Source organism: Dasypus novemcinctus, chromosome X (genome assembly GCF_030445035.2).
Source record: "Dasypus novemcinctus isolate mDasNov1 chromosome X, mDasNov1.1.hap2, whole genome shotgun sequence".
NCBI classification, from domain to species: Eukaryota; Metazoa; Chordata; class Mammalia; order Cingulata; family Dasypodidae; genus Dasypus; species Dasypus novemcinctus.
In genome coordinates this window covers 158606436-158750614 of record NC_080704.1, presented here as the reverse complement: position 1 = coordinate 158750614, position 144179 = coordinate 158606436, and the positions used below count along the sequence as shown (strand labels likewise).

The window sequence follows — 144179 nt, the reverse complement described above, 5'->3', positions numbered from 1 at the left end:
CCCCAGACTGTGTGTGCTTGTGAGGAGGGGTCCTCTTTCTTCTGGCTGCCTGCTGGGCTGGCTGGCTCATGATTTCCAGCTGTGTCCCAGAGGGCTCCATGACTTAAGGTTGAGCTTCAAGGATATCTTTCTCTGCTCTCCTTTGTCAAATTCACTGTAGGAATTCTATTCCTGGGGGGCTCAGGACCACAACAAAGGACAGTGGGGCTGGAGTGAAGGGGGCAGAATGGAGACATCCCAAAAGCTCATTCCAGAAGCTCCCTGCAGCTCTTTCAATCAGGAAACCCCAAAGACTTCCTGTGGAGTCTCTTGTTTAGCTAAGTGGGCTTTTTCATTATTGCTTCCCATGAAAATCCTGGGGTCTTTTCTCCTCCTGAATTTCAGAAACCCTGTTAGAGGTATAAAAGATCTCCTTCCCAGCCACTTAAATACTGAGTTTCTGACAGGCACTAAGGGCATTCTTATTCTCCTGACTGAATTGCATTCTGTCACTCTTAACAGATGGAAAAGGCAACCCTGGTAGATAGTGAGTTCCCCATTACTGCCCCATTTTTGGAGGTACACCCTGAGAGTGTGTGTGGGTGGGTGGTATTTATAGGTAATTCCAATGTTGCTCGGGTTGCTGGACCAGATGACTCTCTAAAGTCCCATGTAGTTCTGAGATTCTGTGATATACGTAGGCTCATAACCATGAACTTGTTCGCTTGCCTAAACAAGTCATTTTTTGCTGCTATTTGGCTAACAACAAACACTATCTTATTATATTAGGTTTCCTATAGAGTCTGAATCCCTCTCGTTGAAGAAGCCATACTCCATCACTCTAAAAGCAAATGTGCTTGCAGAAAAATTAATGAGGCAAGTCCAAATCTGCCATCTAGCCATTAACTTTGCAATGTGCCCATCAGAGGGTAGGGACTATGGCCTTCTCCATATCAGATGGGCCCATAGGGCCTGACATCGAGCTGCTGCAGGGTCTCCCCTATTGCTCCCCTATTGCTGCCCACTCATTGTCTGAACTCTGTGGTCTGCTCCCAGTACCAGCAGGAAGGACTCATAGAGGGAATAGGAGATGATGTAGCCAAAGGCAATATTGCTTACTGGTTAAGACCTTGTGCTCTGCACCCAGACTTCCTAGGTTTAAAGACTTGCTCTATTCCTTATCTAGCTGTATGAATTGGGCAAGTTAAATAAATTCTCTGGGCCTCATTTTTATCATCTAGAAAAGGGGGCTAACAATTTTACCTACCTCATAGGGATATGAAGCAAACACTGTTTAAGAATTTGCTGGTGTTATTATTAAGTGATGTTGGATATTTATGTCATTGACTTGCATTCACTCAAGGTACAAATCCAAAGTTCCTAGCTGCTCTAGGCTATTGTGAATAATGTAGTGATGGACACTGGTGTACAAGTCTCTGTTCTGGTACCTGCTTACGATTCTCTAGAGTATATACCTAGAAGTGAGAATGCCAGGTCATGTTGTAATTCTACACTTAACTTTTGAGGAACTGGCAAACTGTTTTCATAGCAACTGCACCAGTTTACATTCCTACCAAAGGACTAGGGCTCCTATATCTAGGCAGCCTCATCAACGTTTATTTTCCTTCCTTTTAATCATAGCCATCCTTGTGGGTATGAGTTGGTATCTCCCTGTGGTTTGAGTTACATTTCCATAATCATTAATGAGGTTGAGCATCTTTTCATGTTCTTACTGGTCATTTTTATATCTTCCTCAGAGGAAAGTCTATTTAAGCACTTTGCCCATTTTTAAACCGCGTTGCTTGTCTTTTTGTCATTGAGTTTTAGGAGTCCTTTATATATTCTAGCTATTGAGCCCTTATCAGATATAGGGCTTCCAAATAATTTCTCCCAAAGTGTAGGTGTGAAATGGTATCTTGTTTTAGTATTGATTTGCGTTTCCTCAATAGCTAATAATGTTGAGCATCTTTTCGTATGTAATTTAGCCATTCGTATATCCTCTTCAGAGAAATGTCTATTCAAGTATTTTGCCTGTTTTTAAATTGGGTTGTTTGTCCTTTAGTTGTTGAGTTGTAGGATATATTTATATATTCTGGAATAAACCCTTAACAGATAAGTGGTTTCCAAATATTTTCTCCCATTGAATTGGTTGTCTTTTCACATTCATGATAAAGTCATTTGATGCATTAAAGTTTAATTTTGATAAGGTAACATTTGTTTTTTCTTTTGTAGTTTGTGCTTTGGATGTAAAGTCTACAAAACCATTGGCTAACACAAGATCCTAAAGATGCTTCCTTACATTTTCTTCTAGGAGCTTTATTGTCCTGGCTATTATATTTAAGTTGATTCATTTTGGCTTGATTTTCATATATGGTGTGAGGAGTTTTCCTTCTTTCTTTTGCATATGGATATCCAGTTTTCCCAATACCAATTGTTGAAGAGACTATTCTTTCCCAATTGAGTGGATTTAACAGGCTTGGTAAAAATAAATTGGTCATAGATGTGGGGTACTATTTCTGAACTCTCAGTTTTATTCTGTCTATTCTTGAGACAGTAACATGCTGTTTTGACCACTGAGGCCTTATAATAAGCTTTAAAGGCAGAAAGTGTGAGTCTTCTAATTTTGTTCTTCTTTTTCAAGTTGTTTTGGCTACTCAGGACCCCTTACTCTTCCAAAGAAATTTCATAATTGGCTTTTCCATTTCTGCAAAGTAGGCTGTTGGAAATACGATTGGGATTGCATTGAACCTGTAAATCATTTTGGGTAGAATTGACATCTTAACAATATTTAGTCTTCTAATCCATGAGAAAGGAATGTCCTTCCATTTATTTAGGTCTTTTTTTTGGCAAAGTTTTGTAGTTTTCTGTGTATAAATCCTTTACATCCTTAGCTAAATTTATTCCCTGTTATTTAATACTTTCAGTAGGTGTAGTAAATGGATTTTTTTTCTTGATTTCCTCCTCAGATTGCTTATTACTTGCGTATAGAAACTCTACTTATTTTTGCATGTTGATCTTGTACCCTTTCATTTTGCTGAATTTGTTCTAATAGCTTTGTTGTAGATTTCTTGGGACTTTCTATATATAGGATCACGTCATCTGCAAATAGTAAAATTTTACTTCTTGTTTTCCATTTGGATGCCTCTTATTTCTTTTTCTTGCCTAACAGCTCTGGCTTGAATTTCCATCACAATATTGAATAATGGTGGTGACAGTAGGCATCCTTGTCTCCTTCCAGATCTTAGAGGAAAACATATCAGTCTTTTTACTATCAAATATGATGTTAGCTATGGGTTTTAAATATATGCTCTTTATCATGTTGAGCAAGTTTCCTCCTATTCTTATTTTTCAAAGTGTTTTTTTAAAATCAAGAAACAATGCTGAATTTTGTCAAATGATTTTTCTTCATCAATAGAGATGATCACGTGTTTTTTACCTTTAGTTTTCTTAATGTAGTTTCTTACATTAATTGATTTTCTTCTGTTGAACCACCCTTGCATACCTGAGTGAAAACCCACTTGATCATGGAGCATACTTCTTTCAATGTGCTTTTGGATTCGATTTGTGAGTATTTTCTTATGAATTTTTTCATCATTATTCGTAAGATGAATTGGTCTGTAATTTTCTCTTCTTATAGTATTTTTTCTTTTTATTTATTTTTTTAATATTACATTAAAAAAATATACCCATATACCGTTGCACTTGGGGGATTGTTGCTGTTACTTTCGGGACTGTGATAGAGCTCCCCTGGCTAGGAACTCAGCACTCCCTCAGTTGTTGTTTTTCATTGTATCCGCTATGAAAATATCCAAACATTTTTATGTACCCTGGATATATGCCCTGGAGAACTCCCTGCCAACCATGTGTCCCCTGTCAATAACATCCCACACCAGTATTCCTCCCCTGCCATTGTTGAACCTCTCTGTGATCCAAAACTTCTTGAAAGGTGAAGCCCAATATATTCCCAGGTTCCATTAATAGTAAAATGGAATACAGTGATGAGTTCAAAGGTTAGATATAGAATACATTGGGGTGCAATGTTCTATATATATATCTGTTAGGCCTAATTTATTTATCAAAATTATTTCAAGTTCTTTGTTTCCTTATTGATTTTCTGTCTAGATGTTCTATCTATTGATGATAGTGGTGTATTGAAGTCTCCAACTATCATTGTAAATGTGTATATTTCTTCAGTTTTGTCAATGTTTGCCTCATATATTTTGGGGGCACTGTGGTTAGATGTATATTTGTGATTGTCATTTCTTCTTGGTGGAATGACTCCTTTATTATTATATTGTCCTTCTTTGTTTCTTGTAATAACTTTTGAGTTAAAATCTCTATTGTCTGATATAGTATAACTACCCTGGATCTTTTCTTGGTTACTATTTGCATGGATTATCTTTTCCCATCCTTTCACTTTCTTTTTTTAAATTAATTTTTATTTTTATTTTTAAAGAATCTTTAGATTACATAAATGTCACATAAAAAATACAAGATCCTTTCACTTTCAACCTATTTGTCTTTGTGTCTAAGGTAAGTCTCTTTTAAACAACAGAGTTGGATTGTGCTTTTTCTATCCATTTTACCAATTTGTCTTTTGATTGGGAAGTTTAATCAATCAACCTTCAGTGTTATTACTGTAGAGGCAGTACTTACTGCAACCATTTTGGAATATTGTTTTTATATGTTATATCTTTTTTGTGTCTCATCTCCTTTATTGCAGCCTCCTTTTCTGCATATTTGATCTTTTGTGATGTATCTGACTCCTTTCTCATTTCTGTTTCTGTATATTTTTAAAATACTTTCTTTTTGGTTACCCTGAGGTTTGTATTACAAAACCTATATCTGTTACTTACTACTTTGATATGATTCCAAGCTACCTTCAGTAGCATATTCTCTACTCCCATATCACTCCATTTTCCCTCTTTAGGTTTTTTGAAATTATTTTTTGGGGGAGGTACTGGGGATTAGACCCAAGACTGTGTATGTGGGAGGCAGATGCTCAACCACTGAACTACATCTGCTTTCCAATGATAGTAAGTTTTTCCATTTTCTTGTTTGTTTTAGAGGGTACTGTGGATCAAGCCTGGAACCTCATACATGGGAAGCAGGAGCTCAATCACGACATCCACTCCCCTCCTTATGTTGTTTCGGGCCCACATTACCTCTTCATATTTTGCCTGTCTATATCAGGAAATATGCTTTTTTTCTTATTCAATTATATTTTTAATCTTACAATTAAAGGGCAGCGTTATACACTGTGGATGCAGTACTACTGGGGTTTGCATTTACCCTTTTAGTTACTCTTACTAAAGATCTTAATTCCTTACACTACTCCAAGTCTCTCTATCTCCTGTCTTTTTCTTTCAACCTAAAAAACTCCCTTTAGCAATTCTTTTACAGTAGCACTTTGGTTGACAAACTCTCAATTTCTATCTGTGACTATTTTAAACTCTTCCTCATTTTTGAAGGACAGTTTTATTGGCTAAAGAATTTTTGGCTGGCTGTTTTTCTCTTTCAATACCTTAAATATATACCACTGTCTTCTCACTTCCATGGGTTCTGATGAGAAATTGGCACTTACTCTTACTGAGGATCCCTTTTACGTAACAAATCATTTTTCTCTTGCTCTTTTTAGAATTCTCTCTTTATCTTTGGCATTTGACATTCTGATTAGTATGTGTCTCACAAGAGGTATGTTAGGGATTATTCTGTTTGGAGTATGTTCTGCTTCTTAAACAGGTATATTTACATCTTTCATAAGAGTTTGGAAGTTTTTGGCTATTAATTCCTCAAATATTCCTTCTGCTCCTTTTTACTTCTCCTTCTGGCATGCCCATGATGCATGTTTGTATACCTTATGCTGTCACTCAAGTCCCTGAGACACTGCTCCATTTTTCCTATTCTTTTCTCTCTCTGTTTTACTGACTTTAGGATTTCAATTGTCTTGTGTTCTAGTTCACTGATTCTTTTTTCTGCTTGTTCAAATCTGCTGTTGTATGTCTCTAGTGTATTTTTTTAAAGGAGGACCTCTTACATTGGAAGCAGGTGCTCAACCATTGAGTTACATCTGCTCCCCTGTAGTGTATTTTTTTAAAGATTTTTTAAAGATTTATTTATTTATTTATTTCTCTTACCTCCCTCCCCCCGCCCCGCCCCGGTTGTCTGTTTTCTGTGTCTATTTGCTGCGTCGTCTTCTTTGTCCGCTTCTGTTGGTGTCAGCGGCACGGGAATCTGTGTTTCTTTTTGTTGCGTCACATTGTTGTGTCAGCTCTCCTTGTAGCTGGCACCATTCTTAGGCAGGCTGCACTTTCTTTCACGCTGGGCAGCTCTCCTTACGAGGTGCACTGCTTGTGCGTGAGGCTCCCCTATGCAGGGAACACCCCTGCATGGCAGGGCACTCCTTGAGCGCATCAGCACTGAGCATGGGCCAGCTCCACGCAGGTCAAGGAGGACGGGGGTTTGAACCGCGGACCTCCCATGTGGTAGACAGACGCCCTAACCACTGGGCCAAGTCCCTTCCCATAAAGATTTTTAAAAATTTATTTCTCTCCCCTTCTCCCCCCACCCCCCGCCCTGTGCTGCTTATCTGTTCTCTGTGTCCATTTGTTGTGTTCTTCTGTGTCTGCTTTTTTTCTTGTCAGCAGCATTGGGAATCTGTGTCTCTTTTTGTTGCATCATCTTGCTATGTCAGCTCTCCATGTGTGCAGCCACCACGCCTGGGCAGGCTGAACTTTCTTCTGTGCTGGGCGGTTCTTCTTACGGGGTGCACTCCTTGAGCTTGGGGCTCCCCTGTGCAGGGGATACCCGTGTGGTACGGCACATCTTGCGCGCATCAGCACTGCACGTGGGCCAGCTCCACATGGGTCAAGGAGGCCCTGGGTTTGAACCATGGACCTCCCATGTGGTAGGTCGACACTCTGTCTGTTGAGCCAAGCCCACTTCCTTGTAGTGTATTTTTAATCTCTATTATTGGGTTTTTCATACTCACAAATTCTGTTATGTTTCTTTTTATACTTACAAATTCTTCTTTATGCTAACACGTTGTTTCTTAATATCCTTTAGTTCTTTTTCCACCATTGATTTATTTCTATTCATATTTTCCTTCATCTCCTTGAATTGATTTAAGAGATTTGTTTGAACTTTTTTGATTAATTGTTCCAAATTATGTGTCTCTGAAAGTTTTAATTTGTTCCCTTGACTGAGCCATAATTTCCTGTTTCTTAGAACAGCTTGTAATTTTTTGTTGATGACTAGGCATCTGATTATTTTGATGTGTTAACTTTGAAGGTCAGCTCCTCCCTCTTGCCTCACAATTCATTGTTGACTGGCTTTGTTTTAAGGCTCTTCTTTGATGCTTAGTTCAACTTATTCTGGACTTTTAGAGTAGCCCTTGTTTAACTGTTGTAGAAGTTTGATATTATTGATGAATTCCAAAAAGAAATAGTGGATTATGTTTGTAAACTGATTTTTTTCTCTGGGTGTATTAGAGTGTATTGTATTCAGAGGTTTTACTTGTATTTGATTAAGTAATGATTAAGAATTTGATTGGGCACGTAAGTAGAATGTTGAGTCCCCGCCCCATGGTGGGCAGGGACTCACAGAGCAACCACACCACAGAGAAGGGAGGTTGGAGTTTTGATGTTGGAGTTTTGATGCTAGAGTCTTGAGCTGGAACCCCCAGAAGTAAGCACACAGAGGGTCTTGGTCATGAAGAAAGAGAAAGCCCCAGGAAGAGAAACAAGCCATTCACTTAAGAGTCTATGGCTGGGCTTGTGGGGATAACAGAGGAGCTGAGTCCAGAGAAAGGCAAGCCCCAAGAAGAGAGGAACCCAGGAAGTCTGAACGTTTACAGATGTCAGTAGCCAATTTGCTCCAACATGTGTCAATAGACTTTGGTGAGGGAAGTAACTTACACTTTGTGGCCTGGTAACCGTAAGCTTCTACCCCAAATAAATACCCTTTATAAAAGCCAGCAGATTTCTGGTATTCTGCATCAGCACCCCTTTGGCTGACTAATACAACTATACTGATTTTCTTTTTTTTTTTTTAATTTTTTATTCATTTTTAAAAAAAATATTACATTAAAAAAATATGAAGTCCCATTCAACCCCACCGCCCCCACCCCCCACTCCCCCCACAGCAACACTCTCTCCCATCATCATGACACATCCATTGCACCTGGTAAGTACATCTCTGGGCATCGCTGTACCCCATAGTCAATGGACCACATCATAGCCTACACTCTCCCACGTTCCATCCATATACTGATTTTCTTAGCTTTTACACCTGATTCTTGCCTGAATATGCAGTACAAATTTTAAGATTGCACTTTCGTGTGCAATTGTTTCACCTCTAGGAGAAAGTGTCTTTTCTTCTATGCCTTCACTAAAAATCTTGATCTATTCTGTGTGTTTTTGTGCAGAATTTTCTCCATATGTCCTAAGATTTGTCTAAATTCTCTTCCTTGCTCAGTGCCCCCTTTTCATTACATTTTTCAGTTCCAGGACCTATCCTATCTTACAGCTGTTCATTTTCCTTTGTTTCTGTGAGGCTTTTCTGCCTCTTGTTTCATCTCCATTTGGGTATCCTACCATGGGGAATAAGATAAGGTCAATCCAGAAAGGTCCATTTTGAGTTTAGCGGGTCCAACAAACAGAGACCAAATTGGGTGTGTGCATTTCTTGCCAACAGTTCTGCCATGGTCTCTTTTCCTCTGGGCATTTTTGTATGTGGCACTCCTCTACCGCTTGTGTTCTATCTACCTTGAGTCTCTGTGGACTCGGGTTCCTGTGCCTGGATATGCATGGGGCTCTACCTTGCTGCTGTGGGAGGCTCTCTGGTCTGTATCCATGGCAGGAGGGATCCGGACCATGCTGTCTCTGTAGGATTCTTAAGCTGTGGGGAACCGAGTGGGGGGTGGGTGAACCTGGACTGGCTAGTTGGAAACTTAAATCTTCCATTTGATTTTGGTGTTTTCTTTTCTTTTTCTTTGATTCGGCATTTCTGGAGTCCTCCTCCAGTCTCTCATATATCAGAGTTCCAAGGAAATAGGATTTGTCCTTTTATTAGTTGATTCTGACGGGACTTTTCTAGGGGATGTCTTAAGATGCCATGTTGATGCTGTCACACTCCCTATGATTTTAATAGCTTTCTTTTTGATTATTATGGCCCCTTTCCTCCAGAGTGATAACCTTAGAAATATTTACAGTGCATCTATTATGTGCCAACTCTATACTATGTACTGTGGGGGATAGAGAAGAGGCAAGAGATACATTCTTTCCCCATTGGACTTATGATTCAGTTGTGGAGATGAGATAAAACACAAACCATACAGGTTCCAAGCCAGATGCCTTTAAACACTAAATTTTGATGTCATTAACACCTTAGGAAAGGGAGCGAAGAAGGTAAATGTGATCCTACCTGGAGGAGGTGGGGCTGGAATGCATGATCAGAATATGATAAGGAAAAACAGTATAGTTTCAGGATGGAATATTTTATGTCCATGGGACAGAGAGAAGCTGACCAGATTGGAGCTGGTGCCATTATTTCTGATGCAGACACAGTTTCTCCTGCTTTTATGCCTAATGGAGTCCAAGAAACACACGTACAAGTTTGAATGTGTAAAGAGTGTTTTACATGATACAGGAGTAGACAGGGATGTTCCCTTCCCAGAAAACTAAATATATTATTTAAAAACTCAAGTCAATCTGCAACGATATTGTCACATCATTTTGTATGTGTTCTCTAATTATGTTAATGTCCTTAAAAAATTTGAGCCTCCAGTGGACTAGCTAAGTCCAAAGGCTAATATTAATGAATCCCTGATTTGGGTCCATGTGACAATTTCCATCTTTATCTCAATCATACTATGTTTAAGACACCCGGGTTTCTTGTTACTAGTATTACAGTTTTGTTTTGTTTTTTAAGATTTATTTTTTATTTATTTCTCTCTCCTCCTCCCTGCCCCCCCCCCCCCCAGTTGTCTGCTCTGTGTGTTCCATTTGCTGTGTGTTCTTTAGTGACCGCTTCTATCCTTATCAGCGGCACTGGGAATCTGTGTTTCTTTTTGTTGTGTCATCTTGTTGTGTCAACTCTCCATGTGTGCGGCGTCATTCTTGGGCAGGCTGCACTTTTTCACACTGGGTGGCTCTCCTTACGAGGCGCACTCCTTGCACGTGGGGCTCCTCAATGCGGGGGACACTCCTGCGTGGCAGGGCACTTCTTGCGTGCATCAGCACTGCGCATGGGCCAGCTCCACACGGGTCAAGGAGGCCTCAGGGTTTGAACTGCAGACCTCCCATGTGGCAGGCGGACGCCCTATCCTTTGGGCCAAGTCTGCTTCCCAGCATTACAGTTTTTATACTTCTTTCTACTTTCCATTCATTTTTATAATATAAAGGCTGAATGCAAAAAGAGAGATTCACAAACAACTCTACCCAAAGAATGTAATGCTGCTGAAGCAGAAGGCATCCTCATATGACCCCTCAAAATGCCCATTCAGTGAATGAATGTTCAGTAGTCCACAGTGGGTATGGCAGTTTGAGGGGATCAATGTAGAGTGCCCAACGTGCTGAATGTGTGAAGGTGAGGAAGGCCATCCATGTCCTTTATGAGATGGAGAGCCCTCAGTAGAGTCTGCTGCCTTGGAACCTCCCACACTCCCCCAAAGGATGCAATCTACTCCTTAATGAGGGACTGCAGGACAAGACAGCCAGCCATGTTTTTTATAGATGATAGTAATTGACTTTATTTTCATTTTATTTTATTTTTTATCCTTTTAAAATTAAAGTTAATAGATCATAAAGAACGTTACATTAAAAAACAGAAAAAAACATAAGAGGTTCCCATATACCCCACTCCCCACCCCCTCACCCCATCATTTTTGTAAATTTTATTTTTTTGAAGATATGTAAGCCTTTTTGAATAAAGCCTTACTAAGGTTTTTGAATAAAGCCTTACCAAGCAGGCCCAACATTCCACTTTGATCGTGAATGGATTTCACACAACTTTGGGTAGCTAATATTCCTTAGCAGCTCAGTAACAACCGCTTGAAGTCATGATCTTAATCACAAACTGCCACAGTTCAAGGGGCACTCCTGCACTTTCTGAAGACGATTTTAAACAAGATGTTGGAAGAAAGATTTATACTGATCTTTTTGTCTTTTGCCAAGAAAAACGGTGTCCAAGTCTCTTTGCTCTCCCCCAACCACTGTTTTCTAGAAATAACATGATGAAAAGAGCCCATTTCCCACTTCCTCCTACCCATGCTACTGTCCATCCCTCCCCTTTGCCGAAGTTGATTTGAGGGCTTCCTTAGTCGTTTCTTCTGTGTGTGTGTGTATTTTTATTATGGAAGTTGTAAATTTACAAAACAATCATGCACATCTGTAGAATTCTCATACAACGCCCCTTCACCAACACACCACACCGGAGTGGAACATTTGTCACAGATTATGAGATAATATCATGGGCTATTACCAGTAACCATGGTCTCTAGTGTATATTTGCCATATTTTTTTCCATATCCTTCTTTACACCTCTGAAGCATAGCGTTAAACCAGAGCTTAAAGAGTGACCAATCTGGGAGCAAACTGATAACCTGTTTAATGGACAAAACTTATGAAAACTCTGGTTAAATTAAAACAAATATTAACCTTTTAGCAAATAACTACTAAAATTTAGAAATGATCTAGCTTAACACTCTACCTGTGGCATAAATATTATCTTGATCTCAAAGGAAAAGATGGTGATAGCAATCAGTCTCATTTGGAGCGTGCTTTCAACTATTTTCAAAGCACTCTCACATACTTGATGTCATATATCCCGGTAAGAACCTTAAAGGTAAAATAGAACAAGAAGTATTATCTCCATTTAATAGTTGAGGAAAAGTATCCACTGAACATGGAACACATATACACACACAATCTGTGCATATGAAAAGTCAAAGATAACAAACTTCTTTAGAATCTGAGATAGTATGGAAGGCAGAAGACACAAGGAATACAGGGAAAAACAGTGCTTTGTTTAGGGTCAGGCTCAGGGGAACGATCAGTATCTACATATTTATTCCCTCATTTTATAAAAAAAATCACAAATGGACAGAATCACTGTTTGTTCAAAAACTAAGAGAAAACCATACCATGTGAACCACCAAAAATGGTGAAAGAGCAAAAACAGAATTCAGTCAAGTGGCTTTAAATAAACCTTATGTTCACAAATACAGCCAGAGCATTTAGGCTCCTCAGAACTCTAGGTTTCTTGTGGCACCAGAATTCTTTCTCTTCCCCAGGGGGTAATGCGGGAGGGAAAAGAGGGAGATGCAAAGAAAAGGGATGCACAGTTTAATTAAACTGGTAAATCTCTTTCCTTTGAGAAAAATACGGCTTCTTAATAGTTGATTTTGCAATTTCAATATCAACACAAATGCCAGAGTCAGTCTGTGTATTGGGAAGGGCACTGCTTTTAAGGCTGAAGTGCATATTAACCACCTCACAGAGGGTGGCCATTTTACATATATCCTCTTAGAAATATGGTATAGGCAGCAACCATTTTGCTGTAGTCCTTTTGCAGCAATAAAATAGTGGCATAAATGAAAACTTTCAGATCAAACACATTTCAGCTGTCTGTCATCACCTTTGGCTTCTTATCAACTTGCACGTTGATAATGGGTGCCTTGATACCGAAAATAATTTTAAGGGAATTCCCTCCTCAGTCTGATCATGTAATATTAAAAATGCTTCAAGAGCTATAGGCATGTAATATGCTTTCTTCCAAAACATATTATATTCTCACCTCTTAATTATAAATGCGTTTGTAAAGAATACAGAGAATAAATTCGACAACAATGGAGGTGAATTTTAACATGCATAAAAGGAAAAAAAAATTGAAGATGTCCTATAGTGAACCTCCCAACAAAGACCTAAGACAATGATTTTACTTATTTTCCACGTCCCTCCCCCTTTAGTTACAGAAGCCATGCTGCAAATACAATCCAAAAGTAATGCTTTCTAATTTTCATTAGTGATTAATTTAAACCACAGAACCCAGAGGGTGTGCTGCAAATGCACAGAAATCAATTCTAAAGGTTTTGGCATGCTGTTTTCTGCTGGGTGGTGGTGAATTCTGCAGATGTTGATTTTTCCCCTTAATGATGACATCATCACTTGAAAAGTGGTTTGTTAAGGAACACACATTACTGGCTGCGGGAAGTTGTCTTTCTCTGTAGGAGTCTGAACACATCTTGGTCATTATGGTTTCCAATTGTTGATCCAAAGCTGCAAGGCATTCAGAAGGGATCTTGCTCCAAATGAATTTTGACTTGTATTTCTCTCTGGTGCTCTTAATCTATGAACATCTGTGAATGACAAAATGTTTTAAATGGCAGCCCCAGTTTGCATTCTCTAGTCTTCCTTTCTTCCTGCCTTCCTGCCTTCCTACCTTCCTGCCTTCCTGCCTTTCTTCCTTCTTTCCTTCCTGCCTTCCTGCCTTCCTGCCTTCTTTCCTTCCTGCCTTCCTGCCTTCCTTCCTTCCTTCCTTCTTTCCTTCCTGCCTTCCTGCCTTCCTTCCTTCCTTCCTTCCTTCCTTCCGTCCTTCCTTCCTTCCTCCCGCCCTCCCTCCCTCCTTCCTTCCACTGCACACTTAAATAAGCATCCACAATTCAGAAAAGGAATTTCAATGAACTTACTGGTCTCTACATCTCTTTTGATGCCTTTCTGATCCTTTTCAAAATACCAGGTACATTTTTAGAGTTATAACCACTGGACACATGGTGTTTTGTGTTCTGCCTTTTCCAATTAACATTATTTCATGCAGACACTTCCACACATTGAAACTACCACCTGCTTGATGCAATAATGGCCATGCAGTGCACCACTGAGTTGATATGCTAAGCTTGGCTTAGCCAGTCCCCCTACTGTTGGACATTTGGATTGTTTCCAGTTTTCCCCTATTATAAATGGCCTTGCTAAAATATTCGTATAAACTCACATGTCGTCTTTCGGATCATCTTTGGGATAACATCCCATAAGTAAGATAAGCAGGTCAAAGCGTACATATAGTTTTAGAGGTCTTGTTTAGAATTCTTTACCATTCACTGGTTTCTTTTTGCCTCCATCCACAAGGCTGCCCAACAATTCCAGTTGAGTTGACTTGTTTACATGTTTTTCATACCTGAAATATTGTGATGTGTGCCTTCGGAGAATTTTTTTCACTGTTTATTTCAAATTTTCTTGTCCAGATTTAAAAATACTAATTGGTAAGTGATAGGGAGATGGCCTGATATTTTGAGAAAAAATGCATTAAATACTCATTTGAAAATGAAAGACTTCATTTGCACCCTGTGGCTAGCCAGTGTGAGTCTACCAATAGCCTATGGTCATCACACATGGGATTGAGTCCTGTCAGAGTCCTCTGAGTTGCCAACTTCCAGTGGGTTTGTCTGGGACAGGCTGATTTTGTTTTTCTTTTTTGGGGGTGGGGGGGAGAAATAAACTTTTATTGCATTAAGAGTGATTTTCCTTTTGTACTCATTCATTTTATAAACATTTGTTGACTAAACCGCATTTGCCAAGCACCCTGCTAGGTTCTGTGCCAGGCACTGATACAGTAGCCCCAAGTTACACATGGCTGCTTAAAGGCTGCTGGATCCAAACAGTGGCTGAGGTGCAACCTTCGGACACAGCTGGCCAACTATTGGCAAGCGTAGCCTTCACCCTAAACAGTGCACCGTTTATACCAAATTTCTCAATTGTCGACACAATTATTTGCATGCTGAGTTCCATACCTTTGCAAGGGCTCAAGCTGTCAGCATAATATATCTCATTACAACCAGCACTGGGCACAGAAAATATTATTTTTCAAGGCTGTGAGTGCAAAACATCAATTAGTCATAGGAGAGGAGTTAGCTGGCATGTGTTCGAGATTTTGTACCTTCGGGAGGGAGGGGAAATGCATTCTATAGCTGAATCAAATGAAAACAGAGACGACAACATCATTCAGTTTGGGTTAGTTGGTTCTTTAATCAGCCACATAATTTCATGTCTCTCAACAAACTGCAGAGGCACACAGTGAACAGAGAACCGAGACAGCCAGGAAGATGGCCTTTTCAATATGCCTTCAATATTCACAAGGAACATTACTGCACTTGGGCAGGAGGCCACAGAAATCAATAGCAGCTTTCTCCAGCCTCAATCCCCAGAGCTGCAGCTGCCCTGAGAAAACTACCTTTCCTGGTGTCAGTTTTGATTTCTTTTCTTGATCAAGAGAAAGGCCAGATTCAGCAAACCTTGACTGAGCCTCCAACCAAGTGTGAGGCCCTGGGGCATAGACACGAAGGGTTGCTCGGTGTAGAAAATCTGGTAAGGAACTCTAACCCAATGAGCATCTTTGCTCCTGTAGAGAAATGATTAAATTGAATGGGTATGATTTGGGGGGAAATGTGAATATGAACTGGGTATTTTGTGATGACTAGGAATTATCATTAATTGTACTAGCTTTGAAAATGGTATTATAGTTATCCAAGAACACGTCTATATATTTTTTAAGTATCCTGAAGAATATAGGGGTGAAATGACATGATTCTGGCATTGCTTTAAAATAATGCAGCCCAAGGCAGGTAGGAGGTAAATAGACAAAGCAAGTTTTGCAAAATCACCACTGGGTCAAGTCCACTTCCCAAGTTTTGCAAAATCTAAATTGCCATTCAAGCTAGGTGATGGATCAACGGGGCATCACTATATGATTTTCTCTATTTTTGTATATTAGGAAAATTTTCAAAAAAGTTACTTAAATGAGTGGTTTAATTAGAACAAGGGTGTAGTTCTCTTATTTATTAGGATGTTGGCCACAGATCGTTGGCGAGGGGGTATGAAAGGATTGATTCAGGGCAACATTGTTTGATGCTGTATGACTTCACATTACTGTGTGTTTTAAGCAATTTTACAGCTCCTGAAACTGTGCTGCAGACAGTGCACTTAAGAAATATGTACGTCCTAGAGATAAGCAGTTGCAATGAATGTATAAATCAAAGGCTGGGATTTCACTATTGGTGGGAGAGAAGTAGGAAACACCAAGTTTTCCTAAATAAAGGAAAACACTGAGATGGACCAGAGGCAGGGACAAAGATGGGCTATGGCTCTATCCTTATCCTCACACACAATGGCAGTACCATAGCAACTGTTAAATCACAGGGTAATTATCAAACCTCAGAAAGATACCTTTGTGTAACAAATGTATTTGTAAATATAACACGGTAATTTTTCTGTTTGACAAGAAGTAGCCATAAGAGTGAAAAGAAATTAAAACTCCTCCAGGTGACATGGAAGACATTACTTAGGTCCCTTATAAAACTTATTGCTTCCCCTTGCATTTGGAAGAGAGTGTTTCGTTTTGTTTTGTTTTTGTTTGTAAATGGCAGCACAGCTTCGTTTATCCAGCTGCATCCCTCCAGGGTCCACAGATGGATTGCCAGGTGAATTTGCTGGTGCCTCAGTAACTAACTCTGTGTCCTGTGGGAGCTTTTCTCTCTGAGATGATATTTCTGCACAAATTACAACCTCCCCACAAGCAGGAAATCTGCAAAAGAGAGAGCATTCCTGATTGATAAAGGTGGTTCCTGTCTAATGGGTATCTATCTATCTCTCTATCTATCTCTCTATCTCTCTCTATCCCTCTCTCTCTCTCTCTATCTCTCTATCTCTCTCTCTACCTACCTACCTACCTACCTACCTACCTACGAATGACATGCATCTGTAGGAAATAAAACCACTGTACCAGAATGTGTAGTTGGGTTGTAAAATGTACATTGCTTGGGGGTGAACTAGCTAGTACCTGTGCTGCTGTAGCAGGATATTCCCTTAACAAACTCCTAAGACTGATGGGGGGGGAGGGGAGAGGAAAGCAGATCCCCAGGACCATCCCTGATATTAAGGGTCATTTCTAAAATCACAAACAGAGAAATCCCCAAGTTTGATACAGGATTCAGGAACGTCACACATTTTTCTTCCGTACATGAAAGAAAGCTTGTGTCTATGTTTAACTTTGAATACTATCTTCAGGTTTTGAGAAACCATTGTTGCCTTGCCAATCAATACAAACAGCTGATCTGACATGGATAGCCAGAAACAGTGACATGAACCCAGTAGCTCCTACCTTTGGAGAGCAGCCGAAACTGTTGGGATCCAGCCACCTCAGGCACAGATGTACTCTCTTTTCCTGAATGGATGTCTTCAGAAATGCTGGCTCTGACATCTGGTTTTGTAAATTAAGTCATATTTCCTTCATCGACCTTTGCCATAAAGTTATAGCTGTTTTCAGGCACAGGCTTACAAAAAATCACCTATTTTAAGAGCAATTGCACTTTCATAGTAAACCATTAAAAACACACGTGATTATATCTGGTGAAGAGGACGTGCCCTATGTATTGCCATAGTTGTTAAATATTTTCTTTGAAAACCCACAGCATTTAGCTCTCGCTTCTGTCAAGGGGCTTATCTTATAGAAACTCTCTTAACTGTTTGTTTATTTAATCATCCTGTTCAAGGCTGCCAGTCGCTGCAATGCTTGCTCCACGCCCTTTTAAGTCCAGTTCAGAGAAGACACCTTATCTTTCCTCATAGCTGAGATATCAGATGCTGGTTGGATTATTACAATAATTTGTAACTTCTGTAAGTCTATTCCACCTAATGAGTTTTATCTAAATTGGTTTTACCTATAGTTGGAAGATATCCATGATAATTCTGATAGGTAAAGTTTTCTTAATGCTACTTCTCCTCCCCATCCTGCCCCACATTTGCAAGATATTATCTTAGTACTGGGTATGTTTTTGATGTGGCCATTTCTGAATAATTTTCTCCATAGAGTAGAAAAAAGAGAATATTTTAATTTTATGCCATGGGACGCATCATGTGGAATTCTTTGGGGTTAGCTCTCCAATCTGGAAGTTAATATAATGTATTCTATCTCTTCTTAGTGTTTACACTAGCTTTCCCCACCCTCTGCCCCCAAGCTATATTTTCCTGGAAGTTTCCAACCCAGCTGAAAATAGCTTAATTTGTTGCTTGATTTAAATATATATATGTGTATATATATATATATACTTAAACTATATTTCAACTAAAAAAGTTAAACAAATGAGAGGAAAATGCAAGTGCCACTGTAACATTGCCCATATCTCCAAAAGGTGTGTTGTCCAGAAAGTCATATAGAGGCTAATCAACAGTTCTGAAAATCCGATATCCCATTATTTTCTTGAGAATTTGAGCTATAAAAAATTATGTAAAATGAACTTATGAGAAATAGAAATCACAATTAAAAATTCTATCACTGCATATGGGATTCAATTATAGGAAATTTCTCTTTATTTTTAAAAGGTGACGATTTTCAAGTAACAATGTTTGGAAAATCTAACATGAGTTTTCAGCTGTCTCTATGTACTGTTAAACATCCAGATGAAGATGGAAAAGTATGTATTTCTTAGCTAAACAACAACAAACATTTGTATATATCCATTGTATTGACTGTTAGGTCAATTGAAGTTGTGTAGAAAGAGCCAGTGTTACATGGACCAATATGCCAATAATCCAGATTTAATTTTCTTCCAAATTAATATGATATTAATTAGTTTGACAGTGTATCTGGTGCTGCCTCCAATGAAAACACATATCCAAGAGACTTATGGCTGCATTCTAAAGGGAAACCTGCCATATGTTAGAATCAATCATTTGTCTAATATTTGTAAATTCATTGTCTTTCTTTCATTTTGAAAAATTTACTCTCCTTATAACATGGTCTTTCCCTGTGATTTTGCAGGCACGTTGTTAATAAATGCTTTTGCAAATATGATTATGCAAAGAACAAATGAATATTGATTAAATTGAATAATGCATTATTTTCTAGGGTAAGTATATTAAATTAACTCTCAGTGAACAAACAGCATGAATTAAACCAGTTAAATTTTTGAAGCTATAACTAGCTTATTTCACACTGCTATGATCATTCAGATTTAAGTTTGAAATAACACTTTCACTAATTTTTCTCTTCTTTTTAGTTACGATTTTTAAAAGTGTGTGTATAAGTAATATAAGTTCCTTAAAGGAAAGGTGGAAAATGCAGATGTGCAGGAAAAAAGAAAAGAGAACACCTTATAGCCTCATCTCCTGAACACAGCAGTTGTTAGTATCTGTGCTTCTTTCCAGTCAAAATCTTATTATCTCCGCATTGTGATATAGGCTTTAAAATTTGGTTTTATTATTTTTCTTTCCTTTTTCACATTTACTTACTTGTAAATCCTTATTACTAAACAAAAAAAAAACAATCACAATTAGAAATCACACCAATTTTTTCATAGCTCCAAGTGCTGGTTTTTAGGCTAGACTTGTGTGAGAATTTAAGGAAGTCTTTAGAAGTGTTTCTTTGTAGCAATAAGAAGATAGCAAATGTTTGGGGGTGGGGAGGATGAAATGCCAGATGGTATGGTTACAGATAATAGGAAGCATTCAATAACTGCTAATTAACATGATTGGCCAGATACTTGGCATGTCTCATCTCATTTGGCGCTCACAACAATCCTATGAAGTGGGTAATATTTGTTGTCCTATTCTTGAATGGGGAAACAAGAGTCTCAGAAAGTTTGATTGTTCAAGGTTACACAGCTAAGTGGCAGTGTCTAGCTTTCAACTCATGCAGTCTGATTCTTGAGCTTGCATTCAAAACCTATGCTATGTGGGTAGAGGGACATGGTTCCATGAATATTTCCAGTGCCAGGAGAATTTCTGGCCAGGGCCTCCAACCTTTGGGTAGTAAGAAATCCCAAAGCACAGAAGACTTTGGAAGGGACTTTGAAAGCATTGTTGTCTCCAAAAGCTAACCCTATTACTACCCCATTGGTTAATTATAAACCAGAATCAAATGCAGCATTCCTCCTACACCCCTGAGTCTTGAGGGAAATCCTTTGTGTCAACTCAAGAAGATCCAAGTTCTCTCTGTACCTCTCCCTGCCTGACCCTACCCCCACTCTAACCACACTTGCAAGCAACACATTTCTCTGCCTCCAACCAGGCTGATAGAACTTTGGCTCAAGGACACAGAATTGAGTTTTCCCCAGCCCCCCTCTCCTCCACGTCACTGATGGCAGTGAGTACTTCTGCACCTGTGGTAGACCAGTGGGCATGTCAGTATATAAAACAGGCTTGGAGGGCTCAGAGGGAAGGTGTGGTCTAAAAATCTTTTGATTTTTTTTCTTATCGAGATACGGTCCTTTTACTACCACATGTCCCTGATGGTCTCCAGTTCGAGGATGGGATATAGTGAAAAAAAATGAATCTTTGTTTCCTGGGAGAAGAAAATATGTCATCTTCTGCTGGCATGGTTTCAATGTGGGCTTGAAGTGGAGAGAGGGATGAAGGAAGTAGACAAGCTGCTTCTCTTGCCCATCAACCTAACCATGACGCCTCAGAATCCCTCCCTATGATGGTTAGGACAGGAACAAGGCTTCCTGACTTCCTCTCTTGGCTCTCCACACACCTCCATTCTGTACCCAGCAGCCTGAGTTCTTTCTCAAATGCAGACTGGATCATTTCACTGTTCTTCTTAAAAATCTTTCAGCCTTCCTTTTGCACCTTGGCCATGAAGGGCAGGGCCATGTATTAGGTGCCCCAGTCTTATCTCTTGTCTTGCTACTCTCTCTGCTTGTGCTCAATGTCCCTCTCTTCCCCTAGTTCTTTACACATGCTGTTTCTCCTGCCAAGCACCCTCTTTGTTTCCATTCTCCCCACCTCACCTGCCCTGTGCTCCTCCCACTTCCCTTTCAGTTCTCAATGTCCTGGAAGATCACTGCTTCCAGGAAACCTTCCCTGATCTACCCTGTTACCACCAGTAACCAGATGAGATCCCTCTCCCATAGCACCCTGCTCCTTCAAGGCCCTTATCCTACTTCCTTATCATTACATGTTTTATGTCTGTATTCTCTACTAGATCTTAACCTCAAGGAGGGCATGGACCAGATGTGTAGTCTTCATTACTGATTCCCTGCAGAAAAGGTAGAAAGTATGATAGATGTCAGCTAAGCAATATGGACAAGAAATAAAGAAGATGCCCTTCTGGGTGGAAGGGACTGCATGAGCAAAGACATGGAAGTGAGTGGGTACAAGGGTCTGCATATAGTTCACTAGTGCTAGATATAAACTTGGGGAACAGATGTAGCTCAAGTGGTTGGGTGCCTGCTTCCCATGTTCAATCCCTGGTGCCTCCTAAAAAATATATAAATTTTACAGTAGGGCACACAAGGACGTGAGGGTGGAGAAAGGGGTCGAGGCCTGATGATGTTCTGTTTATTATGCAGTCAGTTTGTTTTGGGGGCAGCAAGTTGTCATCTTTCACCAGATGTGAGGAGGCTTGCAAAGAAAGCTGGAGGGTTAGGCTAAAGAATTAGACTGTAACTAGAGGTACAGGGCTTTGAATGTCCTAATAGGATATATCAGTGATACCTGGAGCACCACTCATCCAGCCAACAGATATTTTCAGATAGCTATTGAGCTTCTGAAATGTACTGGCAGTCGGAGTGCTGTGCCCTGGGGATATAAGGGAGCTGATAATCTTGTGAAGTATGCTCATGTGTGTCTGCTTTTCTGGGAAGATCATTAGTTTTGATCAGAACCTCAAAAGTTTTCAGAATTTCAGGGAGCCTACAGATTCCCCTCAAACACATCAATGGATCCTCTTCTCAAGACCTGTGTTACTACCACCAGCCAGAGACCACAGCTGAAATGAAGACAGAGATTGTGTCTATATCCATCATTTTATTCTTGGTGCCTAGTACAGATACCCCAAACTTCAGATGACCTACACCAAAACCATGGATTACCACATCACACCCCGACTTGCCCTATAAACCTACTCCTTCCCCAGTCTTCTGCCTCCCAGTAATGGCTCTGTCACCTACACAATTTCTCACACTCTCGATTCTTCTCATTTCTCCACCTCCATAATTAATCTATCCGCAATTCCTGAATCTGCCTACCTCTCTCCACCTCCACTGCTGCAGCTCTAGACCCTGTACCATCCTCTCCTGCCTGGACTACTTCCTGCAATGGCCTCTTGATCAGTCTCTCTGCCCCTAGCCAACCTTTTTCCCTTCAATCCATTCTCCACTTTTTAGCCAGATGAAGTCATTACCTCAAACCCTCCACAGTTTCCCAGGGTACTCCATACCTGGCCCCTGTTGATCTCTTTGGACCTCATCTTCTACTCATCCCCTCTCCGTTGTCCAGTCCTTCCCACCCCTTAACATTGCCTCCTCTCAAGGAGCTCCGCCCTGCCCTAGGGTTTGTGCTCTTGCTTGAAGCCACTGCCTGGAAATTCTTCCTCCTTATCCCTCTGCCAGGAAACTTCTTCCTCAGACCCATTAGGTACTTTCAGTTCAATCAACACGCCCTTAGAAAAATCTTCCTTCTTTTATTGTCTTTCTAACACTTACCTCTGGGGGAATTATCTTGTTAATGAATTTCCTTACAAGTTTATTTTTCTGCCCTCTCCAGAACGCAAGCTCCCTGAGGGCAAGAATCTTTTTGTTGTTGTTGTTCATCTCTGATTTCCTAGTCCCTAGGGCAATACCTGACATTTTGTAGGTTCGAGATGTATTGGTGGATGAATAAACACATTTTGAATTCATTGCTAGGATACTAGAAGAAAAACAGCATTGACTGTGACTTTGAGATGTCACAGAGCCTCTCTAGGCTCCAGCTGCCTCATCTGTAAAATGGGGTTAATCATCTTGTTCTTTCCTATAGGGACAGCTTGAAGTTAAAGGTAGATTCTAATCTTGACTGTGTGCTGCATTCTTGGAGAAAAGCAACTCTGAGTACTGAGCTCTCTCCAGGCACAAGTTCTCTGGATGCTTGAGGAATCTCAGAAGGCAGCCCAGAAAAAATCAGAGTGGAGAAGCCAAGCTGAAGGGCACACCCCAACTAAGACCACTAGAGATTGTGATCCCTGAAACCTGCATTGCCAATTGCCAATTCTGCCAGGTAAGTCTCTTCTTTTCCAAGACTCCTTGTCTGCTCTCTCCCTCCAGCTCTTCCTGATGTCACCTCTGCCTTGAGAAGGCAACCAGCTGGCTACTCTCCTAGGCTTTTCCTTTCGACAGAGGGAAGAATGACAACAGTAATATTGACATGGCAATTTCCCAGTTTGCAGAGTGCTTCTAGAACCTTCTTTAACCATTCCAAAAACTCTTCAGTGTAGGCTAGTTCTCATTTTGCTGAAGAGGAAGCTGAGGTTCAGAGACATTGTGACACATTCAAGATCACACAGGTTCAAGTAGTAGAGTGAGGGGATCGACCAGTTATCTCTGTGTGCTTTGCCTGCCACAACACTTGGTTTCCTAACTGCTGCAGTGTCGGGCTCCTGAGGTGAAATTCTGGTCAGGAGTGGTGCTCAGGAACCACACCTCCTTCCCCAGATCCTTCCTTTAGAGTGACAGTGCAATATTGTGCTGGGACTCTCAGTGCAGTCGCCAGGAAGAGTAGTCCCATGCCACCGACCATAGTTCACATGAGTAACCGAGGAGGTTGAGCTAGGAGCAAGTCTGGACTGAGAGATCCAGAGACCCAGGGCAGGCCCAGTGGCTGTTTCTTTGGAGACCTCTTAACATGTTTTAAATGCAATAAAATAAAATGCTATTTCTAATAAATTACCCTAAGTCATGAATTTTGTGGTTTTAGCTGCCAACCAGGTGTGTAAGGGGTTTCCCTTGAAAATCTGAAATACACAGTACTGTATTTCAATTTCTTCAAGTGTATTTTAGTACTACTTTGAGAATGTTCTGGATGTCCCAGAGAAATGGGGCCCAGGTCAGCACTCTGTAGTGAGGGCCTGGGGGGTCTTCTCCCCTTAACCTGCTTTTCTGGATTCTATTTCAGGAGCTTCCCTCCCTCTGCTTGCAGCTTAGTCTCCATTGATTGGGCTGCATGCATGACTCCTGAGACCACATCTTCTCCAGAAGCCATCATCAGGCCTTTCGTACTGCTGTCTAGGCCTTCTAGGCCTTGGGAAAAGCCGGACCACCCTTTTTATTGGGCTGAATTCCCCTCACTCCAGCTTCAGGGCCACTTCCTCTGGAAAGCCTTCAGAGCCTTCTTTGCCTTCCCTAACCCCCATCCAGACTAGGTGGAGGTTCCTGCTCTGTGCTTCCGGAAGCCTGCCTCCCGCCCAGTGGAGACTGTCATTGTTCCACCACTTGATGTTCTCCTGGCTTGGACAGTGTGTTCTCTAAGGGCTGTTGTCCTTCTTCCCTTACTTATGGTATCCAGGAAATCATTGTGGAACATTTTGAAAGTGTGGAGAAGTTTTGAGAGTAGCCATTGAATGAGTGGCTGTATTTGTATTCCCTCAGCACTTACCACACTTTTGGAATTTCTTGTTTACTTGTCTGGCTCCTCCAATAGAACTCTGATTTCTGTGTTCAAGGATCATTTTGTTCTGCATCACCTGGAACAAGGAGGTGCTTAATACATATCCAAAGAATGAATGAATGAATGAATGAATGAATGAATGGGGACAGAAGATGTTCCCGATCCCTGGTCTTGGAGAATTGCATTCAGCAAAGGCCTGCCGTTTGGTGGACTCCTGTCACAGAAACTTTTAGCATGAACTGCAAACTGTGCAAACCTGCAGAACTGTTCCTCAGAGCCTTGATTTATAATCCTGAGGTCAATTAACTGAGATACTGGCGGCAGCGGAGCCAACCACACTGCGCATGCCCCATTCCAACCCCAGTGTTCGCTCGGAAAGTCAATTCTACAACCCAAAATCTTAGGTCTTAACAAAACTAACGTTAGGGGCGGGAAGAATAAGATTGAGGATTTTTTTTCCCTGCTTTTTCGTGGGGGAATTCAGTACCTCTGGAGCCTGCTGACTTTTAAGAACTGGAGTCAGACTATCTCTGCTTTTATCCGGCAACCCGTTCCCCTGAGCAAATAAAGAAAACCGTACTCTGAAGATTGATGGCGGGAGAGGCCGGCGGTTTGGCACAGAGAACAAAGAGAAACAGAGAAAACGGAATGCGATTACTCAGTCAGATCTCAGGGACTTCTGTGTTTGCAGAGGGGTAAATTTGGGGACAAGACAGTAATGTGGTTAGAGGTGCTGGATTAAAAGTCTGACAGATCGATGTCTACTATCTGTTACTTCTGGGTTTTGTGTCCCTGGGCAAGTAAATTAATTTCTCATTGTCTTGATTTCCTTGTATGTGAATTGCAGCTGATGATAGCACTTACTTCATAGGGTTGGGTTATTGGAGAATGCAAATAATGTATTTAAACAATTTAGCACACAATAAATGCTTGATAAAGGTAGCTATTGCTAGCCTCTAATGAAAACTCATATGTTATAATGAGGTAAAATTTGTGCAATGGGGTTCTGTGGCTTGGAGAGATTGACAAGATCTTTGAGAATAGGCTGAGTTTTTCAACCGCTGTTTGCCCCACATTTGGCTAAAGGAAGAAGATGTATCAGATTACATAGGATATTTGAGAATAGCCAGGGAGTGAAGCATGGCAAAATTTTATGGAAGCACAGAAAACTATAGATCCATACCAAAATGAATAAATAAATGAATGGGGACAATAAAAAGCTTTCCCTTACATAAAAGTTCAGCTACTAGGGAAGCAGATGTGGCTCAAGCAATTGAGCTCCCACCTACCACATGGGAGGTCCCTTGTTCAGCTCCCGGTGCCTCCTAAAGAAATAAGGAAGGCGAACAGACTCAGCAAGTGCAAACAAGGGGATGAGGAGAAATAAATAATATAATAAATCTTTTTAAAATGTCAACTAATAAATATTTAAGGAGTGGTTGAATTAGAAAACCACCATTTGAAAAAATAAAAAAAGAAACCACCATTTGGCAACCATCATAGTAATAATTAATTCAGCCAAGAAATATCACTGGCTGCTAAAACTAATAGGTGAATGATTATGAGGAATGGGATATTGACATAGTATCAGAAACTTCCAACAGAATCCTTATTAATTACAAAGGGAATAACTTTACAGTAGAGAAGTCTGGCAGATCCTGCCACCTTAATAAAGTGACCGAAGTGAACATCATCAGTACTGGGACAAATCGAATTCAGAGGCCATGTGATAAGATGCTCTGAAAACACAGTATCACTTCTGTGATATTCCAGTAAAAGATGCATAACTTGAATCTAATCATGAGGAAACATCAGGCAAATCTCAATAAAGGGACATTCTACAAAATAAATGGCCTATGGTCTTCAAAAGTGTCAAGGTTGTGAAAGACAAGGAAAGACTGAGGAACTATTCCAGACTGAAGGAGACTAAAGAGACAGAAGAACTAAATGCTACCTGTTTGAGAATTAGATAGTAATGATCAATCCATGTTAACATCCTGGTTTTGATGGTTCTTTTGTGATCATGTAGGAGAATGTACCATAGATGCACACAATATTGTGGAAACATGCAAACAAGTGCCCTGCTATGGGTTGGAGGCAGAGCACTGGTATAGGCATCAGGGGTTCTGGATTTACAGAACAATATGTAAGGCAATATGGCCATGTTTGTACATAGGTAGCATTAGTCTTTGGTCTCCTCTCTCAAAATAAAACTCCTCCCTTAATTTTTTTCAGTCAAAGTCTTATTATAAAAAATAATACCCGCTCATTACAAAATCAGAAAATAAAGGAAAGCAGAAATGATGATGACACTCCCAATCCCACCTACTGGTGTCAACCATTGCCCATTACACAGGTTGGTGTTTAACCTTCTAGATCCCTTTCTAAACATATTATGTATGTTTTTTAAAAAAAGATTTATTTATTTATTTACTTCTCTCCCCTTCCCCCCCCCGGTTATCTGTTCTCTGTGTCTATTTGCTGCGTCGTCTTCTTTGTCTGCTTCTGTTGTTGTCAGCGGCAAGGGAATCTGTGTTTCTTTTTGTTGCATCATCTTGTTGTGTCAGCTCTCCATGTGTGCGGCGCCATTCCTCGGCAGGCTGCACTTTCTTTCGCGCTGGGCGGCTTTCCTTACGGGGTGCACTCCTTGCGCATGGGGCTCCCCTACATGGGGGACACCGCTGCATGGCACGGCACTCCTTGCACGCATCAGCACTGCACATGGGCCAGTTCCACATGAGTCAAGGAGGCCCGGAGTTTAAACCATGGACCTCCCATGTAGTAGATGGATACCCTAACCACTGGGCCAAGTCCTCCACTCCCTATGTATGTTTTAACAAACATTTGATCATAGGGTACATACTGCTTTACAGCCAGCTTTTCTCCTTGATTATATTGTGAATATCTTCTCATCACTTTTAATAGCTGTTCTGTGTTCCTTTGTAAGACTAGGCTACAATTTATTGAACCAATTCCCCATTCCCATTGTACCTTTCCTTAGATGTTTGCAGCTTTTCAATATGAAAAACAGAGTTTCAATGAACTGCTTTTGTATATGTCTTCACTTTTATAATAAGTAATTTCTTTAGGATTAATCCCTAGAAGTAAGATTGCTGGATCAAATGGCATACACAGGTTTAAGAATTTCTACAAATATGGCCATATTGTCCTACAGAATGTAAATCTAGACCCCTGATGCCTACACCAGTGTTAGGAAGAGTAAACAATCTAATATTTCTTAAGTGCCTAGAATAGTGACTGACACAGAGCAAGTGCTATATAAGCATCTGTTAAATAATAAGTAGATAGATAAATGATGGCAATATTCAATATTGATATAGAAGGGAGAAGGACTTGTCCCTACAGACATAATGATAGATTAGTCACACCTTCTATATGAAAAATTAGCTGTCTTTACGGTCTTTTTCTCCCCCAGTGCATAGTCTGAGGAGGAAAAATATCCATCTCATCACCAAAAAGGCAGAAATTACTTTTTAAGTAAATCATTAGTTACATGTTATGATCTAAAAAAAGTCAAATCAGAGGGGAAAGCATATCTTTATTGTTGATATTATTGTTTATGAATGTGAAGACTCATCGGGACAAATAGAATTTGGTGACTAATCTGTTCATTTTTACCATTTTGTAAGAAGCTTTTTAGTAACTCTAGCTGTGAGTAGAGAAAGGAATTTTTTTTAGCCACAAAATGATCAAAATGAAACGAATGGAGAAAAATAAACCAAAGTACTAAATGTCTTTTTACCACCATCATTACCTTTAGGATGAAGGAAAAAATGGTTTCTTATGATTGGCATGGTGTGAAAAAACACCCATTTCATTTACTTATATACTTCTAAAATGACGCCAATGGGTGGAGATGCTATGAATTGCAATGCATTCTTGAGTGTGGTGTTGGATTTCTGAAACTGCAGGACAAGGCCCCAAGTTTTGTGTTTTGCCCTCCTGAGTAGAATCAGATTGGAAGTCACTGTCTGAAAGCGCAGCAGGAAGGGTCAGGATGGATGAGCTGACTGGCAACTTCTGCACAGCTTTTCTGGAACACTTGGTTGCTTGAGGAATTACATGCCGAGTAATTGACTGGGGCAATTAGGTAGACTCTGAAAGTCAAGCTTCGAGAGCACATGCCAAAGTGTGCCCACAAATGGGTACCCTCTGTTGTAGCCCTTTACAGATGTCACCCAAAAGCAGAGATCTTGGGAGAGGTTTTTTTTTCCAAAGCTGACAGAGATATTGCTGATATCAAGTGTTCTGCCCATAAAAATGATAAAGTGTCCGTTAATGTCAGTCCTTGCTAAGAGCAACAGCTGGGGTCTCTGTGCTGGCAGAGGGGGGTGAATTGTATAATCAAGCAGAGCTTAACTCTCATGAGCATGACAATATGCGCCTCTCAATACGTTTGCTTTTTAAGGATGTGCTCATGCCAGATTGGGACCCAGGCTCACAATCACACATCCCCGCACAGAATCCATGTACCTTTGCCATGCAAAGCTTATGGAACCAGCTCTGGACTTTAGAGTCACATCTGTTTAGCTCAGTTTTTATTGTGCCAATGGGAAGTGTTGTGTCACAGGAACTAATCTCATCAAATTACAAAAATAGAAAAATGCTAGCCCCAGTGGATCTTGATTCTTTAGCACTTGCCCTGCCTCCTTCACAGGGTGATCATGAGCATCCCAAAGGATAATGCATGAGAAGGCTGTTACCAGGTAACATTGATATCCAAGTGTGAAGGGTTATCATTACCGTTATTATTTGGTAGGTACTCAGCAAGAACCACACAATGAAGATTTGTAAATCTCTGAATGTCTCAGTAATGTCACTTCAAATAGTCTTAACGCTACAGTAAGTCTGGGTGATTTTAACAGCTCTAAATGATATTTTAATTTATTATAGCCATTTGAAAAAAATCAGCTCTCCTGTATAGTCATTTGAAAAATCAACTTGAGGTAGTACATATTGTCTGCTTTCCTTGTCTTCACCATCACACTTCTTCGAGGAGTTGTCTATATTTCTTGCTTGCATTTCTTTATACTTACCCCTTAATGCAGGGGTTCTTAACCTTTTTTGTTCCACTGGCCCCTTTGCCAGTCAGGAGAAATGAATACCACTGTAATTTATTTATTGCATACATTTTTAAGTGAAGGAAATGTTAGATTTCAGTTAGAGGCCAGAGAAAATAAAGATAATTCAAGCTCACAGACCCCCTGAAATCTTTCCACAAACCCCTTGTGGGTCCAGGAACCACTGGTTAAGAACCCCTGTCTTAATGCCTTGTGATCTGGTTTCTGCCCTTACCACTCTACTCAAAGTGCAGTATATTGGTTATCTCTTGCTGTGTAATAAATTAACCCAAAATATAGTCACTTGAAACAACATACATTTTTCTATCTCACCGGTTCTTTGGATCTGGAATCTGGGTGTAGCTTACCTGGGTCCTCTGACTCCACATCTCTCACAAGTCTGCAATCCAGGCATCGTCTGGGCTGCAGTCATCTCAGAGTTTGACTGGGGAAGGATTCCTTTCCAAGCTCAGTCATGTGGTTGTTAGCAGGGTTTAGTTCCTTATGGGGCCATTGGACCAAGGGCCTTAGTTCCTGGCTATGTGTTAGCCCAAGGCCACACCCAGTTCTTTGTCACATAGGCCTCTCCATAGGCAGCTTACAAGATACAGGCTGGATTTATTAGAGCAAGGGAAAGGGCAAGAAAGAGAGAATGTGAATAAATGGGAAGTCATAGTCATTTTTTAAAAATTATTTTATCTATTTATGTCTCCCCACCCCCTTGTTGTTTTTTCACTTGCTGAGTCTGTTTGTCTTCCTTGTTTCTTTAGGAGGCACTGGGAGCCAAACCTGGGACATCTGATACTGGAGGGAGGTGTCTAATTGCTTGAACCACCTCCACTCCCTGCTTTGTTGTTTTTCCTCCCCATGTCTCTTGTTGCATTATCTTTTTGCATCAGCTTGCCATACCTGCCCATCGTGTTAGCTTGCTGTCTTCTTTAGGAAGCACCAAGAACCTCTGCTCCCTGCTTTGTTGTATCTTCCATTATGCTCTTTTCTTCTTGAGTCTCTTGTTGTGTCAGCTTGCCATACCTGCCTGTTGCACCAGCTCGCTGTCTTCATAGGAGGCCCATGTGGTAGGCAGGAGCCCAGTCACCTGAGCTACATCTGCTTCCCATGTCATAATCATTTTAAGCCTAATCTCAGAAGAGATCTCCTATCATCTTTCCCTTATTCCATTTGTTAGAAGCATATTCTAGAGGATACGCTTGTTAGAAGCTCTTCTATATGCTAGAAGGGGATCTCTAAATCCAGCCCATGCTAAAGGGAAGGGGATTACATGAGGGCATGAATATCAGGAGGCTGGGATCATTGAGGGCCATCTTAGAAGGCTGTCTACCATATATAGGTCACTTGAGACCTCATTGCCAAATCCAACAAACTCTTTTTTAAAAATTTTCTTTATTTCTTAAAGAAGTTGTAGATTACAGAGAAGTTATATGGAAAATATAGAGGATTCTCATATACCCCACCCCTTCTCCCTCTCACATTTTCCCCTACTAATAACATCTTTAATTAGAGTGGTACATTAGTTCCAAATGATGGACAAATCCATTAATTCTTTATATGTTTTATCTTTTCTGACCTTTCTGGAGCATTTCATCTATGTGATATCCCCTGTTTGAAAATCTCTCATTCCAGCAGCTGCACAGCACTTTACTTTCCCACCTATCACTCCTTTCTTGTCTCCATATCTGTTCCTTTTCCTCCTCCTGACCACTAAATATGTGGGTTGACCCAGAGTAGGCACATTAACAAAAATTTGTGAACTGATGGAACAGATATAAGTGGCTTTCAAAGATCAGTCCCTGATTCCTTCGTCTTCCCTTTCAAGTTTTTGCCTTGGCAATTCCATCCTACCACCCCCATCTAAACACATCGCTTCAGCTATCACCTCTATGCAAATAAGCCTTGGAATCTTTATCTGCAACTTTGGTCTCTTTCATGAGCCCTTGTTCTTTCTCCCTAACTATTTGTGAGACATTTGAAAACGTGGTCTGCTGGGACCTCAAAATCAGCATATCTTTCTCCAATCTTTCCCTCAACTTCACCAAACCTTCCTCCTCCCTTATACCCAATTTCTGACATTACCATCTACCCAATCCCCCAGACCAAAAACCTCAGCATTATCTTTTTTAAAATTTATTTTTCTCCCCTTCCCTGCCCCCCCACCCCAGTTGTCTGCTCTTTCTGTCCATTCTCTGTGTTCTTCTGTGTCCACTTGTATTTGTCAGCGGCACTGGGAATCTGTGTCTCTTTTTGTTGTGTCATCTTGCTGCATCAGCTCTCCATGTGTGCGATGCCACTCCTGGGCAAGCTGCAGTTTTATCGCGCCAGGCGGCTGTCCTTGCAGGGCATACTCCTTGCGCATGGGGCTCCCCTATGCAGGGGACACCCCTGCGAGGCACGGCACTCCTTGCGTGCATCAGCACTGCACATGGGCCAGCTGCACATGGGTCAAGGAGGCCCTTGGTTTGAACCTTGGACCTCCCATGTGGTAGGTAGACGCCCTGTCCATTGGGTCACATCTGCTTCCCTCAACATTATCTTTGATTCCTCTTTCCTCCTTACCTATCAAATGCAATCAATTATTAAATCTCATTTATTCTAGGCCTCCTATTTTTTCCATCTTTTTCAGTTAAATTGTTTTTAATTGTTGTCATTGATGATGATATTTTTTCTTATTTATTTTGTGGAGAAATGTTTGGTTTTCCTTAATACTCAGAACATTTATTTTATTATTGCTTATGGACTCTTTTTTTTTCTTCTTCTTTATTTTCTTTTAAATGTTACATTAAAAAAATAGGAGGTCCCCATACACCCCCCACCCCACCCACCCCACCCCTCCAACATCAACAACCTCTTCCATCATTGCAGCACATCCACTGCACCTGGCAAATACATTCTGGAGCACCGCTGCAGCACATGGACAGTGATCCACATTGTAGTCCACACTCTCCCCCAGTCCACCCAGTGGGCCATGACAGGACACACAACATCCAGCATCCTTCCCTGCAGCGCCACCTAGGACAACTCCAACTCCTGAAAATGCCCCCACATCATATCTCTTCTTCCCTCTCCTGACCATCATCAGCCACCGTGGCCACCCTCTCCACACCACTACTACAATTTCTTCCCTTAGTAATCACAATAGTTCCCCAGCAGAACACCAGTAAGTCCACTCTAATCCATACTCTATTCCTCCATCTTGTGGACCTGGGATGACTATGGCCAGTCCCCCTGTACATCAAGAGGGGGTATAGACTCCACATGGATGATGGATGCAATTCTCCTGCTTGCAGCTGTAGGCACTCTTGGCTCCCTGGTGTGGTGGTTGACCCTCTTCACCTCCCTGTCAGCTGTAGGCCTCCATTTTTGTAACCATGAACTACTCTAATGTCTTTACAATTGGTCTCCCTGCCTCTCTTCTCTATGGTCTCTCATCTATCTTATATATTCCTTTCAAATTAATCTTCCTGAAGCACAGGCCTGATCATGCCGCTCCTTTCTCAACCCCCCTCAAATGGCTTCCCATTGATTACAGAATAAAGTTCAAATTCCTTAACTTGTCATTTAATGCCTTTCACTATCTGGTCCCATTTTTGGGCCCAACTCATTTCATGCACCATGTGTTCTAATTATATGGAATCTCTATCTGCTCCTCATATAGCTCTCACGATTTCTTGCTTTGGTGACACTGATCTCACTCTTTGTTGCCTCAACCTGGGAATGTTCTACCCACTTATTTACCCCAGGTCTGCATGTTCAACTCCTACCTATCCTTCATGACTTAGCTCAAATTACGTCCCCTACACAGAGGTTTCCCTGAATTCCATCTTCCCCAAAATATGGTTTGAAGGTATTATTTCTGTACTTGGAAATCCCAGAGACCTTTCTATTTATCTCTTATGACACTTTACTTGGGTATTTCTGTTCACATTCTCTCCTTGATGGCAGGGTATGTGCTTGATTCTTTTTTTGCCCCCTACCTCCTAAACATCCATATCATCAATAGATTTTAAATCTTTTGTCATATACTTATTGAATATATATGTCCATTTGCTTCATGTTTACAGAAAAAGTGGTCAGATTTGGATAATAAAGTGGTATTGCTTAAAGGTTAATATTACTTTTGGGTGACATCTTATAGCTCATTATTTCCTTTTAGATTCTCCTTGATTACATCTGAGTTTGTCTCCAAAGGTTAAGCAATAAATGTTGGGACCCTTAAAAATGATGTCCACATTGTCCAGTTGGAAATACTAACAAATAGATGTGTGTCACAACTTTTCTTGGAAAGACAATCATATTATTCAGTTCTATAGTCATTAGGCATCTACAATGGATGCTAAAGAAGATCTCATTCCTCCTTGAGCAGGCCTTTCAATAAGCGGGGCAGGGCAGATAAGGGTAAGTTGTTATAAGACAAAGCGATAAGTAACAATAGTACAGGCTAAATTTCTTCCCCACAGCGTCTAAACAGCGCAGCTATCAATTAAAGTGCATAGTATGGGAGACTCTCTAGGCAAGAATTAGTAAATTACAGAGGTGTGTTCATGGACTCCCATGGTTCACTTGATTCACCTTAGAGCAGTGGGTCCCAGCGAGGTGTCCAGGCCAGCAGCACCAGTATCACCCGGAAACTTGTTAGAAATGCAAAAGTCGGGCTCCAACCCTACTGAGCTAGTCTCTGGAGGTAGGGCCTAGACATCTGCACTTTAACAAGTCCCCCCAGGTGATTCTAATGTGCAGTTTGAGAAGCACTGATTGAGGGCATTACTCCATCTCTTCAAGTTCTCCTAGGTCTCCTTGCTCCTTCTTTAAAGAGATCCCACTGGTCCTCAAACTGGAATCTGTGTTTCCCTGTGAGTACATGAAGATGTTACAAGAAATATTAAGGTAGTCAAGTTTCAGATTCTCAACTTCCATATGTACATTTTCCTAACATTTATCTGTCAGAGAAAACATCTGAGGTGGAGGTGGAAAGCCAATTTTACTTCTCGACTTCTTTCATCACCATCCTTCTCTCAATTGTGAAAAGAAAAGATAGTTCTTACCCATTATGCCTCTTACTATGCTGCATTGCACCACGGATGCAAAAATCTTTGGGGCCGGAATCAAGAGGTAACTTGAAGTACTGTTCCAGTATTACAAAAGTGGATAACTCTAATCACAGAAAGATCAACATTCCTCTTGCTTTGGGGTTCTCTATAATCCCTAAACTTTTTAATTGCTTGGGTTATGGGCTTCCATGTCCTACATTGGGCAACCTTTCCTTAGGGGAACCACCTCTCAAGGCTTTCATTTCCAGAACACTTGTTCTTCTGTTAAACATCATCATGGATCCACAGCATGACTCCTGAAGAGTTGCACTCCCACACCTCTGGTCCCTACAACCCAACTGAGAACTGTGGATCCAATGTGATCACCCCTAGGAAAGGGCTCTTCACATCAAACATCACTTCAGAAGTAATATTCACAGTACATCACCCTCATTTACATACTTGTCCCTGAGGTTTTCATCTCTATTCAAACTAGTAGCATCTGAAAATGTCAGTTCTTCCAAATAGTTGGTAAATGAAGTTAGTTGTTTAAACAATGATAACTAGAAGACAGTCACAAAGCCCTAAGAGGGAGATGTTTCATTCCAGCCTCCTGTCCCATCCTGAGTTCTTAGATCCTGAAGATTCTGTAGGAAGATCTGTAGGTCTACGAGTCTACAGATCCAAACCTTCAGTAATGTACCCTCTTTGCAACATCAACAAATAACAATAGCTAATATTTTATTGAGACTTATTTTGTCTCAAACATTGTTCTAAGCTTTTTCTAAATGTCAGACTATTGTGAGTGCCATGTAAGACCAATAGTCATAAGCCAATGTTCTTCTCCTTCTATAGCCTATACACATTTTGATTATCTTTGATTTTAAGGCTACTGAGTATGCCCCCACACACAAAAAAGCTAATAAATTCCCCTTCTAGGAAGTGCCCCTGACTCTCTGATGTAATAAACATTTAGTAGGCACCCACACTCTCTTTGAGAACCACTCTCCACTTATTGACCCTGCTAAAGAGATGAACCTAAGCTGCCCAGGTGAACCTACCCATTTTGTCCTCAGCTGATTGAACCCACCTGACCCAAGCTGGGCCAATCCAATCATATTCCTGAGAGTGTGGAATTGAGGCCCCAACAAAAGGAGCCATTTATCATGGGAAACAGCCACTTGAAGATGGTCATCACGCTCTATGTTCAAGGAGTTGAGTGAATTGAGAATGCACGTTTTCAATGAGGAAGAGGAATGGATCAGAGATGCCATGGAGAAAGACTGTGACCCCATGTGGTGCCAATTCCTGATGGCTCTCCATCTTCTAGGAGACCGGACTTACTTTATTCACTGCCCTTGGGTTCTGTGAGAATCCTGTGTCATTTATTTTCATTAAGCCCTCCTTTATGTGAACTAGATTGGGTGAATGTCTGTTCCTTGCAACTAGTGACTCATGACTAATATAAAACCTATGTTGAGAACCTACTAGGCCACAAACTTTTTATTAATGCTGAAGTATGCCAGTCCATTATGACTGACTCTCAGAAAGCTCCTGATGCTTATGGTTTATAGCCCCCAATCTAGCAGTCAATTACCTAAAATTTATTAGGCTCCTACCAGGTGCCCAACACCGAGGGGATCACATGAAAAAAATAATCTGAGCCCTGCTTTCAATGAGCTTGCAAATCCATTAGGAAATTTAAAGTACAAAGCAAAAAAAAAAAAGTGTTAGTGTAATAAAATGTACATTAAACAGTTCTATGAGATATCAGAAGAGAGAGCAATTAAATTTCACTGTAAAGATGTGGGAAAGGGAACAATTATAGCTCAGTGGTTGAGCACCTGCTTCCCTGTGTACTGGGTCCTGGGTTCATTTCCCCGTGCCTCCTTAAAGAAAAATATATATTTGGGAGGGCTTCATAGAAGAGGTCTTATCTGAGCTGAGGTTTGAAGGATGACTAGAGTTTTGGTGAGAAAAGAAAGTGGGGAAGTAGAGCATATTAGTCAACTATTGCCACAATAGTTCTATTTAACAAATCACCCCAAAGCTAAGTGGCGTTAAATAAAAATCATTTCTTCTTACTCATACAACTGCAGGTTGGCTGAGGATCAACTAACCCAGGCAAGGCTCTGCTGGGCTTGGCTCTAATCCTCAGCTTGGGTTCAAGTCTGCTCTATGTGTAGTCATTCTTGAGCCCAGGTTGAATGGGGAGCAGCTGCTCAAATGAAGCTGTTTTCATGAACATGGCAGAAGAGCAAGAGAGCAAGCCCAACTACTCAAGCATATTCAAGTCCCCGCTTGTATTACATCTGCTAACATCTTATTGGCCAAAGTGAGTCACATGGCCAGGCTGAAAATCAAGGGCTTAAGATGTATATTTAGCCTCTAGTGGAACTACAAAGTCACATGGCAAAGGGCATGAATATGGGAAGGTGAAATATTGGGAGCAATCTACAACAGAACATTCAGGCAGAGAGAATGACATGATCAAAGGCATGGAGGCATGAAAGGACAAGGATTGTTTGGAAGGAGGAAATAAGGTTAAAATCTAAATTAAATTGAAACATGGCTCTGGCAAAATTGTGGAGCGCTATGACATAGAATGTCATGCTATGGAATGTGGTATTTTATTCTGCAGTTTCCAGGGAGTCACTGATACTTGCATGATTAGATTTGGGTTTTAGAAACATCAAAAGCAAGGAAACCATTTAAAAAGTCAGTGTAGTTGTCTAGGAATGATGGGAAGCAGGGTGAATATAAAAGATGTTTGGAAGGCTTGTGTTATGGTTTTAAAATATGTTCACAAATTATTTAATACTCCTCCCTTCAAGAGGTGGATCTTAATTCATTTCCCTTAAGTGTGGGTTATGCTTAGTGACTCACTATGGTTGAAGTGATGGTGTATAATTTCTGAGACTAGGCAATAAAAGGCATGTGGTCTCTCTTGAATCACTCATTCTGGGGAAAGCCAGCTGCCACGTCATGAGGACACTCAAACAGCCCTATGGAAAGGCCCGTTTAGTGAAGAAGTAAGACCTCTTGCCAACAGCCAGTGAGGAACTGAGGTCTTCTGCCAACAGTCATGTAAGTGAGCAATTTTGGATGAAAACATTGCAGCTCCAAATCAAGCTTAGCCAACATTTTGACTGCAACCTCCTGAGAGACTCTGAACTAGAACCATCCAGCTTGTCTACTCTCAGATTCCTGGCCCACAGAAACTGAGTGAGATAATAAATATTTATTGTGTTAGGTTACTAAGTTTTGGGTTAATGTGTTACATAGCAATAGATAACTACTACATTTTGGATGTAGACTGTGAAGGGAAGTAATAAGTCAAAGATGACTCCCAAGTTTCTGATTTGAGCCACTAGATGGTGTGATTTACTAAGAAGGTTACACAGTAGGGAGGGTAAGTTTGAAGGACAATGATAGGAGAAGTAAGGTAGAGAACTCACTTCAGGACAGATTGGATTTGAGGTGACAACAGGACATTTATGCTATGGATATCTAGTGGGCAGCTGAAAGTACAAATGGAGCTCAGAAGAGGTGTAGCTTCAGGAATCATCTGATCACTTGAAGGTATTTGAAGGTAGATGAGATAGAGCATCCAGAGAGAGAGAGAAAGAACATGGAGAGAAAAGAGATGGGGGATACAATAGAACTGGGAGGGAGGGGAGGGATATGGCAACTATAATTGAATGGTTCAAGGAGGAAGAAGATGGCATGATGGCTTTGAGTCATTGGAAAGGTAAAAGTGAACTATAGCAGAAGTCATGGGAGGTTTTGAAGCCAGAGAAGGTTATCAACAGTGCCAAATGCTCAGAAAATTCACACAGGGGATCAAGATGAAGCTGTCAAACTTTCTGATTAATACTTCATTGGTAACCTTTGCATGAAGGATTTAGTTGGCATCTGCAAAGCCAACTTACAGTGGGTTTGGTAGCCACTGTGATGTACCACCTAAATCTCTCTTCAATGAAATATTTGTTACCCAGTTTTTGGGAGTGCTATCTGCACATGGTCTTCAGCAACCATCCCCTTCAGAGATTGCCTCAGCTTCAGAGAGTCACCTCACCTAAGGTCACACCCCCTTTCAGGGTAGTATAAAGGCCTAGCCATCTCAGCCTAACACAAGACAACTCTGATGGTCAAAGAACCATCTCTCTCTGAAGAACTCTGTGAGATCAGGTGAGCAATCACTGGGCCTTCATCACAACTCAGCTTCTCTCTATGCCCTATCCTGCTTCCTTTGCTTTCCTTTCACAGATGTTGACCCCAAGGGAATTACTTAATAAATATTCTGCATTCTAGCTCCCTCTCAGAATCTGCTTCCCGCATAATCGAACCTGAGACATGGGTTGAAGGAAGGAAGTAGAGGCTACTAGTGTAGACTACTATTTCAGGTCTGAAAGAGTCAAAGAAAAATGGGCCATCATCTGAGGGCAAATATTTTGTCCTCTAAGTCCCTTTCCCAGGCACAGAGTTGGGCCCACAGTAGGCATCTTTGCCTTGGCTCTAGGACTCCAGGAGGAAGACAAAGTTGGCAATAGGCTAACTAGTTCTTCAGATTTTCCCTTTCCAATATTTAAATTAAAATATGGGGCTAGAAATTTTTAGATTGATTTACATTGCCTCCTCCCTGCTCCCCTCCAACACACACAGGCACACACACACATTCCTTTCATATTTCCTAGAAATAACTGATCCCTTTTTAGCTCTTCAATGACCAACAGGCCCTTTCCTGAGGTCAGATGGGAAAAGGGATTACACTGTCCGTCTATTTCCCCTAACCAGGAAGGTTACATGGAAAGGGAGAGAGAAGGAGACAACCTAGTGGCCAGAAGCATTCACAATTGCTGATAACAGGAGCAACTCGGTTAGCGAGGGTCAGTCCAATCACTAAACTTCAGGCTTGAGCTTCTTTAAACTTATTCAATCTCAGATGACAGGGAGTTAGTCAACTGGGGACAAACACATCATTGGGTTGAGTTGTCTAGTAGAATCATGTAGGTCCAGACGGAAGCTGTACCACTCTCAGCAGCCCTCCAACAAGACAGACCCCAAGCCTCCTCTCTGGAGAAAATGGGGCAGAAAAGAATGCTTAATGAGGTGTGTTGTGATCACTGAAAAGAGAGCTTCCCTGCCAAGGCCCCTACCCTCAACTCAAAGGACTCTCTTTTTCACACAGCGCTCTGACTAGAAGCCAGTGGGAGCTCTACGCTTGTGTGCAAGAGACATGCAGGGAGACAGGCAGGGACCATGGGTGTCATGATTACCCAGCACCAGAGCTGCATCATGCAAATGCTGGGGAATTTTAGGAGGTGCAGATGCTGGCTGCAGTCTGCCTAAGCCCAAAGTTAAGGACTCTGGAAAAACACAGAATTAAAAGGAGACATGCCTGAAAGAAAACAGAAGTATTTGTACTGCCCAGGTGAAATCAACAATCTTTGGAAAAAGCCTTTTAAATGAATGATAACAAGGAAAGAACTGAAATATGAAAGGCTGTAAGACTAGGTAAAATTATTAGGTAAAAACAATTCACCAAGAATGTTAGGAAGAAAGGTTATGTTTGAAACACTTTTCCAGTATAAGATGCTCCCCCAAAATATCCCAGATGATAAGTGTTTTTTGTTTTGTTTTGCTTTGTTTTGAAGTTAGGAGGGTGCTATCAAGAAAATATGGATGTGCAAGAGGCAGAAAAACAGGTGAGAAAGATACCATAAAAGATACAGAAAAAGGAATGGCAACACCTGTGGTAATCTAAAGGGACTTGACATTTCATCTTAGTAAAACTGAAAAATAATCCTCAATTTGTCAACGGTTATCTTTACATTAAAAACTGCATGCTATTTTTTTTAGGAGGTACCTGGGATCAAACCCAGGACCTTATACGTGGGAAGCAGGCACTCAACCACTTGAGTTACATCTGTTCCCCTGCATGCTATTTTAAAACAACCAACCCTCCCTGCGAAAAGTGTTTATTTCTAGGAAGCAAAAAGTATATGCTTTACAGGCAATCACTGCCATGCTCTAACTCATTATTTTTGTTCAGGTTCAATAGCTTTTCCTAAAATTTTTTTTATTCTGTTATCATATATACAATCTAACATTTTCTCTTTTAATCATACTCAGATATATTTTCCAGTGCTATTAATTGCATTCACAATATTGTGCTCTCATTACCACCATTGATTACATAAAGATTTCCATCATTCCAAATGGGAACCCTAACATTTTAAGCCGTAACTTGTAGTGGGAAGGCAATAGCATTTTAAAATCTGAAGAGCAAGAGAAATTTGAAGATAGAAAGAGTGATAGGGATATGGCTACAGATATAGACCTAGATACTATCTATATAAATGTAAGAGGGAGAGGCTGAATCTTGAACTAAGGCTTACTGTGGTTTCCCAAGCTCTTTCCATTCAGTCATGTAATGGCAGGGCTGAGTAGCTCGGGGAAAGCTCCAAGCTTGCTCAGAAGCAGCGGTCATTTCATACTAGCTGTCTCTTCCAAAGGTAGTGTATCCTAGGGTTGGAGAGTTGGAAGGAGGCATTCATTCATTCATTCATTCATTCACAAGTAAACACCTACCAGCTGTATGTCAGGAACTGTGCCTGACTCTACAGATGAAAAAAGCACCTGTCTAGTGCTGGGTCTAGTAGGTGTTTCAGAAGTTCCTTATCAACTTTTTAAGGCAGTTCTTCCCAATAAAAATGTAATTTGGGCCACGAATTTGAACTACATATGTAATTTAATTTTTTCTACTAGCTCCATTTTACAAAATGAAAAAAAAACAGCTGAAATTAATTTTGATAATATGTTTTATTTAACCCAATATATTCAAAATGCCATCATTTCCACTTGTAGCCAAAATAAAAAATATTAATGTCATATTCAGCGTTCTTTTTTTGTATGAAGTCTTCAAAATCTGGTATGCATTCGACACTTACAACACACCTCAATTTGGACTAGCCATGTTCCAAGTACTCAACAGCCACATGTGGCTAGTGGCCACCATGCTGGACTGTGCAGGCCTAAGGTGAATGATAGCACTTGTTCCCAAACACCTAACCCTCCTGATTGTGAGGCTAATCTATCTGCAGCTTCACAACCTATGCGCTCACAGCTTGGCCACAGGAAGCTGGGAAGTGAAGTTGCAGAGGTAGAGGGAGGCAGGTTCCAAGAACACATCGGATTTTGGGCCTTCAGGTACTTCATGATTTTGTCTATTCACAACATGTCCTAAGCCACTCAGTCAGTGAGCAATCACAGCATCCACAGCTGCTCATGGCCTTGTCATCAACAATTCACCATGATATCCAAATATTTATCTTAGAGATTGAGTTTCTTGGTTCAAAAATATACCTGGAAGAGGGAGCCAACTGCTTAGTTTTGGAAAGGAAGAGAAGTGGTTTAAGAATGTGATAGTTTTAAGAAGTTTTATGCCCATCGAAGAGTGGGATAACAAAATCACTGGTGGCTCTACTCTTTGTGGTCTACTAAGTCTACTATCCACTCTAGACAGAAACAAGAAAACCCAATTCAAGCAACTGCTTCAGATGTTCAAACCAGTGTAAAAATTGCTCATCAGAGGAAAACAAACACTTCCGTGTAAGTTGAAAAGGCCTGAGGAAGACAAAGTCTGTCAACAGAATTGACAGTGTCATTCCTGAATCTGGGGCCTCCCAAAGGTCTCCAGACTTAACCTAGGAGAACGTTAATGGGGCTGCTCTATCTTTAGGGACCTCAGTCACCCCAGGGCTCGCTTTTTTTCTCCCCATGCATTGCTCCTTACAACTTACTTGCTCCCAGGGACCAGCTTGAGAGCATCTTCGTTTCTATCATTTCTAAGATCAAGTGTTGTTCTCAGAAGAAGTCTCAGGCTTGATAACGCAAAAATTAACATCACAAAGTGTCAGTATTGCTTGCTATCTTTAAGTCTGCCTGCATGCTATTCTTTTAGAAACCATGGATTGAGGATTCTAGAACATGAGGATAAAGTCTACGTGGGCTCAGTTTACTTTTTGTTCCCAGTGTCACTCATTGTTTGAACAAGAAGGGACATTAGAAATTATCTAGGTCCATTTCAATTCCTTTACTTTAAAGATATTTCAACTTCTTTCTATTACAGATAAAGATTGAAATTCAGAGAGGAGAAGTAACTTGACTAAGACCTCATTGGAAGGTGAGAAACAAAGGCTTTTAATGTCGTGTCCAATGATCTTTACAGCATTCCCGGCTGCCTCCTACTTTTGAGAAGGGCTGAGTATTCCAGAAAGTATCATGGATAGCAGGTCTTCACATAGTGAATACGTTGACCTCAACCTCACACGGGGTCAAATAAAAAACTTAAAGGCCTGTTTGTCCAGTACTGAGATACTTTTACTTTTTGGATGTGAAACATACCATGGGTGTAAAATATACCAATGTGTTCTCTCTTGCTCTTTTTGTGTTTACTTTCCAGAAATAAACATTGACTCTCACTTTATAGATCTCCAGGTGAACATCCATTTCAATGGTAGGTCCACCATTCCTGCCCTAACCACCATTGTCACCTCCAAATCTGGAAATAGGGTTTGACAGTAACGAGTATGCCCTCTGCTGACTGTATGTCTGATCTGCAGTCATATCCATAGAATACACATTTGCACGTTTGGAGGGTAACATACCTGACAGAGACATTAAACAGAAAGAAGGCATAAATAAGAGTTTCTTTATTTCTTATAAAGAATCTGTAAATTTCATGGCTAATCAAGTCATAGTGTTTTGATCTTCCTCATCAGTAATTATTACGAGAAAACTATTATTAAAGAAGTTTCCAACTTTTGATTTTCTACAGATTTTGCCGAAGTACAATATTTCTAGCATTTACCACTCCCTCACCCAGCACAAAAAGTTAAAAAAGTATAAACAGTGCTTTCAAATGTGGACTATAACTCAGTACAAATAATACACTTTTAAAATAAAACTTGAAAGGAGCCCTTTTTTCCTGGGAGCATGAAAAGTAATTAGAAATGCATTTTGAGTTATTCCCTGATACTGGGCTCTCCTAGGGTGTGCTTTAGAATGTGTCACTTTTCTCACATGCCTCTTCCTGCCCTCTCCCCACCATCCTGGCCTTGGGAGCCAGGAATCTCATTCTCAAGCCTTTTTAGTTGGAGCACACCCCCCCCCCCCCCCCCCCCGCACCCCAGCACTGCTTTCCACCTGGGCCTCTCCTTTCTCACTCCCCATCTCCCTCCCTCCTTCCCTCTCTCCCTCCCTCCCTTCCTTCCTTTTTTTCACTGTTTGAAATCAAGATAAGGCACCTCCAAGGCTACATACAACCCCACGGAGATGGACCTTGGCACTGACACTGAAATATGTTTGCTACCTGCAGAGAAGTGTAGATAACGCTGAGGAACAAATGCCAACCCGAGTTCTGTGTTAGGGCTAAAGCATAGATCTAGCAGGGTGTGGAGACTGAAATCTCATGCTTCTCTCCATATTTTCTTAAGCCAACTGGAGGAATAGGCACATCCGCAGCTTTGTTTGGGGGTCTGGCTCTTTTGTAGTTTGAATTCCCAAGAAGGGTGGGGAAGTGAGAGGGCAGAAACTGGCCCAGAGAGCTTTGCAGGGAGAGTGAGGGGGCAGAGGATGCCTCCTCAGGATAAGCTTTCAGGGTCAGGCAGGAGAAGAAAGAGAGGAAACCATAGACCAAAGAGGTGAAATAAATCCAGGAGAGTCCAGGAGGAAGGAGGAACGTGAGAGTAGCTCCAGAATGGTGAACAAAACCCGAGTTTTCATTCAAACCCGAAAGATCTTGGACAACGACAAGAAAATTAAGGCCTTCCAACTCACATCTTTGCTACTGGTGTGTAATGTAAGGTACTAGGTAGCAAATGGGGGCCACCTTTAATTCCTAGCCACACAGCCTGCCATCACGGCTTCCAAACTTGGTGAACCAGGCCCAAAAACCTGGTTAGAAGGTTAGAAGGCACTAGAATTCATGTTGACAATAATTCAAGGCATGGGCCGGTTTGGGGGCGGGAATCCAGATGTGTTAGAAAACGGTGAGCAAAGTTGAGAACGCATGTTTAAGACAGATTGTCCTTCCTATTTATTAGAAGTTGGAACGGATCATCTGGAGAAAGGTCAGCATCTTCGGTCTTAGTGAGAAAAAAATCCCCAAAAAACAGCTTGCAGAAATGAGTAGTAATTTGGAGCGGGAAGCGGGGGTGCATGGGGGAGGGGAAACTGAGCGGAGGTGGCTGCTGCTCAGTTTCCGGAGGGGCTGGGACTTTATCCCAGCCACCGCCCAGAGGCGCACTGGGGAAGGTTAGAGCGGCAGCACCCCCCGGAGGACGAGCTGCTCGTAAACTTTGTACTTTCTTTTGTTCCTTGGTTAGAGGTTTTCTGGAGGTGGCTGCAGCAAGTGCAGATCCCCGGGGTGGAGTGGGGCGCCGAGGTGTGAGCCCTGGGCGTGTGTGCCCGAGCAAACGTCCCAGCCTACCGAGGGATGGGGTTTGTCGTCTCAATTTGTGGAGACCGGCTTGAATAGGGCCCGGCGGAGTTGTGCCAGGTTTTAACAGATGTTCCTGGGGTATCGTTGGGGAACTCAAGGTCCGCATTCTTCACGAGCAATGTTAAGCGTGCCAGGCGTTGTAAGGAAGCGCGGGGCGCTCAGGCCCTCGGTTCCTGCTCTTGGGTTGGACTTGGGTCAGGTTTTCTCGGTTGCCTGTCCGGCCCCCCACCCCAGAACTACTACCCTCACTTCCCACCCCGTCCCTCCCGCCTGACGGACTCCTGCGTGGTCTCGAAGCTCAACCGCAGCAGCATTTGCCCCCGCCCTGTCTACCTGTGATTGTGGGTCCCCAGAACCCAGGACTGGTCCCGCAAAATGACTGCGTTGTGCGGCTCTCTCTGGTGATTTCATACAAGTGCACTGTGAATTCAGAAAAATAAATAGAAGGGCCGAACATAGGACTCTCCGTAGTGCGAGGACTTTTCGAATAAATTAAAAGGGGCTGAGTTTTCACTGTTGAATGTAAATTCCTTTGAAGTGGAACTAATCATTTCAAGGATAGTTCACGTTGTCCTAACAACGCGGGTGAATGGCAAGGGCCCTTCTTTTTGTTAAAGATATGTTTTCTTTCTTTCAGTCAAAACTGATGATGATACCCCTTTCACGCTCTGTCCTCCAGGATCGTAAATCTCCACTCCCAGCTCCCCAAATCACACTTTCAGATGCCAAGCCCCCGTGGGTGACCGCTTCTCAGGAGGCGCGGGCGCGCTGAGCATCAAGCTTCTCGCCCCCAGATGCCCACGCCCCGCCGGGTGGAGCCCGTCGCGTCCCATCTCCTGGCCGTAGGGGGCGCTGCGGCGGGGGGAGCGGATGGTCGGGAGAACGATCCCCCCGCGGGTGCAGCTGTATCATGGGGTTGACGGTGCCCCAGAGGGGGAGGATGCCGGGGCGCGCAGGCCTCAACTTCAAACTAAGCGGGATACTGCGACCCTCGTACTGTCCAAGGCCCCTGTCAATCTTCCCCTGGCCCCAGGAAAGTGGAAAATGTTCACAAAGCCTCCCTGCCCTTCGCCCTCGCTTATCAGCTGCTAGTGCCCCCTTTTTTTTGGGGGGGGGGGGAGGGCGGTCACCCATAATCCCGGCGGGCCACGCCGCTGAAATCCTAACTTTTCCTTACCAACTAGAGCCTCCCTTAACAATTCCGGGGACCCTTGCGGCGCCGGCGCTCCGGGATGCCATTTGTGCTGAAGAGGCGGGGCCGGCTGGAGTTCGCGGCGGAAGAAAGCGTACTTGTGACCCACGAGCCTGAGAAACTTGCTCCCGGTTCACCTACTCCGAGGCCCAGGGGTGGGGGAAGGGGGCTCCAGGCGTCCACGAGGTCTCTCGGGTTCCAGAAACGCTGAGTCTGGGACAGGGATGGCTAGCCGGGTTCCTCCGTGCCGGGGCAAGGTGGCAAGCTGCCCGTCCTTACACGTTCGGAAAAACGGGGCAAAGGGCCCCACCAAGGCAAAAGGAGAGGCGCTTCGGTCTGAACAACGAATGCTGCCCCCCCGTGGGCAGCGGCAAGGGCAGGCCTGCGCCGGGGGTCCCGAACAGAAACGTGGTGAGCGGCGCTTCCCCGGGAGGAGCAGACTGGGCACTTGGTGCCCAGCTCTGCTCGGTGATAAAGGTGGCATTCCTTGTGACCCGGCCCAGGAGGGCCCCACTCACTTTTTGGACTCTCGGGGCCGGGCATGGAGTACTGCCCATTCCGAAATGCTTGAAGGGGAAGGGGAGAGGCTGACTGCTTCGCCTTCTTTCTCGCCTGGGCGTGCTTCTCAGGAGAAAAGGTGGCCGAGTTCGGACCCCCAGCGATGGTCATTTGTATTCGCCTGGGTTTTAAACCCTTCGTCTCACCGGAGGGCGAGAACCGGTCTGAGCGCTGCGGGCGGTCTTTCCAACGCTAGGCGCCAGCTCTCCAAAGTGGGCGGAGGGGGTACGAGGGCCACTCGTCGCCTCCCCGACCCGGCCCGCGAGTTCTAGTGGCGCCTGACAGCCGGACAGTCCGCACCTCCCCTCCGCCCCGCTGCGGCCTACTGGCGCTTTGCGACCCAGATTAGCCGCCCCTGGGAACCCCGGAGGAAGCAACTCCAGGAAAGTTCATCTGCAGGGCAACTCCGAGGAACTTGCAGTCAGCCGCAAGCGCAGCGCGGGCTGTGATTGTCCAAATGAGCTCTTCTTTCTTTAAAAGAAAACGAAACAAAAACTCTAAACTCGAGCCGGAGATTTAGGCAGGGCCCTGTGGCCGGTTCTGCCCCGGGCCCTACGGCCCCTTCTCCACCCCACCCCCAACTCCAGGCTAAGTTACCCGGGGGAATATTTGGAGGGCTGGGGTGCAAATTGGTGTAAGGCTCCTCCTCCCTGAAAAACTGGGTTTGGCGGATGGTGCAGGGTGGCCAGGGCGTTGTTGGAAAGTTGTTGCCAAGGGTCCTTCCAACCTCAGTTTCTGCATCTGTTAACCCGGAGCAATATTACCTCCCACTCTTGGCTCGGAGACAGGGAATATGGGGTCTGGCTCACAGTAGGTGTTCAGAACATTCTTATTCCCTATCCACACTCTTTACGCCCCGGTCCCTCAATTCGCCTATTTTGCTGCTCATCAAGGTGGAGAGAGAAAACTCGCGTGAGCCCGGAAGGCGGCTTCATTGCCGGATTTATTTTTGCCTTTGGGTCGGGCCCCGGTACCCGCACCCGGCATCCCGCAAATCCTGGCCGGCACTTGGGGCTGCGGGCGTGGTGGTAGCCACTCCATCTTTCTCCGGGGCCCTCACTAAGGCTTGGGGTACAGGGCGCAGCGTAGAGCCTCCCGGCCTCTGGCCTTTGGGCCGGAGAAAGGGATTTAAAGGCGGGCGTCAAGCACTTCGGGGAGCGGGAGAACAGGGGAAGGGGTCTGGCGGCAGCGCGCTAAGCAACCTTGGCGACTCGGTGGGCGCGGGCGGCCAGCGCTGGGTTTGGCTGGGCGGGCGGCTGCAGGCGGGAGGGCGGGCGGGAGGCGCGATCCCCGCGGCTCCTTTCCCCCACCGCGCCGGCTTCGGAGGTAACATCTGTGTCAACCCCCCTTCTCACCCCCATACTCACCACCCCACCTCTATTTTTTTTTTTTAAGAAAGAAAGAAAACGAAAAACCAACCTTCCTTTCCCTCCACAATAGACGCGCCAGGGGGCCTTTCACTTGGCCAATCTCAGGAGTTTCATATGAACTTCATTAAATCAATTACTCGGTGAACACATCACAATTTTTTTGCAATTAGTATCAAAATGCCTTACTTTTCTTAATAGGTCGGAGCAGATGTAGCTACAGAAGGGACAACGCATTTCCGTGAAATCTATCTCTTGCAACATATTAAATCTGGTCAGAAGAGAAGGAGAAATTCAAAGGCAGTTTAGAGGAGGAGAGAGAAACCACGCTGGAGGCAAATGTGATTCGTGCAGGTGTTGGAGCAGCTTGCGTTATAATTGTATCTAGCGAAAAGGTCGCCTTTATTATCCGTAATGATCGAACAAAAGTCACCGTAATTAAACGTCTGGTTTTCTCCAATGACTGAGAGGTGCATGTCTGAAAGGCGCCCGGTACAGCGAGGGACTTCAGAAATGGTTAACAAGACGCCCCGTTCTTTGAATAGTGGCTTTGTCTTAACGGGGACGGAGAAAGGAGAGACAGAAAGGGAGCGAGGGCAGTTATCTAATTTTCATTGCCCCAAACCAGAGATTTATAGATTGCGACAACAGTTTTATTGTACTCGGGGAGGAGGTTGCTTCGGGTTTATAGAAACTGATTTACTTTCGTTTGGAAATAAAATCAAATGCAACAGTCCCTCGTTGGAAGGTTGGCCCTCAGCTCCTGTTAATACCATTAGTGACAGAGGATCGAATATCAAATGAAGCCTGGTGACAATTACAGACGGAAACAGATGCCCTTGGAAATTTAGGTCAAGTGTTCAAGACTCTGGTTTCATGGTCAAGGTTGTCTTGGGGGTAACCTTGAGGAGCCGCTCATAAATCTGTCCTTCTCTCCGGACTCGTGATGCGCCTTCCCCGGGGGTGAAGAGGGGAAGAGTGGGGCAGAAAATTTATTTAGAGGGCCCTCAGGTCACCGAAAACAGAAGAGATGCCGACGTGTTGTTAAACCCGGCAAGTGTGCTTGGCTGGGTGAAGGAGGGGGGCACTAGATGCTCCTTGGCGGCGGCGCAGCGGGGAAGAGCTACTGCGCGGCCGGGGTTGCAAAGGACCTGGACCTGCGTCCCACTTACTCCCCAGCAGGCATACACAGTGACTGTCCCTACGTCTCAGAAGCTTTCATTTATTTATTTATTTATTTATTTATTTATTTATTTATTTATTTATTATTTTTATTTGAAAGCACGCGCAAAATGGGAATCACAGCGCTGGTCTGGCCTTTCTGCAAGAGTGGTGCTAAGGATTACGTGTAATGAAAGCGTCTAGGCTTTCAAATGGAAGGTATTATTATGAAAGTGCAACTGCCCTCTCTCTGCATGTTAATCATTTGCCCTTCTGCTAAGTGAGAAAGACGTCCTGTCTCTCCCCTTCTCCACACAGGAGCCTTTCCCAAGAGCTGCCCGCTCTGGCTCTGGCAGCACCTACGCCTTCCTTCCGGGTGTAAAAACATGTTGTCTTTCCACCCGGCTCTCGATCCCAACCGGCGTCTTTAAGCGTGGCAATCTTCGGGGTTTACGTCCCTCTGGTGGGTGTTTTCCACTTGACAACTCTTTTAAAGACATAGAGCCATATTTTATTTACTGCCTACTATAAATTATTTACTAGCAGGCTGAGGTAATTCCATTAAAGCCGTACAGTTTGTTTATACTAAATAGTTATCTGGGGACTCCTTGCTTGCCTTAGAACGGCGAGGCTCCGGGGACTTGGAGACAGTCCTCGCAGGCAAGAGTTGCCTACGGAAAAGAAAAGAAAGGGGTCCAGTGGAAAAGAAAATGGCCTGATCTCTCTCGATGGTTTCTTAAAAATTAAATACCATCTAATAATTGTCGTTTTTGTGTGTGAAATGTCCTTCCTGCGGACTTGAGTCAAGTGGTTAACACTTGGTAGCAAGACCAATTATTCCAAGGAACTAACTCGAAGGTGGCGACAATCACATTTTGGTGCTGGAGGGTTTAGTTGGGGGAAATGTATGGGGCCATTTCTGGAAATGAGGGGAGGTGGAGGGGAGAGGAAGTCGGGAGCTCATTGAAGGAGTTGCTGGGGGGAAAAAGAAAGAGCCGAGAACTTTGCCGCTGGCCCCTTCCCCCAACACGTGAAACCCCGTGGAAAAAAGGCCGGAGAAAAACCAGCCTGAGGGAAGGCATCAGGCTTTATAGATTGGCTGCGCGCGCGCGCGTGAGTGAGTGCACGCGCGCGCTGTCTGCCTTTTTCTCCGCAGGACTTTAGCGCTGGCCCGCTTAGTTACTTCTTTTTACTTCTCTGAGTCTCTGTTTGTTTTACGTGTGGGGAAAGCAATTGATTTCTATCACTACCAAACAGCCCAAGGAGATATATTGGCTTTCGGGCGGGGTGGGGCGGGAGGAATATTTGTGGGGTGTGTGCGGGGATGGGGGGTGGGCTGGATGAGCCAACCGTACGTGAAATTTTCGACTGAACTAGCTGTCTTGAGAAATGTTAGCTTTGGAAGAGGAGTGGAATTTATTTATTTCTGTGGAAGGCTTTTTAAAAAGGCACTCCAGGGATAGGAGTAGCATTGGTATTAGTTTCCCACCTGGTTTTGCAGATGTGGATTTAAGAATGGTTAGGTTATCTCCATAACACACACACGGAGAAACAAGACACCTGCATAAAAAGCCAATTGCCTGATGCTACTTGAAAGCCATCTAAAATAAATAGAAACGTCACTTACAGAGTTTGTTTTCTCTCAGCTGAAATATAGATGCAAGGTAGGAACAAAAATCCTATTGGTCTCACTGAGTGAAAGACCTACTGCTGTTCATTATTGAGTCGACTAGAAGGACCGGAATTAACTTAAATATTCAGGGCACGTCTTGCACTCAGTGGTTAGGCTCACCAATAATTTAAAATTCAATGACATATTTTAAATATTCCTGTATTAGATTTCTTGGTAATTTGGTTAACTTTATTAGTTTAAATTCTGTTTTATCAAAAAGAGGGAGAAAATTAAACTATGTATCAACACCTTAAGTATGCAAATATGCACCAGGAATTTTGTGATGAAGGATATGCAGGTTAACCCTGCGAACACCAAGTTGAATGTACATAATAAACCACATACCTCGATAGTCTCATATGTATATTTTAAAAATTGAGGTGAAATTTGCAGAACATAAAATTAAACATTTTGAAGCGAGCAATTTAAGCATTTAGTACATTCTCAATGTTCTGTAATCATCACCTTTACCTAGTTCCAAAACATTTTCATCCCCCCAAAATAGAACTCCTTACCCATCAAGCCTTTATTCCTGAGTCTTCCCTGCTCCCAGCTCCTGGCAGATGTTTTTATTGGTACTTTTATTTCTTATAGAAATATTCTACACCACAGCAAAATCTCTGTATGCTACCGTTTCCTTGAAATCTATTTCATTAATTCTATTCCATACATCTAGCTACAGATACAAAGAGAAAGGGGATAAACGACATAATCTGCTTATTTGTATTTGTTCTAGAAACCAATAGAAGGTTTCCAGATTGACATTTGCAACATGGGTCTTTTTAATGAGCGGGTGGATCCCTGGGCAACAATTTCAAATACTTTGTTAGTCATTGTGGGAGGGACATGAGTTTGAGGCAACAGTTAATCTTGCTGCCATCCATAGAAAGTGGATTAGAGTGCTATTTTCTCCTTTGAAATGTAATTCATAAACTTTAACAAAGCAATAGTTATAGTCAACCTTTTGGGGAAAAAGAGTGCTAGGATGAGTTTTTGCAAACCATTTGTTTCTGAGCATCAAAACTGTGCCCTGAATTCACAATTATGGAAAAACTTTGTGAAGAGCTTAGAATCGTCAGAGTCCCATCTCCTTGCTCTTGTGTGTGCTGATGCATTCATTTATTTCAGAGGGGTTCACCACAGAGACAAAAGGAAATATGACTGTGGCTAGAGAATTTTAATCAAAATTGAAGCTACTATTCTTGTAACTAGGACCACAGTGTCTGAGGCTATTGGAGAAACCATTTCTGTGGGATAGCAGTGAGAGATGCAGGACTTGCCTAGAGTCATGAGCTCAGACAGGTTTTTGACCTTGACTACTACCCTGCTGAATTAATGTGGAATTAAAGGAGCAAAGAATGTTTTGGTGGACAAAGTCATGGGTGGTAAGTTTTGTGGTTCACCATTTTCCTTTATTATATTTGGAGAATGATAACTTTCAGAGGAACTAACTGATTTTGACCCTCATGGATATACTACAGAGTACGTATTTTTAAGTTTAATTTTTGGACTAGTTCATCCTAAGGGGGAAAAAAAGTTGTGCTCAGAACTGCTATTCCATTTATTCTAATATATTCTTCCAATGGAACTAATTTCCTTTAATTTTCAACCTTGGCACTATTGACTTTTTGAAACAGATACTTCATTGTTGGGGGAAGCTGTCCTATGCATTGTAGGAAGTTTAGCAGTATCCTTGGCTTGATCCCACTAGATGTCAGTTACACCACCCACCACAGTCATGACAATGAAATATATTTACCAGAGACTTAAAATCTTCTGACTGTTCATATGCGGTTTGAGTCCTGAATCTCAGCAGAGTTGCAGCCAAAACTCACTCCCCAGTTCGTCAGACTCGCCCAGGACAACTAACAAAAGATGATGGTGGACAATGCACATCCCCCAAAACAGAGACTATCTACAAGTGCAAGCAAGACAGTTTCATCTATCAGCTCCATGGGATCTAAGCCCCCTCTAAATCAGAAACAGAGTGGGCATCACCATCCCAGAATCCTCAAGATTGAGGAATGAACAAACATAAGGAGGGAATGCAGCTATGGACTAATGTAAACTTAGTGTATTATTATTCTAACAATGGAAGAACTTGTAACATTGATATAAAGGCAGTGGTCTCTGGAGGTTATGAGGGGAAGGAGAGGGAAGAATAGGTGTAACATGGGGCATTTTTGGGACATCGGAATTGCTCTGAATTGCATTGCAATGATGGATACAGGTCATTATACATTTTGTCAAAACCTGTAAAAATATGCGGTGCAAAGGGTAAATTATAATGTTAACTATTGACAATGGTTAGCAGCAATGCTTTGATATTTGTTTATCAATTGTAACAAATGTACCACAATAATCAAATGATCAAAGACATTGTTAATGGGGAAAAGTGGGGAGGGGGAGAGGGTGGAGTATATGGGAATCCCCCTATTTTTTCTTTGTATCATTTATGTAATCTAAAGCTTCTTTAAAAATAAAATAAAATAAAATAAAAATGCTTCCAGAAATTTTCAAATGTCCCCTAGGGGGTAAAATCGTCCCAGTTGAGAATTACTGTTCTGCAGTGCCCTGTTTCATTTTGAGACAGATTGGTCTTTTTTTTTGTTGTTGTTAACATACAATGTTATATTCAGCAAGGACCTTAAAGGCTCATTGTTCATCAAATAAGGAAGCTGTTAAGAGCATAGACTTGGATTTAAATTCTACGTACTAGCTGTGAGACCTTAGACAAGACCTTTAATTTCTTTGAGCCTTTGTTTTCTCTGTAAATTGGCCTTCTAGAAAACTGATGTGAAGATAAGGCTTAGAGCTGAACAGGGTACTTGACACATAGTAGGCAAGTAGTAAGTGTGATGTGGTTAGTTACTAGATGTCTACTGTGTCCCATGCAGTGTGTAAAGACTTTCCCTTCATTGAAGGACTCCTGCCCTACACTATAACAGATGGGACTGGTAAGAGCTTAGCATTCCTTTTTTCTTTTGTTTTTTCTTTTTTTTTTTTGAGGTACCGGGGGACAGGGATTGAACCCAGGACCCCGTAAGTGGGAGCTGGTTCTCAACCATGGAGCCACATTGGCTCCCCTGACTTGGTTTTTTCATTTGTTTTGCTTGTTGTTTTTTGTTTGTTTGTTTTTAGGAGGCACTGGGAACCGAACCCTGGACCTCTTGTATGGGATGCAGGTGCTCAAGTGCTTGAGCCACATCTGTTCCCCTCCGCATTCCTTATTAAAACAATTATCTGCAAAGCTCAACCGTTCCTCTAAGAAGTGGCATTAGGCTGTGGTTGTGCCTGCAGTTCTGCTCTTCTTTGCTCTTCAGGGGGTCTCTCTCTTGGATACCCAGTGTCACTTTCATGCTCTCCGTCCCTAGTTCCCCCAACTAGGGCTCAGTTTGGTATAAAAAACCCCTTTCTGTGCTTGCCCTTAGCACAGCTGAGAAAGCTGATATTTTCCAAGCTAACTTTACTAATCACTAAGGGGAAATAAAAGGGAAACAATTATAGAATAAACAAGCAGCATAAAAATAGATTCCCAAAGCAGAGGTTTCTGATCCTTTGATCCCAGTGGAGGTGGCAAAGAGCATTGCAGGGTTCCAGTTTCCTTTCTAACTATACTCTAATATATTCCCTAAGAAATCAGGTACATTTACTTATTCACTTAACAAGTTGTGATGAGTGCCATGGAGGCAATAAAACCAGATATTGTAATAGACTCAATTGGGTTGGGTAGGAGGAATCAGAGGTGCAATTCTGAAAATGTATTTGTGCTGAGGTCTTGAGGATGAGAAAGTGTGATGCCAGTGAAGACCAGGAATAAGAACATTCCAGGTACAAGAAACATCAAACTCAAATCCCCTGAGGGATGAATGATCTGAGCATCATCATAATACTTTCTATTATCCAGGCACTATTTGAAGAACTTTAGCATACTGTAGCATACTTTAGAAGTATAGCATTGAGGATGAGCTCACAGGCTCTGGAGAAAGACACATTCAAATCCCTGCACCACCACTGATTAGCTATATAACCTTAGACAAGTTACCTACCCTTGTGCAACTTCAGTTTCCTCACCTGTAAAATGGGCGTAATAATATAGTTTCCATTGTTAAATGAAAAAATCAATATAAAATGTTAATCAAGTACCCAGCACAACATGCATGTCAAAATTAATCATTAATGTTACTACCATTTTTCACCTACCAGTTTTAGTTCCATTCTAGAAACAATGTAATAGCTACATTTATTCTTCCTCAAGGTAGCATTTAGCATATGTGAAGAAATTCTGAAAAATTTCTAATTCTTTGAATTGTCTTGGGATGAAAATTTTCCAGATCTCTCTATCTCCTTAGCTTGTTAGAAATGTTTTCTTACATGCTCGGCTGTTGGCTCAGAACCTGAGACAAATATTTTCAGTTAAGCAATTCTAAAAGGCTATCAGATTCTGCTATATGGCCTTTTGTAATTCAGTAATTAGGCATGAGGTAATATGGGCAAATCAATGGCTTTGAAATTAGGAGACCTAGATCCTCCTTTGCTTCATGGCAGTACGTCCCAAGGAAAGTCACTTAAACTCTCTGAGATTTAGTTTCCTTGTCTGTGAAATGGGGAATGTACTACTACCAAATTCATGAATATGATAAAGTATGAATGGGGCAATGTTAGTGAAAACACTTGTAAACTGTGAAAGAGCTAAATAATTTTATTCCTTAAAATTGATATATATAAAATACTTAATGATCAGTCATCCTGTTGGACATGAAAAATTGAGGCATCAAAATTCAGCTGAACCAGGGAAGCAGATTTGGCTCAACTGATAGAGCATCCACCTACCACATGGGAGGTCCAGCGTTCAAACCCAGGGCCTCCTGACCTGTGTGGTGAGCTGGCCCATGCACAGTGCTGATGTGCGCAAGGAGTGCCCTGCCACGCAGGGGTGTCCCCCGCCACGCAGGGGTGTCCCCCTTATAGAGGATCCCCACATGCAAGGAGTGTGCCCCATAAGGAGAGCTGCCCAGAGTGAAAGAAAGTACAGCCTGCCCACCAATGGTGCCGCACACACGGAGAGCTGACGCAGCAAAATGATGCAACCAAAAGAGACACAGATTCCCCACGCCACTGACAAGAATAGAAGCGGACACAGAAGAACACACAGTGAATGGACACAGAGTGCAGACAACTAGGGGGCAGGGAGGGAGAGAAAAAAATTCAGCTGAAACAAACTGAGAATTTCTAAATTTTAGTTTTATGTTACTGAAAGAAAGTGGGGATGCATTATGAACAAAGATGATTGCATGACAGGAAACTATCTCAAATGTTTGGCTAATTCCCAGGATATATGTGCTATGGTTTCAAATGTTTATGACTTCACCTGAAATTCAACTTTAAGAGAAGAAATGCCATAGTTAATTCTAGTTAATTCTAACGTTAGGCTATGATCTAGATAAAATTCAAAGAATATTGAATGCTTTTGTGCCAGAAACTGTGCTGAAACACATATTTACCTTAAAAGTCCAAACTAAATATATACTACTCATTAAAAGACTAACATCAAAAAGGAACTTTTAATTATACTTTTCTCAGGTTTTTCTTTTTTTTGGTGACCTCTCAGGTTTTTTTAAAGTCATGAACTAAAATAGGTCTGGCCTTCTAAAAAAAAAAATGTCGTCATTCTTTGTATTATTGAAGTGGCTCCAAAAGAAATTTTAAACTATTTAACAGCTCTTTAAAACAAATATGGCAAAGTAGTTAAAACTGATGTTCTTTTAAGTTTCCTATGTTTTTTTAAACAAAATTTCAAAATGAAAAATTGGGTAAAACAAAAAAAAATGCTTTAAAGAGCTATAAAATACTCAATGCGTATTATACTAATGAAAAAAGTTAATACATTACATAGAAGTGATTTGGCATAATAGAGATTAAATTTACTTTGCAATGTATAGGTTCTCAATCAAACTAAAATAATATTTGGCAAATCGTGTTTTGGATTTTATTACACTACATTTTCTTCTCCTTTTAAAAATATTTAATAATCCTCAACTTCTGCAGTCATTCCTTCCACAGATATTTATTGAGTACCTCCACTATGGCTAGTAATTGTCTAGATGTTATTCGAGATACAAAGATCTATAAGACACGGCCTGTGCTCTTAAGGAATTTACAAGCTAGAAGCAGTATCATATTCTTCAAAAAGCTTTGACATTGTAAACAGAATCTATAAGCTTATAAAGAAAAGCAAGCAAATCTACTCCAGAAGTCCGTTTGCAATATTATTACCCTTAATTCTGCAGTTGAGTTTTTTCTCTAAAGCAGAGGCAATCCCAGTATCACATCCTCTTGCTCTGCTTTCTCCTCCTTCCCCTAATTTTCCTTCTCTTCCTTATTCATTGTTCACATCTCACATTTAAATTCCTTTTATTTTATTTTTTCTTTATTCTAAAAGAAGCTTTAGATTACGTAAATCATACATCGAAAATATAGGGGATTCCCATATATCCCACCCCTTCCCCCTCTCACATTTTCCTCATTAACATTTTTCATTAGTGTGGTACATTTGTTACAATTGATGAACCCATATTGAAGCATTGCTACTAACCATTGGCTTCAGCTTAATTATAGTTTACACTTTCCACCATACAATTTTATAGATTATGACAAATGTAGGACACCTATAGCAGTTTGATATTATGGATGAATTCCAAAAAGAAATATTGGATTATGCTTGTAAACTGGTGTTTTCCTCTGGGCATATGAAATTATATTGGATTGATTACTCAATTACTTAATCAACAAAACCTCTTGTGTCAGTAGGTTCTTGAGTCCCTCCCCTTTGTGGGTGGGGACTCACAGATAAAAGGCATGGCAAAGGACAGAGTTGAGGGCTTTTAATGTTGGAGTTTTGATGTTGGAGTATTTTTTTGTCTTTGTTTTTTTTTAATGTTACATTAAAAAAATATGAGGTCCCCATATACCCCCCCACCCCCCTCACCCCACTCCTCCCCCCATAGCAACAACCTCCTCCATCATCATGAGACGTTCATTGCATTTGGTGAATACATCTCTGAGCACCGCTGCACCTCATGGTCAATGGTCCACACCGTAGCCCACACTCTCCCACAGTCCACCCAGTGGGCCATGGGAGGACATACAATGTCTGATAACCGTCCCTGCAGCACCACCCAGGACAACTCCAACCCCCCAAAATGCCCCTACATCACATCTCTTCCTCCCACTCCCTACCCCCAGCAACAACCATGGCCACTTTCTCCACATCAATGCCATATTTTCTTCAATTACTACTAATCACAATAGTTCATGAATAGAATATCAGTAAGTCCACTCTAATCCATTTGATGTTGGAGTACTGATGTTGGAGTTTAATGCTGAAGCCTTAAGCTGGAGGCCCAGGAAGTAAGCACACCAAGGAAAGAAAAGCAAGCCCCAGGAAGTGAGGAACCCAGGAAGCCTGAACTTTTGAAGACGTCAGCAGCCATCTTGCTCCAACATGTGAAAATAGGCTTTAGTGAGGGAAGTAACTTATACTTTATGGCTTGGTATCTGTAAGCTCCTACCCCAAATAAATACCCTTTATAACAGCCAGCAGATTTCTGGTGTTTTGTATCAGCACCTCTTTGGCTGACTAATAAATCGCCTTTATTCATCACTGCAATATCATGAAGAACAATCCCAATATTCCCAAAATGCCTATGTCACACCTATTCTTTCCTCTCCCTCCCCTCAGAAACTCTGGTGGCCACTCTTTTTATGTCAATGCTACAAGTTCTTCCATTACTGGAATAGTAGTCTACATTCATTTTATTTTAAAACTTGTGATTATAGTTTTCCTATAGAAAAATCATACAAATAAGAAGCCAAAAAAAGAGATACAAAAGGGAGATCTGGGAGGGTCTCCCATGCCAGCTTCTGTGTCCTCTCCAAATTGAATCAGAAAACATCACCCTTCCAGTACAGCAGGGGTGTATTTTATCAATCATGGTTGCTCCATGTATTTGTCAGCCAAAGTGGTGCTGATGCAAGCTACCAGAAATTGATTGATTTTTATAAAGGGTATTTATTTGGGGTAGGAGCTTACAGATATCAGGTCATGAAGCATAAATTACTTCCCTTACCAAAGTCTATTTTCACGTGTTGGAGAAAGATGGCTGCCAACGTCTGTGAGGGTACAGGCTTCCTGGGTTCCTCTCTTCCCAGGGCTTGCTTCTTTCTAGGCTTAGGGTTCCTCTCTTACCAGGGTTCTAGCTTAAGGCTTCAGCATCAAACTCCAACATCAAAACTCCAACATAAAAAATCCTCAACTCTGTCCCTTCCCATGTCTTTTATTTGTGAGTCCCTACCACTCAATGCCCTACTGGCACAAGAGTTTTACCTGATTACTTAATCAAGTAAACCTATGAATCCAATATAATCTAATATGCCCAGAGGAGAAGATCAGTTTACAAACATAATCCAATATTTCTTTTTTGGAATTCATCAATAATATCAAACTGCTACATTCCATCATTCATATTTTTAAAATTCTTGCAAACATTTGTTTCTTAAAGTTATTTATTTTGTTTTTCTGTTTTTCAATGGTAAGGAAAGATAGAAGCCCAAATTATAAATGTCCAAAAATGTTAGAAAAAATATAAGGTAAAAAAATAAAAACATTAGCTTCATATGATTAATGTTTTTTTCTTTAAACTGTGCTTTATATTAATTTAATTAAATTGATCCAATAATAAATTAGGGCAGCTTTAAAAATTCCTAATAGAGAACTTCCTGTGTGAAAAGAATGCTCCTTTATAGTCCCTGTCTCTTGGGTTCCTGTATCCCTGCCTTACCTCTGTTTTATGGGGCTGCTGCTCTTTAAAACCCCCAGAAATAAGGATTGAGAGGTGTGATTTTTGCATACTAGCAATTATCACAGGATGCTATTTCTTCTATGTGCCTCTTTTCACTGGTTGAGGGACTGTGCACTTGCAAAGAAAACAAACTGCCCTAATACTTCCTCTCTGATGTTTGCATTTAACTATAGAATGATGTTCACTTTATGTCAGTAAAACATGGGGGTCTGTGAATGAGGACAGTAAGAGGGATGTTGAAGGGTTTAGTTTGATTACATAATATTCAACAGTTGAGAGAGTTTTTAAAATGGAGTCTGACAGTTTGAGGCTTTTTGTGGATCTCAGAAAAAATCATGTCCTTAGAGCTAATCCAATCCTGTGCGTGTAAACCTATTGTACATGGGACCTTTTGATTAGGCTCAGTTAACAGACCTTCCTTTTGATTAGATCACTTCAGTAGGGTATGACCCAGGGCAGGTTTTAATCCTTTTACTGGAGTTCTTTATAAATGGGAAAACACAGAGAAAAAAGCTGCAGAGATGGAGAGAAGGAACCCAGGAGCTCAGAGAGGAACCCAGGAGAGAGAAAAGCCACACACAGAGCAGCCTGAAGCAGAACTAGCAATGAGGCTCAGAGGAGAGGGGAGAGATGAGTGGACCCTGACATGTGCCTGATTGCCCAGATCTGAGCTTGGGGAGATAGTGATCCTGGAGAAGAAGGCAGAGACCAGCAGAGCTGCCATCTTGCCTTGCCATGTGACAGGAGTCCAGGATTGTCAGCAGCTGAACTTTGGTGAGATAGCATCTCTGATGATGCCTTGATTTGGACATTTTCACAGCCTCAGAATTGTAAGCGTTTAAGCTAATAAATTCCCTTTGTAAAAGTCAATCCATTTCTGGTATATTGCACCCAGCAAATTTCAGCAAACTAAAACAGGGAGCAAGGAGGGAGAATAGCAATGAGAAATAAAGAGGCTGCCTACTCCATTTCTGTACCATCTTTGGAGATATTTCCATATCAAGAAGTATAGATCTACCTTATTCTTTTAATCAACTGCATATTATTCTATAGTGCAGATGGGTCATAATTTAGCCTTTACCCATTGGATATTTAGGTTATTTCTAATTTTTCGATATTATATACAATACCATGCAGTGTTTTACTAAGCTTTTACATAGAAAGACCTTGCACATTCCTCCAAGGGAGGAAAAAGGTGAAGGTTTCTCTGTATTTTATCCCATGGTTGAAGATCATAGACTATCAGAAGTGAAAGGGAACTTAGACACCTTCCCCTCTCTCCTTAAAACTCTAATACCTTCACTTCCATCTTTATTCTTAGCTAATGGCCTTGTTTCCTATTTTCTTGAGAAAATAGAAGCAATCAGAAGCAATCAACCATAAGATCCCAGTACCACAACCTCCCCCCCACACTCCCCACAGCTCCTGTGCTTCTATAGTTAGCTTTCTCTCCTGTTATTATGGATGAACCATCAGTGCTCCTGGCTAAGGACAACATGTCCTCATGGGCAACAGATTCTATTCCCTTTACATACTCAAATATATGGTCTTAAGAATTATCATCTCTCCCTTCTGTATTATTAAATTTTCTCTCCCTAATAGATCATTGCCATTGCAATACAGGTATGCTTTATTTTTTTTTCTCTCCGCATCCCCTCCCCTCCCCCTCCCCTGTCCCCCCTCCCCCTCCCCTCTCCCCCCTGATGTTTTTACTGTCTGTGTCCATTTGCTGTGTGATCTTCACTATCTATTTCTCTTTTTGTCTTCTTGCCTTTCTCCTCCAAGATTCACTGGGATTCGATCCTAGGGACCTCTGATGTGGAAAGAGGTTCCCTGTCAATTGCACCACCTCAGTTACTGGTCTCTGCTGTGCCTCACCTTTGACTTTCCCTTTCATCTTTCTGTTGTATCATCATCCAGCTGCTTGACTCACTTGGGCAGGCACTTGGCTCACTGTGTGGGTGTTCAGTTTGCCACATGCACACTGGCTTTCTGTGCAAGCATGCTTTATCTTCTTTTTCACCAGGAGGCCCCAGGGATTTAACCCAGGTCCTCTCATATGGCAGGTGGAGGCCTTACCACTTGAGCCACATCTGCTTCCCTAGGTATGCTTTTATTTTCCTCATCTTAAATTTTCTTTCTTGACCCTTCCTCCTCTTGTATATATTTCCCCACTTCTCTGTTCCCTTTTACATCAAAATTCCTCAAAGGAGATTCCTGTACTCATGGACTCAAATTCTTCTCTTCTCATTTTGCTTTGAACTTAATTCACTCAGACTTTTGTCCCCACTATTCCATAAAATGGCTCCTATCAAGGTTACCAGTGAATCTACTGATGGGATATTTAACTCATTTTTTGACCTATCAGTAGCATTTGACACAGTTGATTGATTACTTCTTCCCTACCATGATACACTTCCTTTACTTGACTTTCAGGACACCATTTGTAGTGATGTCCCTTCCTTTATTCCTGATTTTGGTCATTTGTGTCCCCTTTGTTTATTTCCTGATTAGTCTATGTAGAAGTTTGTGAATTTTATTGATCTCCTCAAAGAACCAGATTTTGGTTTCATTGATTTTTCTCCATTGTTTTTCTCTTCTAAATTTCATTAATTTCTGCTCTGGTATTTTGTATTTCCTTTCTTTTACTTGGGGTTTACATTGCTTTTCTTTCCTAGTGTCTTAAGTTGGAAACTTAGGTCATTGATTTCAGACTTTTCTTCCTTTTCTAATATAGGTATTTAGTGCTCTAAATTACTGCTTTAAGTGTCATCCTATAAATTCTTTTATGTTATGTTTTCAATTTCCTTTTCATCTAATTCAAAATTCCTTATAATTTCTTGTTTGATTTGTTCTTTGACCCACAGGTTATTTAGAAGTTTGGGTTTTTTTTTAGTTCAGAAAAATTTAGGTATTTTCCACATAAATTTCTCTTATGGATTTCTAATTTAATTCCATTGATGTCAGAGAATAGACTGTATATGATTTGATGACTTCTTTTAAATTTACTGAACCTTGGGAAACGGACTTTGGCCCAGTGGTTAGGGCGTCCGTCTACCATATGGGAGGTCCGCGGTTCAAACCCCGGGCCTCCTTGACCCGTGTGGAGCTGGCCATGCGCAGCGCTGATGTGCGCAAGGAGTGCCGTGCCACGCAAGGGTGTCCCCCGCGTGAGAGCCCCACGCGCAAGGAGTGCGCCCGTGAGGAAAGCCGCCCAGCGTGAAAAGAAAGAGCAGCCTGCCCAGGAATGGCGCCGCCCACACTTCCCGTGCCGCTGACGACAACAGAAGCGGGTGCCGCTGACGACAACAGAAGCGGACAAAGAAACAAGACGTAGCAAACAGACACCAAGAACAGACAACCAGGGGAGGGGGGGAAATTAAATAAAATAAATAAAATCTTAAAAAAAAAAAAATAAAAAAAAATTAAAAAAAAAAATTTACTGAACCTTGTTTTATGTCCTAAAATATGTTTATCTTGGTAAATGTTCTGTATGCATCTAGAGAAGAATTTGTATCCTGCTGTTGCTGGGTGCAGTATAATATAAATGTCAATTAGGTCAAGATAGGTTTATGGTGTTTTTCCAATCTACTTTATTCTTGCTGATTTTCTGTTTACTTGTTTTATTAATTATTGACAAAAGGTTATTGAAATCTCTGATTATAATCACATTTCTCCTTGTAGTTCTATCCTTCTCTAACTTCCTCACTCCTCTTCTTTAAAATTGTCTTGGCTATTTTCGGGCCATTATTCTTCCATATGGATTTTAGACTAGCATATCAATTTCTCTGAGAACCTCATGTTTGCAATTCATTTAAATAATCAATTATTTGGGGAAGGGATTTAGTATCTTTATGATAACACATCTTCTTATCCATGAATATGGTATGTTTTTCCATTTATTTAGGTTTTCAATTTGCCTTTCTATAAAAGTTTTGCTTTCTTTCTAATAGTGGAATAAAAGAAATCTGTCCATCAAATACAAATTAATTCCTTATTGTGCATCAGACACTGTTCTAGGTCCTGATGATCCACTGACTAATAACCAAAACCAGACATGGTTCCTGTACTCCTGGAAGATTGTACTTGGGGATACAGTCAGCAGGCATACAATAAAGAAATAAATAGAAAAATAAATAGAATACATTCAAAGAGTGGTACATGAGCTGTAGAAAACAAAAGAGGTTATGATAATAAAGAATGTTGGAGGAAGGTTATATTAGATTGAATAATCAAGAGGGACTCCCTCAGGAGGTAACATTTGAGCAGAGGCTTGAATGACAAGAAAAGACCAGCCACAGGAAATTTCAGGGAAAGTAAAATGCAGTCAGAGATTACAGCAAGTATAAAGGTCTTCTTGGGAAATATAATAATACCAATACTCTTGAAAATAATAATAGATTATGTTTGTTGACTATGTCATTTGTATTGTGTCAGGCATTATCTTAAGCATCTTATTTTTATTATTTCATTAGTACACACTAACTATATGATGGGGTTATGATTAGACCCAAGTTTAAGATGGAGAAATTGGGACACAGAGAAATCAAACAGGATTCTCAATGTCATATAGCTAGTAAGCAGATAAACAGGTTTAAAGCCCAGCCAACCTGGCTCTCAAATTCATCTTCTTAATCACTATACTTTACTAATTCCCTCCTTAAGAAAATGGAAAATCAGTTTGGATTAATTGTAAGGGCTAAATTTTGTATGAATTGTGTAATAGGAGTTGAGATTATAGAGGGAGCATTTTAATATACTCCCCACAAGTGACTCCAAAGCAGAAGGTCTATGGTCCGTACTTTGATAAACTCTGGTGTACTCTACTAAAAACATTTCCCCAAAGCATAGATTCAGTGCTATAATTATGTAAATTTCAAAACTATCAGAACAGATACCCCCTTTAAAAACAAACATTATATTACCCCATCTCTTCATGATCTTGCAATGAAATTCATAAATAATAGAACATATATAAACAAAAACTTTGGAAATATTCCACATAATGCTCAAAAATAACATGAAGGAGAATTAAAGGAAAGTTATTTCTATTAAAGGAAAGATATTTCTATTACAGTAATACACATTTCAGTAATAAAAGCTCTTGGCTACAAGTACATAAGAAGAAAGAGTGAAATGTTTAGAAGCTTGCTGCTGCCCATAGATTTATTTTGAATATGATGGTTACAAATGCAGACAAATGACAGAGTGTGGTTATTGACAACTAATATACTACAAGCAATGTTGTCACAGGTTGTGTGACTTTCCCAAATAGTGAACACTATTGAAAAATATCTGAACAAAACAAAGTACTTTCCTCCTTAATTTGCACAGTACAAAACTGAGTTAGGTCCTAGGTTCAGGAAAATTTTTTAAAAAAATTATTTTATTTTATTTATTTTATTTATTTATTTTTTATTGACTTTGTAATAATATTACATTAAAAATATATATGTGAGGTCCCATTCAACCCCACCCCCCCACCCCACCTCTCCCCACCCCCAGCAACACTCATTCCCATCATCATGACACATCCATTGGATTTGGTAAGTACATCTTTGGGCACCTCTGCACCTCATAGTCAATGGTCCACATCATGGCCCATACTCTCCTCCATTCCATCCAGTGGGCCCTGTGAGGATTTACAATGTCCGGTGATTGCCTCTGAAGCGCCATCCAGGGCAGCTCCATGTCCCAAAGACGCCTCCACCTCTCATCTCTTCCTGCCTTTCCCCATACCCATCAGCCACCATGTCCACTTTTCCCAATCCAATGCCACCTCTTCTATGTGGACATTGGATTGGTTGTGTCCATTGCATCTCTATGTCAAGAGGAGGCTCAGATTCCACATGGATGCTGGATGCAATCCTCCCACTTTCAGTTGTAATCACTCTAGGCTCCATGGTGTGGTGGTTGTCCTTCTTCAACTCCATCTTAGCTGAGTGTGGTAAGTCCAATAAATCAGATTGTAGGTGCTGGAGTCTGTTGAGGCTCAGGACCTGGCTATCACATTGTCAGTCCAGAGATTCAAATCCCCTAAATATATCTTAAACCCCAACATTAACTGCACCTCCAGCACATTAGCATGAAAGTCTTATGAAGGAAGATCCCATCTGAGTCCAGATTCATCACACATAAACACCATTTCCAAAGATGGGCCATCTGACCTGGTAGTTAACCCCATCGGCCATGACCATAACTCCCATGGGTCTCTTTAGCCCTCAAAGGAACCAATATCTGGGGGTTGCATCTGCTTTATCTGTCTCTCTGACTCTGCTCAGTTGTGCATGAGGGCAATCCTTCTGCCAGCCTCCAGACTCTTTTTTAGAAACTCGTAGCCATATAAACTCATTTCTCCTTTCCATTTCCCCCTTACTTTAGGTCAAACAGCATTTTAAAGTCATGTTATTTTATGTAGACAGGGATATTCTGCTGATGCGCATTGATAGGTTCAGGAAATTAATAACGTGGTCTTCACTTCTGAATGGTTGGTGGGACATTGTAAAGTGTTGCGGGATTCATGACAGTTCTTTATCATTTAAGAATGTTTTGCATACTACAAGAAGATATCTCTGGCCCCTGCCCACTGAATACCAGTATCACTGAACATTGTAGCAAACAAAAATATTCTCACAAATTTCCAAAATAGCCCCTAGGGATAGATACTGCCTCAGTTAAGAACAATTACAGTGTTGGATTTTTCAGAGAACTCTAAAATACCTTTAGGAGTATGGCATTTCAGATTATCCCTGTTCTGTCTTTTATTTTTGTTGAAAACTTTAAATACATAAAGTTTAAAAGGTATATGGTGAAAAATTAATTTGCTATTCAGTGAAAATGGAGGAATAAGAACCTCCAAAAATTCTCCTTTCCATAAAGCATTGAAAAAACTGGCAAAAAAATTGGAATCAACTTTTTTAGAGCTCTGAAAATTAACCAAAGCCTTAGAGTAATCCATGAAGCAGCTATTCAAGAAAAATGATTGAATATCAGGAAGATCAGCAAGCTTTGTGGTATGTTAACTTGCTCTGTTCTCATCTCTCTCTCTCCAGCTCCATGGTAGCCTTGAACACCAGCAGCTTAGAATTACAGTGAGAACTCTCATCCTAAAAGACACTGGGGAGGGGGAGAAAAAGGGATTAGAGTTTTTAAAAGCTTTATTCACAGGGAATTTTACTTTCTTGGGGGTTCCCTGGATGCACCCAATTGCAAAGCTGTCTTGATCTTATTTAGAGATCACCCAGTGTGAATATCATTTTTCCCATGGGCATTTTTTGAAAAAATTAGAGGAATTTGTTTACATTTGAGGCTACTTTATGGCAAGCAGTAACCTGAATTAAAAGCTTGAAATTAAAATTTCAGAATGAGATATCCATAAACTCCAACATAATCCTGAGAATGTAGAAGATCACACACATGCATAAGGCTGTGCACATGCCCAGGACTGTATGCATGCTCAGGAAAAAAAAAACTAAGAAGGCACTAAGCTCTCACTTCTGGCAGATCTTAAGTCTTTGCAAAAGCAGAAACTAAAGGTTAAGGCAGAGTAGTTAACTACTTGGTTGAATGTTGAATATGTGCCCAAAATGCAGAGTTCTTCAGCAAAGAATGGAAGATTTTTTAAAAAAGATTTATTTTATTTATTTCTCTCCCCTTCCCCCCATTTGCTGCTCTCTTTGTCCATTCGCTGTGTGTACTTCTGCGTCCACTTGTGTTATCAGATGGCACTGGGAAACTGTGTCTCTGTTTTTTGCGTCATCTTGCTCCATCAACTCTCTGTTTTTGTGGTGCCACATCTGGGCAGGCTGTGCTTTTTTCACACAGGGCAGCCCTCCTTGCAGGGCGCACTCCTTGTGCATCCCTCCGTGGGGGTGCCCTTGTATGGCACGGCACTCCTTGCATGTGGCAGCACTACATGTGGGCCAGCTTACCACATGGGTCAGGAGGTCCTGGGGATAAAATCCTGGACCTCCTATATGGTAAGTGGGTGCTCTATCAGTTGAGCCACATTGCTTCCCTTGAAGATTTTATTTGTGCCATATATTTAAGGAAATCTTTGTCTAATATTTAACTGACCACTAAGCTAACTGAGCAGATATTTCAGTGTCTACACAGGATGAAGAACACAGAATTTATAGAATTTGTTTAGAAGAGTCACTAAATAAAGACATTACAACAACAACAAACAATAAAAACAATGACCCTGGGAAGGAAAGAGACTCTGATTTCTAAAGTTGCGGCATTATATTGAAAATTAGCCAATTTTCAAAACAAAATTATGTATTGTGCAAAGAAACAGGAAATTATTGCCTATACACAAGAAAAAAGTAATCAGTAGAATCTGTCCTAACAGAGCCCCAATATAGGATCTACTAGATAATGACTTTAAATAAACTAGTTTAAAATTTTTTAAATATCTAAAGCAAACCATGTCTAAAGAACTAAGGAAAAATTTAGAAATATGTCATACCAAATATAGTAAAAGGATAGAAATTGTAAAGAAGGACTAAATGGAAATAATAGAGATGACATGCAAAATAACTGAAATGAAAAATTCACTAGAGGGCTTATGAGTGGATTTGAACACACAGAAGAACCAGAGAACTTGAAGATAGGTCAAATGAGAGTTTTAGCTTCAGGAGCAAAAGCAAAAGGAATGAAGAAAAATGAACAGATCCTAAGACACCTAAAGGATACTACCTATCATATAAATGGGAGTCTCAGAAGGAGAGGAGAGAAAGAAAGGAGAAGGAATATATGAAGAAATAATTGCTCAAAGTTTTTAATTTTGATTAAAAACCTAATTCACATATTCAAAGAGCACAATGAATGCCACATAGCATAAACTCAAAGTTTTCCACACCTAGATACATAATAATCAAACTATTGAAAGCCAAACACAAATAAAGAATCTTGCAAGTTGCAAGAAAGATGTGACTCTTCATACACAAGGGATCCACAATAAGATTTACAAAGGATTTTCATTAGAAACCATGAAGGCCAAAAGACACTGCTATGACATTCAAAATGTTGAAAGAAAAAGACTGCCAACAAAGAGTTCTATATCCAGAAAAAAAACGTGTTTCAAAACTGAAGCAGCTATGATTCACTCAAGATGGCAGAGTGAGAAATGCCAGGGCTCTGTCCCCACATAAGTTATGACCAATCAGCAAGAACTGGCAAAAAAAATCCTTGTAAAACTAAATTCCAGAAAACAGATAAAGGAGTCCAGTAACAGTGTGAGAATCAAATCAAGGAAAGGGTTATTTAAAAGCAGTAGGATTTCCTGGCACCTTGGCTGGCTCTCTTCTATCTCTCACTGGCTTAGCACACAGCCAGCCAGTCAGTGCTCTCAATGCATGGTTCCCTGGTTCTGAATCTGGAAGAGCAGGGCAAACCTTGTGCACATTCTGGGAACGTGTATGTGAGGGCCAATCTGTCTGGTAGTGGTCTGAGGGACGCATCAACCCAGAACTTGACTTTTGTGTGGATGGCAGCTTACCAAGCTCCCCTTCAGGATGCTGTGGGAGAGCAGTGAAATCAACCTGCCCAGGGCAAGGGATTGCTGGCTGTAGGATATATAGTGCAGTGCCTGGGACTATGAGAAAAAAATTTCTAGAAAGAGGGGACATTCTTATCTCTTTAAATGGGGGAATTCCCAGAGCCACTTCCACATGTCCAAGACAAGACAGAAGCACAGAAAGGATCAGGGGGATGCCTATGTTTTGGCCTGGAGCTACTCTCTAAATTCACTGTATGGATAGGTTCTGAAGGAGAGCACTTGCACAGGTCAAATTGCAAAGACTGGGAAAGGTGTTTTCTTTCATATTTCTTCATTTTTTTTGTTAGCTCCTGGCATTTAAGAAAGCCATGTCATAACACTAGCTGGATATAAGCTTGAGTAAGATACTTCAGAGTCTAAATTCCTGTATTAGCTCATTAAAATAGCAAAATGTCCAGGTTTCAACAGAAGACTACAAACATAGAAAGAAACAAGAAGCAGATGTGTGGGGCGGCGGACTTGGCCCAGTGGTTAGGGTGTCTGTCTACCACATGGGAGGTCTGCGGTTCGGACCCCGGGCCTCCTTGGCCCTTGTGGAGCTGGCCCATGCACGGTGCTGATGCGCGCGGGGAGTGCCCTGCCATGCAGGGGTGTCCCCTGCGTAGGGGAGCCCCTTGCACCCCGTAAGGAGAGCCGCCTAGCGTGGAGGAGGGTGCAGCCTGCCCAGGGGTGGCACCGCACACACGGAGAGCTGGCCCAGCGGGATGGCGCAACAGAGGGAGACACAGATTTCCGTACCACAGACAGAGAAGACACAGCAGGTGGACACAGTGAGCAGACGGTGGGGGGGGGGGGGGGGGGGGGGATAAATAAATAAATCTTTAAAAAAAAAAAAGAAGCAGATGTGGGGCAAGATGGCATCCGAGTGAGTGCACCCTTGTCTTCTCTCCTGCAAAAAAACTGGCTGAGTGGGGACAGAATCCTGCCTGAGTGGACAGTTTTGGGAACCAACAAAGGAGGAGGTGTCTGGACATCGATCTGGAGAGACTGCGACAAAGTTAGTGCTTGCTCAAGGCAAAACCGTGGGTTTCTGATGCAGAAACCAGAAGCTGTGGGAAGGCAAAACCCTTCCCCTAGGGCTGAGAGCCACAGCATTCTCTGAATACTGATGGTCACATGGCAGCATTCCAGAGCCCTGTGTTCCCTGAACCTTGCATTCCCCAAATGCTGCTTTCTCCATAACTGACATTCACCAAACCCATGTACCCCAAGCCTGCATTCTCCCAGGTGCATGTTCTCTGAACCCAGCACTCCCTGAACTTGGGCATTTCCCTAGGCCTCCAGTCTTGAACAAACTCCAGGAGTGGGAGGGTTTTGGTGAGGAGTGCAGAGGGGCCTGAGAAGAGCAGGTTCAATTTTCTGGTCCCACCTTTTTACAAGCTTGGAGGAGTATACCAGCTGGCTTGGGGAGAGGCTAGGAAAAGAGGAGAGGTGAATCTGCTGAGAGATCCCCATTTACCTAAATGCCCTGGGATAGGAAAACTTGGTCTGGGAGAAGGTGGAGTCAGAAAATTAACTAGCCCCCATAGCACACCTAAGGGAGAGGGACAGTAGAGTGTGCTTTGTAGGCTCCCAATAGCATATTTAGGGTTTCTGGTAAGGTGTGGGTGCTCTCTCTCAATAAACTGCGAGTCGTAATTTTCTGTGGTGAGTTGGTTCACCAGGGTCCCATTTGAATCTCTGAGGGAAGCCCTCAAACAGCCTTCCTGTTGCCCTGGGAGAGAGGGAAGTAAGGAAGGGAGAAAGGGGGAAGCTCAGACTCCTAAGCAGTTTATTCAATTGCAAAGAAGATTCCTTGCTTGAAGCCTTGTCTGTTCTTTTTTGTTGGTTTGTTTCCTTGTTTTTCCTTCCTCTTTATACCCCCATGCCCCACCCCTTTTGTTCTTGCTTACTTTTTTTTTCTTTTTCTTTTTTCCTTTTTTTTTTTTCTATTAGGTGCTGCAGGCAGTTCTTATTTGCTGTGCTTCGTCATACTTGATTTCCTCTTTTTTGTGTGTACTGATTTTGGCTACCAATGCTATCTCTTTCCTTTACATCTTTCTACCCTCCATCATCTATTGTTTCTCTTATATTCCACCTCTCTTTGTTTAGCCCAAAGTTTTCTGACTTTTTATTTCTAACACATCTATTCTATTTTCTATCTTTTATGTATTCTTTATGTTATCATCCTTTCTTTTCTCTTTCCCTCTTTCCTGACCACACTGGCTTTTTAATTCATACTATATTCTTCCCCATAATAAGTTTACCATCTCATTGTAGGTAGTCCACTTTTTTACTGTTATAACTCTGCACAGCTTTCATGAGTTTAATATCCATTCTCCTAGATCTCACATGTTTTTTCTGCTAACATTTACTATCAATACCACTATTATACTTTTTCTTTTCTTACCTCTTTTGCTTTCCATGGCTCTAATATTTTCCTTCAAGGAAACTTAGACAACAACAAGGAAACAGAATAAGAACAAAGTGTCAAAGAGAAGACTTAACATGCACACACAAACAAAACCTAAATAAACCCTGAGACTAGACAGAGAAGCTGAGCAACTGAATAAACTCATCAAGATAAAATGATGACCAGACAGCAACAAAAAATTACAAACCATACCAATAATCAAGAGAACATGGCCCAATGCAATGAACAAAATAAAAACCAGAAAAAGGAGCAGAGCATCAAACAGCTAATCAAAGCTCTCAAAACATATATCATGGACCAATTTAATGAAGTGAAGGCAGAGATTAAGGATATTAAGAAAACGCTTGGAGAGCATACAGAAGAAATTACAAACATATGCAAAAAGTTAACGGATATGGTGGTGATGAACAGCACAATCCAAGAAATCAAAAATACACTGTCAGCAAATAACAACAGATTTGAAGAGGCAGAGGAAAGAATTAGTCATGTAGAAATCAAACAGATAGTAGAATTGATAGATAAAAAGATAGAAAAATTCCAGCAGGGACTTAGGGTCCTGAATGACAATGCAAAAGGCACACACATATGTATAACAGGCATCCCAGAAGGAGAAAAGAAGGGAAAGGGGACAGAAGGGGTGTTGGAGGAAATAATGGCTGAAAACTTCCCACACCTATTGAGGGAGATGGATGTACATGTCCAGGAAGCACAACACACCCCAAACAGCATAAATCACAACAGGTCTATCCCAAGACATACACTTGTTAAATTATCCAATGCTCGAGACATAGAGAAAATACTGGAAACAGCCAGAGAAAAGACACTCATCACATACAAGGGAAGCTCAATAAATTAAATGCTGATTTCTCATTTAAAACCATGGAGGCAAGAAGGCAGTGGTATGACATAGTCAAGGTACTAAAAGAAAATAATTTCCAACAAAGAATACTCTATCCAGCAAAGCTGGCATTCAAAAATGATGGAGAATTCAAAATATTCACAGATAAACAGAAAATAAGAGAGTATGCTGACCAGAAACCTGCCCTTTAAGAAATACTAAAGGGATTTCTGCAGGAGGAAAGAAAAAAACAGGAGAGACAGATTTGGAAGAGAGAGTAAGAACAACTAAAAAGACAAAAAGAGAAAAAAAAACCCCACCAACATATGACAAACACAAATCTAAAGAAAATTTGGCTAATATAAGTAATTCCTTGAAAGTAATAACACTGAGTGTCAATGGAATAAACTCACCTGTTAAGAGACACAGATTGGAGGAATGGATAAGGAAATATGACCCATCTATATGCTGTCTACAAGAAGCACGTTTTAGATCCAGGGATTTAAGGAGGTTGAAAGTGAATGGCTGGAAAACAATCTTACAGGCAAACAATAAGCAAAAAAGGCAGGAGTAGCTATATTAATATCAGACAAAATTGATTTTAAATGCAAAACTATTGCGAGAGACAAAGATGGGCACTACATACTAGTGAAAGGGATACTCTTTCAAGAAGAAAGAATAATCATAAGCATTTATGCCCCTAACAAGGGTGCCTCCAAATATGTGAGGCAAACACTGGAAAAACTAAGTGAAGAAATAGATGCCTCTACAATTATAGTGGGGGAGTTTAATACACCACTATCACCAGAATGTCTCAAAAGAGAATCAATAAAGAAACAAAGACTTTGAGCAATATATTAGAGGAACTGGACCTAGTAGACCACAATGTAAACTATAATCCATGCAGTGCGGTGCTCCAAAATGTATTCACCAAATGCAATGAATGTGCCACAATGATGAAAGAGGTTGTTTATGTGGTAGATGTGGGTAGGTGGAGTGAGGGATATGTGCAAACCTCTTATATTTTTAATGTATTGTTTTTTGTGATGTATGTATCATTTAAAAAAGAAATTTAATAAAAATAAAAAATAAATTAGTTCCATGAATTTTACTGTTAAAAAAGAAAAAGAAACAGGAAGCAATGGTCAAAGCAAAGGAGAGATTTAAAGCATTAGAAACCATCTACGAGGAGGACCAGAATTGGGACATACCAGGCAACAGTTTTAAAAATAGTCCTAAATATTCTTAAAGAGCTAAAGGAATGTATGGACAAAGAACTAATAGAAATCAGCAAAATGACAAAAGAATGCAAAGTGACTATCAACAGAGAGATGGAAATTATGAGAAAGAATCAAACAGAACTGAAGACCACAGTAACAGAAGTAAAAAAATTCTCTAGATGGTTTCAACAGCAGATTGGAGCTGTCAGAAGAAAGAATCAGTGAACTTAAAGATACGACTATTTAAATTATTTAGTCTGAGGAGTAGAAAGAAAGAATAAAGAATATAGAAAAGTGAACAGAGCCTGAGAAATTTGTGGGACACCATCAAGCACACAAATATGCATATTGTGGGGGTCCCAGAAGGAGAAAAGAGAGAAAGGGGCATGGAGATTATTCAAGGAAATAATGTCTTAAAATTTCTCAAAGTTAATGAAATATATGAATATACACTTCCAAGACATTCCACAAACTCCAAATAGGATAAACCCCAATAGACCAATACTGTGGCATATTACCATCAAATAGTTGGATTTAAAAATTGAAAATTTTTAAAGCCACAAGAGAAGCAACAGTTACATACAAGCGATCCTCAATAAGATTAAGTGCTGATTTCTCAGGGAAGCAAAAAGGCAGTGGGATGGCATATTTGAAGTTCTAAATTGCCATTCAAGAATTCTATATTTGGAAAAAATATCTTTCATAAATGAGGGTGAAATTAAGACATTTACAGATAAGCAAAAGCTGAGGTAGTTCATCACCTCTAGACTGGCCCTACAAGAGATACTAAAGAGAGTTCTGCAGTTGAAAGGAAAGGACAATAGACAATAGATTGAGATCATATAAAGAAATGAATATCTCCAGTGAGGGTAATGACATGGGTAAATATAAATGCCAGAATTATTGGCTTGTAAATTCACTTTTAACTTCCTAAAGGATCTAAAAGGCAAATACATAAAATGTACAAAGAAATGTAATAAGAAATTTGGACTCATAATGCATAAACATCTAATTTGTAGCAATAAGTACAAAAAGTTGGGGGAATGAGGGTATACTAAGATAGTTTTTGAGTATTGTTGAAGTTATGTTGGTATCAAATTAAATGAGATTGTTATAAATTTAGGAGTTAAATTTAAGCCCCAAGGTAACTACAAAGAAAATACTGGGGAATATGCAAACTCATAGAGATAGAAATTAGAGTACAGGTTGACAGAGGTGGAGGCTGGGGGAAAGAGAGAGTTAATGCATAATGGGTGTAGGGTTTCTGTTTGGAGAGATGGGAAAATTTTAGTAATAGGACATGGTGACCCTACAACAATATTAGCAATATGATGAATCTCATTGAAAGATATGCTTGAGAGTGACTGAGATAGGAAAGTTTATGTTGTATATATGTTCTTACAATTAAGAAAAAAAGAAACTTAAGAGAAAATGCATTACCTTTCACCCAGTGAGGGACTTGACTCCTGGGGATGAGCCTCCCTGGTGCTGAGGGATTACTATCAAGCACCAGCTGATGATGAAATTAGAAAAAGAACTTGAATAAAAAGGTCAACTCAGACCAGCAGAATATCTCAGCCTACATGTAATATCAAGTGTTAAAAACTGCTCTTTGGCTTTGGAGAAACGGGGAAAATGGAAAGGACAAGTGAGTTTATATGGCTATGAGTACCAAAAAAGAGTTGGGTGGTCATCAGCAGGGTAATGCTTATGCATGCCTCAATAGGGTACCAGAGACAGCCAAAGTAGATAGAAACCCAGGTACTGGTTCTCCTAAGGGCTATGGAGACCCACAGCTTCTATGGTCATGGAAGATGGCTCTGGAGTTCAGGGCCATGTCAGTTGGCCCTACTTTAGAATTTGTATTCCTGAGTGTGATGGAGTTGAACTCAGATATGACCTTTCTACACAAGCCTCTTCTGTTACTTTTACTGGACCTGCTGTTGGTGTTTGGGTTGATGTATACTCAGGAGACCTGAATCTCGGGACTGTCTATGTGACAGCCAGGCCCTGAGCCTCAGCAGACTTGCAACTCCTACCCTCTTGTTCATTGGACTTACCCTGGCCAGCTAACAGGGAAGTGAAGAAGATCAACCACCACACCAGGGAGCCAAGAGTGCCTACAGCTGCAAGCAGGAGAATTGCATCCATCATCCATGTGGAATCTAAGTGCCCTCTTGATGTAGAGGGGGACTGGACTTAACCATCCCAGGGTCCACAGATGGAGGAATAGAGTATAGATTAGAGTAGGCTTACTGGTTTCCTGCTGGGGAACTACTGCAATTAGTAAGAGAAGAAATTGTAATAGTGATGTGGAGAAAGTGGCCATGGTAGCTGTTGATGGTAGGGAGAGGGAAGAAGAAATATGATGTGGGCACATTTTCAGGATTTGGAGTTGTCCTGGGTGCTGCTGCAGGGATAGATGCTGGCCATTGTATGTCCTGCCAAGGCCCACTGGGTGGACTGGGGGAGAGTGTAGACTACAATATAGACAACTGTCCATGTGGTGAGAAGTGCTCCAAAATGTATTCACCATGTGCAGTGAATGTGCCAGGATGATGGAAGAGGTTGTTGATGTGGGAGGAGTGGGGTGTGGGGGGGTGGGGGTATATAGGGACCTCATTTTTTGAATGTAACATTTAAAAGAAAATAAAGAAGGAAAAAAAGAAATGACAAGGGAATTAAAACCCTAGACTAGAAAATATCTGTTTAAAATAAAAGAAGACAAAAGAAGATAAAAAAAACAAAGTTATAAGACATATAGAAACATAAAGCAAAATGGCAGGTGTAAATTCTACCTTGTCAGTAGTTAAATTAAACATAAGTTGATTGAATTCCAATTAAATTTAACTTCAATTAAAAGGTAGAGTTTGGCAAAATGGATAAGATTATCTGGACAACTATATACTGTTTACAGGAGATATACTATAGATTCAAAGAGGTTGAAAGTAGTAGCATGGAAAGAATTTAACATGAAGACAATAAATAAAAGAGGTAGTTAAATAGACTTTGACGAAAACTGTTACTAGAGACAAGGACTTAACTACAAAAGTGCCAATCAATCAAGAAGATATAACAATTGTAAGCATATATGAAACTAAAAGGAAAGTCTCAAAATACATTTGGCCTAAATGACAAAATTGAAGAGAGAAATCTATACATTGTGTGCCCATCAACATATATCTATAATTATTGCTTTCTGCAGTTGCCTTTTAAATCAGGCAGGAGTAAAAAAAGGTACAAACAAAAAATACAATTCAACAGTAATAGTCACGTTCAAAATGTATTGAACAACTAGATGTAAGATCAACAAGGAAATAGAATATGTGAACAACTCTACACAAACTAGAACTAACAGACATATAGAACACTCCACCTAATCACAATGGAATAAGCATTCTTCTCAAGTACACATGGAATATTCTCTAGGATAGACCACATGTTGAGTCTTGAAACAATAAATTTAGAGAGATTGAAATACTAAAAATTATTATTTTTTTAAAAGATTTATTTATTTATTTATTTAATTCCCCTCCCCTCCCCTGGTTGTCTGTTTTCTGTGTCTTTTTGCTGCGTCTCGTTTCTTTGTCCGCTTCTGTTGTCGTCAGCGGCACGGGAAGTGTGGGCGGCGCCATTCCTGGGCAGGCTGCTCCCTTCTTCGCGCTGGGCGGCTTTCCTTTATGGGTGCTCTCCTTGCGCGTGGGGCTCCCCTACGCGGGGGACACCCCTGTGTGGCACGGCACTCCTTGCGCGCATCAGCACTGCGCATGGGCCAGCTCCACATGGGTCAAGGAGGCCCGGGGGCTTGAACCGCGGCCCTCCTATGTGGTAGACGGACGCCCTAACCACAGGGCCAAAGTCCGTTTCCCTAAAAATTATTAATATATACTCTTATCACAATGAAATAAAATTAGAAGTAAATTTCAGAAGGAACACTGGAAAACTCACAAATACGTATTTATTAAAGAATACACTTCGAAATAACCAGCGAGTCAAAGAAGAAATTACAAGGGAGATTAGAAGATATTTTGAGATTAATGAAAATGAAACATAACATACTAAATTTTATTTATTTATTTATTTTTAAAGATTAATTTTATTTATTTCTCTCCCCATCCCTCCTCCCCCATTCTCTGCTCTCTTGTGTCCATTCACTCTGTGTTCTTCTGTGTCCACTTGCATTCTTGATGGCACCGGGAATCTGTGTCTCTTTTTTGTTGCATCATCTTGCTATGTCAGCTCTCAATTTGTGTGGCACCACTCCTGGACAGGCTGCGCTTTTTTCATGTGGGGCGGCTCTCCTTGCAGGGCACACTCCTTGTGTGTGGGACTCTGCTACATGGGGGACACCCCTGCATGGTATGGCATTCCTTGCAAGTGGGCCAGTTTACCATATGGGCCAGGAGGCCTTGGGTTTAAACCCTGGACCTCCTATATGGTAGGCGGACGCTCTATCAGTTGAGTCACATCAGCTTCCCATACTAAAATTTATTGAATGCAGGAACAACAGTGCTTAGAGGGAAATTTGTAGCTGCAACACCTATGTTAAAAAAAGAGATCTCAAATGCAACTTCAACATCCAATTTAAGAAATTACAAAATGAAGAACAAACAAAACCCAAAGCAAGCAGAATGAAGAAGACAATTGTAGCAGTTTGACATGGTTATGAATTCCAAAAATAGATACTGAATTATGCTTGTAATCTGGTCTGTATGTGGGCATGATTGAGTAATGATTAGGGAACCAAGGGGTGGGGACTCATAGATAAAGGCATGGCAAAGAACAGAGTTGAGGGTTTTTGATGTTGGAATTTTGATATTGGAGTTTGATGCTGAAGGCTTAAGCTGGAGTCCCGGGAAGTAAAGTCACAGAGGAAAGAGAAGCCAGCCTCAGGAAGAAAGGAAACTTGAACCCAGAGAAAATCAAGCCCCAGGAACGTAGGAACCCAGGAAGCCTGAACCCTTGCAGACATCAGTAGCCATCTTGCTCCAAATAGACTTTGGTGATGGAAGTAACTTATGCTTTATGGCCTGGTATCCGTAAATTCCTACCCCAAATAAATACCCTTTATAAAAAACGACTGATTTCCGGTATTTTGCATCAGTACCCATTTGACTGACTAATACAACAATAAAGATTAGAATGGAAATATATGAAACAGAAAATAAAAAACAGAGAAAGTTGGCTCTTTGAAAAAATCAACAGAACTAATGAACTTGTAGCTATACTGACCAAAAAAGAAAAAAGGAGAGATTATTCAAATTACTAAAACCAGGAATGAAAGAGGGAACATTACTGTTGTCCTTACAAAAGCCCCAAAAGATTTATAAGTGAATATTATAAACAATTGTATGCACACAGATTAGATAATCTACCATATGACCCTGCACTTCTCTCAGAGTTATATGTACCCACAAGGACTGAAAACTTATGTCCATGGAAACACAGGTACAGGATTGTTCACAGCAGCTTTATTCATAACAGCTAAATAGTGGAAATAACCTAGATGCCCACCTAACTGATGAATGGATAAACAAAATGTGGTATATCCATACAATGAAATATTATTCATCCATAAAAATAAATGAAGTACTGATACATGTTTACAACATGGATGAACCTTGAAAACATTATGCCAAGTGAAAGAAGCCTGACACAAAAGAGCATATATTTTATGATTTGATTTATATGACATGTTCAGAATAATCAAATTCATAAAGACAAGTTGCCAGGATATGAGAGTAGGGCTCAATGACAAGTGACTACTAATGGATACAGAGTTTCTTTTGGGGGTGAAGAAAGTATTCAGGAATTAGGTAGTGGGGATGGATGTACAATATACAAGAAACCATTAAATTACATACTTTGAAAGAGTGAATTTTATGGTATGTGAATTATATCACAAAATTCTAAAAAAGATATAAATTCAGACTTCCTGGATTTGAATTCTGGCTGTTGACACCATCTAGCAGGTTTATTATTGGTAACCTTGGTAAATTGAATAATTGGTACCAATTATTCACCCTTTTATAGTGGTGTTATACATCCACACCCTTGTGCCTGCATCATGGTAGGTGGATTATACTTCCCCACCTCTTGATTTTGGGTTTGACCATGTGACTTGCTTTGGCCAATGGAAAGTTAGTGGATATGATGCAAGCAGAGGTTTGAAATATGTTTGGGCAGTTGGGTTTGCCCCCTTGTGCTTCTGCCATTGCATGAGAACATGCCACTGATAGTTTTGGCCCTCTATCCTGGGTCCTAGAATGAGCAGAGCCACCCAATTAAACCGCTGACTTGAAAAGGAGAAATGTGTTTAGTATGGCATGTTGCTGAGACATGGTGGTTGCTATATGCTGCAAAAGCTAAAAAACACAGCAACAAATAACACAAGCATTTTGGTGGCTTACAACCTCAAAGGTTGGGTTTTCTGTCTTACTATGTGAACTTTCTGGGTCAGCTTCAGTTCTGCTCCACCAGACTTTATTCTGGGACTGAAATGAAGCAAGAGCCCCTCTCTGGAACACTACTCTTCTTGTGGTAGAGGGAAAAAAGAATATAGCGTACCAGGAGCTAATTCTTAAGGCTTTTGTCCAGGGTATTTTACTTCTATTCCTGTGTCATTGGACAAAACAATTGCATGTTCATGATGGATGTAAGTGGGGAGGGGAAGAGTACACTTCCCATAAGAAGGGACACCACAAGTTACATGGTTAAGCCTGATGTCAAGAAAGCAGGGATGGGGAAGGGAATGTGGCTCAAGTGAATGGGCTCCTGTCTACCATATAGGAAGTCCAGGGATTGATTCCTGGGACCTCATGGTGAAGGCAAGCTGGCCCTCATGGTGAGCTGGCCCATACAGAGAACTGACCTGTGTGGTGTGCTGGCATGTGCAGCAGTGCTGGCCCATGCAGGAACACTGGCCCATGTGGAGAGGTGGCACAGCAAGATGATGCAACAAGAAGAGATACAGAGGAGACACAATAAGAGATGCAGCAGACCAGGGAGCTGAGGTGGCACAAGAGATTGGATGCCTCTCTCCCACTCTGCAAGGCCCAGGATCTGTTCCCCGTGCCGCCTAAAGAGAAGACAAGCAGACACAAAAGAACACACAGCGAGTAGACACAGAAAGTAAACAGCAAGTGCAAAAACAATGGGGGAGGGGGATAAATAAATAAATCTTTAGAAAAGAAAGCAGGGATGTTTAATCCTTCTACAGAGAGGTAGCAGCTATTTTTTTCTTTGAGGTACTAGGGTTGGGGACTGAACCCAGGACCTCATAAGTGGGAAGCCAGAGCTCAACCACTGAACCACATCGGCTCCCCTGAGTTGGTTTTTTCATTTGTTTGCTTGTTGTCTGTCTTTGTTTGTAGAAGTCACTGGGAACTGAACCTGGGACCTCCTATGTGGGAAGCAGCCACTCAACCACTTGAGCCACAGCCGTTCCCAGCTAATTTTTTTTAAAATAAAAGTTTATTGAAGTATAACATTCATACATGAACATACACAAGCAATAAATGTATAGTAAAAGTTGTGAGCTTACAAAGCAAACATGCATACCATCATACAAGGTTTCCATACATCTCCCCACCACCAACAGCTTGCATTGTTGTGAAACATTTGTTACAAACTATGAAAGAGCATTGCTGAAGTATTATTACTCACTATAGCCCATATCTTCCATTTGGTGTATTTCCTCTCAACCCATCCAATAATTAACACCCTGTATTAGTATTATATATTTGTTATAGTTCATGAGAAAACATTCTCATATTTGTTCTGTTAACCACAGTCCATCATTCATCACAGGATTCCCTCTGTTATATAGTCCCATGTTTGTACAATCCATTCAAAGTAAACACTCAAGGGCTCTCATATTCATCACAGAATTGTGCTGTCATCACCTCAGTCAATTTTAGAACATTTTTCACTACTCCAAAAGGAAAAATCCCATACTCTTCTGAGGCCCCCTGATGTTGTCCCTTAGAACTGATATATTTTCTTTGCCATTGCTGCAAAAACATTACGATATTACTGTTAACTAAGTTACCTTAGTTGCAATTTTCCCTTGTATCAGCATACTCTTAGCACTTTGTAAAAGAAGAGCATTCTTTTTTTTAAATTTATTTTTATTTATTTAATCCCCCTCCCCCTCCCCCTCCCCCTCCCCCTCCCCCTCCCCCTCCCCCTCCCCCTCCCCCTCCCCCTCCCCCTCCCCCTCCCCCTCCCCCTCCCCCTCCCCCTCCCCCTCCCCCTCCCCTGTCTGTTTTCTGTGTCTTTTTGCTGTGTCTTGTTTCTTTGTCCGCTTCTGTTGTCGTCAGCAGCACGGGAAGTGTGGGCGGCGCCATTCCTCTGCAGGCTGCGCGCATCAGCACTGCACATGGCCAGCTCCACCGGGTCAAGGAGGCCCGGGGCTTGAACCGCGTACCTCCCATGTGGTAGACGGACGCCCTAACCACTGGGCCAAAGTCCGTTTCCCAAGAAGAGCATTCTTATATTTGTACTATTAACTACAATTTTCCTCCACCAGCAAAATCACTGTTACGCATTCCCTAGATTATTCTCTGGTTTGCTTTCATTGACATTTACTTTCACAGACTACCCATTTCAGCCAAAATCACATTTATAAACCAGCAGTGTTAGTTATACTCATTACAATGTGTTGCTCTCAACTCTATTCATTTCCACACTTTTACATTAAGCATCATCTCCCATTCTCAACCAACATTGTATTTCCTGATAACATATATTCTAGAATTCAACTCCATGAGTATAGTCTTTGTATTTAGTTCATATTAATGAAACTATACAATATTTGTCCTTTTGTGCCTGGCTTATTTCATTCAACATAATAACTTCTAAGTTCATCCAGGTTAACATATATATCCTGATTTCATTTCTTCATACAAAAGGCTATTATTTTAAACAATAATATAATCCACCATGGTGACCTTGATTTAGTATGTCATTTGATATCTTTGTGCCTCAGCTTCCTCATGTCTAAAATGGGAATAATCATAGAAACCACCACATAGGGTTTTATGAGGATTACAAGATTTAATACTGGTAAAGCACTCTAAATAGTTCCTGGCACATAGTAAGTGCTATGTAAGTGTTTGTTAAATAAAAATGAATAAAGTGTTGACCCGTACAATTGTTTCCTTTTACCTTAGTGAAAATCATGTATTCAGTCCTTCATTATCATGTGCCTAGAAAAAAGCCCATTATTTACAGGCATTTAAAAACAAGATAGTTCTAATTTTTAAAGTCTATGATTTTTAAAATTAAGCCTTAAGAAGTCATGTCATTTCTTAAACTCCCTTTAAAATATTGGTATTTTAAATGAGATTTGCAGTCTGATTAGATCTATCTGGAAAAAGCAAGAGGAGATTCTGTGTGATTGGAAAAGAACAGCAGGTGGTGGTAGCATAAAACAGAAGAAAAGCCACATGGCTGAAAGAAACAGCTCCAAAAGGCCTAAAATACTACTCACAGGCTGTGATGTAAATAGCATTGCAGGAAGCCAGGTGTATGAGCTATTGTTTGAGTTGCAATCACACTCAATATATATATGTATATATATATAGGAATTCTATTCACATTATGTTTTCCCTTTTTTTTTTCCTGCTATATTCTGAGGGCCAAGTTGTGTATTTTGACTGAAATGCTCTGCTCACTCAATAGGCCTGGTAATACTGTCCGGCAACACTGAGCACACACCTGGGATTTGCTAAACACCTTGAAAGTTTGCTTCAGTCACCTTGCTTCCTAAATTAAAAAAAGGAAACAATAGAGCCACACCTGAACATAGATTGGAAAAAAAATAGTAACCATATGAAATCCAGTCCATTCAGCACCCCTTACAATTTCTATCAAAGTAAGAACTAACTTGGGTGAAAATGGTGTAAGGAAAGATCTTAATCTTTTTTTTGGTACATCCTGTACTACACAAAAGAGAGCTTATTAAGGGCCAATGATGTTATACTTCTCACCAAGTACTTTATACATCATTTTTATGTATTTCCTGGAATCTTTAAAATGTTTTCCAGTCCTGGCAATTCTATACTGGGTACAGATATTATACAAAGCTTCACTATAAAAGGGAGTGGGGAAATATTTAAGTTTCTTCTGCCTGTAACCATTTATGCTCTACAATCTTAAATTAGAATGCAACGATCCATTTCATAGGAGGCTTGGCTGGCGATGCTCACTCTATTTCCAAGCATCTGTAGACCAGAGTCATATGACTGCAGATCTGTCCAGCCCTGAGTTTCTAGCACAGCTCCAGGAACTAACATAGCTAATATTCACTGAATACTTTTTTTTCTCCAAAAAAATTCATTGAACCTGGGACCTTGTACATGCAAAGCAGGCATTCAACCACTGAGCCACACCTGTTCCACTTCACTGAATAATTTAACATGCATTTTCTTACTTAATCTTCCCCATAAATTAGGAGTGATTATCTCCACATGACAAATGAAGAAATGGAGGTCCTGAAGGGTAATGCAAATTGCTCAGGGTTAGCATATAGTGGTAGTTGAGTGCATGAAATCTAAAGTAAGATTGCTCGACTTTGAATTCTGGCTTTGCTGCTTACTAGCTGTTTTCATTTAAATGTGGTTTTTGTGTGTGAGGTAACATATATGCAACATAAAAATTTCCATTTTAATCACTTTCAACTATAGAATTCAGTGTTATTAATTACTATATGGTGTGTTGTGCTGCCATCACCACCACCCATTACTAATAATTTTCATCACCCCAAACAGAAACTCTTGTACCCTTTAAGCATTAACTCCACATTCTGGCCCACCTTATCCCTGATAATCTGTAATCTACTTTCTGTCTTTGAGTTTGCATATTCTAAGTGATTCATATAAGTGAGATAATACAGTATTTATGCTTTTTGTTCTGGCTTATTTCACTTAACATGGTGTTTTCAAGGTTCATCTATGTTGTCCCATGTGTCAGAACTTCATTAAATTTAATGGCTCAATAATATTCCATTGCATGTATATACCACGTTTTGTTTATCCATTCATCTGTTGATGAACACTTGGGTTGCTTCTGCCTTTTGGTTATTGTGAATAATGCTTATTTGAACACTGTTGTACAAACATCTGTTGAAGTCCTTGCTTTCTGCTCTTTTGCATATATGCCTAGAACTGCTGGATCATATAGTAATTCTATATTTAACTTTCTGAGGAACCACCAAACTGTTTTCCACAGTGCTGCACCATTTTACATTCCCACCACAATACATAAGAGTTCCCACTTCTCTATATTCTGGTGAACACTTCACATTTTTCATTACAAAAAATAAATAAATAAACAGCCTAGTAAATGTGAAGTGCTATCTCATTGTGGTTTTGTCTTCCATTTTCCTAATGGCTAAGTATGTTGTGCATCTTTTCATGTGCTTACTGGACATTTGTATACCTTCTTTGGAGAAATGTCTATTCAAGTATTTTGCCCAATTAAAAATTTTATTTCTCTCTCCTTCCCCCCAGCCCCAGTTGTCTGCTGTCTGTGTCCATTGGCTGTATGTTCTTCTGTGACCACTTCTATCTTTATCAGCAGCACCAGGAATCTGTGTTTCTTTTTGTTGTGTCAGCTCTCTCTGTGTGTGCAGCGCCATTCTTGGGCAGGCTGCACTTTCTTTTGAGCTGGGCGGCTCTCTTTATGGGGTGCACTCCTTGCTCGTGGGGCTCTCCTACGCGGGGGACACCACTGCGTGGCAGAGCACTCCTTGCACGCATCAGCATTGTGCATGGGCCAGCTCCACATGGGTCAAGGAGGCCTGGAGTTTGAACCGCAGACCTCCCATGTGGTAGGCGGACGCCCTATCCATTGAGCCAAGTCCGCTTCCCGCTTTGCCCAATTTTTAAGTGGGCTGTCTTTTTATTGTTGAGTTTTAGGAGTTCTTTATTATTCTGGATATTAAATCCTTATCAGACATATGATTTCCAACTATTTTCTTCCAATCTGCAGGATATTTTTCACTTTCTTGATAATATCCTTTAATGCACAAAAGTTTTTTTTTAACTTTGATTAGGTCAATTTATCTATTTTTTTCTTTTGTTGCTTGTGCTTTTGGTTTCTTTCATATCTAAGAAATCATTGCCGGACTTGGCCCAGTGGTTAGGGCGTCCGTCTACCACATGGGAGGTCCGCGGTTCAAACCCTGGGCCTCCTTGACCCGTATGCAGCTGGCCCATGCGCAGTGCTGATGCATGCAAGGAGTACTGTGCCATGCAGGGGTGTCCCCCGCATAGGGGAGCCCCACGCACAAGGAGTGTGCCGCCTGTAAGGAGAGCCGCCCAGCGCGAAAGAAAAGTGCAGCCTGCCCAGGAATGGCACCGACCACACTTCCTGAGCCACTGACGACAACAGAAGCAGACAAAGAAACAAGACGCAGCAAATAGACACAGAGAACAGACAAACGGGGGGGGGGGGGGGGGATTAAAAAGAAATAAATCTTTAAAAAAAAAAAAGAAAAAGAAATCATTGCCAAATTCAATATCATGAAGGTTTTCCTCTAATAGTTTTATAGTTCTGATGCTCATATTTAGGTCTTTGATCCATTTTGAATTGATTTTTTTATATGGTGTGAGGTAGGATCTAATGTTCTTTTGCATGTGGATATCCAATTTTCCCAGCCCCATTTGTTGAAGAGACTGTTATTCCCCCATTTAATGTACTTGGCACCCTTGGCAAAAATCAGTTGGTCATAGATATGTAGGTTCATTTCTTGGTTCTAAATTCTATTTCATTTGTCTATATATCTATCCTTATGCCAAGCAAGCTGCCTACAGCCTTCCCTCTTCCTGTTGCACCAACCCGGCCAATCACTAGGTCTCAAGGTGGGTTTTAGTTTGCTAAAAGATGCTGGGGGCAATATATAAGAAATGGGTTGACTTTTACAATGAGAATTTATTAGGTTAAAATTCTGAGGCTGTGTCCAAATCAAGGCATCATCAGAGATGCTGTCTTATTAACACCTACAATGAACAGGAATGGATTAGCTCTGAGAACATGATCTTCTGGGATCTACCCAGCTTCAAACTGTCACAGGGGAACTTAGAAAGGTGCGCTTTGGATATTGACAGAAGCTTCTCTAATTCCAGATATGCCACTTGACTTCTCTGAATCTGTTTCTTTAATTATAAAATGAGGGCAATAATGGAGACTACTCTGAGGTTATTTTAAGATTAAGTGAAGTAATATGTGTATGTTTCTGGTACATAGATGCTCAATAAATATTTTCTGCTATTATTATCATTATTACTATGTGTATAATGTATATCTGATTCAAGTTATAGCACAGATAGGCAACTGTTCCACTGGTAGAATGATGGAGACTGAAATAAGTTAGAACCATACTTCTATATCACACCTTTATAAAAGCGCAAAAACTGTACATAAAGTTCACATCTGGCTTCTCAATCACTAACACGCACATGCATGCGAATCACCTGGGGATCATACAAGTCCAGAGTGAAGGCTGGCATTTCCAACAAGTTGCCAGGTAATGCCAATGATACTACTACAGATGATACGTTAGGTAACAAACAAATCTCAATAAATTTAAAAAATTGAAAGCATACGAAGTATCATCTCCAACTACAATGGAATGAAGCAAGAAATCAATAACAGAAAGTTAACTGGAAAATTTACAAATATGTGGATATTAAACAATACATGTCTAGGCCATACCAACCAGGTTGCCAATCCCTTCCATCTCTGTTCAGGCAGTGAGGCCAGGCTGGGTCCACAGGTCTCATCTGGCTGCAGGGTACACAAGGATAGGTGTTGTGGTCAAGGCCGCTCTCCCAGCCTGGCACCCCATTCCCTCCTTCCATTCTGTGTTGGAGGGACACACTACCAAGAAGGCAATAGATGACCTGGACTCTCCTGCTCTCGTGTTGTGCCCCAACCAAGACCAAGTGGGTCTCCCCGTGGCCAACCTGAGGCAATTTTCAGGAGAAAGCTCTGGCTGGGTTGGAAAGCTGGTTAAAAGGAGAAGGCTGGTGGCTGGACAGCTGAGGAGCTGGCTGAGAGCTGTCTGGGGCTCACATCCCACAGAGGATCTGGCTTGGCCTGCCCAAAGCCCAGGTTTGAGCATGTGATCTGAGTCTACTGCTTCCAGTCGAATGTTCTCTACTGCCACCATCATTTCTGGAAGTTCTGTGGTTCTCCTACTCCTTAATAATTGACGAGAGATTTTGTGCCTAATCTATCCCAGCCCACATCAATAAATAGAACTAAATACTACAATTTTTATTTATTTGTTTGTTTGTTTGTTTGTTTTATTTCTCTTCCCCCACCCCGTTGCCTGATCTCTGTGTCCATTCGCTGTGTGTTCTTCTGTGTCCGCTTGGATTCTTGTCAGCGGCACTGGGAATCTGTGTTTCGTTTTGTTGCGTCATCTTGCTGCATCAGCTCTCTGTGTGTGCAGCGCCACACCAGGGCAGTCTGTGCTTTCTTTGCGCAGGGTGACTCTCCTTACGGGATGCACTCCTTGTGCATGGGGCTACCCTACACGGGGGACACCCCTGCGTGGCACGGCACTCCTTGCTCACATCACCACTGCGAGTGGGCCAGCTTACCACATGGGTAAGGAGGCCCTGGGTTTGAACCCTGGACCTCCTATGTTGTAGGCAGATACTCTATCCATTGAGTCAAATATGCTTCCCTTTTATTTATTTTTAAAAGATTCTTAGATTGTATAAATGATGCATGAAAAATGTAGGGGATTCCCATATGCCCCACTGCCTACCCTTCCCATACTTTTCCACATTAACAACATCTTTCATTCGTGTGGTACATTTGTTAGAATTGATGAACACATATTGGAGCGTTGCCACTAAGCATGGATTATAGTTTACATTATAGTTTACACTTTCTCTCATACAATTTTGTAAGGATGGCAAGATATATAAAGGCCTGTATCTGTCATTGCAATGTAATTCAGGACAATTCCCAAGTACCTAAAATGCCCCCATGTTATACCTATTTTCCCTCTCCCTCCTCTCAGAACTTCCAATGGTCACCACCTCCACATCAATGATAAAAGTTCTTCCATTGCTAGAATAACTATAAGTCTATAATAGAATAACAGTAAGTCTACTCTTGTCCTTCATTCATTCCCCAATCCTGAGAATTCTGGGATGATGATGTCCCCTCTACCTCTAATTGAGAGGGGGCTTAGATCCCATGGGGCAGATGGATGGTTTGCAGTTGTAGACTCTCTCTGTTCTTTGGGAAGGTCGTTGTCCATCATCATCTCTTTGATAGTTATCCTGGGTGAGTCCAGTTTTCTAATATTTTCCCTCTATTTTTCCTGCATAGACTCTGTCATTGTGAATCACAATATAATGAAAGGTATCTGGCATTTAAAGATACTTTGAAAATTGTCTTGGGTTTCCACTTAGTGCCCTAGGTTAGCTGACAATATATAGCATTATTTTCAAAGTGTAAAATTATTTGTGGTGAGATGGAAGTGAGACATTCTTGGAGGGAAAGCCTTACGTGCAAAATGCTTTTAAAACATGGGTGCCATAGGGAAGTATGTGTAGCTCAAAGTAGTTGAGCATCTGCTTCCCATGTAGAAGGTCCCAGGTTCAATCCCCAGTACCTCCTAAAAACAGAAAGAAAAAACACCCATTGCCATAGGTGGTAATTTACTACAGGAAGCAATATTATTTTTCCGGTGATTCATTATTCATTACAGTTACAATGAAAGATGCATATTAGGATTTAAAGAAGAATGAATTGTTCTTTCTTCAAGTTTCACAAATCCAGCTGTTTGTTTTCCATATTTGCGTATATCTAATAGTTTTAATTACACTAATAATTTCCTTGAGTTCTTAAATTTACATTAGCTTTTAAAGTGTAGAGAAAACATTCCTCATATAATTTAATCATTTGTGCAACTGGCAGGCAAGGAAGTTATTGTTTTGTATTGTAATTATTATAGTTCATGTTTTGAGCTCATTTGTACAATTGCTAAATTAATAATTATCATTTACGTAAGCAGATTAAGTCATCTGCCCTCATTTACAATTATAATTCAGAAATGATTAGATGTTCTTCAAATTTCCCAATTTCTTTAATGCCCTTATTAAAATTGTGCATTAAAGAACTTTCAAATTAACTCTATTATCATAAATAAATTTGGTTTACCACATATAATTACTCCCATGCTATTGCACATAAATTTTCAATCAATCCGCTCTTTTCCAAATTGTGTGGCCAAACAAGTTGATTGTTATAATGTCGTTTGCAGCATTTGCTTAAAGCCACTGAATATACTGGGGGAGAGTGTAAACTACAATGTAAACTATAATCTATGTGGTGCAGGAGTGCTCCAAAATGTATTCACCAAATGCAATGAATGTGCCACACTGATGAAAGAGGTTGTTGATGTGGGAGGAGTGGGGGGGGTGTGGAGTGTGGGGTATATGGGAACCCCTTATATTTTTCATGTAACTTTTTTGTGATCTATGTATTTTTTAATAAAAAGACAATTTAAAAAATTCACAATGTCAAACAATTATGCGAAGTATAAAATCGTATATAATAAAACATCAGTTTCACCAGGGATAACTTTTTTAAAAAAAGATTTACTTATTTATTTCTCTCCCTTTCTCCCCCGGTTGTTTGTTCTCTGTGTCTATTTGCTGCATCTTCTTTGTCCGCTTCTGTTGTTGTCAGTGGCACAGGAATCTGTGTTTCTTTTTGTTGCGTCATCTTGTTGTGTCAGCTCTCCGTGTGTGCGGCACCATTCTTGGGTAGGCTGCACTTTCTTTCGCGATGGGTGGCTCTCCTTACGGGGCGCACCGTGGGGCTTCCCTACGCGGGGGACACCCCTTCATGGCAGGGCACTCCTTGCATGCATCAGCGCTGCGCATGGGCCAGCTCCACACGGGTCAAGGAGGCCCGGGGTTTGAACCTCGGACCTCCCATGTGGTAGACGGACACCCTAACCACTGGGCCAAGTCCGCCGCCCACCAGGGATAACTTGAATGTTCCTTGCTCTTTTCTGTAATGTGTGGTTTGCGGTTAGAAAACTTTTGAATTATAATAGGGATTCTTCAATACCATAGAATTCCTTGGAATATCGAATATATTTATAATCCATGTGTAGTATAAAGGCTGTTGACATTTTTCAAATTATGAATGTAACACACTTTTATTGTATAACTTTGGAAAATACAGAAAAGCATGAAGAAGAAAAAATTATACATAATTTAAACACTCCGATAATCTTTGTTAATTTTTTTAACAAGTCAATTTTATTGATATATATTAATAAAGCATACAATTTATCCAAAGTGTACAATCAATGGTATTTGTTATAATCACATGGTTGTGCGTTTATCACTTCAATCATCATTAAAGCATTTTCATTATGTCATTAATAATAATAAACAAAAAACAGACAAACGAAAAAATTCCTCACCTATCAATCTCCTTATGTTTCCCCTGCTGTATATAGCTGCTATTTCTGATATTCTTGCACAGTTATTTATTTGTTTATTAAGCAGTTTTATTGAGATATATTCACATGCCATTTGATCTATCCAAAGAGTATAATCAATGGCTTTAATATAATCACAATGTTGTATACTCATCACCTCAAAAATTTTAGAACAATTTCATTACTCCAAAGAAAAAAAGACTCCACACCCCTTAGCATTCCTTCCCCAGCCCCATATAACCACTCACTACATGAATTTCATCTTTTAAAAAAAAGATATATTTTATTTACTTATTTCTCCTCACCCCCCTGTTTTTTTTCACTTGCTGAGTCTGCTTGTCTTCCTTGTTTCTTTAGGAGGCACCGGGAGCTGAACCCAGGACTTCCAATATGGGAGAGCAGTGTCTAATCACTTCAACCACCTTCTCTCCCTGCTTTGTTGTGTCTTTCTTTCTGTTTCTCCTCCCTACATCTCTTGGTGCATCATCTCGTTGTGTGAGCTTGCTGCATCTGCCTGTTGTGCTAGCTCACTGTCTTCTTTTGGAGGCACTGGAATCCGAACCAGTGACCTCCAGTGTGGTAGGCAGGACCCCAGTCACCTAAGCCACATCTGCCTTCCTAATTTCATCTTTATAAATTGATTTATATTTGCATTTTATATAAATGGAATCATACAATATGTAGTACTCTGTGTCTGGTCTCCTTCTTTTAGTATAATGTGCAATTTTTTTGTCTGATATTTACATTTTGTAATACTAACCTGCATTTGTTCAGCTTCAAAGAAAAACAGTCTTAGATATGCAATTTTACCCATATTCATATTTCGCATAATATATTTAGTTCATAATAGAATAGTCATAAAGTATTTGTCCTTTTGTGTCTGGCTTGTTACACTCAATATAATGTCCTCTAGGTTCATCCGTGTTGTCACGTGTTTCACGACTTCATTTCTCCTTACCACTGCATAATATTCCATTGTGTATATACTCCACAATTTGTTTATGCATTCATCCGTTGATGGATACCTGGGTTGTTTCCAGCTTTTGGCTATCATGTGTGAGATAGGGGTCTTCTTTCTTTTGGTATGGCTCTCCAGTTCTCCCAGTACCATTAGTCTTTGTTAATATTTTGCCCCATTTTCTTATCTTCAGGTTTTTTCAAGGGATATATACATATCCATTTGTGTGTGTAATAGGCAGAAACAAAATTGGACTTGCTTGTATTATACATACTATTCAAATTGTATCTTTTTATAGTTTCAATGAAAGAGTAATGTTGCCTTTCATTTTGTCGTTGCCACAGAGCTAACTTCATTTTCTGTTTATTACCGAAGTTCTATAACTTGAAAACCAAAGTTCCCTGTAAGCAAAAGTATATGAAGCCCAGCTTTGACACTTACTAGCTAGGTGACCTTGGACAAGATACTTAATCACTCTGTGCCTTGGTCTCCTCATTAGTAAAATGGGGATAATGATTAGTAAGTCATTAATTAATAATAATTAGAAAAATGGGAATAACTATCTCAGGAGTTGTTAGAATGAAATGAATTAATTTAATATAAAGCTAATCAAGCAGTGTCTGACACATAGTAAGTTATATGTAAGAGTTTGCTTTATTAAGAATTTTGCTAGCTTTCTGGAAGTTAAATTATTACTTTGCTGTTAGGGTATACAAATCTTTAAGATTTTATTTTAGGTTAGTGATATTACTATTTTGTGAGAGTTGATCTTCTCAGATGGTACGTGGTGGACATCATGTTTATTCTGTATATACTACACCAGAACCATCTCTGCATATGGAGAATGGGAGTTACAGAAGGAAAGACAAATATAAGTCCAATTTAGAGACAGACTACAAAGAGTAAGGATTACAGGATGCTTTTCTAGATGGGGAGGTTTCAACAATGGATTTTCCCTGGGTGTTAGAACTACTCTTCTTTAATGGTTTTATAAATCCTGAGAGTGAGAGTACATATTTAAATTTCTGCTCTTTGCAGACCATATTAATTATTTCCAGTAGTAAAAGACAAATTGATGGAGATAAACTTGAGGGAGATGTTACTAGTTAGTGGGCAAGAGCTAACAAATAAGTTGTTTTAAAAATTGACCTAACTTGGTATAAATTATGTACAATAAACTGCACCCATTTAAAGTACACAGTTTGATGAGTTTTGATAAATATATTCACTTAAGTAACCATCATCAGAATTAAGCTACAGAATATTTCCTTCATCCCACACCACTCTGAGACCTAGGGAATCATTCTGTCTCATTTAATTTCATTTGCATTTTCTAGAATTTCATATAAATGAAATAATAAGTACATACTCTCTTGTGTCTGGCTTTTTTTCACTCATAATGTCTTTGAGATTCATCCATGTTGCAGCATATATTGGCAGTTTATTCCCTTTTATTGCTGAATCTTACTCCATTGCATGAATATAATATAATTTGTTTATCCTTTCACTCACCTGCTGAAGAATATTTGGGTTGTCTCCAGTTTTGAGTTATAAATTAATGGTGTTCTGAAATTGGCTCATCCTGACTTGCAGGAATAGATTGTGTACATCTCTTCTCAAATTCTAGTTCTGTGATATCAGTTTGGTAGCTTGAAATCAATCATGGTGGAAGTATTTACCCCAAGGAAATTGTCATATGAAGCCTTTTTCGCCTGCGGAGTAAGTTTATCAGTATTCCATTTACTATTATGAGTAAAACTATCAGTATTAGTACAGGAATCTTTGTTCAGACATAAGTCTTCATTTCTCTTGGGTAAATACTTGGGAGTAGGATTTCTGATTCATATAATAAGTGAATATTTAATTATATAAGAAACTGCCAGAGGGCTTTCCAAAGAATTTGTACCATTTACATCACCACAATGTATAAATGATCCATTTGCTGCACATCCTTGCCAGTACTTTGTATGGTCAGTCCTTTCATTTTAGCCATTCTTGTAGTAGTGTAGTGATATGGCATTGTGGTTTGAATTTGTATTTCCATGATGACTAATAATGTTGAGCATTTTTTCATGAGCTCATATGCTATTTCTGTATGTTTTGTCAAGTTTCTGTTCATGCTTTTGACTTTTTTGGGGAATTGTTTGTCTTATTATTATTGATCAGTAAGAGTTATTTATTCTATTCTTGACACAAGTCCTATATTACATTATGTATTGCTAATATTTCTCAGACCATGGCTTACCTTTTCATTTACTTAATGGTCTCTTTCAAAGAACAGAAGGTTTTAAGTTTTATAAAGTCCAATTGAACATATTTTTACTTTTACGGTTCATTTTTACTTTTATGTTTCCAAAGAAGAAACTTTTGCTTAATCCAAGGTCACAATTATTTTCCCAGGCTTTCTTCTAGAAATTTTTTAGTTTTAACTTTTATATTTAGACATATGATCTTTTTTGAGTTATTTTTGTTTATAGTATAAGGGTTGATATTCATTCTTTCGCCATATAGCTATCCAATATTTCCAGCAGCATTTATTGAAAAGATATCCTTTCTTCAATTGAAATTCCTAGGCCTTTCATTGAAAATCAATTGACTCCATATGTGTGGGTTTATTTTGGGACACTCTATTCTATTCCATTGATCTATATGTCTATCCTTGATTAATGTAGCTTTATTGTAAGTCTTTTTTTTTTAAAGATGTATTTATTTATTTTTCTTCCCTTCTCCCCCCACCCCAGTTGTCTGTTCTTTGTGTCTAGTTGCTGCATGTTTTTCTTTGTCCGCTTCTGTTGTTGTCAGCAGCACGGAAATCTGTATTTCTTTTTGTTGCATCATCTCGTTGTGTCAGCTCTCCATCTGTGCAACTCCATTCCTGGGCAGGCCGAACTTTCTTTCGTGCTGGGCAGCTCTCCTTAGGCACACTCCTTGTGCGTGGGGCTCCCCTACGCGGGGACACCCCTGCGTGGTACGGCACTCCTTGTGCGCATCAGTGCTGCACGTGGGCCAACTTCTCGCAGGTCAAGGAGGCCTGGGGTTTGAACTGCAGACCTCCCATGTGGTAGATGGGCACCCTAACCACTGGGCTAAGTCTGCTTCCCTATTGTAAGTCTTGAATTCAGACACTTTAAGTCCTCTAACTTTGTTCTATTTTGTTTGCTTATTTTAAAAATTGCTTTGGCTTTTCTAGGCCCTTTCTATTTCCATATATACTATAGATTCCATTTACTAATGTCTACAAAAATCATGCTGAAATTTAGATTGGGATTACATTGAATTCTTTTTTCCCCTCTTTATTTGTCTTTATTTTTTAAATATTACCTTAAAAAAATATGAGGTCCCCATATACTCCCCACCCCCCTCACCCCACTCCTCCCCCCATAACAACAATCTCCTCCATCATCACGAAATATTCATTGCATTTGGTGAATACATCTCTGAGCACCGCTGCACCTCATGGTCAATGGTCCACATCATAGCCCACACTCTCCCACAATCCACCCATGAGGCCATGGGGGGACATACAATGTCCGGTAACTGTCCCTGCAGCACCACCCAGGACAATTCCAAGTCCCCAAAACGCCCCCACATCTCATCTCTTCCTCCCATTCCCTATCCCCAGCAGCCACCATGGCCACATCCTCCACACCAATGCCACATTTTCTTTGATTACTAATCACAATAGTTTATGAATAGAATATCAGTAAGTCCACTCTAATCTATACTCTATTCCTCTATCCTGTGGACCTTGGAATGGTGGTGTCCACTCCACATCTATATCAAGAATGGGCTTAGATTCCACATGGATGCTGGATGCAATCCTCCTGCTTTTAGTTGTAGGCACTCTTGGCTCCCTGGTGTGGTGGTTGACCGTCTTCACCTCCATGTTAGCTGAGTGGGGTAAGTCCAATAAACTAGAGGGTAGGAGCTGAAGTCTGTTGAGGCTCAGGGCCTGGCTATCACATGGTCAGTCCAGAGATTCAGGTCCCCTGGGTATATATTAAACCCCAGCACCAACTACAGTTCCGGTAAAAGTAAAAGGAGAGGCTTGTGAACAAAGATTACATCTGAGTCCAGGTCCATCACACAGAAACACAAACTCCAAAATAGGGCCAACTGACAATGGCACTGAACTCCATCTGCCATGACCATAGAACCTGTGGGTCTCTGTAGGCCTCAGAAGAACCAATACCTGGGGTTGTATCTACTTTATGTGTCTCTGGGACTCTGCTGAGTTGTGCATAAGGGCAACCCCTCTGATAACCTCCCGGCTCTTTTTGGAGACTCGTAGCCATATAAACTCATTTGTCCTTTCCATTTCCCCCTTGATTCAGTTCAAGAAGCATTTTTAACTCCTGGTGTTATATGTAGATTGAGATAATCTGCTGGTCCGAGTTGACCCTTTAATTCAAGGTCATTTTCTAGTTACATCATCAGCTGATACTTGGTAGTAATCCCTTGGTGTCAGGGAGGCTCATCCCCGCGAGTCATGTTCCATGCTGGTGGGGAAGGCAACGCATTTACATGCCAAGTTTGGCTTCGAGACTGGCCACATTTGAGCAACACAGAGGTTCTCAGGAGGTAATTCTTAGGCACCCTGCAACTCTAGGCCTTATTTCTTAGGTTCTTATTTCAGGTGTACAGGCTCACAAGCATAGTCATTAGTATCAAGGGCTCATTGTTGGACCTTCCTACTTTTTTTGTTCTTTGCCGTTGCACTTGGGGGATTGTTGCTGTTCCTTTAGGGACTGTGATAGAGCTCCCCTGGCTAGGAACTCAGCACTCCCTCAGTTGTTGTTTTTAATTGTACCCACTATGAAAATATCCAAACATTTTTATGTACCCTGGATATATGCCCTGTAGAACTCTCTGCCGACCATGTGTCCACTGTCAATAACATCCCACACCAGTATTCCTTTGCTGCCATTGTTGAACCTCTCTGTGATCCAAAACTTCATGAAAAGTGAAGCCCAAAATATTGCAATGTTCCATTAATAGTAAAATGGAATATAGCGATGAGTTTAAAGGTTAGATAAAGAATACATATTAATTTGGAAAAATTAAGGTAAAAATAAATTAGGGTATCAAAAAATTTAAAAATGCAAAAGCTTTGTTTTTGATGTTTTGCCTTCCATCACTGCAATAAGTGTTGCCCTGTATGCAAATTGGCAAAGCAAATACTTCCGTCTTTTCCTCAGTGTCTACGTCCTATCTTTTACTTTTCTTTTTTCTAATTATTAAGCTTATATTCACAAGAGTTTTAGATCACAGTAATTCATATATACAGTATATAGTACTCCCACATATCCAACATAAAACCTTTTCCCTTCCACAGCAATAATCTTTTTACGTATTCATATTATATTTACTGAAACTGATGTACAGATACTGAGACAATAGCTTTCAAACAAGGTAACATTTGTGTTTACATTGTGGTTTATATTTTACACTATACAGTTTTCTAAATTTTTAGTTATCTTATGTTTTACATTATGATTTACATTTTAGCCTATCAGCCCCTATATATTTTTGGTGTAATTTTATATGTCTTATATCCATCCTTGCATACTCTTGTGGAACACTTCTATTGCCCGCACAGTTACATTGGTTCCATCTATTCAATACCTCTTTCCCCCTCCCCTTAGGGCCACAATGACAGTCAATCTTCATTTCTTGAAGAGCCATGTTCAGAGATACTTGCAACAGTGTTGAGGGTTTGACATGCTCAACTGCCCTAATGCACTGGGAGCCACCATTTCTCTTGTGAGATACAATTCCCTCTATCTGGGGGCATCAGTCCTCCCAAGGATGTGATATACCTTCACTCTCATTACATGGGTCTCTATCTAATGATACAACCCACTATGGCAAAATGAGCATTCACATATTCCCTAGGAGCCTGTCCTGCATCACATTATCCCCTTTAAGCATCTTAAACAGGTAACCTTCCTTATTATATTCTTGAAAAAATTTTCTCAGCATTATACTCTCAACCAAATACCTGACAATCTCCTATGTTCATATGTTGTCCCACCCTCCCCCCAATTTCTTGGGCAATATTACCCATCCTCCCATCCTTACCTCTCTCAAGCCCACAAAGCCCCTCCCATAGGTAACTCTATGCCCTCATTTTATCCCTTCCCTGTGCAAATACTTACCTCCAGCTTATCATAGATTTCACCCACGTAGGTGTCAGCTTACATCCTTCCTCTACCCCCCAATTGCATGTAAGCCTATCATCCAGTATTTAGCTCTCTGAGGCAGTTTGGTTTACTTATTTCATATCATTGAGATCATGTAGTATTTGTCCTTCAATGCCTGGGTTGCTTCACTCAACATAAGGTTCTCAAGATTCATCCATGTTATCACATGCGTTTGTAGTGTATTCATTCTTAAAGCCAAGTAGTATTCGATTGTATGTATATAACACATTTTATTTATCCATTCATCTGTTGATGGGCATTTGGGTTGATTCCAACTTTTGGCAATAGCAAACAATGCTGCTATGAACATTGGTGTTCATATGTCGGTTTGAGTCCTTGTTTTCAGTTCTACTGGGTATATACCCAGCAGTGGAATTGCTGGGTCATATGGCAAATCTATGGTTAGTTTTTTTAGAAACTGCCAAATTGTCCTCCAGAATGGTTGGATCCTTCCGCATTCCCACCAGTAGTGGATGAGTGTTCCCATTCTTCCACATCCTCTCTAGCATTTGTACTCTTCTGTTTTTTCCATAGCTGCCAATCTTACGGGAGTAAGATGGTATCTCATTGTGGTTTTGATTTGCATTTCCCTGATAGCTAGAGATTTGGAGCATTTTTTCATGTGCTTTTAGCCATTTGTATTTCTTCTTTGGAGAAGTGTATGTTTAAATCTTTTTCCCATTTTTTAAATGGGTTGTTTATCTTTTTATTTTCGAGATATAGGACTTGTTTATATATGCAGGTTATAAGTCTCCTATCAGATATATGGTTACCAAATATTTTCTCCCATTCTGTAGGCTCTCTTTTCACTTTCTTGACAAACTCCTTTGAGGTGCAGAAGGCTTTAATTTTGAGGAAGTCCCATTTATCTATTTGTTCTTTTGCTGCTCATGCTTTTGGTGTGAAGTTCATGAAGCCATTTCCTATTACAAGGTCTTGTATATGCTTCCCTACACTGCTTTCCAAGTCTTTATGGTCTTGGCTCTTAAATTTAGGTCTTTGATCCATCTTTAGTTGATTTTTGTATAAGGTGTGGGTTCATAATCCTCTTTCATTCTTTTATATATGGATATCCAGTTCTCCAGGCACCATTTTTTGAGTAGGCCATTCTCTCCCAGTTGAGAGGGTTTGGTGGCCTTATCAAATATTATATGACTATATATATGAGGATCTATATCAGAACTCTCAATTCGGTTCCATTGTGTGTCTCTCCTTGTGCCAATACCATGCTGTTTTCAGTACTGTAGCTTTGTAGTATGTTTTGAAGTCAGATAGTGTGATTCCTCCAGTTTCGTTTTTCTTTTTCAATATGTCTTTGGCTATCCAATGCCTCTTTCCTTTCCAAATAAATTTCATAACTAGCTCTTCTAGTTCCTTAAAGAAGGCTGTGTTGATTTTTATTGGGATTGCATTGAATGTGTAGATCAGTTTTCATAGGATAGACATCTTAATAACATTTAGTCTTCCTATCCATGAACAGGGAATATTCTTCCATTTGTTTAGGTCTTCTTTGATTTCCTTGAACAGTGTTGTGTAGTTCTCTGTGTAAAAGTGTTTTACATCTTTAGTTAAATTTATTCCTAGCTATTTGATTTTTTAATTGACTCTTGTAAATGGTATTTGTTTCTTGAGTTCCTCCTGAGCTTGCTCATTATTGGTGTACATAAATGCTACTGATTTTTACGCATTAATCTTATAACCTGTGACTTTACTAAACTCATTTATTAGTTCTAGAAGCTTTGTTGTAGACCTCTCAGGGTTTTCTATGTATAGGATCATGTCATCTACAAATAATGAAATTTTGAATTCTTCCTTTCCAATTTCAATACCTTTTATATCTGGTTCTTGCCTCAGTGTTCGAGCAAGTACTTCTAAGACAATGTTAAATAGAGGAGGTGAGAGTGGGCATCCTTGTCTTGTTCCTGATCTTGGAGGGAAGGATTTTAGGATTTCACCATTGTAAACGATGTTGGCTGTGGTTTTTTCATATATACTCTTTATCCTGTTCAGAAAATTTCCTTGTATTCCAATCTTTTGCAGTGTTTTTATCAAGAAAGGGTGATATAATTTTGATTTTTTCCCTTCAATCTGTTTATATGGTTTATTACATTGATTGATTTTCTTATGTTGAACCATCCTGGCATACCCAGAATGAATCCCACTTGGTCATGGTGTATAATTCATTTAATGTGTTGTTGAATACGATTAGAAAGTATTTTGTTGAGGATTTTTGCAACTAGGTTCATTAGAGAAATTGGTCTGTAGTTTTCCTTTCTTTTGTGTCTTTGTTTGGCTTTGGTACAAGGGTAATGTTGGCATCATAGAATGAGTTCGGTAATGTTCCTTCTGTTCCGATTTTTTGGAAGAATTTCAGCATGATTGGTGTTACTTCTTTCTGGAATGTTTTGTAGAATTCACCTGTGAAGCCATCTCGTGCTGAGCTCTTCTTAGTTTGCAGGTTTTCAATGACTGATTCTATCTCTTTAATTGTGATTGGTTTGTTGAGATCATCAATTTCTTCTTTCATCAATATAGGCTGCTTATGTGATTCTAGGAATTTGTCCATTTCCTCTGAATTGTCATTTTTTTGGAATATAGTTTTTCAAAGTATCCTCATGATAGACTTTATTTCTGTGGGATCAGTGGTGATATCTCCTTTCTCATTTCTTATTTTGTTTTTTTTTTATTCATTTTCTTAAAAATATTACATTAAAAAAATATGAAGTCCCATTCAACCCCACCGCCCCCACCCCACACTCCCCCGACAGCAACACTCTCTCCCATCATCATGACACATCCATTGCATTTGGTAAGTACATCTCTGAGCATCGCTGCACTTCATAGTTAATGGTCCACATCATAGCCCACACTCTCGCATGTTCCATCCAGTGGGCCCTGGGGGATCTACAACGTCCCATAATTGTCCGTGAAGCACCACCCAGGACAACTCCAAGTCCCGAAAACGCCTCCCCATCTCATCCCTTCCTCCCATTCCCCGCACCCAGCAGCCACCATGACCACCCTTCCCACACCAATGCCACATTTTCTCTGTGGACATTGGATTGGTTGTGTCCATTGCACATCTATGTCAAGAGGGGGCTTAGATTCCACATGGATACTGAATGCAATCCTCCTGCTTTCAGTTGTAGGCACTCTAGGCTCCATGGTGTGGTGGTTGACATTCTTCAACTCCATGTTAGTTGAGTGGGGTAAGTCAAATAAATCAGAGTATAGGAGTTGACGTCTGTTGAGGTTCAGGGTGTGGCTATCATATTGTCAGTCCAGGGATTCAAATCCCCTAAATATATCTTAAACCCCAGCACCAACTACAATTCCAGTAAAGTAGCATAAAAGTCTTGTGAAAAGAGATCCCATCTGAGTCCAGTTCCATCACACAGAAACACCGGCTCCAAAGAAGGGCCAACTGACATGGCAGTGAACCCCATCTGCCATGACCATAGAACCCGTGGGTCTTTTTATCCCTCAAAAGAACCAATACCTGGGGTTGTATCTACTTTATCTGTCTCTGAGGCTCTGCTCAGGTGTGCATAAGGGCAATCCTTCTGACAACCTCCAGACTCTTTTTTAGAGACTCATAGCCATATAAACTCATTTCTCCTTTCCATTTCCCCCTTACATTAGGTCAAACAGCATTTTGAAATCATTATATGTAGATTATATGTAGACAGGGATATTCTGCTGATCCACGTTGAACCTTTAATTCAAGGTCATTTTCTAGTTGCATCTTCAGCTGGTATTTGGTAGTGATCCCTTGGTGCCAGGGAGGCTCATCCCTGGGTGTCATGTCCCACGCTGGGAGGAATGCACTGCATCTACATGCTGAGTTTGGCTTCGAGACTGGCCACATTTGAGTAACATGAAGGCTGTCAGGAGGAAACTCCCAGGCACAATGCTGCTCTAGGCCTTATTCTTATTTCAGGCATATAGGCTCACAAGCATAGTCATTAGTGTCAGGAGCCCACTGTTGGACTGTCAATCCTTCTTGGTTCTTACCGTTGCACCTGGGGGACTGCTGCTGCTCCCCTAGGGACCATGACAGAGCCCCCCGGCCAGTAACCCAGTACCCCCCCAGCTGTTGTTTTTAATTGTTTCCACTATGTGTATATCCAAACATTACCTTGTCATTTCTTATTTTGTGTATTTGCATCTTCTCTCTTTTTTTCTTTGTTAGTCTCGCTAAGGGTTTGTCAATTTTATTGATCTCAAAGAACCAGCTCTTGGTTTTGTTTATCTTTTCAAGTGTCTTTCTTATTTTCTATTTTATTTAGTTCTGTTCTTATCTTTGTTATTTCTTTCTTTCTCCTTACTCTGGGGTTACTTTGTTGTTTTTTTTACCAATTCCTCCAAATATGCAGTTAGTTCCTCAATTTTTGCTCTTTCTTCTTTTTTGATGTATGAATTTATGGCTATAAATTTCCCTCTCAGTACCACTTTTGCTGCATCCCATAAGGTTTGGTATGTTGTGTTATCGTTTTCATTAGTTTCAAGGTAGTTATTAATTTCTTTTGAGATTTCCTCTTTGACCCACTGTTTTTCTAAGAGTGTGCTGTTTAATTTCCATATCTTGGTGAGAAATCTGGGCCTCTGGCTCTTGCAGATTTCCAGCTTCACTCCACTGTGGTCAGAGATATTATTTTGTTTGATTTCGATCTTTCTGAATTCATTGAGCCTTTTTTTTGCCTAGCATGTCGTCTATCTTGGAGAATGATCCATGTGCATTTGAGAAAAATGTATATCCTGCTGTATTCAGGTATAATGATCTGTATATGTCTATTAGATTCAGCTTCTCTAATACACTGTTCAAAGTTCTTGTTTCTTTATTGATTCTCTTTTGAGATGTTCTGTCCAAAGTTGATCGTGGTGTATTAAAGTCTCCCACTATAATTGTAGAGGCATCTATTCTTTCACTTAGTTTTTCCCCTGTTTGCCTCATGTATTTGGAGGTGCCCTTGTTAGGAGCATAAATATTTATGATTGTTTGTTCTTCTTGAAAGATTGTCCTTTTCACTAATATGTAGTATCCTTCTTTGTCTCTCACAATTGTTTCACATTTAAAGTCTATTTTGTCAGATATTAGTATAGCTATGCCTGCCTTTTTTTTGTTATTGTTTGCTTGTAAGATTGTATTCCAACAATTCATTTTCAACCTCCATGAATCCCTTGGTCTAAGATGTGTTTCTTGTACATAGCATATAGAGGGGTCCTATTTCTTATCCAGTCTCTCAGTCTGAATCTTTTGATAGGTGAGTTTAACCCATTGACATTCAGTGTTATTACTTTCAAGGAATTATCTATGTTAGCCATATTTGGTTTGTACTTGTGTTTGTCATATTTTGTTTTTTTCCTTCTCTTTTTGTCTTTTTTGTTGCTCTTACACTCTCCTCCAACTCTGCCTCAACTGTTTTTTTCCTTTCTTCCTGCAGAACTCCCTTTATTATTTCTTGAAGGGCAGAGTTTCTGTTGCCATACTCTTTCAATTTCTTGTTATCTGTGAATATTTTGAACTCTCCATCATTTTTGAGTTCTAGTTTAGCTGGGTAGAGTATTCTTGGTTGGAAATTTTTTTCTTTTAGTACCTTGACTATATCATACCACTACCTTCTCACCTCCATGTTTTCAGATGAGAAATCAGCATTTAATCTTATGGAGCCTCCCTTGTAAATGATGTTTTTCTTTTCTCTTGCTGCTTTTAGAATTTTCTCTTTTTCTTGAGCATTGGATAATTTGACAAGTATATGTCTTCTGGTGGGCCTGTTGGGATTTATGGTGTTTGGGGTGTGTTGTGCTTCCTGGACATGTACATCCATCTCTCTCAGTAGATTTGGGAAGTTTTCAGCCATTATTTCCTCCAACACCCCTTCTGTCCCCTTTCCCTTCTCTTCTCCTTCTGGGATGCCTGTAATACATATGTTTGTGTGTTTTGCTTTGTCATTCAGGTCCCTAAGTCCTAGCTGGATTTTTTCTATCTTTTTATCGATCAATTCTACTATCTGTTTGATTTCATATGTACGGTCTTCCACATCGCTAATTCTCTCCTCTGCCTCTTCTAATCTGCTGCTATTTGCTGAGAGTGTATTTTTGATTTCTTGAACTGTGGTTTTCATCACCATCATATCTGCTATCTTTTTGCATATGTCTGCAATTTCCTCTCCAAGTGTTTTCTTCATATTGTTAATCTCTTCCTTTACTTCATTAAATTGGTCTCTAATATATGTTTTGAGATCTTTAATTACTTGTCTGATGTTCTGTTCCACTTCTTGGTTTTTAGTTTGTTCATTGGATTCAGCCATGTTTTCCTGATAATTTGTTTGGTTTGTAGTTTTTTGTTGCTGCCTGGTCATCATTTTATCTTGACAGGTTTAATCAGTTCTTCAGCTTCTTTGTCTAGTCTTAGGGATTAATTAGTTGTTGTTCATGTGTAAGTGTTATGTCTGCTCTTTGTCACTTTGTTCTTCTTACTCTAATTTCTTGTTGCTGGCTAAGTTCACTTTGAAGGAAAATATTAGGGCCAGGGAAAGCAAAATGAGTAAGAAAAGAAAATGTATAAAGTAGTATTGGTAATAAATGTTAACAGATCAGCAATGTGAGATCTAGGAGAATGGATATTAGACTCATGTAAGTTGTGTAGAGTTATAGCAGTAAGTAGAGTACCTATAATGAGATAGTGAACTGAATATGGGGAGGAATTTAGTATGAATTAAAAAGCCAGTGTTTTCATGAGAGAGGGAAAGAGAGAAAAAAAAGACAATAATATCAAGGCTGGATAAAAGACAGAAAACAGAACAAAGTTATTGGAAATTAAAAGTCAGACAATTTGGGGGCCAAAGAAAGGGAGGTGGAATGTAAGAGAAACAGTAGATGATGGAGGATAGCAGGATGTGGGGGAAAGGGGATAGTGTAGGTGGCCAAGATAAATTCACACAGAAAAGAGGAAATGGAGGATGAGGAAACACAGCAAGTGTGAAGTGCTCCCTGTAGCATCTATTATATAAATAAAATAAAATAAAATAAGAAGAAAAGGAGGGAAAAGAAAAAAAAGAGAAGAGGAAAGGGGGTGGGCAAAGAAAAGTGGGGGGGGGGAACAAGTAAGAAAAAGAAAAGGAGAAAAAAAACTAAATAAATGAAAAAGGACCTTGGATGATAAAATGGGAGAAAAGCCCAGGAGACAATGCAATAATAGCAACCAAGACAGAAAAAAAAAAGGAAAAAAGAAAAAGAAAAAGAAAAAAAACCACAAACACTGAGGGCTAGGGTAATCAAGGAACTCAGATGGACCTCAGGGCACGGTGGATTCAGGGATGGGAAGTCTGTGTCACTGCAGACTCAAGGTGTGTAAGTCTCTGGAGGGGGGGCCACCAGGGTTTAGGGGACACAGACCTGGGAACCACGCATTTGGTTAACAGGGGGCCTGGGAGCACCACAGCACAACACAGCCTTTAGGAATCCCCGCAGCTGGGCACCAGCCCTAGGGGTAGGGGTCCCTCCTGCAACCTCTGACCTCCGTGTCAGAAACCCAAAATTCCACCTCTCACAAGAAACTCTTCTGTCACTGTCTCACCAAATCGACATCCAGACACCTCCTGCCCTGCAAGCCCCCGAAGCAGCCTGCTCAGGATTTGGGATCACCGCTGCACTCTATATTGAATTCTATTGACTGTTTTCAGAAGAATTGGCATCTTATCAATTTTGAGTTGTCTAATTCATATAGGTCTTCCTTAATTTTGGTAATGTTTTATAGTTTAATTGTACAGGTCTTGCATATATTTTGTTAATCCTCCTATATCAGTCTTGGTTATTCTTCTCTTTTCCCAAGTTCAACTGTAAGCTATCAGGCATATAGCAAGGCTGATCTCTTGAACTGCTCTGTGGGCCCAGCCAGTTGGGGCTTCATGCTTAAGCTATTCTTTCTGTTACAAGCAGGATCAAACATGGCAGTTCCCTTTTATCTCTTTGTATGTCTATCCATGTAAGTTCATTTATATCAGACCCAATGAGGGGGTGGGAACTTCAACTGAGTCACACCTCACTTATATAGTACAATCAAAATCTCTAAAGCAATCTTATTAAAGAACCTAATCAAAGGCTCCTCAACTAAATTTAATGTAATCAAAGGGTATCATACCCAGAGGAATAGATAGTTTACCAACATAATTTTTCTCCTTTTGGGATTCATAAAATAATTTCAAACTGCCATATTACTTCTAGTAGCATTTTTACATATTCTATAGGATTTTAAAAAATGTTATGTAGTCATGTCATATGCTAATAAAGCCAGTTTTACTTCTTCCTTTTCAACCTGTATGCCTCCTATTTAATTTTTCTTGCTTTACAGTGACTAGGGAGTCTAATGCAGCATTGAATAGAAGTGGTGAAAGTAGATATCCTTGCCTTGTTCCTGATCTTAGAGGGAAAAACACTCAGTCTTTTGACCAGTAAGTATGATGTTAGCTGTAGATTTTTAGTAGGTGCCATTTATTAGGTTGAGGAATTTCCTTCTTCTCCTAGTTTACTAAGAATCTTTATTGTGAACAGGTATTGAATTTTCTCAAATGTTTGTTCTCCTTTATCTGTTAACATGGTGAACTATATTAAATGATTTTGAATGTTAAACCAACATCGTATTCCATGGATAAACCCCGCTTGCTCATGGTGCATAATCTTTTTATATGTTGCTATATTCAGTTACTAGTGTTTTGAAGAATGTTGGCCTCTATATTTGTGAAGCAAATTAGTCTGTAATTTTTTGTAAAACAAACAAAAAACACGCTACTATTGTTCTAAGTCAAGAGTCAACAAAGCATGTATGGCTCATGGGCCAAATCTGGTCCAGCCTTTTTTTATAAATAAAGTTTAATTGAAATACACCCACACTTATTCATTTATTTATCATTTATGACTGCTTTCATGCTACAATGGCATCTTTGAGTAGTTATGACTGACTGATCCAGAAAGCCTAAAATATTTCTTATCTTGGCCTTTACAGAAAATGTTTTCTGATTCCTGCTCTAAACCACGACACATTTAGATATGGAATTCTGAGAATAATTTCAGTCATTATTCTACCAGAAAGAAATGAGACTGGCAAAAAAAAGGAAAAAAATTCCAGAGAAGGTAACTGTCTTATTTTACCACAGGGCTGCTGATGCAAAATATCAGAAATGTGGATGGCAAAATATCCAAATCAAAACACCATCAGATATGCTTTCTCAATAAAGTTAGCTACTGGTGATCCTGGAATCCTGCCATTTGGTGAGGCAAGTTGTTGGGCTATTTCTGCCTAGAACCCTGCCTTCTCCTCAAAGCTGTCTCCCCAAGTTCGGCTGTAGATGATGAGGCATATGGAAAGGCTCATCTCCCAGCCCTGAGCTGCTCTGTAGACCTAGCCTCTCAGGGACCTTTTTCTCTATGCCCTATGCTCTGCTGATTCCAGGCTCTGGGACCTCTCTCATCCTCTTATGTCTTCTCTGTTTTTCTGTATCCACTTATCAGTTGATGGACATTTGGGTTGCTTCCATCTTTTGGCAATGGTGAATAATGCCACTATGAACATAGTGTGAAAATATCTGTTCAAGTCCCTGCTGTCAATTTTTTGCAGTATGTACCTATAAGTGGGATCATAGGGCATATGATAATTCAGTATATAACTTTCTGAGGAACTCCCAAACTGTTTCCCACAGCATTTGCATCATTTTACATTCCCACCATCAAAGAATGAGTGTTCCTATTTCCCAATATCCTCTCCAACATTTGCTATCATCTGTGTTTTAAAAAATAGTAGCCATTTTAGTGGGTGTAAAATGGAATCTCCGTGAGTTTTTTTCTCGTTTTATTCATGTAGCAAACTTTATTTTTAAAGAAGGTTTAGATTACAGAAAAGTCACATCAAAAGTACTGTGGGTACAGTTACCGGACATTGTATGTCCTCCCATGACCCACTGGGTGGAACATGGTAGAGTGTGGACTATGATGTGGACCATTGACCATGAGGTGCAGTGGTGCTCTGAGATGTATTCACCAAATGCAATGAATGTCGCATAATGATGGAGGAAATTGTTGTTATGGGGGGAGGAGTGGGGTGAGGGGGATGGGGGGTATATGGGGACCTCATATTTTTTTAAATGTAATATTAAAAAAATAAAGACAAAAAACAAAACAAAATAAAACATACCAGTGGGAAAAAAAAGTATAGGGGATTCCTATATACCCTACCCCTTCCCCGTCCCACATTTTCTTCTATTAATAACATTTTACATTACTAACCTGCATTTTATTTTCTGATTCTATGAATTTGCTTATTGTAATTATTTCATATCTGTGAGATCAAACAATATTTGTCCTTTTGTTACAATTGCTGAACAAATATTGAAGCATTGCTACTAACCAAGGTCTATAGTTTACATTATACTTTGCATGTTACAGTTTTTGGGTTTTGACAAAATGTAAAGTGGACTATATCCGTCATTGCAATATCATGTGGAACAATTCCAATGCCTTAAAAATCCCTTATGTTCCACCTATTCTTCCCTCCCCCTCCCCTTAGAACCTCTGGTGGCCACTGCCTTTATAACATTGTTAAATTACTATTAATATAATAAGTCTGCTTTGGTCCATGGTTGCATTTCCCCCTTATGTTTGTTCATTCCTCAATCTTGAGGATTTGGGGGTGGTGATGCCCTTTCTGATTCAGATTGAGAGGCACTTAGGTCTTGGGGGGCAGATGTAAGGAACTCTCTTGTGCAGTTGTAGATCCTTTTTGCTTTTTGGGATGGGGATTGTCCATCATCATCCCTTTCTTAGTCGTACTGAGTGAGTCTGATGATCTGAAGAGTAGGTTTTGGCTGCAACTCTGCTGAGATTCAGGGTTCAACCGGCATATGAACAGAACAAAGATTTAAGTCCCTGGGACATATTTATTGGGTATAGTGCCGATTATAGTTTCAAATAAAAAGGGTAGAAGAATTATGTGTAGGGAAGTTATAAATGAGCCTAATTCTGTTATAGTGGGGAAATAAATTATCATATATTCCAAGGTAAGGCCCACTGATGGGGTGCTGATTTCATGGGGTTTGTCCTGAATGCCTCCATATGTTTTCTTGTACAAGCTTTATAATTTAGGTTCTTATATTTAAGTTTTTGACACATTTTGAGTTAGTTTTTGAATATGGTGTGAGGTAGTGATCCACTTTTATTTTTCTGCATATGGATATCCAGTTTTCCAAGCACCATTTGTTGAAGAGATTGTTCTTTCCCCATTGAGTGGACTTGGCTCCTTTGTCAAAAATCAATTGTCTATCTCTGGGATCCTGCTGAGGCGTGCATAAGCATTATGCCTCACCAGGGTCCCAGAGACAGTCAAAGTAGATAGAAGCCCAGGTACTGGTTCTCCTGAGGGCTACAGAGACCCACAGGTACTATGGTCATGGCAGATGGCTCTGGAGTTCAGTGCCATGTCAGTTGGCCCTACTTTGGAGTTTGTGTTCGTGAGTATGATAGAGTTGGACTCAGATATGATCTTTCTACACATGCCTCTTCTGTGACTTTTACCGGGCCTGTGGTTGGCACCGGGGTTGGTGTATACTCAGAAGACCCGAATCTATGGACTGTTCATGTGACAGCCAGGCCCTGAGCCTCAGCAGACTTGGAACTCATACCGTCTGGTTTATGGGACTTACCTTGGCCTGCGAACAGGGAAGTGAAGAAGGTCAACCATCACACCAGGGAGCCAAGAGTGCTTACAACTGCAAGCAGGAGAATTGCATCCATCAACCATGTGGAATCTAAGCTCCCTCTTGATATAGAGGGGGAGTGGACATAATCATCCCAGGGCCCACAGAACGGAGGAATAGAGTATGGACTAGAGTGGACTTACTGATATTCTACTGTGGAACTATTGTGATTACTAATGGAAGAAATTGTAGCACTGATGTGGAGAAAGTGGCCATGGTAGCTGCTGAGGATAGGGAGAGGAAAGAGGAGATATGATGTGGGGGTATTTTCAGGACATGGAATTGTCCCGGGTGGTACTGCAGGGACAGATGCTGGACATTGTATGTCCTGCCATGGCCCACTGGGTGGACTTGGGAAGAGTGTAAACTACAATGTAAACCTCTATCCATGTGGTGCAGCAGTGCTCCAAAATGTATCCACTAAATGCAATGAATGTGCCACAATGATGAAAAAGATTGCTAATGTGGGAGGAGTGGGGTGAAGGGGGTGGGGGTACATGGGGACCTCTTACATTTTTTTAATGTAACATTTTAAAAAAATCAATTGGCCATAGATGTGAGAGTTTAATTCTGAACTCTTAATTTGATTCCAATGGTTTATATGCCTGTTTTTATGCCAGTACCATACGGTTATAACTGCTATACCTTTGTAATTTTAAAAAAAATCAGAAAATGTGAGTCTTCTAACTTTGTTATTCTTTCCAAGATGGTTTTGGCAATTTGGGGCCCCTTAACTTTTTCTGTAAGTTTGATGGTTGACTTTTTGATTTCTGCAAAGAAGGCTTTTGGGATTTTGATTAGGATTGCATTGAATCTGTGAATTGATTCAAGGAGAATTTACATGATAACAATATTTAGTCTTCCAATCCATAAACATGAGATGTCCTTCTATTTTTTTAAGTGTTTTTTTTTTTTACTTCTTTTAACAATGTCTTTTAGTTTTTCTTGTACAAGTCCTTTACATTCTTGGTTAAATTTACCCTGAGATATTTGATTCTTTTAGTTCTTGTTGTAAATGAATTTTTTTCTTTATTTCTTTTTCATAACGGTCATTATCATATAGAAACACTACTAGTTTTTGTTGATCTTGTACCCTGCCACTTTGCTAAATTCATTCCCAACAAATTATTTTCAGCAATAATTAGTTTCATCAATGAAACTTGTACTCCACTACTTTGCTGAACTCTAGTACATTTTTTTTAAAATTTTTCAGAATGTCTTTCTAATTTGGATGTCTTTTATTTCTTTTTGTTGCCTAATTACTCTGGCTAAAAGTTCCAGCACAATGTTCAATGACAGTGTTGACACAGGGCATCCTTGTATCATTCCTGATCTTAGAGGGAAAGTTTTCAGCCTTTCAGCATTGAGTATGATGCAAGTTCTGGGTTTTTCATATGTGCCCTTTATCATGTTGAGGAAGTTTCCTTCTTTTCTTAGTTTTCTAAGTGTTTTTTAAAAGGGTGCTGGGTATTGTCAAATGACTCTTCTGCATTAATTGAGATGATTTTTGTTTTATTTTTGCTTTTGTTCTATTAATGTGGTTTATTACATTAATTGGTTTTCTTCTGTTTAACCATTTTTGTATTCATGCAATAAGTCTTACATGATTATGTTATATAATTATTTTAATGTGCTGTTGGATTAAGTTTACTAAATTTTGTTGAGAATTTTTGCATCTATATTTATATAAGATACTGGTCTATAATTTTCTTTTCCTTTTTTTTTTTTGTCTTTGTGTGGCCTTGGTATTAAGGTGATGTTGTCCTCATAGAATGAGTTAGGAAATGTTCCTCTTCTTCAATTTTTGGAAGAGTTCGAGAAGGATCGGTGTTAATTATTCTTGGAATATTTGGCAAAATTAACCAGTGAAGCCATCTGCTCCTGGGATTTTTGTATTTGGAAAATTTTTGATTACATATTCAAACTCTTTATTTGTCATTGGTCTGTTGAGATATTGTTTCTTCTCGAGTCAGTATAGGCAATTTGTGTGTTTCTAGAACTTTTGTCCATTTCACCTAGGTTTTCTAATTTGTTGGCAAACAGTCGTTCATAGTATCCTCTTATACTTCATTTTATTTCTGTGGGGCTAGTACTAATGTCCCCCTTTCATTTCTTTTTTTGTTTTGTTTTTAAAGATTTTATTTTATTTATTTCTCTCCCGCCCCCCCCCCCCCCACCATTATCTGCTCTCTGTGTCCATTTGCATTCTTGTCATGTGGCACCGGGAAACTGTGTCGCTTTTTTAGTTGCGTCACCTTGCTGCATCAGCTCTCCGTGTGTGAGGCGCCACTCCTGGGTGGGCTGTGCTTTTTTCACATGGGGCAGCTCTCCTTGCACGTGGGGCACCCTTATTCAGGGGACATCCCTGTGTGGCACCACACCCCTTGTGTGCAGCAGCACTGCACGTGGGCAAGCTCACCACATGGGTCTCACTTTTATTTCTGATTCTATTTATGTGTATCCTCTCCTTTTTGTTGTCAGCTTAGCTAAAGTTTTGTCAATTTTATTGATCAGTTCAAAGGATCAGCTTTGGTTTTGCTGATTCTATCTCTTTTTAAAATTCTCTATTTCATTGATCTCTGCTATAATCTTTATTATTTCCCTCTTTCTGCTCACTTTGTGTTTGGTTTGCTCTTTTTTTCTAGATCCTCCAATTGTGAGGTTAGGTCTCTGAATTGTGATTTTTCTTCTTCTTTACTGTAAGCATTCAGGGTTATAAATTTCCTCAGCACTGCCTTCGCTGCCTCACATATTTTGTGTTTTTAATGTCATTCACCTCAATGTATTTCCTAATTTCTCTTTTGATTTCTTCTTTGACCAATTGGTTGTTTAAGGAGTATATTGTTTAGTTTGCATATATTTGTGAATTTTTCCAGTTCTCCCACCTTTACTGATTTCTAGCTTCGTTCCATTGGGTTGGAGAAGATAATTATATGATTTCAATATTTTTTAATATACTAAGACTTGTTTCAGGACCTAATATATGCTCTGTCCTGGAAAATGATCCATGTGCACTCTTTATATAGAGTATATTCAAAACCATATATTTACCATTACATTTTTTTCACTTGCATTTTAAAACCTGTAAGAAGTAAACAGTTCTATTTTCATCTATATATATGTATAAAGAGTTACATACCAAAAAATACAATACAATAGTACTGGCATTTATAGTTACCCATATGGCTACCTTTACTGAGGCTGTTATTTCTTTATGCCACTTCTATTCACTGTCTATTGTCCTAGTCTTTCAGTCAGAAGAACTCATTTTATCATTCCTTGTATGGCAGGTCTAGTGGTGATGACCTCCCTCAGCTATTGGTTTTCTGGGAATGTCTTAATCTTTCACTCATTTTTGAAAGACAGTCATGCCAGATGTAAAATTCTTGGTTGGCAATTTTTTGCTTCCAGTACTTTTAATACTTTATCCCACAGCCTTCTTGCCTCCATGGAAATCAGCACTTAATCTTATTGGGATTCCCTTGTACATAAAACGTTGCTTTTCTCTTGCTGCTTTCAGTACTCCTTCCTTGTCCTTGGCATTTGACAGTTTTATCACTGTGTTTCTGGGCATGGTTCTCTTTGAATTTATCCCGTTTAGGATTACTGGACATCTTTAATGTGCATATTCATACCTCTTGTTTATTTGGATATTATTTGACTATTCCTTCTGCCTGTTTCTCTTTTTATCCATCTGGGACTCCCATAATGTATATATTGGTATGCTGGATGGTATCCCACAGGTCTCTGTTCACTTTTTTAAATTTTCTTTTTGCTCCTTAACCTGAATCATTTCAATTTCTTGTCTTCGAGTTTACTTATTCAGCTCCAATCTACTATTGAAATCCTTTAGGGAATTTTTCATATCAGTTATTGTGGTCTTCAACTCCAGAATTTCTGTTTGGTTCCTTTTCCCCCCCCCCAAAATGTTTAATAGAATCACAACTTATTGCTCTGATGTATTTGGATTTTGTGTTGTCACATATAGCCATCAAAATTCAGTTTCCTTTCATATTGTAATGAATCAAATTTTGCTGAAAATTATCATAAGTTTCTGTGATGCAAATAAATCAAACATATAATTAAAATGTTTGGTATTTCTTTAAATGACATTTTTAAAAGTGCTAGTACATTAGGAACATTACACGATGTTCTAAAAAACTAAAAGTGACAAAAGAAAATTAATTGTGGTTTATGGATTTCAATTCAATACAACCTCTGTTTCTTTTTTAAAAAAAGTTGAAATTATACTTACTGAAATAAAATTAGCAAAATTAAAGCATACAAATCGAAGAGGGGTGTATTAGACAGCAAAGGGGTGCTGGTGCAAAAATACCAGAAATTGGTTGGTTTTTATAAAGGATATTTATTTGGGGTAGGAGCTTACAGATACCAGGCCATAAAGCATAAGTTACTTCCCTCACCAAAGTCTATTTTCACGTGTTGGAGCAAGATGGCTGCCAAAGTCTGTGAGGGTTCAGGCTTCCAGGGTTCCTCTCTTCCCAGGTCCTGCTTCTCTCTGGGCTCAGGTCCTCTATTTTCTCCAGAAGGTCAGCTGTAGACTATGAGGCTCTCTAGGCTTTGCCTCTCTCCACAAGGTCAGCTGTAGACTATTAGGTAAATGACTCTGTCTCTTTCCCTGGGGTTTCTGCCATGTCTAAGGAGCCGTATCTCTTCCTCTGTGTTCTCCTGGCTTAGGTCCTCTCTTCTCGTGGCTTGCTTCTCTTTCCTCTGTGTATTTCCTTACCAGGGCTCCAGCTTAAGGCTTCAGCATCAAACTCCAACATCAAAACTCCAACATTAAGAACCCTTAACTCTGTCCTTTGCCATGCCTTTTATCTGTGAGTCCCCACCCACCAAAGGGTGAGGACTCAACGGCCTAATGACATGGCCCAATCAAAGACCTAATCATGCCCAGGTTCAGACCAGTTTACAAACATAATCCGATATCTATTTTTGGAATCCGTAACTATGTCAAACTGCTGCAAGAGGTGACACAAACTCTTCTAAGCCAAACACATCCTTTAAAAGGGGTGCTTTAGTTTGCTAAATGCTGATGAGAGCAATATATCAGAAATGGGTTGTTTTTTACAATGGAAAATTATTAGGTTAAAAGCTTACTAACTGTAAGCTTTTCACTGAGACTGTGAAAATGTCCAAAACAAGGTATCATCAGAGATGCTATCACACCAAATGTTGATTGCTGGTCATCTTGGACTCCTACCATGTGGCAGTGCAAATGGTGGATGTGCTAAGTTCTCTCTCTTCTGCTCCAGGCCCATTTTCTCCCCAAGCTCAGCTATGGGAGATCAGACATCTGGAAGGGTTCTCTCATCTCTCTCCCCTCCTCTAGGTCTTGTTGCTTCAGCTTCATGCTGTTCATGGGCTTTCTCTCTCAACCTCTCAGGGGCCTCTTTGTCTCTCCAACTTTTTTCCCCTGTGTGGTGGTGGTTTTTTAGTCCTCTGTTTATAAATGACACAAGTAAGAGGATTAAGACTCATCCTGGTTCCCACAATCTAATAAAAATTTCCTATAATGAAAACTACAATGGGTTTACAAGCACAGGAATGGGTTCACTTTACAAATAGGATTTTCTGGGATCCACAAAAGGCTCAAACCAGTGCAAGGGGTAAAAAGCTACTGAATCTCACAGGAATAGGTGATGGGCTCCCTAGTCATACATCTTCACATTTCTTGGTATAGTACAATATTGATTTCGATTTGGGCATTGGATTAATTCTCCAGTTCAGGGCAGAAGAAAAAATAATTTATTTGATTTTCACTGTCTAAAAACCAGGAATGTAAGGATCCTAGATCATCAGTGAGAGGTACCCTGGAGGACTTGTAAAGCCTTTTGATGTCTTTGCTTGGTAACACTTTTTCCCTTGATCTTCACACACACAGGGAGCAATTAGCCTGTTAAAACTCTCAAAATTATTTTTTGAGCTGCTTGTGTGCCAGGGTAATTAGGATATTCACAGGTGGATTTATGTCCTTTGGCATAACCTCATGGTCTGTGACTTTCTTGGAGGCTGTAGTCATCAATATGCTTCTGAACATATTATAATCCAGTCTTTATGTGCATAGAGTAAGCAGCTCTAAATACATGCTGGATCTCTCTTGATTGTGATTTACTTCCCAAAGCTTTTGTAAGGCAAATTCAAGGCTGCTCACTGGAAATTTATCTAAATTCTCCATGTAGTTTAAGATGTAGTCATGGCACTGAGCAAAAGGAAGATGTAACCATTCACATTTACTTTAGCTCCAACATACAACTCCTCAGACTGTATGTATTTCTATAGTTCATTTTTTAAAATTTTATTTTATTTTTTAATGATCTTTTTTAAAGTCAATAGATCATACAAAACTTTACATTAAAAAACATAAGAGGGAAGCAGATTTGGCTCACCTACCATATAGGAGGTCCAGGGTTCGGTACCCAGGGCCTCCTGGCCCATGTGATGAGCTGGCCCATATGCAGTCCTGATGCACGCAAGGAGTACCCTGCCGCACAGGGGTTTCCACCACATAGGGGAGCCCCACACGCAAGGAGTGCGCCTCGTAAGGAGAGCTTCCCAGCGCGAAAGAAAGTGCAGCCTGCCCAAGAATGGTGCCACACACATGGAGAGCTGACACAACAGGATGACACAACAAAAAGAAACACAGATTCCCGGTGCTGCTAATAAGGATGGAAGCAGTCACAGAAGAACACACAGTGAATGGACACAGAGAGCAGACAACCTGGGGAGGAAGGGGAGAAAAATAAATAAAAAATAAAATCTTAAAAAATATATATATGTATAAGAGGTTCCCATATAGCCTACACCCACCCCACCCCACTCCTCCCACATCAACAACCTCTTTCATCATTTTGGGACATTCGTTGCATTTGGTGGATACATTTTGGAGCACTACTGCACCACATGGACAATAGTTTACGTTGTAGTTTACACTCTCCCCCAGTACATTCAATGCGTTATGGCAGGATATATAATGTCTTGCACCTGTCCCTGCAATATCATTTAGGACAACTCCAAGTCCCGAAAATGCCCTCACATCACATCTTTTCTTCCCTCTCCCTGCCCTCAGCAACTACCTTGGCCACTTTCTCCACATCAATGCTACAATTTATTCCATTACTAGTCACAATAGTTCTATAGCAGAATATCAGTAAGTCCACTCTAATCCATATTTTATTCCTCCATCCTGTGGATCTTGGGATGGTGATATCCACTCCACCTCTACATTGAGAGAGGGTTTAGATCCCACATGGAAGATAGATGCAATTCTCCTGCTTGCAGTTGTAGGCACTCTTGGTTCCCTGGTGTGGTGGTTGACCATCTTCACCTCCCTGTTAGCTGACCTTGGTAAGTCCAACAAACCAGAGAGTAGGAGTTGCAATTCTGCTGAGGCTCAGGGCCCAGCTGGCACATGGACATTCCAGAGATTCAAGTCTCCTGAGTATTCACCAACCCCAGTGCCAACCAGAGGTTCACTTCTAAAGACTTCTTGTCCAACCTTCTTAACACAAACTCTTGGCAAGGACTTCCCAGCCATAATCTCTGAATTTCTCTCTGTAGAGGTAAACATTGAAATAGTTTTACTGAGATAGCATATCCTGTCCATGTCAGCACATTTGTATCTATTAATAAGTTTTGCAAAAAAAAAAGGTTATTGCTTATATTGCTATAGCTGTCTTTATCCATGAATTTCTTGATGTCCTTTTGATATGGAATGGTGTATTAGTAAGCAAAAGGGGTGTGGATGCAAAATACCAGAAATCTGTTGGCTTTTATAAAGGGTATTTATTTGCAGTAGGAGCCTACAGATACCAGGCCATAAAGCATAGGTTACTTCCTTCACCAAAGTCTATGCCCAGATGAAAAGACCAGTTTACAAACATAATCCAATATTCCTTCTTGGAATTCAGCAATAATATCAAACTGCTACACTCCACCCTCTGAAATCCAAAAAGACTTTACAATATTAAAAAAAAAACTTAAGTCCATAACAATGCAAATACTAAATCATATCATGATTAATTTAAATAAATACAGTTTGTCTTGGGACAAAGCCCCTTCTGCTATACATCTCTGAAACTTACAAAACAATTCATGTGCTTCCAATACACAAATGTACAGGTAGAAGAGGAACATTTTCATTATAATAAGGAGAAATTGTGAGGGAAACATGAGTCACTGTTTCTCTACAGTTCAGTAGACCAGCAGTACATCCTCTATTCAATCTAAGAGTCTGAGAGTCATTCTTAAGATGAAGGTTTCTTCTCCTTGGTGCCTTATGGGAACCCATCCTTTCCACATGCTAGCTCAATGACCATTTTCTTGGTTTCACCTTCATCAAGCATCTGGGTGTCAACCAAGCTCCAGACATCTCCCTCCAAGAGTGTTTGGGTGATTGCCACACCTTACCCAGTCTTTGGGTTAGAGTCTTAACCCCCCTAGTATGGTGATGTGAAGATACCATTCCCCCTAACGTTTGGTACACAGGCTCAACCCTCTCAGAGCAACGAGTTGACCACCTTGCCTTCCATAATCCATGCAGGACAGGCCCACCCTCTCAGACCTGTGGGGTGCTGACCTTAACTGCCCTAATCCTTGGGGAATGTGCTCCACCCTCTCTGTACCCTGGGGCAGCAAAACTCTCAGAATATCAGACAGGAACATCCACTCTTCAACTGCTGGAGCAAACTCACCCTCTATACACATGGGTGGGGTTCCTCTCTTGGCCCAAGGTGATGTCTTAATTCCAAATCTCAGTTTCCATGGTTTTCCTCTTAAAGTTGTTTCCCCTTCAATCTCTCCTGTCCATGTTCCTTTTAGTCCAAGCTGACAGTGGTTTTGTTCATACAGCTCTCTCAAAGACCTTGTTGTTTTAGCATGCAGGAAGCAGGGATCCAAGCCATCAGACAGTAAGACTTTCAACAAGTATTTCTGAGATAACTGCATCTTCAATCCTGATTTGTAAGTTCCATGTTTAGTTGAGTCCTCCAATGGGGCACTTTCATCTAGGTGCTTGATTTCCAGAGGCTTGAAATTTCCAGGATTAGTTTCTGTTTTCTTTGTGACCAACAAACAGTTCAGTCCTCAGCATATCTCTCTCATATAGCATTTTACTGTAAGCTGCAATCAGAAGCCAAGCTGCATTCTCCAGGTTTACTTAGGGAATTTCTTCAGCTACATGCCCAGGCTCACCATTTTCAAATTTTGCCTTCCATAAAACACCAGGAGTTAACCTTTCTAAGTTCTCTACAACTTTAAAACATAGATTGCCTTTCCTCTAGTTCCCAAAAATAGTTTCACTTATACTTCTAAGGCGTCATGAAAAATCTCTTTAGCATCCATATTGCTATCAATAGTCTCTTCAAAGCAATCTAGACCTTTTTCATCAAGCATCTCACAAGTCCTCCAAAAAATACCCATTAGCCATTTATAAAACCATTCCAGCATTTTGGTAATTGCAAAAGCACTACCCCACTCCTGGTACCAATTTCTGTATTAGTCAGCCCAAGGGGTGCTGATGCAAAATACCAAAAATCCGTTGGCTTTTTAAAAGGATATTTATTTGGGGTAGGAACTTACAGATACCAGGCCATAAAGCATAGGTTACTTCCCTCACCAGCGTATTTCCACATGTTGGAGCAAGATGGCTACTGACATCTGTCAGGGTTCAGGCTTCCTGTGTTCCTCTCTTCTCAGATCTTACTTTTCTTTCCTCTGTGTGCTTACTTCCTGGGGCTCCAGCTTAAGACTTCATCAGCAAACTCCAACACCAAAACTCCAACATTAAAAACCTTCAACTCTGTCCTTTGTCATGTCTTTTGTCTGTGAGTCCCCACACCTTGTAAACTGTGCCAGCCCTACTGGCACAAGAGGTTTATTTGAACCTCTGAATCCAATATAATCAAATATGCCCAGGTGAAAAGACCAGTTTACAAACATAATCCAATATTTCTTTTTGGAATCCATCAATAATATCAAACTGCTACAAATGTGTGTAAGGTCTAGGCAGGAACAGAGAAAATCCTCTTCACTTCCAAAGCTGTTATAAGGTGGAAATTTCCTTCTAGTTTTAGAGGAGGTGGAGTATTGCATGTAATTGAAGTAAAGTTCTCAACTCCATATTTAGTCTTATAATAGCACATTGTAAATTCATCACAGTCAGAAAGCACACTTTTCTTCCCCATACATTGATGGTGGTTCTAATGGATAGGTCTCTACCTTTGTAAAACTCCTGGTCTAATTTTCCTAACTGGTATTTATCTAACATGAAGCTACTTATTTGGTTTTCTGCTAAGCTACCATATGCATTGAAAACTGATCTGGGACATTATAGATCCTTCCAGGGCCCACTGGATGGAACGTGGGAGAGTATGGGCTATGATGTGGACCATTGACCATGAGGTGCAGCGATGCCCAGAGATATACTTACCAAATGCAATGGATGTGTCATGATGATGGGAGAGAGTGTTGCTGTGGGGGGAGTGGTGGGGTGGGGGTGGTGGGGTTGAATGGGACCTCATATTTTTTTAATGTAATATTTTAAAAAAATGAATTAAAAAAATTAAAAAAAAGAAAAAAAAAGAAAACTGACCTGTTATCTGGCCTGGCTGATAGATTCCAAGTGGGCCATTCTTGGGTAGCTTTATCCTGGACTGAGTTGAGTGGCATCACTTCTTTGTTTTCAAAATTGTATCAGACAAAAAGTAATGCAGGGTGAGTTCTTCATGGTCCCATGCCTTAGCAACTCCCCCATTTTCAGGGATTTGAATGCCCCTCTACAGCCTACATAATAGACCTTCTCTTCTTCCAACATGCTCCACTGTATAAGATAAAGAAGGTAATCCTTTGGAGGATGCTTTGATTTAATTGTTTCTTACACTGCTTTAGCTGTCTGTGAGCTCTTTCTGTCTGCAGAGGAAGCAGAAATGCATTTCCTGGGTCAGTATTTCATGCTACCACTTGATAGATTGGCATGACACAGGCACAGCAGTATGCACATAAGGCTTAGCTTGCAACCTTTAGAACAGAGCCATGGATCCCCAGTGGGAATGCAAATTGGCTTCATGCTGTTCCAGGGCAGTGTTGGGGAGGGACCAGCCAGGGCACCATGAGCTTCTCCTTTCATTTTTAAAAAAGCTATGTTTTCTTTATTTGGTGCTCGCCTTGTTACTACAAACATTTAATTGTTTTCCAGAGTTATGAGGAAAATGACACTACCAGTATTTGCTAGTTTTTCAAAGATTCTATGAGGAAACAACACTTTGAAGGTCCTACACTGCCATCTAGGTCAACCAGGAGCCTTCCATACATTTCTTTTCTCATTTACAAGATGTCTCATTTGAGGGTGCAGTTTAGTATAGTGGCTAAAACCTTGGAATCTGGAGCTAGAACGCCAGTTTTCAAATTCGTGACTTCACTATTAGCTGTATATTTGTCTCAGTTTCCTCATCTTTTAAATTTAGTTAATGATAGCACCTACTTCATAGGGTTATGTGGATACAGTGAAATTATATTTGTTGTACTTATAACAGTGCTCGGCATATAATAAATGTACTATTAATTTTTTTTCATTTTTCATGAAGCTTTACATCAAAAGGGGTATGTGCATAATTGTATGCAGAAGCACTTGAACTTTCATTTTTACCACTGGCCATTTTTTTTTTAAGATTTATTTTTTATTTATTTCTCTCCCCTTCACCCCCCCTCCCCCCATTGTCTGCTCTCTGAGTCCATTTGCTTTGTGTTCTTCTGTGTCTGCTTGCATTCTTGTCAGCGGCACCGGGAATCTGTGTCTCTTCTTGTTGCATCGTCTTGCTGCGTCAGTTCTCCACATGTGCAGCACCGCTCCTGGGCAGGCTGCACTTTTTTTTATGCGGGGCGGTTCTCCTTGCATGTGGGGCTTCACTATGCAGGGGAATCCTTGCATGGCACGGCATTCCTTGCAAGCATCTGCACTATGCATGGGCCAGCTCACCACATGGGTCAGGAGGCCCGGGTTTGAATACTGAGCCTCCCATGTGGTAGGCAGATGCTCTATCACTTGAGCCAAATCTGCTTCCCTACTGGCCATTTTTTAAATTTAAGACATTAAAATGGCTGCAAGGAGGCAGAGTATTACCTAGAGTGATATTTTATCCTATGAAATCAGTGATGGCTCCCCTTGTGTGGGGGTTGATATAGGAGAGTTACTGACTTCTGGAGCCTAAGGATGTCCCATTCTTGTCAGATGCTTTGAAGGTTCCCAGAAGCTTTCCAGTCATATACTAGTCCATGAACAGTCTAGATTATGGGTGTTAGGCTCAATTGTTTATCTTTTGTTATCCAGGATGAGCAATTATTCCAATTTAACTGTAGTGTTACTATATTTAGCACTGTAAGACCTGTATTCAAGTCAATTCTTTAGTCCCAATAAACCAGAAAAGTTGGTCACTTTAGTTGTCACCAACTTTTACATGCCTAGGCAAATCTCTCCTTATCCAGACATGGATATCTGATACAAACTATTAATCTTATCCTGTAATCTTGGTGAAATTCAAATGCAATATTTGATACACCCTATTTGATAACACTGTCTTTGCACCACCAATCTACGATATATTGCTTCTTCTGCAAATAGAAATCGTGTTTTGATGTTACTAGAGTTGATATTTTCATGTACTGGGCTAATGTTTTACCTTTTTGGTAAAACTTGACTCCAACAAATGGCATCATAACAAAACCTCATTCTCCTTATTCAACCTATATTTTTTCAGATAAAATTCACAAAGCATAAAATTTGTCTTTTTAATGTATACAGTTCCATGAGTTTTGATATATATTCACAAAGTTGTGGAATCATTGCCATGATCTAATCCCAGAATATATTAATTAACCCCGTAGGAAACCCTGCACACTTTAGCAGTCAGTCCCAATTCCCCCACCCCCTACCCCAAGCCCTGGAAATTACTAATTTCCCTGCCTCTATGGATTTGCCTATTTTGAACATTTCATATAAATGGAATTTTATAATATGTGGCCATTTGTTTCCAGCTTCTTTCACTTAGCATAGTGTTTTCAAGGTTCATCGAAGTTGTGGGATGCATCAGTACTTGATTTCTTTTTAAGGACAAATAATGATCCATTGTATGGAAATACCACATTTTGTTTATCCATTCTTCAGTTTGTGGACATTTGAGTTGTTTCCATGATTTAACTATTATGAATAGTGCTACTACAAATATTTGTGTACAAATTTTTGAATGGACTTGTTTCCTTTTCTCTATGTTTAACTTTGTTGGGGAACTGCAGGCTATTTCCAAAGTGGCTGTCCCATTTTACATTCCCACCAGAAATGCATGAGGGCTCAAATTTCTCCATATCTCTGCCAATACTCATTATTATTAGACTTTTAAAAATTATCTCTATCCTAGTGGGTGTGAAGTGGTATCTCATTGTGGTTTTGATTTCTATTTCCCTCATGGCTAATGATTTTCAGCATCATCTTTTCATGTGTTTATTGTCCAGTTATATCTTCTTTGGAGAAATTCCTATTCAAGTCCTTTCACCAATTTTTAATTGGGTTATTTTTCTTTTTCTTAATGAGTTGTAATAACTTTATATATTACAGATACAAGTAAAATATTTTCTCCCACTATGTGAGTTTACTTTTCACTTTCTTAATAGGGTCCTTTGATGCACAAAAGTTTTAAATTTTGTTGTTCTATGTATCTATTTTTCCTTTTTGTTGCTTGTGCTTTTGTTATCATCTCTAAGAATTGAATGCCAAATCCTAGGTCACAAAGATTTACCCGTTTTCTTCTAAAAGTTTTATATAAGTCTAAGAATATACAGATCTTTTACCCACTTTGAGTATATTTTTGTAGATAGTGTGAAGCAAGGGTCCAATGTCCTTCTTTTGCGTATGACTATCCAGTTGCCCCAGCACCATCTGTTTAAAACGTTTTTTTTTCGTTATTGAAGGGTCTCAGGACCCTTGTCAAAATCAATTGAGCACACATAAATGGGATTATTTATGAATTCTCAATTCTATTCCATTGATCTAAATGCCTATTTTTATGCCAGTACTACCCCGTACTGATTTACTGCAGACTTGCACTGAATTTTGAAATTGGGGAGTGTGAGTCTTCCAGCCATGTTCTTCTTTTTAAAAATTGTTTTGATTATTCTGGGTCCTTTGAATTTATTTTATTTTATTTTTTGAGATACTGGGGGCAGGGAATTGAACTTGGGAGCTTGTATGTGGGAAGCCGGCGCTCACCCACTGAGCCACATCAGCTTCCTTGAGTTGGTTTTATCATTTGTTTTGTTTCTTGTTTGTTTTTGTTTTTTTCAGGAGGCACCAGGAACTGAACCTGGGACAGGCAGGTGCTCAACTGCTCATGGCACCTCCACTACCCTCCTTGAATTTTTTAAAAGATTGATTTTATTTATTTATTTCTCCCCACACCCTTGTTGTTTTTCAGTTGCTATGTCTGTCTTCCTTGTTTCTTTAGAAGGCACTGAGAGCTGAACCTGGGACCTCTGAAGTAGGAGGGAGTTATCTAATCTCTTGAGCCAACTCTGCTTCCTGCTTTGTTCTGTCTCTCATACTGTTTTTCCTCTCCATGTCTCTTGTTGCATCATCTTGTTGTGTCAGTTCACTGTGTCTGCCTGTCGCTTCTACTTGCTGTCTTCTTTGGGAGGCACCAGTATCCAAACCAGTGACCTCCCATGTGGAAGGGGAGAGCCCAGTCGCCTGAGCCATATCTGCTTCCCTCCTCCCTTGAATTTTAATATGAATTTTAGGATTAGCTTGTCAATTTCTAAAAAGAAGCCAGCTGTGATTTTGATAGAAATTGCATCAATTTTGTAAATAAATTTAGAGACTATTTCCATCTTAACAATATTAAGTTTTCTGCTTTATTAACAAAGGCTGTATTGACATTTACTTAGGTATTCTTTAATTTCTTTCAGCAGCTTTTTGTAGTCTTCAGTGTACATGTCTTTTACATCCTTTGTTACATTTACTCCTATATATTACTCTTTTAGATGCTATTATAAATGGAATTGTTTCTTGATTTCCTTCCAGATTGTTCATTGTTGGTATATAGAAACAAAAGATTTTTGCATGTAAATATGTTTTAGTTTCCTAGGCTCCTCAAGCAAATACCTTGAAATGGGTCAGGTTAAACAATGGAAATTTATATGCTCACAGTTTTAAAGCTAAAAGAAAGTGCAAATCAAGGCATCATCAAAGTGATGCTTTCTTCCCAAAGACTGGCATTCTAGGGCTGACTGCCAGCAATTCTTGATTCCTCTGTCACATGGCAAGGCACATCTCCTGGTCTCTCCTTTCTTTTCTGTGTTCTGTCAATATCCAGTCTCTTGCTTCCTATGGCTTTCTCTCTCCTTGATTTTCATTTAGCTTATAAAGGATTCCAGTAAAAGATTAAGACCCATCTTGATTAAGGTGGGCCACAACTTCTTAACTGAAGTTACCTCATCAAAATATCTTAATTAAAATGGATGTACACCCAAAGGAGCAGATTAAATTTAAAAACCTGTTTTTCTGGGGTGCATACAACTTCAAATCATTCATGACTTCATCTTACTCCCCATAACTCTACTGAATTCATTTATTTGCTCTAGTAGCTTTATTGTGGATTCTTTGGGATTTTCTATATATGGGATCATGTCATATTCAAATTTGGATGCTTCTTATTTATTTTTCTTGCCTAATTACTCTGGTTAGAACTTTCAGACCAATGTTGAATAGCACTATTGAAAGCATGAATTCTAACTTAACTTTTAAATATTTTAATAATATACTTTATTTAACTCAATATATCTACATAGTGTTATTTTAACATGTAATTGATATAAAATCATTGAGAGGGTTGACATTCTTTTTTTCACATTAAATCTTCAAACTCCATTGTATTTTATACATACAGCACATCCCAGTTTGAAATAGCCCAATAGCCACATGTAGTTAGTAATTGCAGTACTGGACAGTGAGGAGTATAGATAAAATTCACATTCCTCTAGAATGGCATAAAAGGCCTTGTTCAATCTGGCCTCAGCCTATTTCAAACCCCATCTCTTGCTTTACATGTATGCTTCAGCCATTCCCTAAATATACCCAACACGTTCACATCCAAATTCTTTTATTTTTGTATTAGAGAAGTTATAGGTTTCCAGAAAAGTCATGTAGAAAATACAGAGCTCCCATAAACCTCCCCCCTACTATTAATACCTTGCATTAGTGTGGCACATGTTATAACTTATGAAAGATATTATTATAATTGTGGTATTAACTACTTAATTTTAATATGATACAAATTCTATGTTCTTATATAGGTCCATTTTCTCTCCATTCCTTTGTGCAGTTATTGTCATACAAATTACCTCTTTATACATTGTGTGTCCATTAACAGAGATGCATAATGATTGCTTTGTGCACTTGTCTTTTAAGTTAGGAGTGAAAAATAGTTAAAAACAAAGTATATTTATACTCTTTATTGTATTTACTTATGTAATTACCTTTTCCTGTGCTTGTTATTTCTTCATGTGGATTCAAATTACTGTCTATCATCATTTGATTTTAGTTGGAAGGAGTTCCTTTATTCTTTCTCATAGGGCAAGTTTGCTAGCATTGAATTCTCTTGGTTTTTGTTCTCCTAGGAATGTCTTAATTTTGTCTTCATTTTTAAAGGATAGGTTTTCTGGATACAGAATTCCTTTTAGCACTCTTTATCAGTTTTAATACCTCATCTAACTGATTTCTGGCTTTCAAAATTTCTGATGCGATATCAACTGTTAACTTTATCGAGGATTCCTTGTATTTGATGAGTTACTTCTCTTTTGCTATTTCAATATTTTTTAAATCTTTACCTTTGACAGTCTGATTATATGTTTCTAGATGTTGTTCTCTTTAACTTAATCTTGTTTGGAGTTTGTTGAATTAATTGATATGTAGGTTAAAGTTTTTCATTAAATTTTGGAAGTTTTCCACCATTATTTCTTCAAATATTCTTTCAGTCCTCCTCTTTCTTTTAAGAGGCCTTCTATGCATATGTTGGTATGTTGATGATGTCCTATAAGTCTCTTGGGATCTGTTCATTTTTCTTCATTCTTTTCTCTTTCTCTTCCTCAGATTGTATCATCTTAATTACCCTATCTTCAGGCCCAATGATTCTTTCTTCTGTCTGTTCAAGTCTATTCTTGGCTCCCTCTAGTGCAATTTTCATTTCCATTATTTTACTTTTCAATTGCAGCCTTTCCATTCGATTCTCTTTTAAAATGTCTATCACTTTATTGATATTCTCTATTTGGTGAGACGTCATTCTCATGTTTCCTTTAGTTCTTTAGACCTGCTTTTACCTTTTATTTAGTTCTTTGGCCATATTTAAAATAGCTGGTCTTTACTGAGTAAGGCCAACATCTCAGCTTCCTCAGGGATATTTTCTATTGATTGATTTTTTCCTGTGCATGGGTCATACTTCTCATGTTTCAATTATTTTTTTTGAAAAAATGGACATTTTACATATTATAATGTGACAAGAATGGACCCCTACATACTCAATGTTTGTTGATTTTGCTTTTTTGTTATTGCTTTTTATTTGTTTAGTAACATTTCTGAACAAATGCTGTAGTCTGTATTCTTTTTTGAATGTGGCCACTGAAGTTACTGCTTTGTTAACTAAGTGGTCAGCTAATAATCGGGTAGAGATTACCTTAAATTCATGAAACTGATAATTCTTCCTGTCTGTCAAAGGGTTCTTTGTCCATGTTGTGGCACATCTTCAATACTAAGCCAGATGACTTGGTGTGGCGTAGGCCCAAATTCATAGTCTATCCTTTAAGGGTAAAACCCTCACTCTATACATGCTATCATTGATTATTTCTGAAATAGGTTGTTTACTTGCTCAGAACCACAAAAGAAAGGTATAAGTGGATGAATTAAATGTCAAAAACATTAAAAATCATATAAGATTACTCATGTATTTTATTAACTAGAAGGTAACAAAACCCATGTTATAACTAATTTCTAATTGCTCCAACCTATCTCTGCTTTGGGAGAAATAATCCATTATGGTTTACTATGATTAGAATTTGGTGTTTAGTACCTTAAGCTATCTTTCTGGTGTGTTTATTTCTTTTTTGCTCATTAAACTAATATACTTTCTAAGATGATCTTAAGAATGGAGGCATAAGTTAGTGAAGGATCACTCTGATTTTGACTATGTTTTATTAAAAATGAAACAGGTTATTAAAAATCCACATATTTTTAATCTTCCATGGATTTAGTTATAAAAGACATCTTCAAAAATTGGAAAACAAAACTGCTTGTTGGAAACATTTTGAAGGAAAATTTTCCTTGCCTTGAAGATGAGAAGTCATTTGAGTAAGTCTAGCATACAAGTTAATGTGCTTGTGTTTAGTGAAGAAAGATATGTAAATGTCTTGAAGATTAGCCATTAGGATTATGAGTGACAAGGAAAGATGGAAAAGTACAAAGAGAAATTATTGAATTTAATAGTCCCCAAAAATAATGTTCCAAATCTTGTTCAAACATTTTTAGACTGCATTGGTTCCATGGGCATTTTTTTAAAAATTATTTTTAACTTTAATTTTAATATATTCAAAACAAATCAAACCCAAAAGAGTCCCCCACTTTTGTGAGCAGTTCATCCTGTTAAATCCAAGCATCCACATTTGCTCAGTTTCTCTGTGCAAAATTCTTATCAGGACACAAGATAATTGTGGGTTTCTAATTGAATTGAATGTGCATAGTGTATTGATAAGATGAACTTACACGAGTAGGTCTTTATTGAATGATATATTTATTCTCTTTTTAAAAATAATTAATTACTTACTTTTCTTAATTTTCTTTTAAATGTTACATTAAAAAAATATGAGGTCCCCATATACACCCCACACCCCTCACCCCACTCCTCCCACATCAACAACCTCTTCCATCATCGAGGTACATTCACTGCACCTGGTGAATACATTTTGGAGCACTGCTGCACCATATACACAGGGGTCTTCGTTGTAGTCTGCCCTCTCTTCCATTCCACCCAGTGGGCCATGGTAGGACACACAATGTCCAGCATCTGTCCCTGCAGCACCATCCAGGAAAACTCCAAATCCTGAAAATGCCCCCACATCATATCTCTTCTTCCCTCTCCCTACCCTCAGCAGCTACCATGGCCACTTTCTCCACATCAATATTACAATTTCTTCCCTTACTAATCACAGTAGTTCCCCAGCAGAAATCCATGGGCACTTAAGACTTTTGGAATTGCAAATAGAATAAGAGTCAATTTCACTGGAGAAGAGTCATTCTAATTGGAGGGCAGGTATAACAGCAAAAGTAGAATGCCAGCTACCTTTAATGAAATCCTTCATTAGATATTTGCTTGGTGCACAGTAGGCACTCAATCAGTAGCTATTGAACTTTTTGAATGAGTTATATTGGGATTTATTATGATGATAATATACTGTGCTGACATTTATACTTTTGTTGAACATGAGGAAAAAGTTTTGTTAAGCAAGCATGCAGCTTTAACACAAGGAAATGTTAACCTCATTAATATTGTACGCCAAGTGGGCTGTTGAGAAAATATTCTTGTGTATCTGCAGAGTTTGGGGCTTCTAAATAAATTTTGCCAAATACTTGAGATTCTGGGCTATGAGTAAGCCTTGGGAAATTAATTTATAACAGTAGATAGTGAGAGAACTCCAAAGAGATTTATTTAACTCAGAGGTATATGCTTACATTTTAGGAGAAAATGAGGCCAAGGAATCATCTGAAGACATCTTTAGATTATAAGAGTGAGAGACTTATCTAGTCCTTGGAGAAAAGTATTTCTACTCCAAAAGGTAATAATGAAAACCCAGGATCATTTCCACTTTGTCTCCAAAGAGCAAAGTTTCACTCCTTTTTTTAGGAGAGGTGGGGAGGCAGCTTCCTCTCTCTCCTGTATATAAAGCAGATATCCATTTTTCTCTGATTTTTACTTATGATACAGGCTTTGTATGTGTAAACTATTTGACTTAGCTTTCATCATGTCACCCCAGGGGTAAGAATCAGGGTGTGGGGAACCATGATCATTATTTGCTTTTTAACTGGATGATGATAATTTCTCTCTGATCCAGAACTCTTCATATGTGTATTCAGAATAAAATGAATAAAGATGAATATTAAAAACCCAACGCCGAGCTACCGTTTATTTTCAAGAACTTTTGTCACAGCAGCATTTGCATTCAAACAAGAATGTGTAATTTTGTAAAGCACTTAACAGGATGTTCAAGTACGATACTTGAAAGTAATAACATGGCTGTTTAAAATTTTTTCCGTAAGTCTGACTTCTTCTCAAATCTGACTGACCATCTAATTAATAGGGCTGATTATAGGGGTTTTAAAAAAATTAAAGCACATTTGAATTACACTACTTGAAAGATAAGAGCTTTCCTTTAAAAATGAGAACAAAAATTGCTAAAATATTGGAGTGCTTTTATTTTTGTTAAGATGATTCCATTTGTTTTTAACTTATGAACAACATATCAAATCAACTGGGAGACAGGCCTTCAATGAAAAAGTAGCTACCGATATTATTTCATTTCCTGTCCACAGATATTTAGAATATCTTAGAGAAAATTACATAATAATGTTCAATTCAAGGTAAATGGAAGAACTCTTATGTTTAATTTTTTATATTTATATCAAAATGATAGCAGTTGCAGTCAAGAAATGAGAAATTAAGCTGACTTTTTTGCAGCAGAAAATATTTGACCTCCATTTTTCATTTTGTTTTGCTATGAAAGGCTTCCAACTTACATGCAAGAATTGTAGAGGCAAAGCTAAGGCATACAGTAAAAGGAAGGCACTTTAGTGATCAACTTCCTGGCTTCCATAAATGTTCAAACATCTTAGAGTGGCCTTCATGATCTGGCCCAATTCCACACTTTCTACCTCATTCCATCTCCTCTCCCCTTCCCCAATACACTTTAAGCTCCAGCAGTGATGAATTATTTACAATTTTTAAATCTCACTGAATGGTGTAACATCTCCATGTTTTTGAATATATTATTCTACTCATTTAGAATGGATTTCTCACCTTCTCCACCTTGTGTTTCAGGCAAACTCCAGTTCATCTCTTAAGGTTCTACTCAAGCATGATTTTCTTCTCTTGTCAGATCTTCCTTCATTTCACTTTCCTGTAACATCTTCATTACGCTGTTACTTTCACCTAGTTATTTCTTTGTACACATCATCCTATACTGTAATAAAGTGTTCACATTTCAGTCTCCTACTGTACATTTCTGTGCCTTATATATCCTGTGCCTAACGCAGTACCTGGCACATAGTAGCTGCTCTGTAAGTGTTTATTAAACCAATTAATGGATGGATGAATGAATAAAGACATGCAATTTTATTTTCTTTATTCTTGACCAACATAAAGAATAAATTAGAGTATGAAAGGGATAGCTTTGGAGATAACCATGCCAGTCCTGCACTCATACAAGCGTTCCCTCTTCATTATCACTACCAGGAGCTCAGCCAGATTGTGCATCTCCAGGAAGAAGTCTATATATCCTGAGTAAATGTATTCTATTGTTGGATACCTTTCATTTTTATAAGGTTTTGTTTCTCTGTCCTACTGATCTGAAATGTTCCTTCTTATAATTTCCATCTATTTTTCTAGATTTTTCATCTGGCGTAACACAAAACAATTGTACTACTTCTTCCATTGTCAAATCTTGTAAGAGTCAGAATTAGATTAGTCTTCTCCCCAGGATGAGCATAAACTTTTTTTGTATGGCATGGTTTCTAGATCACACCTCATTCTGGTCACTTTCTTTGATATATTTTCCCAGTGTCTCTCCTAAAACACAATATTTAGCTAATGTCACATTAGGTTATCTTTCCCATCTTCCTACCACTAATTCAAATTTCTGGAGTTCCTACTGAGCTTAAAAGAAGATTCTATTTTTTCTTTCATATCTAGAGGATGAACTGTCCTTATTATAAAGCTTAATATAGTGAACATGGGTTTATGGAATGGTGAGCAAAAATTTTCAAAAAAGAAACAATAAACAAACTGGTGCTAAGAGATTAGGACAGCATCATCTTTTTTTAAAATATATTTTTTATTATAGAAGTTGTGAGCCTACAAAATAATCATGCATAATGTGCAGAATTCCCATACATCACCCCTCCACCAACACCTTACATTGTTGTGGAACATTTGTTACAGATTATGAGAGAACATCATCAGACTATTACCACTAATTATGCTCCATAGCTTACATTTGGAATATTTTTTCCATACACCCTTATTATTAACATCATGTATTAGTATTGTACATTTATTATGGTTCATGAGAGAACAGTCTCATATTTGTACCGTTAACCACAGTCCATCTTCTATCATGTGGTTCACTGTGTTAAGCAGTCCTATGTCTTGTACAATCTATCTGAACTGTACACTCAGTGGCTCTTACTTTCATTACAGAGTTGTGTATACATTACCCCAGTACATTTTTTAATGTTTTCCTTAGTCCAAAAGGAAAAATCACATACCCCACTACTGTTGACCCTTAGCGTTGATACAATCTCTTCTTTGATATTGATGTAAGACTATTAAAACTTTCTGTTAACTATAGTCCATAAGTTACATAATTGTATTTTCCCCATGCATCACCATATTCTTACCACCTTATAATAATAGCATCCATTAGTTCTAGTTCATAGAAGAAAATTCTTGTATTTAGGACAGCTTTATCTTATGTACAAATCGGATATTCCAGGAAGGTCGGCAATTACTTTCTGAACAGTAACTAGCCCAGTATATATAATAAAAGTTGTGGATGGAACAAAGAGAGAAAACTTTTAACAATTTTGTTAGGTGTAGATTCAGTCTAAGGAGATACTAACTCTGGGAGTCATGTTCCACGCTGGGGGGAAGGTAATGCATTTATATGCTGAGTTTGGCTTAGAGAGTGGCCATATTTGAGTAACATGGAGGCTCTCAGGAGGTAACTCTTAGTAACCCTGTAGCTCTAGGTCAAGTTGCAGTTTCAAGCACAACAGGCTCATAAGCATAGTCATCAGTGTCAAGGGCCCATCATTGGACCATCCTTCTCCACCTGTCATTGTCATTGCACTTGGGGGATTGTTGCTGTTCCATTGGAGAATGTGACAGAGCTCCCCAGAATGGGAGCCCAGTACTCCCTTAGTTGTCATGTGAATCTCTACCCACTATGCCAATACCCAACGAACATCCGAACATATTTATATACCTTATATGCATGCCCTGGAGAACTGCTTCCCATGCATCCCACCTCAATGACACCCCATGCCAATGCTCCTCCCCTGCCATAGTTGAATCCCTCTGTGATCCAAAACTTCTTAAAAAAAGAAGCTTATTATATCGCCAAATTGGTACTGAGGGATTACTACCAAGCACAGGCTGGTGACGCATCTAGAAAAAGACCTTGAATAAAAGTGGGAAATGGTAAAGGCAAATGAGTTTATATGGATAAGAGACATCAAAATAAGTCCAGAGGTCATCAGAGGGTTAATGCTTATGCAGGTCTCAGCAAGATCTCAGAGACAGTCAAAGGAGATACGGACCCCAGGTAGTGCTGCTCCTGAGGGATGCAGAGACACCCAGGTCCTATGGTCGTAGCACATGGCTTTAGAGTTCAGTGCCTTGACAGTGGGCCCTACTTTGGAATTTGTGCTTGAGTGTGAGGGATTTGTACTCAATGTGACCTCTCTACACATGCCTCTTCTATCACTTAAATTGAGCCTATGGTTGGCACTGGGGTTGGTGTATGCCCAAGAGACTTGAATCTCCGGGCTGTCCATTTGCCAACTGGGCCTTGAGCTTCAGCGACATTGCAGCACCTACTCTCCAGTTCGTTGGACTTACCCAGGTCAGCTGACAGGGAGGTGAGGATGGTCAACCACCACACCAGGGAACCAAGAGAGTCTACAGCTGTGGGCAAGAGAGTCCCATGCACCAGCCATGTGGGATTTAAGCCCCCTCTCAATTTAGAGGTGGAGTGAGCATCACCACCCCAGGGTACTCAGGATGGAGGAATAAAATATGGATTAGAGTAGATTTACTGATATTTTACTATAGAATTATTGTGACTCTAGCAACGGAAGAAATTATATCATTGATGTGGAGACAGTGGCCACTGAAGTTCCTGAAGGCAGGGAGAGGGAAAAGGGGGTGTGATATGGGGGCACTTTTTGGACTTGGAATTGTCCTGAATGATATTGCAAGGACAGATGCAGGACATTATATATCCTGCCATAACCCACAGAATGGACTGGGGGAGAGTGTAAACCACAGTGTAAACTATAATTCATGCTGTGTAGCAGTGCTCCAAAATGTATTAATCAAATGGAATGGATGTACCAAACTAATGAAAGAAGTTGTTGATGTGTAAAAAGTAGGGGGTGTGTGGGAATCTCCTATATTTTTTAATGTAACATTTTGTGTGATCTATGTATCTTTTAAAAACAAAAAACATATATTAAAAAAAGAGATACTATCTTCCTGCCCCACAATTATGCGCAGGGACATACAAAATAATTGCTTCATTGAGTTCTGCCAGAGTTTACTGGTAAATGATGTGACAGTGCTAACAAGGTCAGGTGAAAACCAAGAAATTGAACTTATCTAAACTGAATCTGGCCCTTCTGTCCTCAGGAATATTAACATGAGCCAAAGGTTCATCAGATGAAAGAACAATTATCACAGAGATTGCTCTTTGAGGAGACAGAGAATAAATAATACTCATATGTTGGCAAAATGAGATTTCCTGACACTAGCTCCAGATCCTGTCTTTCCATGTCAAGCTCTTCCATAATCTCATATGGCCACTTTGGCTTCAACTTGGTTGACAAGGAAAAGATATGAAAACCCCGTGCTGGGGAAGGAGACTCCTATCTTATATACTCATTAAGGATTGTTAATTAGTTACTTGGATTAAGATATAGATTTCACGGTTCTATTTTATAATCTATGCATATTGAACATTAAAGGGCTACACAGGAACCATCTTAATTCTGAAATTGTATATACATACACATGCACATACACATGCATAAAGAATCAGCATTTTAAGACAGTAATACTGGGTTTATGTTGAAGAGTTTGATGGTTTTTACTGTAGGAAATTCCATAGGCTTGTCTCAGTCAGTTTTTTCTCCCACATGTATAAGAAGATGAATGCCTCCCAAACCACACACCATTCACTGAATACCGATAATACATAGCCACAGTTCAAAGTGAACTTCTACAATCTTACATTTACAAAGATTACAGAGAAAAGTCTTTGGATTCCTGACAAACACAGTAAATCCCTTTCCCTTTTATTTCATATGGGATAAAGCACAAGGAGATGTGAGAATCACTGGTCTCTGTCTTCTGGTATTTTGTCTGTAGATATAAAGCATTAAATATTTGCTTCCTTTTTCTTCAGGTTGCAGGGAGAAGATTTTTTTCAGAAACAATTCTATGAAATAAAGGAAAGGGCCACTATTGATGAGTTTTCTTATGAACCACTTTGTTGGAAATGTTTAACATGCACTGGCTATTTAATAAATATTACAATAGTCAGAAAATGAAGAAAAGTTTTCACTTAAAATGATACTAAAATTATCTAGTTATCTTAAGGGTTTACAGAAACTTAGAGCCAGAAGGGATCATTCTGATTTAATTCCACCTTGAATACTAAAAATTGTTTGTATGTCTTGATTGCTATGTGCCAGACACTATACTAAACATTAACATGAATTTTCTTATTTAACCCTCAAAGAAATACTATGGGGTAGATACTGCTATTATATTCTTTTTCAGGGGAGGAAACTGAAGCATAGAGAGGTCTAGTGACTTTCTTAAATCCACAAAACTGGCAAGTGGTTAAACTGCCTCCTAACCTAAGTTCTGTCCTGTCTCCTTAATTTTAGAAAAGGAGAAACTGAGTCCCAGAGAGGTTAAGCTATTTTTTTCCAGTTGTACAGCTGTTTTTAGAACCCCAGCCTCATGAACCCCAAACCAGTGTCCTTTCTATGACTTTCAACCTCTAAGCTCTTTAAGCAGATAGACCGTGTTCCAGACAGTTGAATCAATGCTATTTCTTCAACAATACTTAAAAACTAAAGCTGATCAGGAAGCTGCCTTGAGTGGTTTTGTCCCTCAAGTTTAATTCATTAAAAAGAAAAAAAAAGGGAAAAAATCTTCTGTTTCTTAAAACAATCCTTTCTGGGTATACTGCTATATAATTGGCATATTCAGGCAAATGGAAGCAGGTGGATAGTGGGCACAGGCAGCTGTCTGCACAGAAAATGATTCAATAGACTTGAGTTCAATGGCTGCTTTAGGTATTGGTTACATGGCACATTCATTATGAAGAAAAAATGAAGAGCAATTTTGAAAATAATTTGTAATAAAGCCAGAAAAATATTAACTATTATAAATAGGAGACTGTGCTTTCACCTTCGTTCTTGGTGCTTGAATGTTGATGGATATTTAAGTGAGGCTGAGTGAGTTCTTTGGAATGGATTTGAATATGTATGTCATGTAAGCCTAAAGGCAACACTTCAACTTTTAATTGGTTGCTAGGTTTATCCGAGGTTGGTGCAGGTTACAAATGAAAGTCAGTGAACTGGGTTTCAGATTTAACATTCACTGATTACACACTGTCTCCAATTTGTCCTATTTATCCCCCAGCCCCTGTGCCATAGTCTCTTGGTGCTAAGCACAGATCATTGAATATAGTAGGTATTTAATTATTGTTTGCTAAGTCAGTGACTGATGGGTAGTTTTGGCTCAGATTATCAAGGTTTGAAGGGCTGGACTCTGCCTTCTGGAAGGCCTTAAAAACATAAAAGGACATAAAAGAGCTATATACTCTTTTATGAGGCTCTTTGAATGAAATAGAAGAAGGTTTGCACGTGTTTTTTATTTGCTGCTTTTGCTGTATTTGTTTTGTTCGTCCACACACTTGGCATTTGCAGCTCCAAGCAGATCTGTGGATAGTAGTCTATTCTTAGTTCTAGACATGAAATCCTTAGATTTCAACCACAATATATGAGATAATTAATCTTATGTCATGATATGGTGTTGGAAAAATGGCTAGTTCATAATGACATAGAAGTACTTGCTCTCCACACTGTGCTTACCTGAAGCGCAAGCAAGGACAAAGGAAGTCCTAAGGAAGGAAACGTCTTTCAACAAATGCTAATCTGTCTTCACTCAAGGGCAGAAAGTGGTCAGGGAGGAAGCTCAGCTTCTGAGACAGATGGAAACAGCAACTGAGGCCTTTGGCATCATTCATTCTTCACCTAGATGCCCCCTGGGTTCAACCTTCCATGAAGACATTTACTGAGAGTAATTTATCACCTTGAAAGAGAATCAGTTGATCAGGGGAGGTGCTCTGATATACCAGGGAGGAGAGTTGGTTTTAAAATAACTTAAATATCTACCTGCAGCTGCCAATTTCTCAGGGCTCTTTTGAGAAGAAAAGGTCATTGGTGAAACCTTAAAAGAATTAAATGTTGCCTTATTCCTAAAGAGTTTATGTATTAATACCTTGAATTTATGCTTCGAGACACTAACATAACTTTTTTTTCTACTAGTAAATATCACAAGCATGGACTTCCATGGATTTCCTAGCATTCCTTCTCACCCATGCTCTTCAGGCATTAACCCAGGAAGTCAGGATTTAAGGCTTTGCCCTTCAAACCCCATACAGGAACTGAGAGAATCTTTGGTAAATTGGGACCTGCTGCTTTAGGGACAAAGGATCATTTTATAAGATATGTGAGTAAGTTGAAGGAAATAATGAGAGGCTAGGTGAGAAAAGGACTGTATGCCTGCCAATCCTGTCCCTGTCCCTGTCCCTTCCTACTCTGTGATTTTCAGCAGACCAACTGCCTTCTCTGGGCCTAATTTCCTCATCTGTGAAATGAAATGTGATGTAATAGATGGCCACTGAGGTCCCTTTGAGAGCCAGAAGTTTATAATTCATGAAAATTTCAGACTTATGATGATGGTAGAAGAAAAGTGAATTAAATAAAAATAGTTTTATTTGATGCAAGATAACCAATTCCCAGAGAGCTGGATAGGAACCAGAACCATCAATTTCTATGAGGAAAGCAGAAACTGATTGTTTGGCATTATAACAGCAAAAATCATGTGTTTTTCAAAATGTCATTTCCTGAAATGAAAAGACTTTTCTAGGAGGGAAGATGGTAGAGTATGAAGCTCCAGAAATCAGTCCCTCCACCAGAACAACTATTAAACAGGTAGGAACTGTCCGAATCAACTACTTTGAAATTTTGGAGCCCAGAAGAACACTGTACAGCATCTAGAGAAAAGTGGGAGGAAGTGATTGGTGACTTACAATACTCTCAGTAAATTGCTTTCTCCATACAGCAGTTGACAGTGCCCATCCCCCACTCAGGTGGCAGACAGGGGTGGGGTCCAGCTTCTGGCCTAGCTTACTGGTGCCAGAGAGGGACATAAAAATTCACTTTCCCAATATCTAGAGGTAGATGGGTGGGGGTGGTTGGGCTGATTACAGAACACTGCTTTTGACTAGTTATTTCAGATCACAGGGGGTCAGTGTTGGAGAGTGGCCTTTGTTCTAAAATGGCCCTGAAAAAGGCAGTGGAGAAGACTTAAAGATGGTATGCTTCCTCAGAGCTCCAGAGGACAATGGAAGGGCTGCATTGGTTATGGAGTGGCCAAGTTAAGAAAGCAGAGCTTTGGGAAGCTGTAGAAGAAGCATCTGGCACCCTTTTTGCCCTCCCCTTCATCCCCTTGCCAAGGTGGTTTAGAACTGGTAAGTGCTCCCTTTGTGGGTCCCTGGCTTTGTTCAAGCTGGTAAAGACTGACTTGAGAATCTCTTTTCTGGTGTGCCCCCACATTCATGAATTTGCCAACCAGGAAAAAGTAGTTTCAAACAATGAAAGCAGTGTAAGAAATAATTGAGCCAGGCATCTAAGGGCAAAAGCTTTCCTATAATAACTTCTTCAGTGAAACACCTGGGAAAGGAAGAAGGTCTGTTTCCTGAGAAGGAGAAGGGGCATTAAAAATCCTGTAAACAGGGGAACTCCTAAGGCCAGTAGCAAGTACAATGCTAAGACAAGGCACAAACCCATAAAAGACAGGGAGAACCCTGCACTTTGCATTCACCTTGGGTTGACCTCCTGGATTGGAGGGCTGAACTCTAACAGAGAGCACTGGTCAAAGCAAAGCCAATGTACAAAGATGTTGAAAGGTGATTTTCACTTATGTTTGCTTGGTTTTGTTATCTCCTGATACTCAAGAAAATCTCTGTCATTTGACCAGCTGGTTAAAACTCAAGAAACAGCTAATTCAATGAATAAATTCCAGAGTTAACATTATGAAATATTAATATGTACAATATGCCACAAAAGATTACAAGACAAAGAAACAGGAAATGAAGTTTCCTCTGAAAGAAGAAGATAAAATCTAGAAGAAATCAATGCAGAATAGACTATGAACATACCAGACAAAGCCTTGTAAAAATTATTTTCAATATGCTCAAAGAGATGAAGGAAAATAAAGAGAAAGAACTAAAGGATATCTGGACAATATCAACTGAAGAATATAAGAATCACTAGAAGAGGCAGAAATTTTAAAAACAACCAAACAGAATTACTGGAAATGAAGACCATAAATCTCAAATGAAAAAAATTTCAGGAGGGTTTCAACAGGAAGTTGGAGCTGGCAGAAGAAAGAATCAGTGAACTTGAAGATAAGACAATTGAAATGAGTCAGGCTGAGGAGCAGAAAGAAAAAAGAACTTAAAAAAAAGCAAAAATTTCCGCAGAGACCTCTGGTACCATGAAGCATACCAATGTATGCATTATGGGATTCACAGAAGGAGAAGAAAGAGAAAAAGGAGCTGAAGGAATATTCAAAGAAATAGTAACAGAAAACTTCCCAAACCTAGCAAAAGACCTGAATATGCATATCCAAGAAACCCAAAGAACACCAAACAGGAAAAACTAGAGGAAAATATGCTCCACCACATACTGAGAAAGCTCAGTTCCTGCTTTTCAGAAACTTATAATCTTGTCATCAAATCAACAACACACTTCAGGACTATTAGGTAACAATGTCAGGCAGCAAATCAGTAGTAAAGACCCAAAAATTTCCCCAAAACATAGAAGTGGTCATGGAAGCTTCTTAAAGGAGGTAGGCTTAACTACAGCACATCTCATTTTCTTATTTTTTTTTAAGATTTTATTTTATTTATTTCTCTTCCCTCCCCCCCACCCCAGTTGTCTGTTCTCTGGGTCCATTTGCTGCGTGCTCTTCTTTTTGTCCACTTCTATTGTTGTCAGTGGCATGGGAATCTGTGTTTCTTTTTGTTGTGTCATCTTGTGTCACCTCTCCATGTGTGCAGCACCATTCCTGGACAGGCTGCACTTTCTTTTGTGCTGGGTGGCTCTCCTTATGGGGCGCACTCCTTGCACATGGGGCTCCCTTACGAGGGCGGCACCCCTGCATGGCACGGCACTCCTTGTGCACATCAGCACTGCACATGGGCCAGCTCCACATGGGTTAAGGAGGCCTGGGGTTTGAACCGTGGACCTCCCTTGTGGTAGACGGACACCCTATCCACTGGACCAAGTCTACTTCCCCCTCATTTTCATCTTACAGCCTGTTGCAAGTGCACAAATGAGGAAATAGATTCAGAGAAGGTAAGTTTCTTCTCCAAAGTCACACAGCTTATAATTAGAAGAGCTGGAACTTGAATCTAGTTTTTCTGGTTCTGGGTATTGTGCTCTTTCCAAAGCAAAGAGGTTGAGCTTGATTGAATAGAAAGGATTTGATTAGGGAGGGAGAGTAAGAGGCAGAAAGCACACCAGGAACAGAGACACAGATATGATGATATCAGCCTTCAAAGAAGGACTACTTCATCTTTTCACCACCAATTCCTTCAACCCAGATATACCACTCTTCCTTCTTGTTGCAATAGATAATTTGCTGTTCCTTTTACCCAGGGTTAAAGACTATATCCCAACCCATCTCACCTTTAAAAGACCATTTGCTCCTGCAATTTTCCTATTTCTCTCTTCTCATTAATTACTCTTTATCCACAGAATATATTTTCAGAACAGTTGACTCTAGTTGCTGTCTTTACTTCCTCACCTTCCTTCCTGTCTTCAGTCTAACCGTGTCAGAATACTAATTCTATCACTCACCTGAAATGACTATTACCAAGGCCAAGAATGGCCTCTACTCTTGCCAAATCCAAGGGGCTCATCTTTCTCCTTTCAGCAGTATTTAACATGACTAGGTATTCCTCCCTTCTGAAACCTCTTTCTTCCCTAGGCTTCCAGAAACTCATGTTCTCCTGTTTTTGCCCCCTTGTCTTTGGCCACTCCTTTTCAGTGTTCTTTGTGGGCTCCTTTTTCTCCTTTGCCTGATTCCTAAATATCAAAGGACTCAAGGCTCCATTCTTGGATATATTTTCTATCTACTCTTACTATCTTTCTGATTTCATCTAGTACTATCACTTTCACTACCATTTATTTATAAGAAGTGAGATTCTCCATTTCTTATAGCGAACTAATTTCTCCACATCTCCAGGTAGAGGTCTAATGAACATGTTTACCTTAACATGGCAAAAGCAATATTTTCTGACTCCAAGACCCATGATCTTAACCACTGTATTCAATTAGGATTATTTTCTTGTATGCTTTTGTTCATGCGGGCTATGATTACATTATTTGTTTTTTTAAATGGTCTATTTGCTTTTGTTTTATCAAAATACTGGTGACGTACTATATTTGAGATCTTTTTCATGAAGTGGTGTCAGTACAACTGTTCCTCTTAAGGTACTTTGGCAATTGACTTTTAAATCCCAAATGTAATTATTGCACTTTATCTTAGTTAAATTTCCCCTCTTGTTTTGACCTATCCTTAAAGCATATCAAGCATTTGAAACTTAGGTATGTCATTTACTATGTTTACTCCCTTCCTTATCTTTGTGAATTTACAAATTTTATAAGTGTGACTAATTTGTCTAAGTCATTGACAAAAAATATGAACAGGGCAAGATAAAAAACAGAGCTCTAATACATGGTCCCCTCTAAGATGTTATCAATATCCTTTAGTATGCACTCTGGCTAAAGCTACCCAGTCAGTTGTAGATATAGTTAGCTGAACCACTATCTAGCCCTTATGTCACCATCTTGCTCTCTAGGATACCATATGAGACTTTTCAAGTGTCCTTCTGGTATCAAGATATGACAGAATGACTAACGTGGTAGCAGCAAGAATAGAAAAGAAGAAGGAGATAAGATGATTAAAGGGAACATAAACTTGATGGCATATGGGTATGAAGAGAGAAGAGAAGCATTTGAGCATAGTTCAGAGGTTACATGCTAACATCCCATGGATAGCAAACGTGGGGTGTTTTTCTGGGGAACTACACAGTGGTTTTTAAAATTCGATAAGTTACCCAGCAACAGAGATGACTCAATAATATCTTGTTAAGTGAAAGAAGCCTAACACTAAAGAGTACACACTGTGTAATTTCTACAAAAAGTTCTAGAACATGAAAATTAACCTATGGTAGAAAAAAATCAGATCAGTGGCATGACAGTTGGAAATTCCTTTATGAACCTTAAGAAGAAAAAGATTATGTTTTTGAACTAATCCATTCCTGTGGGCATGTGACTCTTTTGATTAGACTACTTCGGTGAGGTATGAGACACAGGTTGGGTTTCTGCCCTCTTGCTGGACCTTATATAGATGGAGACACAAAGGAAGAGACACACAGGAAATGAAGCTGCCATATCGATCCTGATATGTGAAAGAACGGAGAAAGAGAAGGGAGTTGAGGTTTTACAGGTGCAGAGAGGCAGAGAGAAGTCCTGGAGCTTGGAATCAGCAGAGCACAGAAGCACAGAAAGAGGCCCTCAGGGGGCTGGGCCCAAGGGGCAGCTCAAGACTGAGGAAACAAGCCTTGCCATATGCCTGATCAGCCCCTGCTGAGCTCCAGGAGAAGAGCCCTATGCCTGATTGCCTTCAGCTCGGCTCTGGGAGACAGCGAGCCCAAAAGAGAAAGGCAGGGACCTCAATAGAGATTCACCACAATCTTGGCTCACCATGTGACAGGATGCTAGTATCACCAGTAGTTGACTTTGGTGAGAAAAGCTTTCATGGCCTCAAAACTGTAAACTTTTACCCTAATAAATTTTCCATTATAAAAGCCAACACATTTCTGGTACTTTGTATTGGCAGCCCTGTGAAAACCTAAGACAAGTGGTTACCTTGGATAGGCAGGATGGGGAGACAGGGAATGACTGGGAAGAGGCAGAAAGAAACTTTTTGGGTTTATGGGTATGTTCTATATCTTGATAGGCTTTTGTGTCATGCAGGTATATGGGTACGAATGTGTTGAAATGCATCAAATGGTCCACTAAATTTTTTACATTTCATTGTTTGTAAAATTTATCTCTATGACAAAAGAAAATACTGTAAACAAATATTTAACTCTAGTTAATGATACATGTGATGAAATATTTAGAAGGAAGTATCTTGAAGTCTGCAACTTACTTTGAAATGCATAAAATGAAGGATAGGGAGATAAATATATCATAAAGCAAGTACAGTAAAATGTTAACAGTAGAATCTAGGTAATGGGCACATGAATGTTCAGAATAAAATCCTTTCAACTTTTCTGTATATGTTTGACATTTTGCATAGTTACACATTGGAAATAAAACAAAAGAAATATAAATTTGATAAAGCTGCCTACTTTTAAAAATTGGGGGAAAGCAGATTTGGCTCAATAGATAGACTGTCCGCTTACCACATGGGAGGTCCAGGGTTCAAACCCAGGGCCTC

General features: G+C 39.9%; 1 pseudogene; it reads right to left on the bottom strand.

The window, feature by feature from the left end:
• Positions 1 to 47114: 47114 nt before the first annotated feature.
• LOC101417177 (EF-hand domain-containing family member C2-like) lies at positions 47115 to 121090 on the bottom strand (annotated as a pseudogene).
• Positions 121091 to 144179: the final 23089 nt, after the last annotated feature.